This window comes from Lontra canadensis, unplaced genomic scaffold (genome assembly GCF_010015895.1).
Source record: "Lontra canadensis isolate GAN:19392208 unplaced genomic scaffold, GSC_riverotter_1.0 scaffold137, whole genome shotgun sequence".
NCBI classification, from domain to species: domain Eukaryota; kingdom Metazoa; phylum Chordata; class Mammalia; order Carnivora; family Mustelidae; genus Lontra; species Lontra canadensis.
Window position 1 is genome coordinate 2,196,692 of NW_022631131.1, and position 109,338 is coordinate 2,306,029.

The window sequence follows — 109,338 nt, forward strand, 5'->3', positions numbered from 1 at the left end:
GCTTTTAAAAAACTGTGCCCAAGGCCTAAGGTTAAAGATTTCAGTAAATCTGGAGTGGGGCCCAGGCATCTGTTCAGTTTGAAATCTTCCCAGGTTATTCTAATATACACCAAAGTTGGAGAGCAATGTGGCCCTAAATCCAGAACCCATTTATATTTTTTCAGGCTTTGTTTTTTTGAAATACCATATGCCATAATTTGCCATCTATTGTATGAAAGAAACACTACCTTTTATTTAGATTTCATCCAGTGTTAAATTTTATTACATTTTATAATAAGTTAGGGTTCAGAGTTTCTGTCCATTGTTGGGAGGATAAGTTGTTTTCTCAAGGAATAACAATTAGCTTGTTCCTATCACTGATTGTTTAAATCACTCCTTTTCCCTTTATTGACAGGGGTATTCAAATGAAAATGGAACTAACAATGTTCCAGCAGTAGAAATGCATACAGCATACTCAAATGAAAGTCAGTAGTAGTAATAATAGCTAAAACATACAGCTTTTACAGTACATGACAGGTGTGGTTCTGAGTGTTTTACATAAACCAAGTCTAGTTGCTCTAAAGTCCAGGTTGGTTTTTTTTGGTTTTTTTTTTAAGATTTTATTTTTTTATTTGACAGATAGAGATCGCAGGTAGGCAGAGAGGCAGGCAGAGAGAGAGGAGGAAGCAGGCTCCCTGCTGAGCAGAGAGCCCCGATGCCGAAGCCGGGCTCGATCCCAGGACCCTGAGATCATGACCTGAGCCGAAGGCAGAGGCTTTAACCCACTGAGCCACCCAGGCGCCTCTAAAGTCCAGGTTTTATGGAGAATAGTATCAAGATATAAGGTATGAGAAAACCTCGCTTGGATGCTAAATGAAGGAATTCTCTCTGTCAGCAATGTAGGAAAAATGGAAGTTTTAGAGCAAAAAAATTATATTTGCAAAAAAAACTATGGAAGATGATTTTAGTTGCAGTTTATAAAATGAATGTGGATGGGGAGAAATAAGCTGGGAGACTACTTGGAAACTGATTTTAAAAGCAAGGTGAGCAAGACTTTGATTAGTTATAGACTGAGAGTAGAGGAATAAAGTTGAAAATTTTTCACAGAAAGGGCCAATATTTTAGTGACTAGACATAGAAGAAAAACAGGAGGAATAAAGATGAAATTCGGGGCTTGGGGGTTTTTAGTGTGGGTCCCTAAAGAAGTTATCTAACACGTATTGAGCATATTGACTATCTTGTGGTCTTTGGCAGAAAGTGTTTTCTTGAGCTGTCAGCTGACTGGTAATAGAAGTTTCAATATGGTAGCAGATTTACCTACCTTAAATGTATAAACCCACATGTACTCACATTTTTCTATCATCCATTCCTTTATTATTTTAGAATGAGAAAATGCAAAGGTGGGCTTGAGTAGTAGGCCTTGTTTTACATTGGCTTAAGAGGCTAGGCCAATGATCTAGCAGAGAACTGTCCATTTAAAAATACATTGCAAGCCTCATGTATATTTTCTTTTCCTAGAAGCTATATGAAAAAGTAAAAAAAATATGAAATTTGTTTTAATGTAATTTATTTTATCCAATATATCCAAAATATTCACTTTTTAATATATAATCAATATTTAAATATTAATGAAACATTTTATATTGGGGTTCTAGATTTCTGAAATCTGGGTGTATCTGACATAGCACATAGCACATCTCAATTTGGACTGGCTACAGTTCAAGTACTAGCCATATGTGGCTTACAGTAAAGGACAGTGCAGACTTAAAGAGAAAGTTGTGCAGGAGGAAAAACAAAACACACAGGAGGTAGTGAGCAGGCCAGTTTAGAGCAGAAGGTTTATTCCTGACAACAGTGGAAGTTATGATTAGAAAGATAGATTATGAACTGTTGTAGAAGGTCTTGAACGCCATGCTCTAAGAAGTTGGAACTTTAACAGTTGAGCACCCTTGTGGTTGTTGGGTCCTTAATTTTAACACAAGGAGTTTAAGGAATGCCAGATATGTTACTATACGTATAAACAGCCCTGGGTTTTTAGGAGGGACAGAAAGCTCTGTTCCCAATGCTCTATATCCCAGAGAATGAATGGTGGGGCCCCAAACAAAATCAGGAAATCCTTGTTGGATCTTCAATCAATGTAAACAGCTACAGCGGTTAGTGAATCCTTCCTGATCGTCCACACAATGGAGAGCTCCTTTATACCTCTGAGCTGGGTCAGATAGTTTTCACCATTAGGCTGTGAATCCACCAACATTCCCAAATTCTAAGACTTAGTCCCCATGGATTTCTTCCAGTCACTCTTTTCTTTTTAGAGAACCCCTTCATTTAGCCAACAATGTATTAGAGTTACTGTAAATGCTAGAAAGGTAATCCTCTCACCCATTCACTTAAAATTTAATGTAGCTCCCCTAGCTGGAGGGGGAGAAAAAGCTGAACTAGCCTTGAAATACAAATTTGCCCAGTGGCTTACAACTTGGAAAATGCTTTCATATTTGTATTTCCTTTAATGAAAAAAGTAATGACTGCTTTTTACACACCAGGAAACAGGAGGCTGTGGAATTAAAATTCCAGGAGAAAAATTAACTTGGTCCTAAAACCTTTAGTATTAACAGTCACTAGATTAGCATGGAGCAATAGGAAGAACAGGAAATTGGCAAGAGAAAAGAGAAGACATGGGTTCAAGTTCCCACTCTACATTTTAATGGTTAGTGATCTTGGGCAAGTCACATCTCTTAACCTTAGTGCACCCTACTACCAAGTGATGATAATGTAGGGGGCGCCTGGGGGGTTCAGTCGTTAAGTGTGTGCCTTAGGCTCAGATCATGATCCCAGGGTCCTGGGATCGAGTCCCACATCGGGCTCCTTGCTTGGCAGGGAACCTGCTTCTCCCTGTCACTCTCATGCTGTGCTCTCCGCACCCTTCCCCCAACTCTCTCTCTCTCTTTCAAATAAAATCTTAAAAAAAAAAAAAAAATGATGGGGCACCTGGGTGGCTCAGTGGGTTAAGGCCTCTGCCTTCGGCGCAGGTCATGATCCCAGGGTCCTGGGATCAAGCCCCACACTGGGCCCTCTGCTCAGCAGGGAGCCTGCTTCCCCCTCTCTCTGTCTGCTTCTCTGCCTGCTTGTGATCTCTGTCAAATAAATAAATAAAATCTTTAATTAATTAAATCCTTTTTATTTAAATCTCAGGTGACATGACACATGTGTAAAAAGGATTTATAAACTGAAATGTAACACAAGTATGTCTACTATAGATGGTCCCCCACTTAAAATGGTTCTACTTAAAGATTTTTTGACTTTACAATGGTGGGAAAGTGATACACATTCAGTAGAAACTGTACATCAAATTTTGAATTCTGAATTTTTTTTTTTTTTAAGATTTTATTTATTTGACAGAGACACACTGAAAGAGGGAACACAAGCAGGGAGAAGAAGCAGGCTCTTCTCTGAGTAGGGAGCCCAATGCGGGGCTCAATCCCAGGATCCTAGGATCATGACCTGAGCCAAAGGCAGAAGCTTAACGACTGAGCCACTCAGGCACCCCTTAAGTTCTGAATTTGAATCTTTTCTTGGGCTAGCGATAGCCTGTATGACATTCTCTCGTGATGCTGGGCACTGGCCGTGAGCCATAGCTCCCAGTCAGCCACGTGATCACAAGTTTAAACAACTGATACACTTGACAGCTATTTTGTACCCACAAAGCTATTCTGTCCTTCACTTTGAGTGAAGTATTCAATAAACTATATGGGACATTCAACACTTTATTATAAAATAGGCCTTGTGTTAGATTTTTGCCCAAGGGTAGACTAACGTTAAGTGTTCAGAGCACGTTTAAGGTAGGCTAGGCTGAGCTATGATTTGGTGGGTTGGTTATGTTAGATGCATTTTCAACTTACGACTGGTTTATTGGGACTTCCCATGGGATTACATCCCAATAAACCCGTCTAAGTTGAGTAAGATGGGCTTCCCCTGCCACATGCTAACTTGATTTTAGTCTAATAATGTAATGCCCCTTAATTCCCTCTTTGAAACTAAGGTAATTAGAGCAGTTGATTTTCTTGAGTTTTCTTTAACTCCAAATTTTTTTTTTTAACTCCAAATTTTTAATGTTGCTGAGACACGGCATCTCATCTTTTAAGCATTTTTTTTTTAAGATTTTATTTCTTTATTTGACAGAGATCACAAGTAGGCAGAGAGGCAGGCAGAGAGTGAGAGAGCGGGGAAGCAGGCTCCCCGCCAAGCAGAGAGCCCGATGTGGGGCTCAATCACAGGACCCCGGGATCATGACCTGAGCCAAAGGCAGAGGCTTTAACCCACTGAGCCACCCAGGCGCCCACCTTTTAAACATTTTTAAAGTCACTCAGTTGACTATCTGGAGACAGATAGTCTAAAGTATTGTTGCTTTTACTTATAAGATTTGCCCAGCGTAAATCCCATTTGTCTTGGTGTAATTATGAATAGTGCCCTGCCCCCTTCACTCTCAACACTGTCCTTTTCTAGAAGTATAGATACTCACTTACCTAAAATTTTAATAGGAAGAAGAGCTACTTTTTTTTAAATTTATTTATTTATTTGACACAGAGAGAGAGACAGTGAGAGAGGGAATACAAACGGGGGGGAGAGGAAGAGGGAGAAGCAGGCTTCCCACTGAGCAGGGAGCCCAACACGGGGCTCCATGCAAGGATGCTGGGATCACGACCTGAGCTGAAGGCAGATGCCTAACAAATGAGCCACCTAGGCACCCCGAAAAGCCACTTTCTAATGATCATGGTCATATGAAATGATATGTTTCCTGTTAATGATGCACTACTTGGCTAGATGTTTGTGTAGGGGGATTTGAGTAAGTATATGGGTAGGAATGGTGACTAGATAGATCATTTTAGATTGCTTTTTTAATTCTTAGAGTCTAGTAGCCTGTATAATATAAGGAATTACTTGAGAAGCTTTAAATTTGAACAGGGGAAAAAAAATCCCAAAATTCTGCATTCTATTTTCTTTTTTCCTTTTTTTTTTTTTTTTCCTGCATTCTATTTCCTATCTACAGTTCCTCCCTCAGTGAGCTTATCCATTCCTGTGGGTTTAAATATCACCTATATACTGATGACTCTCAAATTACATCTCTACCCTTGACCTTTCTGGGAGTCTTCCTTCATTCCCCTTTATTCCCCCAAATCTAATGCATTAGCCAAGTCCTGGCATCTCCCCCTCAAAATACGCCCAGAATCTCTCTGCTCCTTTCTGTCTCCAGTCCTGGCCACCCCTCACACACACCCTAGCCACAATCCATTATCAACAAGTAGAATGATCTTTTAAAAATGTAGATCATCGGGCTCTCGGCTCATCAGGGAGCCTGCTTCCCTCTCTCTCTCTGCCTGCCTCTCTGTCTACTTGTGATCTCTATCTGTCAAATAAATAAATAAAATCTTGAAAAAAAAAATGTAGATCAAGTCACTGTCACTGAAAACCCTTCATCACATGCTTCCATCACACTTGGGGGAATAAAAAAATCCAGGCCCTTACTAAGCTCACATGGTGCTCAGCATTTGGTAATTCAAATATTAACTATTTGTGAGCTAATGACTGACCCTGAATCCCCCTAAAGAGAATGGAAAAGGCAGGAGAGCATAACTGCACTATGTTGAAATCGGTTGTCGCCATTCAGTAGTGGGCTTTCATGGCCAAGTCCTTTTAATTACCAAGAGGCATGACAAGTCAAGATTGTTTTTGTTCAGGGCGCCTGGGTGGCTCAGTGGGTTAAAGCCTGTGCCTTCGGCTCAGGTCATGATCCCAGAGTCCTGGGATTGAGCCCCGCAAAGGGCTCCCTGCTCAGCAGGTAGCCTGCTTCCCGCTTTCTCTCTGCCTGCCTCTCTGCCTACTTGTGATCTCTGTCTGTCAGATGAATAAATAAAATCTTTTTTTAAAAAAAGAAAGAAAAGAAAAGAAAACTGGTAAAAGGCCAAGCTAACTCATGGAAGTTGGAGCCAGAACAAAAGTCAACTCAGCAGATCAGGGGGCTGAGAAATCTTTTCCTCCCTTGTGTCTCCCTTCTCCGGCACAGGAGGCTCTCAGCTGTTCTGAGGGCAGCAGCACAAGGAGGTATCCACAACAGCCTTGGGGGTGTAACAGGCCACCTTGGCATTTAGCAGCCAATGAGAAGTCCTCATGGCACCAAACAAGCAATAGGGATATCCATATGTCAGCGAGAGTGCGAGGGCAGCCCTGACCACCTAGAGGCCTCTGAAGTGGAGGGAAGGGGGAAGAAAGTGATTCAGTAGCCGAGTAAGATCAGTCAGCAAGGACACATTGCTTCCCAGCTGCTCTCATCCCTCCATCCTCTTTCTCTGCCACCACCATTTCATTTGGCTCTCTCCTCCTGTCACTTGGCAGTCAAAGCTATTTCAGAGTGAGACTGCATTCAGCCATCCTTCACGGAAATCACTCCCAGTCTCTCAGAGGAGGAAAGGAGTTCCATCTGGCTGTACCTCCATTTCGCTAACAGCATTTGGGCAGCTTTGTATGCACTTGGGAGCCAGCGGTCACTCTTAGGGGAGTTCAGGGGACCACTCTGATTGGGTGTTTGACGGTGGTTATCGCTGTTTTCGTTGTGTGGGGGTGTTTGCTTGCTCTTCTGCCAAATGTGGTTATAAGAGCGGGTCGACCAAGCCAGGTTGTCAGGTTATTATTATTAATAATAGCTACCATTTACTGGATTCCTACCATATGTCTGGCACTGTGTGAGGGTTTGACATACACTGTCTCTAATCCTCAGAACAACCCTGCAAGTGACATAAGACCTTCGTTTTGCAAACAAGGAAACTGATGTGCAGAAGTGAAGGAGCTTGCTCCAGGCACCAATCCCAGACTCCCCAGTGTTACCCCACATCATTATCATTTAACACTACCTTATATGAGAGTATCATTCGTGCACAACCTTCATGTCAGTTTTCAAGTCTCAACACCCCCCCAAAGGTAGAACAACTATTACCTCAACCACCTAATGACTTCTCCAAGGTCACTCAGCAATGGCTAACTTTAAGACTAGATGGAACTAGGGGTGCCTGGGTGGCTCAGTGGGTTAAGCCTCTGCCTTCGGCTCAGGTCATGATCCCAGGGTCCTGGGATTGAGCCCTGAGTTGGGCTATCTGCTCAGTGGGGAGCCTGCTTCCCCCCTCTCTCTGCCTGCCTCTCTGCCTACTTCTGATCCCTGTCTGTCAAATAAACTAAAAGAGAGAGAGAGAGAGAGAGAGTAGATGGAACTTGATTCCTGCCCCACTATTCTGTTATTTAATAGTGAAATGTGGAAAATGGGAGAGCATCCCCCAGGATACCAAGAATTAAGGTCAGGGAAGTTTACGATCAATATTACAGAAACCCGGTGCTGTTCAGAGACCTTGGGTAGGCTAGAAGCAGTGTTTTCTGAGGTTTGTTAACAGACTCTGACCACACTGCCCTACCTTCCTCCATTTCACCAATCAATTTTACTCTCTAGTGGTCGCTGGTGGGATCAAAAAGAATGACTTCAGTTCCCAGACATTGCAACAGGGAAGCAAGTTAGACCAGGCCTTGTGGTCCTCTACTCTTGTACTAGAACTACATGATGTTAGGTAAACTACTTTACCTTTGGTTTCCTCCACTACAGGGAGAGTAAGAGTTTCTACCTTCTAGAATTACTGAGAGGATTAAATGAATTCAGTGCATGCAAATACTTTTAGTACAGGCCAATAATACTATTAAATAAATGACTGAAGACGAGACCCTTACATTCAAGAAAACTATGAGCTGGTTGTATTGTAAGTGGTATAAGAAATCGAGTGGGACCCAATTATTCACTAAACTATGGTATAGGCAGCAGAAAGAGAGCGAGTCAAGTCTATGGTTTGACTTTTCGCATTCACCAGCTTTATGTTATCTATTGAGTCGGTTTGCTCTCCAAGTCTTAGTTTTACCATCTGTGGGTATTATGCTATCTAGGCACTCTCTAAGGCCCCTCCACCTCTATCACTGCGATATTGTGATTTATAATAAGGAATAAATATTTTGGCCTTTTCTCCATTTCTGGCATAGATCTAAAACCCTTGGAATTTCCTAAGAGAGGTGAGAGGGATAAAGGTGTCATCTGTTATTCAAAACAATTCCCTGTCAGGGGCACCTGGGTGGCTCAGTCTTTAACCGTCTGCCTTGGCTCAGGTCAGCACCCCCTCCCCCACCTCTGGGAGGGAGGGGGTTAGGGGCCTACCAATTGAGTTCAATCACCAATGGCCAAAGATCTAGTCAACTATGCATATGTGAGGCAAACTCCATAAAAACCCAAAAGGGTGGGGTTTGCTGAGCTTGCAGGTTGGTGACCGTGTGGGGGTGTTGGGAGAGTGGCATGTCCAGAGAGGGCGTGGAAGCTCGGCACCCTTTCCCACATACCCTAAGTTCCATCCTTTTCTCACTAACAGGTAATCCAGTCACTAAACTGTTCTCCTGAGTTCTGTGAGCTGCTTTACCACATTTCTCAAGCCCACAGAGTGGGGCTTGGGAAGCTCTAATTTAGAGCTGGACAGAAAGCAGCTCAGGTGACACTCTGGACTTGGGGTTGGCATCTGAAGTGGGGGCAAAGGGGCAGTCCGGTGGGACCACACCCTTAACCAAAACCCTTTCATTGCCCTATGTAGAAAACCCATATGTCTGGTGTCAGAAGTTTAGTTTTCAGAGAGCACGGTCTATCATATAAATGGAAACAATTGAGTTTTTTCCTTTACTGTCACCAAGACCAAGACAAGCTGAAGGCAGGAGGAGAGCACAGGGAGCTGCATGGTCGAGAAGGTTCTGTAAGAAGGCACGGACAGAAGCTCCCAGAGAAGGAGTGAAGTGGGATAGGAGCTCTCCTGGTATAAAGGAAATGGCATATAAGGTACAAGAGAGAAAGGAAGCATTCAGTCTGATCTTCAACCTCTGCCTGAGATTGTTTTAAAATGTAGGTGGGGTTTGGTGGGGTGAGGTCTGGAGCTGATGACCGAGAAAGAATTCTTGAGACATCTTTGGTGCAAAATGGTGGTTTTATTAAATCATTGGGACAAGACCCTTGTGCAGAGAGAGCTGCTGCCCAGGGGGTTGAGGGGCGGCTCATTCTGTATTTGGGAGTTGGGGGAGCTAAGGAATAAGGGAGGTGCCCAAAAGGACTTTCATATGGTAAAGAAGACTCTCAGGATACTGGAGGCCTTGCTATTATCAAGCTAAGGTTGTTTTTTCCTCTAGAAAAGCTTTGTTAACATTAAGATAGTTGGAAGTTTCCTGGAAGAATGTCACACATATTCCACCCAGGAGGGGGCAGAGTGTCAGCTTGTGCTTTGTCCTCAGCTAGCCTTCTGCTCATCACCACCAACCAAAGCTGGGAAACCAGCTGGGATCAATACTACCTCTCAGCCAGCCTGAAATCCAGTGGAAGGGACAGAACGTAATGCTTCCCAGATCGGCTCACCTCTTTGTCAAATAAATTTCCCCTTTGAAAATTATTAACTTGTCACCCAAAAAATATGACCACCAGGACTTCATACAAGAAAACCCAATCTAGGGTGCCTGGGTGGCTCAGTGGGTTAAAGCCTCTGCCTTCGGCTCGGGTCATGATCCCAGGGTCCTGGAATCGAGCCCCGCATCGGGCTCTCTGCTCGGCAGGGAGCCTGCTTCCTCCTCTCTCTCTCTCTGCCTGCCTCTTTGCTTACTTGTGATCTCTGTCTGTCAAATAAATAAATAAAATCTTAAAAAAAAAAAAAAAAAAAGAAAAGAAAGAAAGAAGAAAACCCAATCTAGTAGTTTAGGGAAGATGGTAACAACTTTGAGTCTCCCTCACTATCTGTGACCTCAACGCTTGGGTTGAGGGTCCTAAACCCTGTCCCAGTTTCTGTGTCATGGATCGGCTATTCCCAGAGGCACACTTGACTCCTCTCCTCTCTGTCCTCCTCCACTCTGGCAGCTACAGCACAAAGGTATTCCAAGGAGAGGCCAAGAAACCCCACTGGTTAAGAACCAACCTCCACAGCCTTTATTGAAAATAAAGAGCCATGAGCTGATTTGAATTATTACATCTTCCTACAGCTGTTCCCTTTTAAATATTTATCCTGGCAAACACCATCACCGTTTTTTACAACTTATTTTAATTGTGTGACTATTAAGCAGACCAAACCGTAAAATTGGCTCTCAGTGCTGAGATTTATGTGATTCATAGACCAGAGCTTATTAAAAAGGGAATCCACTGAGTGCAAACTAACCTCACGAGTGCCCCACACCGTCTCTAGGAAGGTGTGACGTCTTTTTCCTAATCCTGCCTGTGGCTGCCAAGCTTCCATAGTGAGTAGCATAAAAAAATGAACAGCATCCACCCATTTCCCTGAATCCTAATGAGCTTAAGACTGGAAGTCAGGGACGCTACAGTCTTTTTTTTTTTTTTTTTAAGATTTTATTTATTTATTTGACAGAAAGAGAGATCACAAGTAGGCAGAGAGGCAGGCAGAGAGAGAGAGGGAGAAGCAGACTCCCCGCTGAGCAGAGAGCCCAATTCGGGGCTCGATCCCAGGACCCTGAGATCATAACCCGAGTCGAAGGCAGAGGCTTAACCCACTGAGCCACCCAGGCGTCCCAAAAGATGCTACAGTCTTAACAGGGGGTAGCGGAAGCTCTGAGAGGCTCACAAACAATCAGAGCCCTGGAGGATTCAGCATCAAGGTCAGAGGGAAGGACTTAATCTTGGACTTTGAATAACTAGGAGTACGTAAGAGATATCCTGCTTATTTGCCACCAGGGTGATCCTTGGTTTGGAACATGGAATTGCTTTAAAACTTCAACAAAAGCAAGGGGTACCTGAGTGGCTCAGTCAGTTGAGTGTCTGACTCTTGATTTTGGCTCTGGTCATGATCTCAGGGTCCTGGGATCTGGCCCAGTGACATCCACGCCCCCTATTGGGTTCCACACTCAGCACGGAGTCTGCTTGGGATTCTCTCTCTCTCCCTCTACCCCTCACCTTGCTCACCCTCTCTCTCTCAAATAAATAAAATCTTTTTAAAAACTTCAATAAAAGTGCTCGAGGGAAATGCTCCCTGGAAAAATGCACTTACAAATATTTACATGAATACTTGGTTACTCTTTCAGTTACCACCCAAGCTGCTCCCATTTTCCCCTATGCTAAGTCAGTAGCCAACTGACTCACCTCCCAGACTCTACATAGCACCCAGACTGACAGCAATCCCGTTAAAACCTAAGTCAGATCATGTTATTTATCTGCTCCGTACAATCCACTAGCTTCCCATTGTACCTGGCACCTCCTACTCTCCTCTGCTTTCTTTTTCTCCATAGCACTCATCATCAGAGTACATACTATGCATCTTACTATTTATTATCTGTCTCACACACTAACCTCTGAACTCCCTGAGGAGAGATTTGTCTGTTTTGTTTCACTGTTACTCCACTTCCTAGAATAGTACCTCACACAGAGGAGGCATTCAATACTTACCTGATTGATTCAACCCTCCAGTGGTATGAATGTATCCAGGCTGGGGATGTAGAGGGAAATATACATTTACTGAAATACCACCAAGTACCAAAAGGTTCCCAAGTTAATATCAATCATATCATTTAACTGTCGCACCCAATCCTAAAAGGTATTTTTATCCCCATTTCAGCAGGACAACTCAAACCCAGAGAAGTTAAGAAAATAGACGTAGGTTACACAGCCAGTAGTAGGACATCATTCAAACCTGTGTGTAGTTCCAAAGCCATGCTATGTCCAGTCACATTACTCCATTCTCCTTGGCACTTCTTTAAAGAAATGCTAACTGTCAGCTTTCACACTTAGCTCCATTTTACAGCAGGGGGCTGGGGAGGGGGTGTCAGGGAAGTGGGGGTGGTGGGTGAATCAAGAGATTCAGGGTTCCAGGCGTCTGGGTGGCCCAGTGGGTAAAGCCTCTGCCTTGGGCTCAGGTCATGATCTCAGGGTCCTGGGATCGGGTCCTGCGTCAGGCTCTCTGCTCAGTGGGGAGACTGCTTCCCCCACCCTCTCTCTCTGCCTGCCTCTCTGCCTATATGTGATCTCTGTCAAATAAAATCTTAAAGAAAAAGAGAGAGATTCAGGGTTCCTTGGAGCTGTAATCAAGCAAAACAAACATTAAGAGCCTGAGTCTTTTTGCACATTAACATCAAACATTGTCAGAGATAAGATGTAATAAACATCCTTCTGAGGGAGCTGATCACTTTCAGTCTCAGTCATTCCATTCACTCATGGGTTTATTTATAAATGTTTGCTGAGTGCCTACTAAGTGCCCAGTAAGACACTGGACATTGAGGATAAAGCGATGCATAAGGCTCAGATGTCACCCTCCACAAATACGTGAAGTGCAGTGCAGTGCTGTCGGATAGAAGGTCATGTGAGCTAAATATGCAGTTTTACATCTTCTAGGCACTATATTTCTTAAAAAGGTAAAACAGTTGAAATTAATTTTAATAATATATTTTTATTCAGCCCAACTTATCTAAAATATTTAATAGGTGAGTCAACATAAATATACTATTGATATCTTCCAGTCTTTTTTTGTTTGGTAACACATCTCTGAAATCAGTGTGCATTCTGCACATACAGCACATCCCCATTTGGACTAGCCACATTTCAGGAGCTTGACAACCACATGTGGCTAGCCATGTCAGCATCTGACAGCACAGGGTTATGGGAAAAGGTAGAGTCAAGGAGATTCTCAAAACAATGTAGTAAATGCACTGACAGAGAGAAGGATGACTCAGTATTACCCAACTGCCAGGTAGGATCGGAGCCTCCAGGGACCTTGTCCATTGTGCAGCACATTAGAGACTTTCACTCACTCCAAACAGTGGGATTGTGGTTGTCCTCAACCAACCAACCTTAATATATCCAAACACAACTCCTTCTTTTACCCCAAATACTTGCTACTCCCCGCTCACTTTGTATTTCAGTTGATGGCACCATTATCTACCTGCTCACTCAAGTCATTCTCATTTTATCCTTAGGTAAATGAGCACTTTATTTATAAGATAATTTAAAATCCAAATATTTATTACTTTTTTAAAAATGCCTCTTTCTCGGGCAACTGGGTGGCTCACTGGGTTAAAGCTCTGCCTTTGGCTCAGGTCACGATCCCACGGTCCTAGGATCGAGCCCCGCATCGGGCTCTCTGCTCGTCGGGGAGCCTGCTTCCTCCTCTCTCTCTGCCTGCCTCTTTGCTTACTTGTGATCTCTGTCTGTCAAATAAATAAAAATCTTAAAAAAAAAAAAAAAAAGCCTCTTGCTCTCCATCCCAACTAACTGAGCATGGCCACTTTCATCTCTCACATGGATCACTACAAGAAACTTTTTTCCCCCCACCTTTATTGAGATAGAATTGACATACATCACTACATAAGTTTAAGACCTACACAGCATGAAGGTTTGACTTACATATATAATGAAATGATTACCACAGTAAGTTTACTTTGCATACACCATCTCATATAAAAGAAAAAAAAGAAATCTTTAATAATATGGAGCTCCTCAGGAATTTGTAGGTCATCCTTGCACAGGGGCCATGCTAATCTTCTCTGTACCTTCCGATTTTAGTATGTGTACCAAGAACCTTTTAATTTCTTCCCCTGACTCAGTCTCTCCCCTACCCAGTCTCAAAAGTAGTTACTATTACATAAGGCCCTTCATGGTTCTCCATCCCCTACATTAAAAAAGCGAAGTTCAGGGCGCCTGGGTGGCTCAGTGGGTTAAGCCTCTGCCTTCGGCTCAGGTCATGATCCCAGGGTCCTGAGATCAAGCCCTACATCGAGCCCTACATTGGGCTCTCTGCTCAGCGAGAGGCCTGCTTCCTCCTCTCTCTCTGCCTGCCTCTCTGCCTACTTGTGATCTCTGTCAAATAAATAAATAAAATCTTAAAAAAAAAAAAGCCAAGCTCTTTTTCACGTAGCACAGAATTCCCTCCAGAACCTGATTTTGGCTTACCTCTCTAACAATGACCGTTTGTTGTTCCCAAATGCCCGAACTCGAACTCTCTTTCTCTGAGCCTGACTCTTTTGTAAAAATAGCCATTCTAGTCCCTCAAAAAGTTGAGCTGAGGTTTAAGAGACAGTACACTTGGAACAATACGACGGTTTACTCTCCCCGTCACTCCTTTACACTTTAAACCTGTATATATCTAGTGCCTCTTTTCAAATCAGTACTATTTATTGAATACTTATTATGTACCAGGTACCGTGCAGGACACAGGAAATACAGAAAAATAGGTTGAAGGACGCATTCTTTGCTTTCCGCAAGCTCCTTACACTACACTTTCTCAACCATCTTTAAGGACTGGATCATCTCTGCCATCATGAACAAATCAGGGGGTCCTCCAAAGTTCAGACCGGGCTGAGACTCCAACTGCTACCATGTTCCCCCACCTCCGCTTTCCTCCGCCGCCATACCCCGCGGGAAACCACCCTAAAATTCCTTCCGCTTCCCAAACCCTCACTGCGCCTAACCTGACCACCGCCCAAGTGGTAGGCTGGGGGGCGGGGACGCGTGGAGGCACTTGGGCCCGGACCTCTGCGCCTGCGCGCTGCGGCGGGCTCTAGGACCCGGATTTAAAGAGACAGGCGCTACAACCGTCGTGGTGGTGTGCGGCCTGTGGGCGCCGAGTGTGAGGACTGCGGTGTGCGCCGGAGCTGGGAAGGCAGGTGAGGGGCCGGCGCGGCGGGCGCGACGGGCCCGGACAACCAGGAGGGCGGCGGCCTGGCGTCCCGGGGGTCCGGGGCTCGGCGCGGCCTGGGAACCGGCCACCTCGGCTCCTCCCCCGCCCTCCAGCCGAGCCCCGGGGCACACCCTCCGTGACGTGGCGGCCCCCCGGGAGCCCACGGGGTTGTCCCGTAGCTCCCCGGGACCCCCGCGGCTCCGTGAATGGGAGGGTTCCCGGGGCCCCTGTGGGGCCGCTCTAGCCCGCCCGGGTCTGCACGCCCGAAGCCGGTGCTCCCTGGTGCGAGCTTGGGCCCCTTCCCCCGCCCCGAGCTGTGTCCTTGCGCCCCCGGCCCACCGGAACCGAGGAACTCGCTTCCCCGCCTGCTCTGGGTAGCCCCTGCTCGCTACCGGAAGGCGTCGGGGAAGGCCCCCCGGGAACTGTGGCTGCAGGGCGCTCGCTTCCCACCCGGGCTGCGTTGGGGCCCCAGCGGTTTCGTTCTCGACCACCCTGGAGGGAACGCTGCGCCGCGGCCGCTGAGGGGGGCGGGCGGCGCGGGGCGGACGGGCTTGCTCCGAGCCTCATGGTGCCTCCTCGTGGCCCAGGTCGGCCTGGGCCTCGGGCCTCGGGCCCGTGGAGGGGAGGGGGGCACGCTACCCAAACGCTCTGCTGAGGACAGTGTGGAAGCCGAATTCGTTCTGAGCTCCTCCGATGGACCTGCCGGACTCACATACCGCACCACTGTAGTTCTTGAACTTCTCGGGGTTATAGACCGTCTCTCCAACAAAATGTGCATTTATGAATACGCGCATTTTGTGTACATTTTCAGGGAGTTCAGAGCCCACCCATCTCCCAGCCTTTCCATGGGCTCATTCTAATTTTCCCAGTCATCCCGTGAAGTAGGTATTATTTTCCGTATTTAGAAATGAGAAAACCGAGACGAAGATGAGTTAAGGGAGTTCTCAGAAATGAACAGTCCCTAAACTGGAAAGTCACCGTCCGCACTCCCAAACCCGATTCCCATCCACCTGCTTCCCACTATGGGAAGTAAAGCGGGCTTGTCGTTAAAAATCAATAAGGACTTCTACTACAAAGCATGTGCAGGTTGGAAATAATTTCCAGATATTTATAATTAGAACAATGAAAATACTTTGAAACCATGAATATAAAAAGGTCTGGAGGATACCGTGTGGACATAATCCCTGCTTTCATTTGGGGTGATTTATCATTCCTTTGATTCTTGGGTGTCCAGTTGCTTCAGCATTCGCTGATTCAAGTATATTATGAACAGGCTGATTGCCCATAGGGAGTCTCTGCTTGAAGGATAACTGCTTTACTGATGGTCTTAAGAGCTAATGTGTCCTGAACTTGTGCTCTATGCCCAGCTCTTTTCTGAGGGCTTTACTCTTAGAGTGACAAGTTAGGTAGTTTTGTTATCCACATTTTGACAGTTGAAGAAATTGAGGGAGGGAGAGGTTAGGTTAAGTAACCTACCAAGGTCACACAGCTAATGAGCTACAATATGAACCCAGGCATTCTGGTTCTAGATTCCATTTAACTGCCTCTCAAAATGGGTCATCTGATTACATCATAGATTGGTATAGTGACTTAATTATTTTCTGAGGGTGGCATATATGTTCTACTTCACGTTAAAAACCTCACGAACATCATGTAATTTTTCTTGGTGACTAGAAAGAAACTTCAGGATCTTGTAATATTTAACAGTCATCATCCATTAAAAGTATCAGGTATTGCTGATGGCCTGAGAAAAGCTTTTTTATGTTGTTTGGATTTGATTCTCTTGATTGTGATTTACTAGATGTACATGTGTACATTAGATATTTGAACCTCCTTCTGCAAACTGAACTTTCCTTTTGTTCATCCTGTACGCAATAAATCTTTAATGCTTTGGGAAATGTTTGGTTAGTCAGCATGGACTGTAGGAGGGCTGTGGGCTTTGGGGATGTTGTAGCCTAGCTCCTCATTTATATCTCACTCTTCTTGTGTCTTACACTTTCATGCAGCTGTATGACTTTGACTTTCAAGATCCTCTTCCCGTCAGCCCTCCGCGCACTGGGGCGAAAAGAACTGAGCCTGTTCCGAGAGCAACATCACTGGCCTGACAGAAGACAATTCAGCCATTGGTCAGAAACAGATCTGCTTGATGGGCCCTGCCTCCTCCAGAGAAGAAAGCCTGCTCTGTCATTCCAGGAAGGCCATCTAAGACCACGTGCCACCTGCCTTGTTTTCTTGCCAGGGGCGCATGTGGGACTCTGCAGTGGCCCCTGTGAGATGGCTGAGCAACGGTTCTGTGTGGACTATGCCAAGCGTGGCACAGCCGGCTGCAAAAAGTGCAAGGAAAAGATTGTGAAGGGGGTATGCAGGATCGGCAAAGTGGTGCCTAATCCCTTCTCAGAGTCCGGGGGCGATATGAAAGAGTGGTATCACATTAAATGCATGTTTGAGAAACTGGAGCGGGCTCGGGCCACCACAAAAAAAATTGAGGACCTCACAGAGCTGGAAGGCTGGGAAGAGCTGGAAGACAATGAGAAGGAACAGATAAGCCAGCACATTGCAGGTGGGTGGGGACCACTGCTTTTCCATCATAAGGGTGCTGAGAGAAAAAAGGATAGTAGAGTCCCATTTTTTTTCTTTCTTCTTTCCTTTTTTAATTTTTTGGAAAGAATTTCAAACTCAGAAAAGTTGTGAGAATAAAAAAAGAAAAAAGAAAGCTCATAAGCTTTTGCCTAAGACATACCTGTTAACATTTGTTCTCTTTGAGTTATCATTTGTGTTCTTATGTGCACTGTTCCTCTTTCCACACGTGCACAGCTTGTTTTTTTCCTGAACCATTTTAGAGTATGTTGCACATATTTTGGCCTTTGCCTTTAAATATTTTAGTGCATATATCTTTTTTTTTTTTAAGATTTTATTTATTTGACAGAGATCATAAATAGGCAGGGAGGCAGGCAGAGAGAGGAGAGGAAGCAGGTTCCCTGCTGAGCAGAGAGCCTGATGCGGGGCTTGATTCCAGGACCCTGGGATCATGACCTGAGCTGAAGGCAAACACTTTAACCCACTGAGCTACCCAGGCACCCCTTCAGTGCATGTATCTTAAGAACAGGAATATTCTCTCTTGTGACCATAACACAGCAATCAACTCTGGTAAATTGATCCTTTATGTAATACTTTAATGCACCATTTGTATTCCAGTTTTGTCTATTAGTCAAACAATATCTTTTGTAGCTTTTTTCCCCTTCACAGTAGAATCCCATTCTGGGATCAGGTATCACATTTTGTTGTCTCTTTGGCCTCCTTTAATCCAGAACTTTTCCATAGTTTTTCTTTCATCACATTGATATTTTTGAAGAATAGAGTACCTAGCATAACTCCCTCTTATCTTTCAATTTATTATCATATGGATTCACAGATTACTTTTTCCTGTGCTTATAATTTTACTATATTTTATTATTTCCGTACTTAATTGTCCCATATTGGGCCACTTGGGAAAGCCTTTGATCTGGTTTCTGTGTCCTGGATGCCTGCCTCTTTTTTTTTTTTTTTTTTTTTAATGTTTTAAAGTACTTTTTTACTTTATAGCATAATAGTATGCTCTTAGGCTTACCTTACTTTTTTTTTTTTTTTAAAGATTTTAATTAACCTCTACACCCATTGTGGGACTTGAACTCACAACCCCAAGATCAAGAGTCATGTACTCCACTGGCTGAGCCAGCCAGGTGCCCCTCTTAGGCTTACCTTATATGTATCCTACCACAGCTCTGGAACCAGCCCATTTCTCTGAAGAATGCTGGTTCCTATTAGTGGGGGAATGGCTTTAGAGACCAAAATCTAGATGCTGTGTATCCTTGTTGCCATGAGGTATCTTTGCCTTTAGACCTTTAAGCAGACAGAACTGGAAAAATAGATATTTACACACAAACACATGCGTATACACACGCAAACACATGCATATACACAGATACATATATATGCACACATATACATACATATTCACGTGTGTATATTTTAGAAATCTTACACCAATACTTCCAAATCCAGTTAGTCCTTTATGACCTTCCATGTGCTCATCTTTAAAGTAATATTCATATCTTCAATTAAGTATAGTTTTGGTCACTGTGGGAGGACTGTGGCAGTAGCTCTAAAAATGGGCACCTGCGTATCGTTGTTCTTTGAGAGGAGAAAAGACTTCGAGGAGAGAAAGCTACTTTGCATATACTTCTTTCTCAAGTTCCTCATACTGCCGTGCCCTGACTTGGCCATTGGCTCCAGCCTTTGCCACTTCTGACTAATCTTCAGAGGAAGAAAGTAGAGTCAAACTCACACAGCTCAAAAAACACAGCAGCTGGGACTTTCTGTGCCTGTGCCAATCTCATGCTCTGTTCTCCATCTTCATTTTACTTTTTTGTTAATCTGTAAATTGGGGCTATAAATTGGAGCTGAGATCCCCAGGTTTTATCTGTGGAAAGGGGGGTTCTGATTCTACTCAAATCTGGAGATCATCATATATGGGATAAGAGGTGGAGAGTGCTGATGAAAATATAAGTTACTAATAGTTAAAGAGTAATGGGGTCTTTTGTCCCCCGAACACTACCCCCCCAACCAGGACTCTCTTACCCACTACCTCCACTCAAGAAGTACAGCCAGTCCACAACCGACCTTGGAGTAATGCCGTAGTAGTAACTTACCCAGCAAGGCTGTTAAGAACAGTTGTTAAAATTCTTTGAAAGCTTTTCTCAGGGATCTTTCACTGAAACATACTTTTTCTGGGGGTGGGTCCTACAGATCTGTCTTCTAAGGCAACAGGCACACCAAAGAAGAAAGCCGTCGTCCAGGCTAAGCTGACAGCCACTGGCCAGGTGGCCTCTCCAGTGAAAGGTGCCTCACTCGTCACCAATAGCAACCCCCGGAAATTTTCTGGTTTTTCAGGTGAGAGATTAGAGATACTTTAGCTGTTACAGTCCTCCTAATTTGGAATCCTATTTGGGATTCTGGCTAAGAGTGAAAATTCTGTGCTACCAGTCGCCTCATTCATAATTCGCTTCCCTCTGATCAGGGGAAGGTAATGCCTTATTTTCAGCATTCCACTGGCATATTTTAAAATACATTAATCTCTGTTGCAGCCAAAAGATGTTTGTGTTTTCGAGACTTTTTCCCCCTTGAAGTAGTCACCTGGGTCAGATGGAGATGATTATAACCTGCCCTATAACTTCCTTGTATTTTGGTGATGAAAGCATTTTGAGAAATCGCATCCCTAACCTTGCCCAAACCAAAGATGAGAATGTGGAAGATGTCCTGCATGGCCTTACGTAATAGGTAGCATTGGGAAGGGGCTTTTACTTTGTAGCTTCGTCTGTTCTTCAGGTAACCTTGGGAAGTACTTTTATGAGGCCCATCTGACAAATGAGAAAGCTGGTGTCTGGTTCATTATGGAGTTAGTATTGACGGTGAGGTCTGCTTAACTCCCAACACCTGTGCTTTTTTACCCTGCACCCTGGTGCCCTTATTTGGAGACATTCTTGTGACTGACTCAGGTGAAGAAAGTAAAGGCAAACACATGGACTCAGAAGTTGTTTGGAGAGATAACTTTAAGTGAGTGAAAGAAGCACAGACTTGGAAGTCGGGAGACCTGGGTTCTGGTCCCAGGGCTGTCACATGACAGCTTGCTCAAGGGGGCAGGTGGCTTTCCCTCGGAGCCTCTGTGGCGTCATCTGAAGGGGGAACAGTAGTAGCTGCCTCCTTTACCCTACAGTATTCTCACGAGGACTACTGGAGAGAAGATTGCAAAAATTGCCTTGATTCTGTGGGATTTTCTTATTTTAAAACTCCGAGGTTTGTTTTTTGTTTGGTGGTAGGCCAAAGCCAGAAATACAGAGGGGTCGGCGTGGCAATAAGGACAGCACATTCCTGGATGGACCCGGGTCCCAGGGAGGGAAATTTGGGAGGAGCTGAGAGAAGTGGGGCATTCTAAAGTCTTGCAGCCTGCTCAGCATTGACGCTTTGGAATTTTGTCCCCTGAAATCCTCTTCAGATGCCAGGTCAGAGATGAGGATGGATTTAGAATTTACAGACCCCAGACAAGAGGAAGCTTACATCAGCAGCCTGCTTGCTAATGGCTCTCTTGCAAGCTTGCAGAACGAAATGTGCTGTATAAAGGAGGGGAGAGAGGGTCACTCAGGAGTTGTGCATTTATTTGGGGGTGTCTGGAGGAAAGTCTTGCTTGCTGACTACCTTTTATTTTGGCACTGAGAAGCAGGAATGGGTGGGTGGGACTGGCCAGGGCTCGGGCATGCCTTCTCTCATATGGGCTCCTCATAGAAGAGATGGAACCAGGTCATCTTTAAGGCTCCTTCCAGCCTGTCAGTCTGCGTCAGTCTCCCTCCAACTAACATGTCCCTTTGTTTCTTCTTCTGTCCTCATCCCCACTTTTCTGCAGCTTTACCATTGCTCTGAGGTTCGCTTGGTCTGTGCGGTGCTTGAGTAAAGAAACGCGCAGCAGCTGGGCCTCTGTACCGGTGTGAAGCCATTGTGTCTTTACCGTTAACCACTGTGATGCCTGTTGCCCTACCTGTGAGATGGGCATGAGGGCTTCCACCCCACAGGGCTAATTTGGGTGCTACAGTGCAGCTCCATATAGAGTGCCAGCAGAGTGCTTCCTAGTTTCCCTTTCTTCCGTCTCAGCAAAGCAGATGAATCATCCCTGTTGTTTCTCTCTCCAACAGCCAAGCCCAACAACTCTGGGGCAGCCCGTGCAAGCCCTCCCCCTAAGGCAAGTCTGTCCTCAAGCAGATGTGACCCCAAGCACAAGGATTGTCTGCTACGTGAGTTTCGGAAGTTGTGTGCCATGGTGGCTGAGAATCCTAGCTACAACACGAAGACCCAGATCATCCAGGACTTTCTTCGGAAAGGTTCAGCAGGAGGTGGGGCCTAGAACATCTTGGATGGGCTTTTCCTCTGAAGAGCTCAGAGCCATGGCTGGTTTCATTGCCGTGTGAATCGTACAGTTGCACGGGACCTCATGCTTGATTTAATCCTTTGTTAATACCGTCTTGAAATTCCCTGTTTCTCTTTTTTTTTTAATTATTTTTTAAAGGTTTTATTGGAAGAGAGCGGGCTTGAGAGCTTGCACGCAGGGGTGGGGGAGGGAGGGAGGGAGAAGCAAACTCCCCGCTGAGCAGGGAGTCTGAATCCGGGCTTGATCGGGGACTCTGGGATCACAACCCGAGCCAAAGGCAAATGCCCAGCCAACTGAGCCACCCAGGTGTCCTAAATATTTTTCATTTTTAAGTAATCTCTATACCCAACGGTGGGGCTCGAACTTACAACCTGAGATCAAGAGTTGCATGCTCTGTCAACTGCACCAGCCAGGCGCCCCTTGAAATTCTTAATAATTTTGAGCTGAGAACTCTATATTTTTACTTCTTATTGGGCCCCATGAAGAATGCACCGGTTCTGCTCAGAGCACATTGGTATCGCTACTCTTCTGCCCTTACTTTATCCCCAGGAGGCTAGAAGAACATGTGCATTTGACCAAGAGGAAAGTTTACTGTCCTGCACGTTTGATCAGATTTTTGTGACCCGTGTGCACAGCTGGAATAGAATCTTCCAGTTCCTTGATTCATCTGACAAATCATCACTGAGCATCTGTAATGTGCTCCTTACTGGGGACGCTGAACTGGAAGTTTGGCCCTGCCCTGTGGGAGCTCAGCCAGAGGAGGGAGACACGTGAGCCACAAGCCACCAAATGCTATGGCCTCTAGCACTGTAATGAAAACGCACACGGCATTTTGGCAGCACAGACCATGACGTAGACCTCTCTCTCGGTTCCTTGAGTTTGTATATGTATTAGTTTAAGCTCCATTTCTCAGGAAGGCCTCCATTCTTCTGTCTCCAGATGGTTTCCACGGTGACGTGTACCTAACAGTGAAGCTGCTGCTGCCAGGTGTTATTAAGAGTGTGTACAACTTGAACGATAAGCAGATTGTGAAGCTTTTCAGCCGCATTTTTAACTGCAACCCAGATGATATGGCACGAGACCTAGAGCAGGTCAGAGGAAAAGGAGGGTAGGCGGCGTTCCAGGTGGGGTTCTGCCAAGCCAGGCACCTGAAACCTCTTTTTTCTGGTTGGGGCACATACTGTTTTGGGAAACTGAAACCTGTTTGAGCAAGCTTCCTTTATGAGAGCTGAATGTGAGGTGACAGCTGTCAGTTTCACAAGGTTCTGAGGACTGCAGTCCTACTCCTGCAGAGCCCCGAGAGGCCTGGATCTTGAGGGACTGGATTTCAGACCTCCCATAGTCTCTCCTAGGGTTGCCATTCTGGACCCTACTTTTTCTTGCTTTTTTTCAGTATAACTTGGTATAACATTCAGCTTTTGTTTGTTCATGACTCCAGCTTTGGCAACATGGAAAGTTTCTATTCAGGCACTCCCCCCACCCCTTTATCTGTTGACCATATTTGTTTCTTAGTTAAAATTCTTTATTTTTTAAAAATATTTTCCTTTTGAGAGAGAAGAGGGGGGGTCGTGGGGGACAAGCACTGGGAGGGAAAGAATCTTAAGCACGCTCCACGCCCAGTATGTGAGCCCAAGAGGGGGCTCAGTCTCACAACCCTGAGATCATGACCTGAGCCGAAATCAAGAGTCAAACACTTAATTGCCTGAACCACCCAGGTGTCCCTCTAGGTTCAGGTTCTAACAGGAATCAGATTGGCTCAGTTCTGGATTAGTCCTTGCATCATCCCTCAGTGAAGGCAGGTGGCCAGATCCTGTGGTGGATAGAGGTGCCCTTTCCAGGAACTGTGGGTGGGATAGATTCTCCAAGAACGAGGTTAATATGTGTGTGGTGGGGACAGAAGTGAGGTTTAAAATCTGGTTCATCTTTCGTCTTGGGGGCTGGAGGGATACACTTAGCCACTCTGGGGTTACAGCCATTTTGGTTTTTGGAGACAGGGCGACGTGTCAGAGACAATCAGAGTCTTCTTTGAGCAGAGCAAGTCGTTCCCCCCAGCTGCCAAGAGCCTCCTTACCATCCAGGAGGTGGACGAGTTCCTCCTCCGGCTCTCCAGGCTCACCAGGGAGGAGGAGCAGCAGCAGGCCCTGCAGGACATTGCCTCCAGGTGGGGGAGCTGCCTGATGGGGATGGGCATAGGGAGATGGAGTCACCGGGGAAGGAAGACCAAGTTGAATGTCCCTCACCCCTAGGTGTACAGCCAATGACCTCAAGTGCATCATCAGATTGATCAAACATGATCTGAAAATGAACTCAGGTGCAAAGCACGTGTGAGTACCAGCCCTCCCTTGACAGCCAAGCTGCTCACTTCCTTTGTTGCCATCTGGCGTCAGGACTTCAGAGTCCTGAGGTAGATTCAAGTCCTAATTCCTCCTTGCTCCTTGCTGCTTGGCCCATCACTTGGACCTAGCTCAGCCTATCTTTTCTCATATAAAATGTCATGATGACCTTCTCACGCAGTTGTTAGAATTGAAAGTACAGAATAGATTTAGTAAATCTGTCTGAATTGCTTGCCCACTCCAGCCCGTCTTTGCTAAGGTGGCATCCACATAGACCCAGGATCTCAAAACTGCTAAGTTTTGCGAGAGCATTTTCCCTTGCGAAAGGCTTTAGACAGTGGAACATTAGCTTTCCCACTATACTGAGATCCCTCCTTTCTGTGAGAACTGACCGGTGGTTTTTGTTTCTTCTGTTTCTTCGCTCCTCTCTGCCTTGACAGGTTAGATGCCCTTGACCCCAATGCCTATGAAGCCTTCAAAGCCTCGCGCAACCTGCAGGACGTGGTGGAGAGGGTCCTCCGCAATGAGCAGGAGGTGGAGAAGGAGCCAGGCCGGAGACGAGCTCTGAGCGTCCAGGCTTCCCTGATGACACCAGTGCAGCCCATGCTGGTAAGGCTGCTGCTCTGGCCCCGCTCCAGATGTTCTGATCTTCCGTGTGAGATCTGGAGTGAAATTCTTGGGGCCAGGCACAGTGCAGATGTGAATCTCCACAGGGCTCTAAAGGTGAAGGAGAAGACCATGTGGTTTAGCAGAGACGTCTAAGCTTGAGGCCTAGCTCGGCCACCAGCAGGGTATAGGATCTTGAATGAGTTGCTTAGCCTTTCTGGGTTTTTCATTTCCTCATGTGAATGTGGTACGAAACCTTCTGAAGCATCTACTTAGCGTGGCTGACTGGTCATCTTTCCTGAAGACAGCTGAGTGTGTTAATTAACTCCTAAGTTTCTGTGACCTACCCCGAAGTAGCTCTGAGAGGTGACGGCAGAGCTTGGCTTCCGAGGATCAGGGGCCTTGGCCTCTTCCTTCTGGAAAGAGGAAGCTTAAGGAATGAAGATCATGTCTGACCAAGATCATCTTGAGCCTCTGCTCATTTCATGAGAACTGGGCTTCCCTTTCTATGTTGGTTCCTCTGTGCAATGGGGGCCTCCACCAGTGCTGCCATGCCCAGTGAGAGCCGTGGGGTTGCCCCAGCAGGGCGTAGTGACTTTCGTGAGCTCTGCCTGTGCGTTACATATTACAGCCTGTGGTTAGGCTTCTGTGTTTGGGTTAGGGAAGTGTCCTATCTTGCCCGGAATGTGGGACAGCCAGCCCCAAAGTAGTGGGATCTCCATCCTGGGGACAGGACTTCTGTCACCCGCAGTAGTGGCCTTTCTGCCCTTTATAGGAATTCTTCTTGGAGTCTGTTTTAAAACCTCTCATTTATTCTAAGTGTGGCATGGGGTAGATAGCTTTGTGCTGAACCACACAGACTTTGGAGTTGGGCCCAGCCGTGAGTGTCATTCCTGCCCTAGATGAGCTGTATACCTTTAAGTGGGGACTTAGGCTCTTCAAGCTTCTGTTTTCCCATCCATAGAATGAAATCCATGTCTCTCACGTAAGATAGCACATCAGGGATGCAGCGAAATTATGTGTATGACCTGACATGTACAACCCCCACCGCTGAGATGGTTGGCCATCGTCAGCTTGAGTCAGGATGGCTCTAGGAAGTGAAGAAGCCCTCCTGTGTCCTGTCCTAGGGATCCCTGGCCGCTGCCACCCTGCCAGCCTCCCTGTCACCTACACCCTCTCCTCCCCTCTATACACCTCCTGTGCTGAGATAACTGATGCATTTAATAGCAAGCCAAGGCTGTGCAAGATCCTGAATTACTGAGAAAAAAATGAAATGCTGTTTCAGTGGAATTTTATTTGCTCTAAAATAGACCACGTTTGTGGTCCTCAAAAAGCCAGCTCCCGTGTCTGCTGCTGCAACGCTGTAGTCCGAATATGGCACTGCCTAGCCTTGTCCATTCCCCTTGCCTCTTCAGCGGCCTGGTCTCAGGTTATCCTCTGGTCGGCAGGCCCCAGGACCTGGACTCTGGGGCTGTCCATGCTGAGCAGCCCCACTGAGGAGCACCTGTAAGTCTCCAGGCTTTTCTTTCCCCACCCCAAGGCTGAGGCCTGCAAGTCCATCGAGCACGCGATGAAGAAGTGTCCTAATGGCATGTTTTCTGAGATCAAGTACGATGGGGAGCGAGTGCAGGTGCATAAGAACGGGGACCACTTCAACTACTTCAGCCGCAGCCTCAAGCCTGTCCTGCCTCACAAGGTATGGGTCCCTTCCTCTCTGCAGGGACTAGCCTTCTCTTCCTGCCCTGAAGAACCTCAAGGTTGGGGTTCCATAGTCATTTCAGCTCTGGGCCGTAGTTGAGTTTATTTTGTAGTCATTGAAGGAATCTATTTGTTTTTGGAGTCTTATAGTGAAGGGCTGCTCCATGGGGACAGCTGAAGAGCCCAGACATGGGTTAGTCAGCACAGAGCCCCAAGGGACGGTGACGCTCCCCTTGCCCACAGTGATGCTAGGACAGTGAGCTCACCTGGCAAGTGACTTGCAGTGCTTGTCTTTTGTGTTTCCATGTCCTATGTGCTCCCCAGTGCTAAATTACCTCCCGGGGACAGAGGGCTGGTAGGCTGTCCTTCATGAGTCTGTTTGATAAACCTTTATTGAGGGCTTAGTCTGGGCTAGGCACTGTTCTTGGTAGTGGGTGTGCAGTAGTGAAAAAAGGACAGAAGTACTTGGAAGCTTACATTCTGATGTAAACACAGTCCAGCGGGGACAAATGAGAGCCCAGACTCCTGTCCTTTAAGGGGCATTAAGAACCTCACCCCTTAGTCCTTCTCAGCACCCAGGGCCTCTGTGAGTCTTTGGACTTTCCTCAGGGAAAAGCAGCTGGAACATCTGGCCCCAGTAGCTAGTGAGTAATGGGACTTCCTGTGCTAGCTGCCCCTTCTCTACTAGGACCGACTCCATTCTTTTTTTTTTTTTTTTTTTTTTTTTTTTTAAGATTTTATTTATTTATTTGACAGACAGAGATCACAAGTAGAGAGGCAGGCAGAGAGAGAGGAAGGGAAGCCGGCTCCCTGCCGAGCAGAGAGCCCGATGCGGGGCTCGATCCCAGGATCCTGGGATCATGGCCTGAGCCGAAGGTAGAGGCTTTAACCCACTGAGCCACCCAGGCACCAGCACTGACTCCATTCTTCAGAGCCCTGGGGGTGAAGGGGATGTGTCTTGGGACTCCTGTGCTGCCCTCACCCTTGCCTTCCTGCTGGACCTCTGAGCATTGGGCTGTTCATTTCAGGTGTCCGGAGGAGAGCTAAGCATTGGCCTCCGTGGGGCCCAGTAAAACTGCCCCGGAACTGCTCCTGGGGAGCTGCCCGGTGGGCCCCTCTGTTACCTGGAAGAAGTCTGGGCCCTGCTCTCCCTCATCAGCTGTCCTGGGTCTCTCTTGTACTTGTGATTTGTAAGGAGCTGGGTTGAGGATTGAAGCCAAGTGGGACAGCGGGACAGGCCTTTCCTGTCCCCACTCCAAGCATCATAGGTTGTGAGGGCCTGTGTGCCCTGCCCAGGGGAGGACTTAGGCCCAGTCGTGCTCTCTGGAACTCACCACTGGCAGCACTTGGCAGGGGCCGCCCTGGGTTCAGTGGGACTACTCCCTGAACAGGATCCCAGAGACTGGGGTCCTGCCTGTATCGGGAAAGACTCTGGATTGCAAACATCCTCTCTTACTCATCTAGAAGCTGGCTATGGGTTCTGAGCTCCCACTCGGAGAAGACCCTCCTGTTTCCTTGCTGCTCTGGAGAGGGTTCATTTACTCCTTTCCATCCATCTTTTTATAAAAGCTCACCTGTTCTCCCCCACAAATGTCTGCCTGCCCATGTTTATTCCTCCCTTCCACGTTTGTCCACCCCTACCTCCTCCTCCACATACTTTCTTCCTTTTTCCCCCCAACTCTCCTCCATGGCCCAGAGTGGTTCCATCCAGGCTGACCTTTTCCTGGGTCGCAAACGCGCCTCTCCTCTCGTCTTAGTGGCTGCTAAGGCATAGGTGTGTTTTGCACATGAGTTTGGCTTCCACATTATTGGTGTTCTGTGTTCATTCTGGGGCCTGGCTCTTGCTTTCGGCTCAGCTTTAGGTCACTGCCACCTGTTCTTCCCTCACTTGAGTCCCCTTTCTGCCCCCCAGGTGGCCCACTTCAAGGACTACATCCCTCAGGCTTTTCCTGGAGGCCACAGCATGATCTTGGACTCCGAGGTGCTCTTGATCGACACGAAGACGGGCAAACCGCTGCCCTTTGGGACTCTTGGAGTGCACAAGGTACCGGCCCGGCACCCGGTGTGCAGGACTGAGCTGCTGTGAGCACGTGTACATGTATCTTTGTGTGCCCTTGCTCTTGGCGGAGGGGAATCCGCTCAGGGTGGGGCTTATTCTTTGTTTCTGAGCTATTTCTGAATTTAGCCCCAAGTTTAGACATGTTTTTTGTTTTTTACATAAAAGGAGCTAGTATTGGGAACTCAGAATTGGGTTGGTTTCCATTTTGGACTGTCTGCCAAGTGCCCTTGTGGCCTGGGGGCTTCCGAACACATACAGGACTGTTCTGTCCACTGCTTCCCGGGTCCGTGTTTTTTGTTTTAAAGATTTTATTTATTTATTTGACAGAGACACAGCAAGAGAGGGAACACAGGCAGGGGGAGTGGGAGAGGGAAAGCAGGCTTCTGGCCAAGCAGGGAGCCTGATGTGGGGCTCGATCCCAGGACACTGGGATCATGACCTGAGCTGAAGGCAGACGCTTAACAACTGAGCCACCTGGGTCCATGTTTTATACCCACTTATTTTGGGCCTCATTTATCTACTGCCTCGTTTCCCCTTACAGAAAGCTGCCTTCCAGGATGCTAATGTTTGCCTGTTTGTTTTTGATTGTATCTACTTCAATGATGTCAGCCTGATGGACAGGTAGAGATCTGCTTTTGGTTCCTGGGCTAGGAGGGGTGGGGGTTCAGGTTGCACAGGGAGGAGGGGAAGGGGCTGAAGCATATGCCTCTTTGTACCCAAGAACTGGGGGGAGGGAGCCGAGAGGTTGCATACTTGCCACACACTCCGCTCCCCACCGACTGTGAGAGCCGTTTTGCTGACTGGGTCTCCTGAGAGCTTAATTCAGAGAGGAAACCCAGATCCCCCCAGAAGTTTCTGTGCTCTAGCAAAGTGGACTATTGAGAGAAACAAACTGTGAACACTGTAGGGTCTCAGACAGCACCCATGGGGGCATAAGGCAGATGCTTTTTAGCCCGGTTTTGCTTTCGGGAGAGGTGGCCAGGAAGCTGCAACTAGAAGACGCCTGGAGGTGGGGACCATCTGAGGGAGAACTAGCGGTCTTGACTTAACTGCATGCAGGTTCTTGGGTATGAGAAACCAGGATTGGCCCCTTGCACACCCAGACATGTGTCCCTGCTCCCACCCTCCTACACTGGCCCCGTCACTGAGTGGGGAGGGGGAGAAGATAAGAGGGGAAGGGGAAAGACTTGGTGGGCCTTGGACTTCGGTCCAGAGAACCACCCGGCCTTGGGCTCGGGGGCCAGCGGTGGTGGGGTGGCGGCTGCATGGATGAAAAATGAGAGTCGGAGTTATTTTTCATGTGGGACCAGATGGTCTGGGCTAGAGGCCAGTTCTCCCGCGGCTCCATGACAGAAACAGGCACTGCAAGGATGAAGTGGCTTTGTACGACAGCTCATGGTTGTCCGTGTTCGGTTGCAAGGGAACCCTTATCATCCCAACAGGCAGAGCTGTGAGGCTGGGGGCTTGGAGCCACGGCAGACCCTGTCTTGAAGCCGCAGTTGGTTATGCCCCGCCCTCCTCAACACTCTGAATGGGGTGGGAGGGTCCTGACCTGACCTCCGCTCTCTCGTGCCCATTAGGCCTCTGTGTGAGCGGCGGAAGTTTCTTCATGATAACATGGTTGAAATTCCCAATCGGATCATGTTCTCAGAAATGAAGCAAGTCACTGTGAGTAAAGACCCCACCCCAGACAGCAGCCTGGTGGTTCAAAAGCAGGGCAGACAACCTCTGGTCAGATGTGACGGGGAGAATGAGTCCTCATTTTCTCACGGGGGCTGCCTCTACGTATAGGTTGTTTCCTAGTCTCCACCTACAAGGACAGGGCCTGAAACATCCTTCCTAGCTGGGCTCCCTGTGTCTCAAAGCTGCAGCCACTTTCTGGCTGGGAGAACTCCTGCTTTGCAAGACCATTGTTCATGTGTTCAAGTTGGGTATTTGCAGCATGTGCTTTACTAGTGTGCAAAAGGGAACCACCACCACCTTCCCACCGTGGTGCTCTCTGTTCGCACACCAACCTTAGCGTCTCTCTGTTACCCTCAGAAAGCTGCAGACCTGGCTGACATGATCAACCGGGTCATCCGAGAGGGGCTGGAAGGGCTGGTGCTGAAGGATGTGAAGGTGAGCGGCTCGCACCCTGAGCTTGCTTTCTCCCACGGGCTCTCGGCCTCCCCCAGCCTTTCCAGCCCTGGCCAGCAGAGGGCGGTGGCGGCTGAGGTGGCCAGGGTTGGGTGCGGCAGGGCCGCCTTTCCAGGGTTTCACGGGCTCTGTTCCAGATCTGGAGGATGGGTTCCTGTCTGTTCCCTGGGACGGCAGCTGAGGGCTCTTGCTCAGAGTGGAGTGGGCACTGGTAAAGCCGATATGTCAAATGAAGAGGTAAATCCCACCCTCCTAGAGTTTCCATTCTAGTTTGAGGTCTCTCTCCTGCTCTTCCCTCAGGGTACATATGAGCCTGGAAAGCGGCACTGGCTGAAAGTGAAGAAAGACTATTTGAACGAGGGGGCCATGGCTGACACAGCTGACCTGGTGGTCCTTGGGGCCTTCTATGGGCAAGGGAGCAAAGGTCAGGATGGCCTCCAGCCCCCGGGATGGTACTTCTTTGAAAGGCACCACCACTCAAGGTGTAGCTGGCCTTTTTATCGGCTTGATCTGCCAGCACGGCCGGTCATGATGCCCACAGCTGTGGGATCAGGGGCCCCAACCCAGCATGTCACCTAGGCAGGGACACTGGAGAGTTACAGACTTGGGCAGGGAGGGGTCAGGCACGAATACCCCATGCTGTTTGGCACAAAGAAGCTCACCGTTGGCTAGTTTCTGGGGGCCTAGTCACTTTCTCCTTAGGGAAAAACCTCAAAATCTCCTGACTGGCAGGAAAGCTGGGCTCTGAGGAGTCAACTGTGTGCTAGACTCTATTTCATTTTTTACTCCTCACCTGAGCTTAACAAGTTATACATGATGAGCTCCAGTTTACTGAAAAGGAGAATGGGGCTTGTATAGGTTAAACTTGTACAGCTAGCGGGAGGTAGGCCCAGGAGGTGAGCTCGGCTCTCTGACGCCAAGGCTCAGGTCTTTCCCCTCCAGCAGGCTGCCCCTCACTGGGCATGTGGGGCTGGTGGCAGTGGCTCCCTCCATCCACCATTTAACTCACCCGTGTTCCCGCCCCCAGGTGGCATGATGTCCATCTTCCTCATGGGCTGCTATGACCCAAGCAGCCAGAAGTGGTGCACGGTCACCAAGTGCGCAGGAGGCCATGATGACGCAACCCTCGCCCGCCTGCAGAAGGAACTGGACATGGTGAAGATCAGCAAGGTGAGGAAGGGCGCTGTTCGGCCCAGACACCTGGACTGGACCTTGTCCCCGAGACTGGTTGTGCTTATCGTTTATCTGTGTCCGCAGAAAGGAGAGCTGCTGCTTGGCCATGGGAACTGTAGACCTTTAGAGGCTTTGAGGGCCGACCTTGTGGAAACTGGCCCGCATGCCCCCCTGGCCACGCCCTCTCGGGGCAGGGAGGATCCCATGGGGTGAGGGTCAGCTTTCTGTGAAAAGTCACCTCTTCACACAAGCCCCTCACGAAGGGGGGTTTAAGTTTTGTTTTGGCTTGGGAAGGGCCCAGGACCGGATCTTTTCTTTTCCAGGATCCCAGCAAGATACCCAGCTGGCTGAAAATCAACAAGATCTACTATCCTGACTTTATAGTCCCAGACCCAAAGGTACCAGCCAAGGGGCCTGGGCGCCTCCTGCCCGCAGGAAGAGCTTGCAGATTGGCCCCACAGAGAGCCATCTCAGCCTCACTGACAGCCCAGCCCAGGATGGGGATCTGGACTGTTCAGCCAAGGGACGGGCTAGTCCACACTGAGGAATTGTCCTTAGTAGGGGCAGGATGAGACCAGCCATCCCCTAGACACACAGAAATGGTTTGCTCTGGAAGCTACCTGGGCCACTTCCTTCCATGCACTGACAGAGAAACTGAGGCCCAAAAGGAGAGCTGGAACTTCCCTTGGGTCCCATAGCATCAGCAGCAACAGTGGGACTAGAACCCATCTCCAGCCTGTTAGCCAGTGCTGGTCTGTATTGCTTCTTGCTGGTTGGTGGTGGTGGGGTGGGGGGGTTCCTTCTTAACCAGTGACTGAATCCTGACAGAAAGCTGCCGTGTGGGAGATCACAGGGGCGGAGTTCTCCAAGTCTGAGGCTCACACAGCCGATGGGATCTCCATCCGATTCCCACGTTGCACCCGCATCCGTGATGATAAGGACTGGAAATCTGCCACTAACCTCCCCCAACTCAAGGTGCCAACGTCTAGTGCATGTGTGTTGTCCCCCACTGTCCCAGCCTCGGAACCCTGGCTCTCTGGCCTGCTCATGTGTTCTCTTCTCCCCCCGCCCCCCCGTATGTCTCTGCCCAATCCCCCACCGCCATCCACTGAGACAGGGCACAGAGGGCAGTGGAGGGAGACCTGCCTGCCGCAGGGCCTCAGAGGAGAGAGCGGAGTGTGCTGTTCTCAGGCTCCTGCTCTACTGCTCAGGGCTGGGCCCCAGGCTATAGACTACGATGCTGTTAAGAACCAGGGGACAGAGAACAGTGATTTGTACCCATGATCCAAGGAATGGCCAAAATTTAGAAAAGCACCAAGAAAGCCAGCCTCTATTCCCTGCCATTTCTCTCTCCTCTATTCCTCAGCCCCATGGGCCTAACCCGCTTCAGAGGCCGGTGGCTAGGAAGAGGATGAGAGCCCCTGGCATTCGGTGTCACCCCCCACAGGAACTGTACCAGCTGTCCAAGGAGAGAGCGGACTTCATGGTGGCGGCCGGAGAGGAGGGGAGCTCCACCACAGGGGGCAGCAGCGGAGAGAACCAGGGTACCGCGGGGCCTGCGGGGGCTCACAAGGACTCCAAGGCCTCCCCGAAGCAGCCCTCCACCAGTGCCAAGAAGGCAGGAGGAAGGCCGAGTAGCCCCAACAGCAGAGGTGGTAAGGGGGTGGGTGGTGGAGTGTGCTGTGAGGGCAGAGCTCAGAGGACGGGGACCCAGTCTTGCCAGGCAGCTCTGAGGTCACACGGTTCGCTCTGTCCACTGCCGCAGACCCGGAACCCATTCCTGTGGTGTGTCCAGCCACGGGCCCCTCCATCTGCTCAGTAGAACTGAGTGACCAGCTCCTGGGAGAGCCCGTCAGACCTGGGGATGAACCGCCTCCGAGCTAGAGGCCTTACCCGCCGAGAGCCTCCTTGGCCAGCTCCCCCAGGCTCCCAGCAGAGCCGGGACCTGGCCTCTCCCTCGGCTGCCCTGAGCTCAGGGGTAGCAGCTTTCCTCCCCACTCTGGTTCTCATCGCAGGCTGTCTCCCACAGGCCACCAGCGGACTCTGAAAGTGGGGCAGAAGCGGAAGGCTCCCGATGAGACTGCGTGCCCAGCAAAGGTGAGGGGAAGAATGGCAGTGTCCCAGGGGCCCTTCTGGCCCGGAGCTTCGTGTTCCCAGCCCTCTGCCCTTGGGCACTGGGAGGAGTGAAGGTGTTTTGGGGACTGACGGCCAGACCCTGTGGCCTGCGGTAGCTGCTCACCCACCCCGGGCCTGTCCCGCGGGACAGCCGCTCCACCCTGTGCCCTCTCGTTGCCTTGCAGAGGCGGCCGGCCAGCCCGCACAGAGGAAGGAGAGCCGTGCCAGCAGGCAGGAGATAGAACAGCCCGGCCTCACTGAGAGAGGCTGCAGGCGCCCAGCGGGCTGCGGGTCCCAAGTCCCAGTTTGCATTAAAGAGAAGGGAGAGAGCCCGGTCTGGGTGGAGTGCAGCTGTGTGAGTTTGTGCTCAGGGCCAAAGCAGAACCAGCCCCACCCCGAGGAGCAGGGCAGGGGCACTGGCCAGGTGACTGGCCTCCTACCTGCAACGCCCTTCCCTTGTCCTCCCCCGTTTGTCTTTGGTCTGAAAACAGCCGTTGAATGTGGCAGTTAGGCTCAGCCCTGGGGGAGCTGCTGGCCCACAGGGTACAGAGGTAAACACTGGATCTCTGTCCGGTGTGATGGACCCAACAGTCCTCCTCCCCCTAGCCAAAGCCAGCATCGGAGATTGCCAAGTGGAGTCTGCACCCAGTCCCCAGCAGAAGTAGGGAACTTTTCCCATCTTTTCCCTACCGGAAGCCCCTGCCCCCGTCCACAGCAGAGCAGGGCTCCTAACCGCCATGTCTAGCTGCCTGTGTGCTGCGCACTGCTCCGTCGGCCAGCGTCACGGAGTCTGAGAGCCACTGGCCCTGCCCCCTGGGTGGTGCTATAATAGACACATTCTCCTCTTCTCCAGGTCCCCAGTGTGGGGACCCAGCCACGCTCCCTCCTTTTCCTCTAGACTGATGCGGTATGTGCCCTCTGGAGTGGCTGGGGGACTGGGGCTTTGATACATGGTCCTTTCCTCCAGTCAGCTCTGAGATGGCTCCCTCCGTCTCTGGCTCTGGTTCTCAGACCTCCTTCCTGCCTGCCTGTGCTGCGCTGGGTGGAGCCCCGGCCTGACCGCTGCGCATTTGCAGGTGCTGCTGGACATCTTCACTGGGGTGCGGCTCTACCTGCCACCCTCCACACCAGACTTCGGCCGTCTCAGACGCTACTTTGTGGCATTCGATGGGGACCTGGTGCAGGAATTTGACATGGCCTCAGCCACACATGTGCTGGGTAGCAGGGACAAGAACCCTGAGGCCCAGCAGGTCTCCCCGGAGTGGATTTGGGCCTGTATCCGGAAACGAAGGCTGGTGGCCCCCTGCTAGGACTGCGGCCCTCCCTCGCCCTTGGCCACACACGCTCTGCTTCATTTGGGGGTGAGCCTGGGCCAGCAGGCGAAGGCAAGAACACAGTGGTGGGGCCTGGGGGAGGGTGGCGGTGGGGGGTGGGGAAACGGCCTTTCTTCTCCAAGCTGTGCGTCTTCCAGAACTTACCAGCTGTGGTCTCTTCCCAGCCAGGACTTCATGGCTGCGGGTGCCGCCGGGGAAGTCTGTGTCTCCTGCTGGTTTACATAGATCTTTCCGATCTGGGTGCTGGTTTGGTTGTATTTCCGTTTTCTTTAAAAAAAAATTTTTTTTTTTCTATAAATAAAAATACCTTTCAGTTACCCGGTCCTTCACCCCTTCTCCCCCGTAGGCCCCCCTAGTGGTCAGGCACGGAGTGACGCTGAGCTGTTGAAGCTCAGAGCACAGCCACCTGCCCCTTCACTTGCAGGCTGGTTTTAAAGTTGTATTTAAAAGACTGCTCTCAGAAATGTTATTATTTGGCAAGACTGTATTCAGCCTGGCCCTTTTTGCCAGGAATGTAGCCTCCTTTGAAAGAAAACAAAATGAATTTTATGACTTAATTCTCTGTGTTCTCCTCTTACAGGGTGTGGGTCCTGGTTTGAAGGGAGGGAACCAGGATCAGGTAGGAAAACAGGGCTTTATAAGAAATGGGAGGTTATTGGAGCTACTCCTCTGGGAAATACAGGACTCCAGGAGGCTCTGCCTTCCCCCACATTTGGAAACAAGACTGGTCTTTAAGATAAAAAACCCACTCAAGGACAAAACCTATACGGCCTCCTTACCAAGAAAGGCTCCCATGCCACCCGAGGCTGGTTTATTGGAATAAAAGGAAAACAGTTCCGTGGAGAGGACTGTATTCAGTAGAACTTTCCGTGGCAATGGAAACACCTTGTAGATCTTCCCTGGCCAAAATAAATGAGGCACGCGTAGCCACCTATCAGGTGCTCAGCAGCCGACACGACGGAAGAACTCAAGTTTTGGTTTTACCTCGGCCTTCCAAGGTCACGTGGGGCTAGGAACAGCCACGCTGGCTGGCGCAGCACCAGGCCTGGTTCACACCTGAGTTCTTGAGCGTGTGACCCTCTGTCCCTCCCAGAGGCGTGGGGAGAATGGCCCCTAAATCCACAGGCTGCTGCCAAGAGCGCACGAACGCTGGCCGCTTCACGGGACGCAGCCAGCACGGGCCTGGCTCAGTCATGTCAAGCTGGGACAGGCTCCTCAGGTGGTCTCCTCGTTCCAGACTGGCATCCGGGAGTTCAGTTCTGCTGACTCTTTATAGAGTCCGTTCTCTTTTTTCTTACTAGCAACAGGTTGTCAGGCTCATTTGTCCATCCCCTGTGAGTTAAGGTAATGAGTCTCAACTTCCGGAACACGCTTGAGTGGGCCTGTAAGATGGAGTACCACTACCTCCTCCAGGGTGCTCAACTAAGCCAGTATTCTACTGGGAGGCTGCTAGTCAGACTAGAGGCCAGCCCTAACCCGATCTGGGGGTCTCTACCTGCCCGTTAAGATGTGTTGGGAAGAGGGAGCAGGAGGGATTGGTACTGCCCTGACTGGCCCAGCACACTGGTGTTTTTGAATAGGCACCATTCAGTCTAGCGAGAGTACGGAGAATAAGACTCCCTTTATTCTCTCCTTTGCAGAGACAAAAGCCACTGCTTTGAGCACTGACCTACATAAATTTCCATCCCCCTCTCCAGCCTCCTCAAGCCAAGCTGCCAGATGGGGCAGCAGAACAAAGCATCCCCCCTGGCATTCTGCCAGAGGACACTGCCCCTGCCCTTTGACCCCACTGCCCCAGACCCAGCCCCACCTGTCCTGACATGTGGCTTACACTTAGGATGCACGCTCGCAGCACCAGGGCCCTGCCAGCCACTGGGGAGCAGCTCAGTAATGAGTTTGGCCCAGAGGCCCTTTCTGGCCTCGTTGGGTGCTCTCTCCAATTCCCTGTTGAAGGTGTTAGGTCTCTTTCCTTCTGGTCTTCCTCAGGAGTGTTCTCTGCTGCCGAGATTATACTGTCTATACAATTCTGTATTTCCGTGCCCTGCCCCCACCAGGCAACAGCATCTTAAACCTCCCCAGCACAGTGCTCAAGGCCTGCCCACCTTTGGACCTTTGTTTACATGCTGCTGGTTGACAGCGGACAGTAGGTCGTCCTGGGTGCCCAGTAGAGGACAGAATGCTGCAGCTTAACCTCAGCCCTTACTGCCTCCAGGCAAGATTGTTTCCTCTTCTCGCCTCAAGTCCCAAGGCAGATCTGCACATAATCTAGCTCTCCCCACACAGGCCTGTGCCACACAGCTGGGCTGGGTCAACCTCTGAGCCACACCAACTGTACAGCTGTATCCAGAAGCTTCCATCCCTGGGGTTACCTGAAGACTTAACTGAACACATTGGCTCTCCTCAGATTCCTTTCTACCCACATCTCTAAGGCCCATCTCTACAAGGTCAGTATCAATGTCTGATCTCACTTGTAATTTCTTCTTTAGTGCTAAAGCTGGTCCTTTCGCTACACAGCTACCATCCTCTTCTAGGCTGTTCCATGGCAGCTCCCACATACTAGTTGTGAGATCTTGAACAAGTCAAAACACTGCTGAACTTCATTTCCTCATCTGTTCAACAGGAGTATCCACATGGCCACCTGGCCCAGGCACCTCCACAAGTAATGCAGTCTGTCAAGAGCCTGGGCTCAGCCTGTGGGCCCTCAGCTCTGTCAGTCTTGACCTCTGGTGTCCTCCCACCAGATCAGACAGGTATCTCCAGTGAAATTTTATTATAAAATTATAAAGCAGAGCTCTGTAACAAAAAATACACATCTGGGTTTAACACCCACGTAAGTCTGAGAGAATCTTAATATAAGCCACTTGAAATACCACATTCACATCTGAAAGATTTCAACAAATTTTATACAATATATATTGTGCAGACTCCTGCACAGCTTCTGGGTACGAGCTTGGATCCAGCTCTTCCAGGGTACTGAGAACCAGTCAGCTCTCCCAAGTCTTAAAACAAGTCTCAAAACGATCACAGCCAAAGCTATGGAATAATTGGAAGAATTAAGATGTTTCATGATAATTAAGACCAAGGATCCATGAGGGGCAAGGGAGAGCACTTGGAGATAAAAATCAAGTTTTCCACCTAGATTGGATAGTAACTGAAATGGGATCTTGGAATTCCCAGCCTTTATTTGGTGTAATAATGATGAACAACAAATCAGGGTGGTTTGACATCTTTTTTCCTGAATGGAAACCTTCACCGAGATCAAAAGACTTAAAGGCAAGTTTTTTCTCCAAAATGAGCAAATGATAGCCGTTCTAATTCTTACTGAGGTTACTAACCAACCTTCAGGATATTATTTTTAACTTCTGTCTAGGAGGGAATGTGGGAGGTAGGAGAGGTAAGGCCTCAGCAGTGAAAGCAGGTTTTAAGTAGGGAGAGAGCCAGCTTCTGCCCTGAAGTTATTGCTAGATCGTAACTAAGTTGCATATATATGTGTATATATACACACACACACCTGTTACAGTGGAATCGAGAAGCAGCTGAATCCTCTGCTAAGCTGGCAGGCATTGTAAACGGTAGTGGGTACTGTCCAGCAGAAGAGTGAAAGGTCCTCATCGCAGACCTCGCTCTCGATTCCCCCGATTCCTACAAAGGCTGTCCCAGAATCAGATCATCCAGGACTTGGTGTAATGTCAAGGTAAGTGGCCTAGTGTGCAACCGACAACTGCTTTATGAAATAATTTCGTTCTTCCGAAGGGGAATAGTGGTTGGTGGGGGGAGGCCTAAGTATGTCTGTACCAATAAGCAGGTCCCCCTGGAGGTTTCCCACTGTTTTCCAAAGTCCTGACTGCTTCCAGTCTGTGAGAATTTGCACAGCAGGGGGAAAAGGTAGCAAGTGGTCTGCTAAGGCCCTCTGGAGCTTAGGGATTGTGTAGTTCACCCCCGGGGAACGGCAGCACACACAGCTCTTCTGATACCACATGTTCTTGGCCTTGCTGCTCCAGCAAACTTAAGCCCTTTGGCTCTTCCAGTGGTAGACCCACCCTAAGAGGGCTGGAGAATATGCTTCTTCTAGACCTCCCCTCAAATCAGTAGGCTAAGGAAGGAAATGGGAGCAGGGAGTCCCCGCTAACCTAGGGAATCAAGACTTGCAGCTGTCTGCCCCAGGGTTGAATCCAGTCCCATCCAGTATCCTCCAATACCCCTTAGGTGTTCAGTTCCGGTCTCCAGGAACTTCATGAGAAGTGTGGCGAGAGAAGAGCAAGGCTCTTCGCCTTAGTCTCTGTGCCTTGGTGAGACCATGTTTAAAACCTCCGTGGGAGAGGGACTTCATTCCCAGGGGAAAGTGGTCTGCAATTCCTTTGTGTTGGAGAAGTCAAAATTAAGCAGTTTCCACCCAAAACTTTCCCTTTTCTTGTAAACTAAAATCCAGGGTGGCGCACAGGCCCAAGAGCACCAGAGCTCGATGCCCGTGCCATCTCTCACACAGACTTAAGCTTCCCTGCAGATGCTTTGCGGCCTCCCAAGGTTCAGTCAGGAGACTCCTCGCTTCCAATCCCAGCACTTCAGGAAGCAACTCTAAATGACTCTGCAATTTTCCAATAGCATTCGTGTTTCATTTCTCACCAGAGAAAAGGTTTACTGGTCCAGATCTAGTCCTAAGGAGGATCACTATTGGTCTGGTAAGCTAACATCTTTTTGGTCTGAAGAAACAAATTTTAGGCAATGTAGCAAGAGACTAGCAAAGCTGGTTAAAGCACAGAAAGCCAGAGACCAGAAATAAACCCAAATGTGCTGGGGAGGAAGAGAACCATTTCTACCAGGACCTCTGACGGCTGGAACACAGGTGGCTCAGGGATGGCCGGGGTACAGGGGGAAGGGGGAAACTGTTAGGTTTACAGAGGAAGGGAGGAAAATCTGGTCCAAGTTCTGGAAAATCCTCTCTTCGTCAATTACCATCATTACCCCAAGATCACTGGAACAGGGACTTGCCCACACGATCTGTACCAGTTCCCACCGGCCTCGGGCTCCGCCAGCCAAGAGGTGCGCCGCCGAGGTGGGACAGGCATGCCCAGAGGTGACCGCATCTTTGCTTGCAGATTCTCTTGTTAGCCTGCCCCTCTGCAAGCTGGTCTTTCTGGAGCCCAGACCCTTCCAGCTCTGTCCCTGTAAGGCACTGAAGAAGCCGGCACCGGCCCTCAGGATCTGAAGACGTGCACGGCTCGGATCACATACTGCCGACAGATGGGACACTCATTCATGCGCTTGCCGCACTTGGTGCAGGTGACCATGTGACCGCACTCCAGCAAGACACAGTCAATGGGCGAGTCCATGCAGATCCTGCACAGGTTCTCCTCCATGCTGGGCGGCACTGCTCCACCTGGCGGGGGGAGGGGCGGCAGGGAGAGGAGACTGTAAGTGCAGGGGGCAGCAGGGGGACAGAGAGAAGGGGCATGCTGAGGGTGTGCTGAGGACACCCCAAATCCACACACTGCCCTCAGCTAGAACTCCAGGAACCAGCCCCACCTCTCCTGGCCAGGCTGCAGATGTGGATAATAAAGTACTTAGAGATCAAATACAACCCAGAAGAGGACAGCTAAATAAGGCAAAGTCCTCAAAGCTTCAAAGAGTTGCGGCTGTAATATGGTGAGTAAGTGGCACTTAGGGACTCATTATCCCCCGAGGCCGAACATGCTGAAAAGATAAAAACTGGTTCCAAAAAGTGTGATACGATCGGAACTGTAGTGAATGGTTCTTGAAGGATCGCAAGGCTTCTCAGTCAACATATCCCCAACTGAATACAGCCAAGGATCCTGGGGGCTCCCTCCGTGTGCTGTCCCCCAGCCTTCCCCAGGGCTTCCTCTGAGAAGGCTGCCTAGCGGAAGAGCCCAGCAGAGATTACAACTCCCTCTTCTGTGCTCCCCCCACACCAGCTTCTCAACATGGGATTAAAAGGGCTTAACTATTGAGCTCCCCCACGACTCTTCGAGCTCCTTAATTCAACCAATTTGCTTGATTTCTGCAACTATATACTTAGCATTTGTTAGATGCTCTGAGGTCAGATCTTCCTCTTTGAATCTCTAAAATGCCAATCATGTGGTACGTGTTCTCAAAATGTCTGATAAATGAACATCTCTCAAGGGAGTCGTAACAGCTCACATTTGTGGAAGTCTGTGCCAGGCAGGGTCCTAAGAGTTTTGCATATTTAACTCTTTTTGAATCCTTGTGAAAACTATGAAGTAGGTACCTTATAGATGAGGCCACTGAGGCCAAGGAGTTAAGTGGCTGGCCCACGGACACACAGCTACTAAGCAGAGCCAGGATTTGAATCCAGGCAGGCCTCCTAGGCAAGTGGCCTGAGGACAGGGACTATCAAATTAGTATTAACTGCCCAGTGCACAGAATTCTCAATAACTTCTAGCTGGCTTATGTGAGCAAGGAGGTACAGAGCGTCTGGCCCACTAAAGTATGATACTTTAGTGCAAACACAGAAGAACCTTCATGTCCAAAAACCTAGCCATCCCTAGCATGTTTTAAATGGTAGCCTGAAGCCCCAGGTGGGGCTCCATGCTCAGTGCAGACTCGGCTTGAGATCCTCTCCCTCTCCCTCTGCCCCTCCCTCTGCCCTGTGTGTGCATGCATGTGCGCCTTTGCTCGCTTGCTCTGGCTCTCTCGTCTAAAAATAGTAAAATCTTTCAATGGTAGCCTGAACCAGGGAGCCACAAGTAGGGAACTGGTTTCATACCAGTCACCTGTCCCACTCCACAGGGGAATTCTCTGTCCTCTGCTGCTTGGCATTTTCTCCTACTTCCTGGACTCTTCAGAAAGTCCGCACTTAGGGGAGGCTTCGGGATTTATCAGCTGGAAGACTCTGCCCCATTCTGAGCAAAAGGCCATTTTGCCAAATAACAAACTTGGAGTCTTCTGAAAGTTTTAAAATGGTTTGCAGGCCCCCAACACTACTCTGAGGACATTCTTTCTCGGGGGAAGAGCTCACAACCATATAGCCTTGAAGCTTTCAAAAAGAAATGAGGCCTGGACCCAGCTGGATGCCTGCAGTGAGTCCTGGGGTCCTTGAAGCTCCTGTGGTGGTCTCGAGCACACAGGTGGGGGTGTAGCAGCTGAGGTGGTAGATGCGCCTTGTGCCCAGAAAGCACACAAGTGATCCCTTTCCTATTCAGTCCCCAGAGCAGCTCTAGCCACCGCCCAGCCCTGTACAAACAAGGCTCAGAGACCCTCTCCTCAGATGACGATGGAGTGAAAACCATAGGGGAAGGAGTGCCATAGCAGCAGAGGTATGAAAAATGAACTGAAGGTCACACATACCACCACTCACTTTGTTAAATGTTTTACAAATGCTTGCTCCTGAGCTCTGGCAACCCAAAGACCTGCAAATCAATCTGCCCCGGGTCAGCTGCCACTCTTCACCCTTCCCAGCAAGGCAAGAATGAGAATTTTTAAAGATGCTGAGAAGCCCTGCTTCTCTGTGCATTTCCCCCAGTTCTCTCTGTGGATGCCAGTATGCTCAGAATTCTTAGACTTTTAAGAGGAAGCAGGGTTGGCAGAAGGGAAAGACACAAGAGCTCAGAGCCTAAGCATGGTCCCAAGCAGAAGCAACTACATACCGTTTTGGTCTTCAGCACCACACACTGAAAAGGAAAGAGAGAGAAGAGGTAAGGAAAGTCTCCAACCAGCCTAACTTTTGCAGTCGGACTGCTTCCCTGCTTGGGAACCAGGCTGGCCAAGAGCCCGGCCAGACGCCTGCCCTCCTCTCACGTGCTGAGTGCTCACGCACAGCCCGTGCTGATATGTCTGGTCTGCTCTTAGAAAAAGGAACTCCACCGGTTCACATGAACAACACTGCCAAGTGGGCAGTACTGTATGGGCACGGTACCCTTCTATGTCACTTGAAGCCCACATTAAAGGCAAGGAGAAAGGAACTGTCTGTTCCAGTCAGCCAAGAAGTCGGGATGAAGTTCCCAGGTGGGGCCATGTCCTATTCCCCCAGGACCTCATAACTCTGGAGATCCTGGGGACAACCCCAAAGGGAAAAGTGAGTCCGTGACTAGATGACTGGTCAGACATCGTCAACTCTGACGAACCAGTGGGATAGGAGAGCCTGAAATCGTACTTCAACCATTAAAGTTAAACACACTCCTCTTCTGTAGAATTTCTCTGCCTTTACTATCTACCCTAGAGACCTAGTTTTTCCCCCCAAACTTATTTAACCACAAACCCAGACATCTTACTGGGCATCGCCGGAAAATGACACCGTGTCGAATGCTTTGGGAAACGACCATAGGGAAAGCCCAGGCTCAGGCAGCATATCTGTATTTCCCTCGTACCATGGGTTCATTTCCTCATCTCCCAGCTGTTGAGAACAGCATTGCTGTGGTGCTAGCGGTTATGGCGGGGTGGCACGAGGTGGGAAAGGCTACAGATTCAGTCCAGGAACTCTTCAGTGCAAACCCGGGCTCTACAATAAAAGGGTAATGCTAGGGGCGCCGGGGTGGCTCAGTCAGTTAAGCGTCCACTCTTGGTTTCAGCTCAGGTCATGAGCCCCATGTTGGGCTCCACATTCAGGAAGGAGTCTGCTCAAGATCCTTTCCCTCTGCCCCTCCCCCTACTTGTGCTCGTATTCTCTCTCTCCCTCAAATCTTTAAAAAAAAAAAAACTGCTAATAATGCCTATTTCACAGGCAGCTCTGAGGACTGGATAAATGTTTACGGGGCTTAGCCTGGCCCCAGCACTCAACTTCAGAGGGCAGCTATTAGCCGGTGCCAGGGTGGAAGGTGACTGCTTGCTCGGCCAAAAGCACAGAAACCTAGTCAGGGCGATGCTGCCGTGCCGCCTGGCAGCGCCTCACCCAGGTGCTGGAGCCCCTTCTGGTCCTTGTACAGCCGCGTCACCCTCTCCATCAGCTCCCACTTCTCGCAGCAGCCCTTGTAGTTGACGAAGTTGCGCGCCAGGATCTCTTTCAGCTGCCGCACGGTCAGACCTTCGATGTCCTCCAGGTCGGTCAGGTCAGACAGGGAGGCCCTCCGGCCCGGGACGAAGCTGTCCTCTGAGTCGACAGACTGCAATGGCAACGGTGGGATTGGTGGGCTCAGCTTCCCCCTCCCCAGCTCTCTCTCCGAGGACCCCAGAGCATTCCCCAGGCCGTGCCCAAGGGGACTGACCTCAAGAAGAGCAGGAGCAGAGGCAGGAAGAAACCCGGCGCGGCGCTCTGCAGAGCCTAAGAGACCACAGTCTCTTCCTGACCCGTGGGCCTGGGCTCGGGCACAGCCAGCCCCCAACCAACCGATCGGTGTGACGAGTAGAAGAGGCACCAGTGTGAGTCCCATGGCCCTGATTTTGACTCCTCCTCGGACTGATGCTAAACACTACGGAGCGAGTTGCTCACCTCCCTCAGCCTATCTGCGCGTCCATACAGGAGACCTGGCAGTCCTGCTGCACTAGGTCCTGTAAGGACTGAATGTAGCAGCGCAAGAAGCCAGCGAGCACGGTGCTGGCCTCTCCTCTCCTCCCTGGACAGACTTCTGCTTCCCTGTGGGAGATGCAGACTTCCCTGTGGGAGATGCAGACTTCCCTGGTGAGCACTCCTTTGTACGCACCCTCGACCATGGCTTCGCCGCCCCGCTGGCGGTAGCATCTGACTGCCCTACCACGGCTGAGGCCCAACTCCCACGCAGCCTTCCTCCTGATTCTCTGACCTCTTTCCCCGACGATGGTTACTGTGTGCTAGCAGCAGGACAAGATTTGCACAGCAGCACCAGCAGCTTGCCCTGTGGCAGCTTACAGCAAGCCAAGACCCTAGAAACTAAGGGGCCATGAAGCTCCCTGGTCTCCACTGTGAGCTCACCACTCTGCCCTAATGACTGACAGCTTCAGAGGCTAACGTGGAAAGCTAACACTAAGTCCCACCCCTGAAAGCAGAACTGAATGTAGGACTATCACCACACACAGATTCTTCACCACCTCTGAGTCTGCTGCAAGGGGCCTATTCACAGCCTAATACCAGCAGAGAAAGAGCAAACGCAAAGGCGCAGACCGGAGCACAGGCCCCACCTGGGTCTCCTCCTCAGCAGGTGCTCTGGCTGTGCTCTCCAGGTAGACAGGTTCCTCTTGGTCCTGAGACACATGGCCATTGGCCTGTGGGAAGAGAAAGGTGCCATCACATGCACAGAGATGCCCCAGAGATTCACACAGTGTGGGCCTCTGCCCAGCTCATTCCACATCCAAACATGTTCCCATTTCCCCAGGAATCTGGTGTCTCGAACAACAGCATTACAGAAGCCTGCTCCTTAATACTGACTTTCTTGGGCAGAGACACAACACAAACAGATTTCAACTCTAAAACAAGAAGGTCACTAACTGTGCTCCCCACCAGAATGGCATGAGCAGCCAGTCACGGTCGATGTGGTCTCCGCTCGAACAGTCGGGAGCGAGAGGAAGAGCACATATGCATGCCACTGCGGGACTGCTCTCGAACTGCCATCCGGCTTCTCCTGGACATTGAGCCCAGACCGCCCTCCCTGTAACTCCCACTCACCGTCCTGGGCTCTGCCCCTATCAGTAATGTCCACTATTTTCTTAGAGTGTCCATACCGTGTCTTCCTGACTCCAAGCTACATCTCCCTGGCTTCCCTGAGACAGTTCTCAGACCCTCACCACTCTGCTCCCTCTCCTGCATCCAGTCACTGCTCTCACATTCTAGAAATGGCTCCAATCAGCAGTGCACACTGTTACTAAGAACGATCTTGAAACCTGATAAAAAAAATTATTTTAATGCACATAAGAATCTATTAGCCTAAAACTATAAAGACATAGACGTCTTACACTTAAGGAGTTTAGAATTTTACCTTCGCAAAAAGTTTTGCCAAATAGTAGTTCAAACTGTGAGCCTCCTCATCCCATCACCATTTAAGCCACAAACCCCTTCACTAGACCCTTTTCATCTCTTCTTTACCCTCCAGGTAAAGGGTCTGGTGTGAGCCTGCAGCAAAGACATGTCTGAGCTCACAGGCCTTTTCTCTAGACTCTCGGAACACCAATAAGGGAATAGTCCAGGAAACCAGTTATCTGTGGCCCCAACCACTCAGCCCATATTAGGTTGCCTAACACAGAGCCGGTCAAGAAGAGGCAAATAATTACAAAGGAAATGGAAGCAGAAATCCCCACCATCATCCACAATGCCAAGTGGTGAGAAGAGCACACAGAGCGTACATGTATGGGGGTGCGTCCAAAAGTGTCTTCGTCAACACCTCTAGTTTCCCCTTAGCTTTATCGAGACGAGGCACCCACCAGTCCCCCAGGTGTCGCCCTGGAGTACAAAGTCTCTGCGAGTCTAACCTGTTCCTAAGTAGATGGCTTCTTTAAGTACTTTTCTTCCCAGGAAGGGGAAACCGGATCTCCCACTACAAAGCATGCTCTTGTCTCTTCAGTTCGCCCACTGGCTAAATTAAAATCCCTCAAATTTTATCTGCCCAAAATTTTGCTTATTCCACCCACCTCCTTCCCTAGCAACCACTGCCAGGACACCAGGGGTCAGGGAAAGAAATCTGGGGGAGCAGGCGCCCCGGGCAGATGTGCATCCTAGGTGCGGGTAGCCTGCGCAAGCCACTTGACCTCCCCACGCACGCCTGTTCTCCTGGCTTGACAAATGCAGATCTCAGCAGCATGGACGCGAGCAGACACCAAGGCCCTCTGAAAGTACCATGGAAGGACCCGATGAGATCTGGCGCATGCATGGGTCCTGTGGGTGCAGTCTGGAATTTCTGGTGAGCATCAGGAAGTTTCAAACCCACTGCTTTCATTGAAAAATCCACCGGAAGGTTCTTTAGGGAAAAACAATTTCCTCAAGTTACTCCTTGGGCTCCCCAAAAGCAGAGAGGAGCGCTCCACCGCGCTGAGGCGGGGACGCTGCACAGGAGGCAGACAGAGCCAAGCATCAGGAAGAGTTCACCTGGGGCTGGGAGAGAGCACAGCACAGGTGCCCAGGGAGCTGACAAGTCCCCACAGGTGAAGGATGCATCGCCCTGGCCTTTTATGCCTCCACGCCCACCAGAGCTGAATCAGGGGCCCAGTCCTGACAAGGGAGGGGTCATAAGCCAGAGGCAGCAGCCAGCCATGGCGTGCAGGGGAGCAGACAACACTAGGTAGGGCAGTGCCAGCTGGAAGGAGCTCACGGCTTTTCAGACGTGCTGCCCCACAGGCCCGCCCTCCTGAGGGCCTGGCAGGAGCCAAAGTGCCCTGGGGCTACTGACCCTGTTTCAGTGCTGAAGGCTCAGAGCTGGCCCAAGGCCACCAAACAGCAACAGACTGGATGTGGAAACCCGATCCTCGAGGTCCGAATGCCCCGGCCACAGCCCAAGCCGTATACACTGGAGGGTCACTGAGGCACTGAAGTCTGTCTACAGGACGCCACCAGTCCTCACACACTGCATACGTCTCTCGGTCTCTCTCAAACCCGGGAGCCGGTTTGCGCGTCTAGCGCCCCTCTCACAGGGCCCTTCTGATGGCGCCCACCGTTCCACACACCCCATGCCGGGCTCGCAGTTCAGAGAATGGGCTGCTCTTCGCTGACCATTCCGGAGGCCCCTGGGACGATGACCAGGCAACTACCGTTCAACGTCATGCCGACCATGACCTGACCCAAGCGGCGACTGGCCACAGGAGCCGTGCCCCCCGCTCTCCCTGCCCTCCCTCTGTGCCCTGTGTCCGTTACAGAGGACCACAGCAAAGGTGAGCAGGAGGCCAGCCCGAACAGAACAAGTCTGGAGAGTTGACATGAGTTTTCTCAAAATACTACTGGAATGGTGAGTTTAAAAAAAGGACTAGCTGGGATAGGTTCGTATCAAAAACATACAGAAACCACAAAAATACCTGGTACTGTGCATGATCATCTCGGGAAAAAAAAACCCAAACAGGCCCAGAAGACATTCCTGCATCAGGAGGCAGAAGGGCCTCACACAATCGAGACGCTGCCCCCACCCCCCAAATGCAGGCAGGGGAGCCAGCTGAGCCAGCACAGCGGCGGGGACGGGCAGGCCCTGCAACCCGGGCGTACCTGCTGGCTTTCCTGAGCCTGGGCGGGGGGCACAGAGGTGGCTTGTGCGGGCGAAGAGGGCAGTCTCGCCGAGGTAGGAGGTACTGTGCTGGCCTGAGGCTGCGTCCGGAAGGCCTGGTGCTCGGGGAAGTCCGGGGACAGGGTGGGGGCGCGAGTCCTGCCCTCCTGAGAGATTACAGGCTGCTGGCCAAGCACCAGGAGCACCAGCTCCTCTTTCTCCCGGCACATGTCGGTAGAGACGTCATGGAGGCTGAGATAGTCCCTCAGGTCTTTCACCTTCATCTTCATGAGCTCCTCCCGCTGAAAGGCGGTGGCTCGGACTCGCTGGCAGAGGAGGCAGAGGCGGGGCCCGTTCCCCACTTGGCTCAAACAGGTCATGCAGAAATTTTTCTTGCAGTCGAGGCAGGTCTGCTGCTTAGACCAAGAGGCAGAGGAAACCATGTCAGACTGAGAACAAGTCAGAGCAGGAGGGCGGCTCAGGGGTGCTGTGCCTGGCAAGGCTCCCCCGATCACTCCTGCTGATACGAAGCTACCTCCTGTATGTCAGGGTGCAGACTGCCTCGACTTCCGGTTCAGCACCACTACATTCAGTGTTCCACTGAGACTTATTCTTTCCTTGCCGAGTAACAGAAGCTATTAATTATGACTACCAGCTTTAGAATCTAAAAAGCCCATATTTTCACTTAGTCTCCCTCCTTTTTTTTTAACGTAATTTTTTTTTTTTTTAGATTTTTTTATTTATTTGACAGAGAGAGATCACAAGTAGGTAGAGAGGCAGGCAGAGAAAGAGGGGGGAGCAGGCTCCCCGCTGAGCAGAGAGCCCGATACAGGGTTCGATCCCAGGACCCTGAGATCATGACCTGAGCCAAAGGCAGACACTTTAACCCACTGAGCCACCCAGGAGCCCCTCCCTCCTTTTTTTTACGGTGTCACCTTAGGTGTGTAATTTAGCCTCTCTGGCCCTCGGTTTCCTTATCTGTAAGATGGGGGTGATGACAGTACCTGCCTCAGGAATGCCATACAGTTAAGAGGCCATGCATTTAGCGTATGTGATTTCTTCAGTAAAGTATTAACTCTTTTCATTATTATTGCTAGGGAATGAGAGCTAATTTGGAGAGCCAGTATTCAAATCCTGAACTATGATTCTTTCTACTTTATTGCTGAGAAAAGAAAGCAAATGCCTAAGTACAGTGGTGGTTATTATTAATATTGTTGATTAAATTTATTGAGAGGCTACTCTTTGCTAGAGCTTGTCACTTAACTTTCAAAGCAACCCCACAAAGTATTACTCTATCACTGTATCATGTATTAATGTACACCATCACTAATAATTAGTAATGTGCCTCCCTGTTGCACAGACACAGCAAACGCAGCCTAGAGAGATGAAGCATCGCACTCAAGGGCGGGCAGGAAACAGCAGAGCTGGGGTTCACACTCAAAGCCTGTCCCTGTGGAATGCCCGCAGTCAGGCCCTTTCCACCAGGCCATGCTGCCTGACTCAGCCCCGTCCAAGCGACGGACAGCAGGACCCAGCCCAAGGTCCCCACCCGGAGTCCCATCCACAGAGGCAGCGCCCAGGCTCCCCACCCCAGGAAGGCCCACTCGGAGTGCTGGGAATCCAGTGGCACATGAGAGCATATCCAAGACAAATACTCAGACAGCTAAGGCGGGGGGACTGGGAGAAAAGAGGGGAGCCTCTGGACACGACAAGGGAGCTCTCGTTTGTGCAAGCAGCGTCCTAGCCGCACAACAAGAGCACGCAGGAGGCAGGCTGTACCACAAGAACAGACACCACATCACACGAAAGCAAGCTCAACTCACAGGAAGCAAATCCTCAGCCTCTCGCGCCCCAGGCTGAGCCAGCACAGTGACATGGGACTGAGCTCTGCTCTGGTCAAGAGCAGGCCGCACTCGCACAGCAGAGGTGATTCCTGGGCACACTGGGATGGTCCCAGGAGCACACCGACTAGTCCTTTAAAGAAATGAACTTTTCAGCCTCCAGTGACTTGAGCGTTAACCTATTTCTCCCCCTCTCTTCTAACTATAGAAAGCGGAATGCAAACTAATAAGAATGCCAGGGAGACTGAGGTTCTCAGTGTCGCGATCAGACTCGAGTGTGGGGCCGGAGAGGTCCGCACAGCTGAGGCAGCGCTGCCTGGCTCTGCGCAAGCTTCCTGCACGTCAGAGGGAAACGGCAGAAGGTTCACCACCCAGGTCTGACTACAAATACTTAACAGGATTTCGAGAGGACATGTATCAAGCTCCCTCACTCTCTGCAGTTACAACCATACCATAAAATGTTCAGGGGCCGACTTAAAAGGACGCATGGGGCACGAGCATCGTAGTGGTTCTGGGACCTGGGGCCACTCAGGTGGAAAATGGACGTTTTGAGGTCTTGGGGGTTCATTTCTATCTGAAGCTTTTCTACTGGGAAAGGAAATGCGTTCAGGATGACAGAGTGCACCAAAGAGCCTTCAGTGTCAGATGCTGCAGGGCCTGTCCTGGAAAAGGACTTAAGTCCGTGCAGTCTGACAATACCTAGCCTGACACAACGAGAAAGCCCTGAGTTGGTGAGGGATGCCACAAATTCCGTTTGGAGGTATCTTTGAGCTCGCCAAGTAGACACCATGAGCAAAAAGCTCACCTTCCCGAGTTGAAAATATTTATGGGCAAGAAATTATCATTGAAATTAAATGGTGGCAGACATGTCCAAGGAATATTGTGGGGCTTCGATCCGTTTATGAATCTTGTGATAGACGAATGTGTGGAGATGGCAACAATACTGGGATGGTGGTAGTATGAGGAAATAGTATGATCACGTTAGAAGCCGTGGAATGAGCGTAAACAACGGCTGTGTTCATCAGAAGAATCAACTGCTTCCACATGTCCCCTCTCCATAGTACCTGTCTCCCTACAATATAAAATTCAGGTCGTGTGCATTCTCATATTGAATTTTTTTTGTTAAATAAACTTTTATAATAGTCAAAAAAAAAAAAAAAAAGTGCGTTGCTCAATCAGCCAGATCTGAACAACTCTCTGGTCTTCCCTCAAAGGCGGACAGCTCAGTGGAGGCAGGACCAGAACGGAGAGGTGACAACCAGCTTCTCGGCATCTCCAGCTCACCCCAGCTCACGGGGGACTCTGGAGTCAGCCGGCATCTGCACCACGCGCTCAAGGACTAGGACTGTGCTCCAGGTTGAAATCCCAGTCTGTGGAGGCAGGACAGGATAAAGGAGAAGCCAGATGTCAACACATGTGGGCAGAATGAGCGAAGGAAAGGCATCTGTCTAAACTGGAGCAAACTGTGCACACGACTGAGGAAGCTGGTGGCCTGAAAGATGAAGTGGCAGAGCCGACAGGCCTACAGACAGGCCTACAGAGAGGCCTGCAAATGCACCAAGAGGACAGACAACCTTCCAGCAGCAAACACCGGCTCCTCCTTCAGGGATGTCCCCCCGGGCAGGCTCTCCTTTGCTCCCCTGCCCTTCCCTCATTCCTACCCCCACCCCACACAAATTCCCCAGGGCAGGCCGGCTGGGGGCTCCTCACCAGCCTCCCTCTAGGCCCGCCTTCCTGCAGCCCAGGGAGGAGAGGGCCAGTGTGAGGAGTGGCAGTTAGGAATCATTGCTGGCCAGCCCCTTCTGAGCTAAGGGAACTCCTGCAAAACAGAGCACCTCCCGGGGCCTCCAATTTCTCCCTGGTCACGTCGGATGGCCAACCCACCTCTCAGGACCCCTGAAAGTATTATGGGACACGATGTGCCTAAACCCTTAGCATAAGGTGAGCACTCACCAAAAAAGGTAACATGGTCACCTTTGATTCCTTTTCCCCCTTTGTCTCCTGAGCTTTTGCCAGTGCTGCTCCTTCTCCCTGCCCCCTCTTTCTTTCCCCTGGGGAGGGGGGTTTCAAGACCACTCCCATGTTTCTCAGCACCACCTCCTCCTCTCCCACCACCAACTGGTCCAACTAAAGAGGCTGGACACCCCGCCCTCCTCCAAAACTGTCAGGGCGGCTGCTGAACTGCAGGGGAGGTGGGGGGGGAGTCTCACCAATACAGATGGGGTATTTGGCTTAGGGCAAAAATCCCAGTCGGTCATTCCCCTCTAAGACTAAAAATGCTAGGAAGGCAGCAGGTACCTCCTCCTTCTGTTCTCTCCAGACAGTCCTTAATGTTATCTGTGCTTTGTACTCAACGAGCACTCAGAAAATACTGACCACAATAGAGAAAGGACAGTGGGATCCATGTAATCATTTCCATTCAACCACTTCCAGAAAACACATGTTAAAAGCCTGCAGTTGTTATTTGCCAAACCCCAAAGATAAGAATTGCTGATTGACTTCAGCATGAAATTACAAAGGAAAAATTCTCATAGGGAAAAACATCCTTCATATTCACAAAATTCATTGTGAAATAAAATTAATTCATATTTCCATGTCAAGAAACTATCATGCCAATAACCATCTTTTACCATTCAAATTAGAACTTTTCTCTTTTTCCCACACCGCAAAAGCTCTTTTCGCTATAGAGGCTTTCTCCTTCTCTTTAGTTCCTTTGCTCAAAATCTTTCTCCAGCTTCCTCATTGTCTGGTGACTACAGGCTCCTTACCACAGCAGTCCTGGCCTCCGCCACCTGATCCCACCTTGTTCCGTCCCAACTCCCCGGGGTATCCTGCACTTGGCCAAACAGGCCATTCACAGTTCCCGAGTACACCTTGCACTTGCCCCACATCTGGTGTTTTCACTTCAGCCCCTGCTTTACAGATCAATAAAGGTTCCTTCTTCCAGCTAGAGTTATCTAAGGCCAGCTATGTCTGATTCCCCGGCATTTAATTTATATAGCTGCTATTAGATCTTTGTAAATGTGGGCCTCCTTACCCAACCAGGGAGCTCCCGGAGGGAAAGGCCGATCCAGCTCCGTCTCCACAAAGCTGTGTAACTGTCTAGCTGCGAGCACATTGCTGGTGCTATGGAATCAGGCCCGCACTGAAATCTTCAGCATGGAATTATCAACCACAATGTCATGAAAACAGAAACTCTCCAGCTTACTTCCTCTTTTGCAAATTGTTCTCAACTCAACTGCCCATTCCTTCCTTCCTTCCTTCACTTATTTTTATTTCTTCTAAGTGGGGGGAGGGGGAGAGGGAGAGAGAAGCTCAAGCAGGCTCTGTACCCAGCATGGAGCCCACCTCGGGTCCATCTCAATACCCTGAGATCATGACCGGAGCCAAAATGGAGAGTCAGACACTTAAACTGAGCCACCCAGGTGCCCCATCGTTTATCTATAAAACTGTATTGTCTACTATGTGTCAGTCACTGCTCTTCTAGACACTGGGGAGAAAACTGTGAACAGAATCAACAAAACCCCTGTTCTCTGTACCATCTAAAAAGATAGGCAGTCTGCAAACATTTATGTCAGGTGGTAATAGGCACTCTACAGAACAACAGAGCATCTCCCCACGTTTACCCACCCCCCACTCTCTTCTCTGGGGGCAGTTTCCTTGCTCATTCATTCTCTCTCCTGGCTGAGAAATGTCAAGAACTCCCTTGGTTCTCTCAACATACTTTTCTTTCTTTCTTTCTTTCTCTTTCTTTCCTTCCTTCCTTCCTTGTGATAGAGAGGCACAAGCAGGGGGAGCAGCAGGCAGAGAAAGGGGGAAGCAGGCTCCCCACTGAGCGGAGAGCCGAATGTGGGGCTCGATCCCAGGACCCTGAATTCATGACCTGAGCCGAAGGCAGACACTGAACCGACGGAGCCACCCAGGCGCCCCAACATGCTCAACATGCCGGCTTCACTGTCCTCTTCGCTCCTTCTCTGTTCCCCACTCCACAGAGTATAAATGGTATTTTTAAAAAAAGGTTCAAACCTACAGCAAATTCACGCTGCCTCATTTAAACAAAGGCCTTTCCTATTCCTTTCATGCCAGTTAGTTTGCCACTTCTTCCAGCAGTTGTTCCTAGCATTTCTCAGTGTAAAACAATGAAAACAGCAAGATCTTTGACTACCCGACAGAATCCAGATGCACCTGAGGAGTCCTTGAAATGACTATCTTAAATAAGAGAACAATTTCTTCATCTATAAAACAGGAAAAAATAATAGTATATATTTCACTAAGGGTTCAAAGGGAGGAGACATCTAAAATGCCAAGCTCTGTGCCGGGCATGTGATAAGTAGCCCCCGGGCCTCTCCCATCTCCTCTCAGATCTCAAAGCCATCCCCCCATCTTCATCCCTGAGAAGACTGAGGCCATGAGGTACCGAACTCCCACTAGTCCCTGCTTTGGCCTCCATCTATGAACTCAACCTTCCAGTGTAATGGGAGTGGCACGGCAGCCGGCCGAACCACAGCCCCCTGCCGCCCGCAGTGGCCTCTCTGGTTGTGTCCTCATGGTGACCAGGGCAGCCAAGCACATAGCGACAAAGCCCAGCTACGTGCCCACCCTCACTGCACTACAGCGAGGCGCGGGCAAAATGCCCATCCTCCTCCACCTTGTGGGTACAAAAGGGGGATTGGTGAGCGCTGCAGGAATTCAGACGTGCTGAATGTCTTCTGCGAGACAACTGGAGAGTTCAGAGAGCTGAGTTTGAGTCCTAGCCGTGTCATTTAACAGCCATGGGATCCTGGGCGACTACCTACATAGCCAGAAAAGGAGTTGTTTTTTGATCTCGTGTGCCATTTATCAGGAACTTGACAAAGACAGTTTCCTTCTTAACTGCTACACTCGAAACCTCAGTGTCTCATATGTACAGTGGGCGTTCAGGGATCCTAAAACGTCTATCATAGAGTTATTGTGAGGCTTAAGTGAAACCAAAAGATCTAAATTGCACACAACAGTCCCTGGCATATAGCACATGGCTTAAAAAGTAGTCTTTCTTCTCACATTTCCCATCATCGCCATCTTAACCTCCCATCTAGGACTGCAGACCTCTCTGTTCTGCAGAAGAATACAGAATGCGGGAACTCCCAGATCGGGATTCACCCTCAGCCCCAGTCGTGCTTGACCTTGGAGAACGTGCTGCCTCTGGGCACTGGTGCAGGGACGGCCCACACCCACACCCCATTACCCAGCCAGTGACATCCCCCACGGCTCACCAATCTGGAAACACAGCTATCGAGCATTTCCCACGAAATCGCTACAGTAAAGGAGCCCCAGTCTCTGTCCCGCTGGGGTCCTGCTGTACCTGAGGTGTCCCCAGCACTGCGTGGGATGCACAGAACAAGTTAATCTGCAGTGAGGCGTTCATGACGACAGCCAATGAAGGGAGTGACCCCACAGCCGGCTGCGCTGGTAGCCCAGGTCATGCTTTTCTCATGAGCCTGTGAGATGGGCGTGACTGCTGCATCCCCTTTTTAGAGATGGGGAGAAAGAACCTCCAGCAAGGTTAGGTCATAACAGCTAGTAAGCAGCGGAGCTAATGTCTGAATTCAGGCCTGTCTGGCTCTAGATCGATGCTAAGATGTTTTGCTTTTGACTAGCGTTCCTTTAACACTTTCGTGATAGTATCAGGTGTGGGTTACCTACCGGCACCACATGGGCCAAGGCAAGGTGGCAAGCATTACAGAGGGGTCAGTAGGCTTGCCCGAGGGCCTAGGTTGAAGCAAGCTTGCCAAGAAGGCCAAGAAGTCAACACTCACCTTCCTGGCCATGTTTGCGAAGTGGGCCCCACAGGCCTTGCAGCTTGGTTCCGAGCCCGTTGGGGAAGGGAAGGAGCTGTACCCAGGGTTGGAGTAGGCCTGCGTCCTGGCTCCCTGCGCCGGTGGGGCCTCCTCAGGCTGTCCATCCAAGCAGAACCAGTTGCAGCAGGTTGCCCACATGATAAAATCTGGTGTGAGGGAGGAAGGGGAGAAAAGTCAGGGTTAAGATACACCTTCGCTCCACTCCCCCACTTCCAGAGGGCACACGGGAGCTGGGATACTCAATCCACACCTGCTGCCCAAGTCGGGAGTCGAGGTGAGGACATGTTTTCAGGGGCCACAGATTTCTTGCCACCTCCAGCTTCACCACAATTGCCACCATTCCCGGGAGGAGAGCACAGACACCTGCTCCTCCAGGACAACGGGCTGCCAAGTTGGCGCACTACCTCTAAAAGGCAGCTGATCCCTGTTTTGGTTTAATCGGAGATCTAACTTCAAATAAAAACTTGCCTTAGCAATTAAAAGTGGCCTGAAACCCACTTTACTCAGGCCCAAGGACCTACTCCTAGAGTTCGGCGAAGATGGAACTTCATCAACTGAGTGCACGCGCGCACCGTGTGTGAGGCCGTATTCACACTGACCGCGAAGGGGGTATTACGATTTCCTTCACATAGATGAGGCCACCCAGGCTCAGAGAAGTCAGGGCCACACAGCTAATATACAGAGAACTGAGATTCTGAAGACCCAGGTCTTCTGACCCTAAACCGAACGTTCTTTTCTTAGACCATGCTGCTCCCCTTGATTTCCTCTCCTCCGGGCAGCAGCACGAACTACTCTTACCTGTACTTCCAGCCCTACCTACACCTCTCTGACAGCATCTCTAACGATTCATTGTACAGATGCTCTTACCCTCTGTCTCTTGCTCTGTCTGCGGCTGCTACACCGCACATTCTGTGAGGGCAGGGGTGACTCCTTATCCTCTCCTGCCGAGCAGCATCACGCACACAGAAGACACTCCGGCAATATCTGTGGCCTCGCGCAACAGGGGCCTCTGTGGCTTTATTAAGAAGTTATAGAATCTGATTCCCGTTTTACATATCAAATATGGGTACTGGGGACAAAGGGGCAGGTGATTTTTTAAGATCACAGAAGAAAATCCAATCCCTCAAATGTCAGAATAATCTACAGTTGCAAAGGGTCCACGGCGACGCCAAGCACTGCTGTGATACGAGTGTGCTTTTCTCAGTAGACCAAGGCAGTCAATACGTACATTCTGAGCCTGACCTCTCTGCTTACAGAGATAATAAATGACACATTTATGAGTGTTACTGCTCAATCATCAGTTCACACAAAAGCACGGTACCTTCTGCTCTGCCTCCTGACTCATGGAAAGCGCCTTTGTTAAATCGCAGTTCAGAGACGTGCTAAGCTAGAAAGCACTGACAACAAGAAGCCGGCCGGTTCAACCTTAGCCATCTCCCAGAGGAAGCCTGAAACCCAGCAGGGGGAACTAACCGCCTGGCTCCCACAGCTGTAACCTTAGTCTCGACGTCTCTCGGGCCTTTTTAGCTTGCAGCACTTCTCCACACTCCTGGTCTAGAATTCGTTCACTTTTGTGAGCATGTGCGACCCACACCTGTCTCCCCCGCTTGCCTGTGGCCCCTGTGTGAACGCGGACCACGACAGTCAGTGCCCAGCAGACAGGTGGCTCCACAAAGACTACTGAATCACACAATATGTGAATTTTAAATAACTGTGTTCAGTCCATTTCCTACACATCAACATTTATCTCTGACTCACTCTTAGTTGTCTAAAGCCTCCAACTTCCCAGAAGACAATTGCAATGAATAGTTCACATGGAATACCAAAGGAAAGAGCAGTTAACCAGATGAGTTCTGTTAGCAAGATAAGGGTGACAGCAGTGCAGCCCCCCTCAGAAGGAGGGATTTTACAGTTCTTGAATTCACCTGCTGACAAAAGCATCTGAGACCGTGTATAGTAAAACAAGGGATTACAGGATCTAGACTCAGAAGACCCAGGCCCAAGCCCTACTTGACTATACCCACCTTTACAACAAGTTCTACCTTTCTGGGCTTCCTTTTCTCAGGGGACATTCTCCAGCCTATGAGGCACTAAACAAGGATCAGTCGAAGCTCTGAGCATTGTAACCATGTTTCATCTTCAGTTTCTCTGGCAAGGCGCAGATAAAAAGGAAACCTAGAGGTTTCCCCACAATTACCATTTGACTCGTTCCAAAAAAGGACAGGGAGATCTGTGACAGAATCAGAAGAATGGGTCAAGTACCTGAAGGAGCTAGGGGCAAGGCAAGAAGCAGAGTGGCCTTGGAACAAGGTGGCAGTGACTTGCTGGCCTCTGTCAGGATCTTCACTCGCCCAGGCATGCAGCCTTTAGTGAAGCCAGTGCCTTGCTATTTCCAGTGCTAGGTGAGTAAGGCCGAGACCCTGCCCTTGAGGAGTTCATGGTTGAGGAGAGGAACAAGAAATGTAAAACCCAGACCAGAAATTTAAGGTGCCTTAACAGAGGTTCATGCGGCGTACCGGGGGCTGGAAGACAGAGACACAAGCGGCTCTTCCGGAGAGGAGGGGTGACCAGAGAAGACTTCTCAAATGCCGTGCCACACGTAGCCTGCTGTTGGAGCAGCTGGGGATTCATCAGGAAGCCCAGAGTAAAAGGGATTTTCAAGAAAAAGCAAATAGCAGGCAACATGGCATTAAGGAAACTACAGAATGTTGGAGTGGGGTGGATGAGGGTAGGGCAGGTAGATAAGCAGCCATGAAAAACCACGGGGGAAGGAAACTGGACTTTATCCTATGGGCAGTGGGACACAATGAGGGGTTCAAGTAATCAAGTTTTGTGATCTTATTTGCATTTTATAGTGGACACTCTGACAGTAAGCAGGCGGGGAGCAGGCAGCTGGTGTAGCAGAGGCAAGACAGGAGGAGAAAGGGACAGACAGATCTCTGACAGAACTCGTGGGATGTGTCAGTGGTTTGAAGTGGTGGAGGAAGGGGGAGAGAAAAGTCTTGGACGAATCCCAGGGTCTCTGAATTATGCAACAGGACACAGAGTGGAATTGTTAGCCGGGGACTTGCTGGTGGATAGACACCACACCAAAGGGACAGTCCTGGTTGAGGAGAAAGTCTGGGAATCCTCAGACCACCGGCAGCACTAAAAGCCAGAACGGGCAGAAGATGGATGGCGGTCTCAGAGGATGGCCTGAGAGAACCCCTGGGGGAACCCAACCTAAAGGGCTACCAGGGGAAACCAGCACAACGGCGGCAGGAAGACTGCTCAGAGGTGGGCAACCTGGAAGAGGGTTTTGAGTTTCAAGAAGAAATGATCGATGCTGTCAAATGACCAGAGAGTAGAATACAGGAATACAAAATCCCTAATGGACCTAGTTTTAGGAAAATGTGAGCATGTTCTTCACCTGAGCAGGTAAGGAAGACAGAAGCTGACTGACAGCCGTAGGTCGGAAAGTGATGGAGAAGTAAGGAAGACACTAAGATAAACTATTCTCTGAAGAAACTTCTAGGAAGACACAAGGGCGGAGCTGAAGAGGATTCAGGTCACTAAGACAGAGAGATGCAGATGCAGGCATGGAGTGCAGAGGAGACCCCCAAAGATGAAGAGCTTGCAGAGGAAGGGACGCTGGCAACAAATGGTAGGAGTAAGGGCCAGGAGCAGAAAGAAAGGTGACCTGCTGGGACACCTGGGTGGCTCAGTCAGTTAAGCGTCTGCCCTCTGCTCACGTCACCATCCCGGGGTCCTGGGATGGTGCCCCACCTTGGGCTCCTTGCTCAGTGGGGAGTCTGCTTCCCCCTCTGCCGCTCCCCCTGCCTGTGCTCTCTCTCTCTGACAAATAAATGAATAAAATCTAGGAAGGAAGGAAAGAAGGAAGGGAGGGAGGGAAGGAGGAAGTAAAGGTGACCTGCCCACTGGGTTTGAGGGCAGAAGAAAGGTCACCTCTTTCACCAGAGATTGGCCCAGAGGGAAGACAGAGGTCACCCAAGATAAGCTTACAGCATCCACAAAGGTGAGCGAATGAAGTAAAAAGGCAAGGGGTGGGGGGGTGGGATGCAGTGAACCACAAGAAGGAAACAAACTTTCCCTCTGCACAAGGAATCTGCATGTGGCATTTTCTGAGAGCTGAGGCCTTTGCCACAGGAGCGCTAGGCCTGCTTGGTAAGGCATGATCAATAGGAAAAAACCGGCAGCCAGCCCGCTGTATGTGGTTTAGATTCCCATGCTCTCCCAAGCGCGCAGGGGGCACTGGCAGCGGGCTGGGCACTGGGATGCCCACCAGGTCCTGGCTCCCAAGGGCCTCCAGGCCAATGAAGTGCTGCTGCCCAGCTCAACTCCGCCATCTGGACAGGAGAGTGAAGAAAGCTCTTCCTCAAGCTGAGGACCAAGACAACCTATTTCCCCTCAGCACTATTTTCTCTCAACTTTGCTTCTAATCATCTTCTTCTTTTTTTCTTTTTAAGATTTTATTTATTTGTCAGAGAGAGAGAGAGAGAGAGAGACTGAGAAAGCAGGAGCAGCACAGGCAGAGGGAGAAGCAGGCTCCCCGCCAAGCAAGCAGCCTGACATGGGGCTCAATCCCAGGATCCTGGAATCGTGACCTGAGCCGAAGGCAGACGCTTAACAGCTAAACCACACAGGCGCCCCAACTTTGCTTCTAATCTTTTCCGTGACGAGCCTGGAAAGCAGAGCTGTCGGCCTAAGCAAGTCTTTGGCTACTAGGCTCAGAAGGACTTGGTTCTGGGAGAAGACTTGAAATGTGCCTCTGGGTTACTGCCTAGGCCCCTCATGCAGGTGGAGGACAGAGCCTTATCCTGGGCGCGTGTATATGCGGGGAAGGGGCTGGCACGGAAAGGGGTTCAGTGGGAAGTCTCCGGTGCTAAAATGCCTACAGACTTGCACAGCCCAGCCGGACAGGGGCACCAACGTCAGGAGACCACGCTTTTACTCTTTTTGACTTATATTTAAATACCATTTCCTAAAGTGGTCAGTTAAAAGTCCTCTCTTGCCAAACTGGAAAATGATACGTCTAAATAACAACTACATTCGAGGTTATTTCGGGGAGTTGCAAGGAAAGAGTGGTCACCTTAACATTGCCATACAAGCCAAACACTTCTTCCTTGGCGGTATTTTCTTATCCTTCGACCCTGGGCAGATAGCCCCTCGGTATCTGATGATGTTGCCGAAGGGCTGGAAATGGAACCCCACAGAACACACTGTGGGGTGTGTAGTGAGCTCTGCCTACGGCGACACCACGAGATGCTCCGCTCTCTGATCTGCAAGCCTCCTGATCTTGAAAGAAAATGACCAAATCTTCTCAGAGAGCTTAAAAATCCCTCCCCCAGTCCCCTCCCCCTCCTCTTCAGAAAAGAAGTGGATGGGTGATTTCAGCCTCAAACAGTCTCCGTGGGCGGCTGTCCTACGGAACTTGTTTGAAATCTGCCAGGCCCTCCTCTTCCACTCGGCCTGACCGGGAGAAAGAGGGGAGGTGCAGGGCTGAGGGGAACGAGAAAACCTCCTTCTCCCTGGAGAGGAACCCCGTGGGCCGGGGCCAGGACGGCTAGTCAGCACCTGGGAGTCTATCAGCTTGACAAGGATACTGGCATTTCTTGGGACACTAAGCTCTGCTGAACAGGAAAATTACAGTTTTAATAACAGGGTAAGATGAATGACCTAGCCCAGGTAGGCTGAGTACAGCCATAGTTAGAGGCAAGAAGGGAGATAATGTGATTTCTCCCCATTAAAGTTCTAGAATCCTAAGTAATTTTAAGACAGTTACTTCTCCACTTGTTCATTTGCCCCAGGCAAATCATTTTAAGGGGATCAGTGGTTGTCATGGGCTTTCCCAAGGAGGAGAGAAGGGTCAGAGTGGACCCATGGAGTAGAAGGCTCAGAATGTGAGGACCCCAGGGAAATAAGGGCTAGTGTGTGATGCAGCTCCAAGCCACCTTGCTAACCACCCAAATCTAAGATAGTAAAGTCCTGTCCCCAATGTTCTCCTCCAATCTGTTCAGACTTTAATTAACTGCTGTGTGCCAAGGTACTTCTGCAGCAATGGGCTTTCCACAGACCCAAGATCTCGGAATTAACGGACTTAGGATGAACCTACTGTGTAAGACTTCACAAAAAATCCTTTTTAAAAAACCTAATCACCATGCCCACACTCCTCGAAGAAGTATGTTTCCGACACGGCAAACCAGAAACCGGCTCCTTGGCAAGCCCGCCTGCGGTCACTACCATATTCCGGGAATTGTTCGAAGCAGCCGGCCTGTAAGTGCACCCAGAGAAGTGGTCCAGGTTGTGGATCGTTAATACAGAATGGGCTTTGCTTCGTCTTGTATATTATCCTTAAAAAGCAATTAAAGTACAATTGCAATGACTCTGAAAGGAAATGCTATGAAAGCCTATCAATATGGCTTAGCTCTGCCTCTTTGAAATAACTGATAAGTAATTACATGTTTTGAGAAGTAAAGAAGAAAGTCATCATTCTCCACTGGAAAAATGCTTCTCGTCTGCCAGACGCTGAGCTACGGACGGACTCCCCAGCCCTTTATCCCGTGAGCCTCACAATTCCGGCATGTTGGAAATGTTCATCCCATTTTTGGGTGAGAAAACCAAGGTTCTGAGAAGTGAAATAACTGTTAAAGGTCATAGCTAGAGGGTAGTAAAGCCAAGATGTGAACCTGAATTGCTCCCACTGTGAAGCCGGTGCTCTGCAGGCTATAAGAAGTCCTCCTGATTCTACGATCGGTCAAATAATAACAAAAGCAGTCTGAGGGGAATGCGCTGAAGAGTATACAGAGTTTTTGAAGCTTTCCATCTCTACCAGAGCTTTCCCATCAGCACACAGGCATGCTCCAGGATCTCCCAGATTGAAAAACTCACCCTGGTCACGAGGGAAGTACAGAGTAGAACGGAACATGTTACACCCGCTGCCCACTGGAATGGCTAAAATGGGAAAACGGGATACTAGCCAGTGTAGACAAGGGTTTAAAGCAACTGGAACTCTAACTTTACCTGGCAGAAGTGTCAACAGGTACAATGCATGCACACGCACATACGCACACACAGTGTAAACTGGTACAACATAAACGGGCACTTCCACTTCCAGGGGTATTCCTAACAGAAACACATTCACCAAAAGGAGTCCTCAAGGCTCATAGCGGAATGACTGTCAGCCCCAAGGTGGAAACCAATCCAAGTGTCCGTCAACAGAACCGAAAAACAGATCGTGGTACTTAAATACGGCATTGAGAATAAACAAATCGACAATACAGATTAGCAATAAGGGAAGGGAGACAGGCACAAATGAACACATACTAAACAGTTCCATCTATACAAAATGCAAACACAGGCAAACTAATCTACAGTGTTAGAAACAGGACAGTGGTCATCCTTGGGGTAGGATAATAAATGGAAGGGGAAACAAGGGGGCTTCTGGGAACATTTGGTTTCTTAGTCTGAGTACTGTTTATATACACAGATGTTCACTTTGTGTAAATTTAAATCATACATTTAAAATTTAAATTTAAAATTTGTATACTCATATTACAATTAAAAGTTTAATTTTAAAGCATCTAGTAGAATATTTGTAAAAAACAGTAACAAAATATTTTGACCCCACACCCCTGACTCCTCGGTAAAGGTCTTTTTCTCGGCTCTCTGCTACATTGAAATGTCTCCAAATACTTGACTCCACTTCCTCAATCTCAAATTCACTCTTTACCCCTCTCCAGTCTCTCCTGAACCACTCTACCCAATTTCTTCTTTGCAGGGTCACCAAGGAATCCCAAGTGGCCAGATCCAAGTGACACTTCTCTATCTTCCTCTGAGTCAACGTCCCAGCAGTGCCAGACATGAGTGACCCTTCCTTCCCCCTTGAAACACTCTCCACAGCTCTGTGCCCTTAGTTTGCCTACCTCAAAACCCTCCTTGCTGGTCCTCCCCTCTCTCCTCCAATGAGGTAGGGAGCTCCCAGGCTGTCTCTGGCATCCTCTCTGAACACACTCTGTCTCCCAAGCAGAACCCTGTCGGGTGGCTGTGGATACTATTTTTAAGCTTGAAGATGTCGTAAATTCCTCTCCCTACCCTATCTGCCCCAGCAGTGATCTCAATTGCCATCTCTGATCTATCACGCACATTTCCCTCCTTAGACCCTTAGAATTTGCTGTCTGCTCCTTGAAGTCCCACCTGGACTCTTCTTGCCAGGATACCACACACTTGGCTCCCTCTTGCCACTGACCCCTCAGTTGAAATGTCATTCTCTAATCTCACGCATAAGAGCTAGCACTAACTGATATGACTGGCTTACTTGTGAACTGTCTTAACTAGAATTAACACATGAGGGCAGGAATCTACTGTAATTCCAGAGTTTAAAATGGCATCTTGGATGAAAGAACTGCTCCTAATTTCCCAGCTTCGTTCTTGCCTCTCTCCAGCTCTTTCTCCCCAACACACACACAGTTAAAAAGATCTTTAATGGAGTCGCGCTGCATTTTATTTTTTTAAAGATTTATTTATTTTTTAGAAAGAGGGAGAATGGGAGAGAATCTCAAGCAGACTCCCCACTGAGTGGGAAGCCTGAACCCGGGGGCTCAATCTTACAACCCAGAGATCATGACCTGAGCTGAAACCAAGAGTCATACACTTATCCTACTGAGCTGTGCAGGTGCACACACCCCCCCAACACTGCATTTTAGAAAGAAAACTCAACTCCTGGCATGGTTAAAAGACCCTGCCTATCCCACTAGTCCCTGCCCACTTCCCCGATTTGTGCCATGCTGCTTCTCTCCCGGCTCACTAAGCTTCAAGCTGTGGTGGCCTTTCCACAGTATCACACTCTGAGCTCCTTCCTTCCTGGATTGCTCCTCCTCATCATTCAGGCCACGACTCCCACGCCAGCCATGTAGAGGAGTCCCCCTCAGTCATACGATCTCTCCTTGCCCTTTCCACTGCCCTCCTGGGCACTGCCATAATCTGTCATTATAAATGTTTGCTTACAGCCTGTCTACCTGCAGACTGGAACCTCTGAGGGCAAGGACCCCATCTGTCTTCACTGTTTTATCTGCATCTAGGAAGTGCCACTCGCAGCGGGCACCCAGATTGGTGGAATGAGCAAACGGAGGTCAGAGGAACATTCAAGTATTTTGTCAATACAGCCAATGAGGCAAGTACTAGTTATCTCTCCTTAGGGCCCAAAGCATTCTGTCAACAGGGACTATGAAAAAAGTCCTTATCGAAAACAAAAGGGAGCCAACCTTTACCAGCTTTCTAATCTCACACCAAGAGCACAAGATGGTACTAGACTAGATTCAGCAAAGGGTAGGCATTATAATAAGGGATGGGGCTAAGGATTAAATGTTTGCCTCCCTCTAAACCAGCTCCCAGAGCCTCCACTCACACTGAGATGTCAGACTTCAAAGATACTAGGACTCCTGTGTCCTCCGGTTCCCAAGGTAGACTTCAGTATAAAGGAGCCAAGCTTTCTGAGTCTGTTTCCTCACTTGTAGAAGTAGGGATGAAAAATAATATTCATAAAGTGCCTTACCTATAATAAGTGATCAATAAATAACATGTTAAAAGAAATCATCATCAAACTATAAAATGGAGACTGCCTAGATGTTCATTAGTGATTACTGGCTGGAAAGCCCAACATGTCTCTTACTCTTTCTCTCTCTGGTTACCCCATGTTTGAGTTTGCTACCACCTAAGGGACTGAGTTGGGTGGGGCTCAGACACAGCTGATCACAACACCCACGCAATCAAGTATCAACCCTTGAAAACTCACCTGAAATTTAAAATCATCTCTCAACTTGAAGGCTTGTTTACTTTTAAAAAATAAGTTTGAAAGGAAACTTGAAATCCCTCAGAACTGTTTAATTTAAAACAGAATCTCCGAGTCACACCTGAAATTTTCCAGTAAACCTGCCTATTACAGTGCCTGCCCTGACCAGGGAAGATTTAAAGTGGCGGTGACGACACAATGAGCATGAGCTAGGTAGGGCCACTGTTTCATAGGTGAGGAAGTGAGTCGCAGAATACACACTGCCCTCACTTGCTGGGCGGTGACAGTGAGGCACACGTTCTCTGTGACACTGAGATCATTTCTGAGACGTTCCTTTTAGAATAAAGAATTCCAAACCCCTAAGTCACAGAGGAGACCGGAATACTGTGGGACTAGAGAACCCCGGGCCTGAATCAGATGAGCAGCTCCACGGAGGCAGTGTCTGGGCTGAAAAGGGATCATTCACCAGGCTGGAGAACAGTGGAGGAAAACATTTCCAAAGGCTTTGGATCCTAAAAGACATTTCCCAGCCTCCGCAGTAGTTCTTAGGATGTGGGTAGTAGATAATGCCTAATTCCTAGAGAGGAATTTCATTTGGGACCTAAATTTATAGAAAATAGACGAGTTAAAAAAAAAAAAAAAAAAAAGCCCAACTGTTTTACTTTGGTTTTAGAATCAGTTAGACATGACCTTGAATCCTGGCTCTAATACTGAATAACCGATTGAGCTTGAGAAAGTGGCCTCCCTGAGCTTCGGTGGAACAGGAACAAGATTACCTACACCTCATAGGCTGGACACAGAGCAGGTGCTCAGGAGAAAGAAGCAGCCAACCTTTACCAGCTTTCTAATCTCACACCAAGAGCACAAGATGGTACTAGACTAGATTCAGCAAAGAGTAGGCATTATAATAAGGCATGGGGCTAAGGATTAAATGTTTGCCTCCCTCTAAACCAGCTCCCAGAGCCTCCACTCACACTGAGATGTCAAACTTCAAAGATACTAGGACTCCTGTGTCCTCCAGTTCCCAAGGTAGACTTCAGTATAAAGGATCAAAGCTTTAGGTGAAAGAATTTCCTGTGCTGTTATTTCAGGGGTAGGGAAGGGAGAAACAGAAGGTATTCAAACTCCGGAGTTCAGAAGTCCCTTCTCAGATGATCCTACAAAATATATTTTTTAAAGGAAAAGTAAAAACTCTCCAGAACACCTAACATGTGCACAAGTGAGTGGTTTTGTCTGCATCTATACAATTATCCTGCAAACATCCGAATTAAAATGTTCCTTTTATAAACCCAGACGCTGGACCCTAAGGGTTGGCTAACTAGACCAGGGTCACACAGCTAAAGGGTGATTAATCTGCGGTCCTATGGAAAGAGGGGGATACTTTCACCCTCCACAACAACCTCCCCATGGCACCAGTCACTCAGAGCCTGTGTGCTGGGAGAGCAGGTCAGTGAGTTGCCTGCGGGAGAGACCGTGGACGTCACCAGCGAGCCAAGCCGTCCTTTCAACACGTGAGGACCTCGTAAGAGGTGCAGCAGACTAAAAGCCATCCCGAGGAATCCAAAATTTTATTTTATACATCCAGTAAGTCAACCCCATTTCCGACCTACTACCACTTCAGGGTACTAATGCTACAAACAGACCCCCAACTTTCTAAAGAGAAATATTAATCCATATTTAAGAGGTTTCAGTTTCTATTCTTGCCTACCTCTGTTCCAGCTAGAGGAGGGGTTTTTGACTTAACTGTCTCAACTACCTAATGTTCTATTGCTCTCCTTTTAATAAGTGTGTGTTTTCACTAGTACCCACGAAATAATGACGAGAGCAAATCCTCAGTGCTCAGGGCCTTATCCTCCGAGCTCTTAGCTCCAGCTCCACTGCTGTTCTTCTGGCCCCTCAAATGCCAAGCTTATTCTGATATTCAGGAACCTCCCGTGAGCTATTCCCTTGGCCCTGACCTCCTCATGCAGTACTTATTTCCTCAGGAAAAACTCCTCTGACCCTGCCTGTGCTCTCCCAGGATCTCGGACACCTCCTGATAACTTTAATTCATTCTTCTGCCCGTCTGGTTAGCGCTACTCTTGGCCAAGCCCTCTTCCAGGCACGGAAACTCTGAGAGCAACAGAACCAGGCAAGGTCCCCCACCGCATGATTACTTGCCAAGGGGGTGAGCACGCTAGCATCACGCATTTAATCAGTGAGCTAAAATCTGTATAATTCAAGTATTCTCCCACAGTAAGGGAGCGGAAACAGGAGTCTACAGCTTAACTGTGAGCCTGAGTGCCAGGTAAGTGTGATCACAGGTGTTTGCTGAAGGCTTAGTAATGATAACAGCAATAGAGCTTAAAAAAAAAAAAAAAAAAAGGACACAAATTCATGCTTGAAAATGCCACACTCATGATTCCAGGGTGATGAGCAAATTAAGGGTTTTAAACCCAAATAACCAGAGCAGTCCCTTGAGGGAAAGGTCTAACAGGAACATGCCTACCTCACACTTGGTGAAGTTAAGTTTTTAGTGTCTGCTAAGATGACTTAAAAAACAAGAACAGTGAGTTTCTACAAGTAGCAGAAAAATGTTAAAATTATCTGTTATGACAGCATTAGAAAGCCAGAAAGGGACAGCCTCGAGGACAAACAAGATCTGGCATGTCCATCCTTCTCTGCGTGAGAAGGCACAGAAGGCTTTAGTGACCTCCCAGAGCTCTGGTTCCAGAATACACAGCACTGCGATAAGAACTGTAAAGAATACAAATTAAAATAAAAACAACACATGGAGAAGTAGAATAACAGAACAGAAATGGCAGAAATCGAAGAGGCTGCACCAGATACAGCCAGGGTCTAAGCAGGGCTTGGCCGGTGGCTACCAACAGGCACAGCCCAAGCAAGGGGGAGGAAATGCAAGGCGAGAGGAGACAAGAAAGCACAGCCGAGGGTCTTGGAGCACAAAGGGTTAAACTGACAATGTGAAGAAGGGGAAAGGAGAGAGGTCTCACTTTCCGCTGGTAATAAATGAGCTCTTTTCCTGAAGTGATAACTGTTGTAAACAAGTGAAAACCATACACAATAATCACAAGTTATAAATGTTCTTGAAAACTCCCTGGTTTCAACTGGCCTATGACAGATATCTGCAGAGGGACCTCAGCATCTGCTGTGAAGTTCCTGGAAAAGTAATTCTAACCAATGGACTTGTGCCAAAATCTCACCCTCGGGGTCTGACCAATTAAATGGCTGCTTCTTAGTGTGGCGTTCAGGAGAGATGACAGATTGAACACTGCAGCGGAGAAACCTACACATTTAATTTCAGCCCAGGCATTTTGGCCCAAAGGGGGAGTCAATCAGGAAAGAAAGCAGTTCCGAGTACAGTCTTCAAACAAGCTGAAAACAGAATAAATGGACGTGCAGTTTAATTACCACAGGATCCTTCTTCCATCAAAACTGATGACAAAGCTCATCAAGGATAAAGAGCTTGATCCCCCTGTACTCCTGTGCAGAAAACAGGATTTACCAGACAAGCTCTTTCTAGACTGAAGAAGCTGCTTTCACCAGCTACTATCACAGGGACTGACTTCTGGGCAACCGGGATGGAAACCTTAACAAAGGGGTACCTGCCGAGCTCAGTGGGTTGTGAGTTCGAGCCCTACATTGGGTGTGGTGATTACTTAAAAATATTTGAAAAAACAAACAAACAAACAAACAAACAAAACCATTAACAAAGCCAGGGGATTCGCGGAGCAGGTTTCTGGCACAGCCCATGCCCTGGGGAAAGGCAGAGCTTAGGGACATGAGTTCTTTCTAGAGTCAAAATTATGCAGTTTGGGGGCGCCTGCATGGCTCAGTGGGTTAGGCCTCTGCCTTCGGCTCAGGTCATGATCTCAGGGTCCTGGAATCGAGCCCCACATCAAGCTCTTTGCTCGGCAGGGAGCCTGTTTCCCTCTCTCTGCCTGCCTCTCTGCCTACTTGTGATCTCTGTCAAATAAATAAATAAAATCTTTTAAAAAAATTTAAAAAAAAAATTATGCAGTTTGCCTTTCCAAAGTGGACCGCACAAGTTACTGCAGCCAAATGTATGGTATGGCATAGACTCAATGAGGACTCTGAGCCCTGGTGTTATTTAGTCCCTTTACACCTTATTTTCCTCAAAAACACAGAACCAGCTGCATTTAAAGGGCAACAGAAAGGATTAAAATAATGCATGTCACACATTTACTCCACAGCCTAGCACCTAATAGGCACTCAAAAAAAGCTGGCCACAAAATCTTTTTCAAGGTTCTTTAAAGTCACAAAATTTATCTGCTCTATCCCCTATCTACTGTTTTTAAGACCTGATGATACCTTTATAACAGGCTCAATGTAGCTTTATTCCCCCCCCCCCCGATTTTATTTATTTGAGAGAGTAAGAGAAAGAGAGCACGAGCTGGGGGAGAGGGAGAAGCAGGCTCTTTGAGCAGGAAGCCCAGTTGGGACTAGATCCCAGGACCCTGAGATCATGACCTGAGCCAAAGGCAGGGGCTTAACCCACTGAGTCATTCAGGTGCCCCTCAATGTAGTCTTCTAATGATCCTTGAAGAACTTAAGGAATCCTGGGAGAACTTCTCTCACAGGGGGTCTGATGTGTGACATTTCTTCCCAGTTCTACCACATTGCCCACAAGTCTGTCACTTTCCCCACAGCGTGCAAGTTTAGACTTTCTGCCTTAGCTCCTCAACCCTCTTGGCCATCAGAGCCAGAGAACTGAACATCTCTGCCCTCCCTCCATCCCACCCCACCCCGCCACCTGGTGCTCCACAACCGCCCTGCTGCACTGAAGTCAGATGGGGTTTTGCGATGAATCCAGGATAAATCCAGACCAACTACCCCCTTCCTCCCACAGACCTTTGGCTTAGTTTGATGTCTGATCTCAATCTGAAAATTATGCTGACTTTCTGAAATGTTTTCTGCGCCTGCCAGGATGTGATATGCCTACTATCTATCCCAAGGAGCAGAAATGGAGATTTCGAATTTGCCTCATACCACAAAGAAAACCTTCGTATCCTCCTCATATTCTCTCCTTGGAAAGAACGCCTGGACTTAACCTGGTCTTCGGGTTTTATTCTTTGCCACATATGAAGTGCAGACTGGCTCACATTCACCACTCCTTGACAGACTCAAGGATGCCATAGTGCTCACATGGTAATGCTGGCCTCACCGATGCTAAGATGTGCCACGTGACCTATTTGCTCCTGGAATTACAAAGTGGAAGGACAGTCTGCAATGTGCAGGGATACAGATCGCACAAAAAACATTACCCAGTCTTTCACCTGCCCCATATTCATTAGTTTATGGTTGGAGACCATCAGAATGGACCTGTTCTGGAATAGCTCATAGTGGCTATTATAATGCACAGATCTCAAGATTATTCCCCACAGGAGTTATTCAAATCCAGCCTGCTGATGAACCTAATATAGCATGTTTCAGCAGTGGGAAGCAATGAGCAATGAGAAGGGGATTCAGAAAACAGGGGTTCCTAAAACTGCTTACCAGCTGAGTGACACATCCCCCCACCCCAAGCAAATTGCTTATTTAATCTCCTCTCCAGAAACGTGCCTATAGGCTAAAACAGTTCAACAGTTAGCATTAGATCCAGCCTCCAACACTCAAGGAAATTTTCAATTCAAAGTCTAACAAGGCCCCGGGATAATTTGTAAACTACCATACTCAGGAAACACTCAAAAGGTGTGCTAGAAATCCTGGAATCCAACAAAAGGAACCTGTAATTTAAAATGCTGGTGAATTACAGGCTAAGATTTCTTATTGTTATTAAGAAATAAATAGCCAAGCACAGCTTGGATCCCTTATCTACCAAAAGTAACAGACCAGCAGGCACTCAGGGGTTTCACTTTATAAAGCACATGGATGCAACATGGTGTAGGTGAGGAAAACCTGTCATTCACCAGGAAGAATGGCCTGATCCCTAGAAGAAAGATGTATCCCTGTATAAAGGCAAGGGCAGCGAAGGACTAGTTGCCTTAGCTTCTTTTCAAACCAGAAACAGAGACGTCTTCTGTCAAGCTCAAATACTAGAAGTCTTGACTTTTTAACTACACCAAGTTTCAAAACACAGACACACAAAGTTACAGTAAAGACAAGCACATCCTGTTTGCACTTGACTTCCTGTTCTGGGCCAGCTGATCTATTTACACTGCTACTGCCTAGCCACAAAACAGTAACCTTTCATATCTGCCAACAACCAGTTCACTGAGCACTATTTCACGGACAGTAAAATACATTATTCTACGAGTCGTGTAGAAAAGATTCACCTAAAGAGCAACAAAAACCAATATTGAGCCTCTAAGCCACTCTGTCTCTCCTATGCTTCCTACTGACGTCTGACCTACCTGATAAAAAATTAATACAAATAGGCTGAGATAAAAAAAATTAAGCCCGAAACAGAATTTGGAATATGGGGGCTGAGAAAAAGAGCAAGGAAGACTGGAAATGTTTTTATTATTAAACATGGGCCCCTTTTCAAAAGTAGAAGGAACAGATTTCTATCAGCCAGAAGCCCCACTGAGCAGACCCCCAGACAGGAACCACCAGGAGTGATCACCACAGTTCATAAAGGGCCCTTCTGGTGAACACTGCCCCCAATCCAGTCAGCTACCAACCGGAGTCCACATGTCAGCAAAAGCTCTCCAGTTTTAGAGACCTGAAGCCCCCACTTGAAGTGAAATTTCCACTGTTTTCAAAGAGCTAGTAGTTCCCCCCACAAGCTACATTCAGTGTTGGGAGTAAATGCTAGATAACAAATATACCAGTTTTTATGGGCCCATCGGTTGGCCTCCTCGGGTCTATATTCTCATCTGGCAAATAGGAAGGTAAGACGACGCAAATCTCTAATGTTCCTTCCAGCTGTCAAAAAAGTTGCAGGATTCAACACTAACAGTTAGAGGAAGCTTCTGCCACTCCTGACGTTATTTCTTTGGTCCAGTAAGATACCTCTCATAGCCTACAATTCACGGTGTGAATATATGCCTTGATCTAGACCTCTCAAGTACCCAAGGACTCTTTTCCCTCTCCCTTGAAATGTGGATCAGAAAGTTTCTCACTGAAGGCAAAATAACAAACCTTAAGGTTTGTTCTCTTGACACATGGTCTTTTTATTAAGATCTTAATCTAATCGCCACTCAGTTCTCATGCTGGTCATATGATTCCTGGACAGAATAAAGCCACAAAAGGATGGAGAAAATCTGACCAGCAGCTTGTGGCCCTCCCACACAGTGACTGCTAATAGCGAAAGAATGAGGCAAAATCTGGGTAAGAAAAGGGAGTGGTAAAGACAAGCTGGGTGAGTCAGTGTAAGGGAAAACCCAGAAGAAAAGAAGAAATGAGAAAAAAAGAAGGGCAAAGAAGGGGGGCGGGGGAATCCAAACCAATGAGCAGAAACTTAAATTCTGCTTATTCATTCATCTATTTATCTATTTATTATCTATCTATTTACATTATGTGCAGAGAACTGAGCTGGACACTAGAGGAGACACAAAGGTCAACCAGATAGATCTGCTCATGAGGTTATGGTCTAGTAGGAGAGATAAAGGCATGTACACAAACTACTGAAATATACAGTAGAAAGGATACTGTGCCATAAAGGAGACATAAAAGAGAATTCTTTACTATGAGACCCAGAGGAAGAAGTGATTACTCCCAGTGAGGGATCAGACAAGGCGGCTTCATAGGAAGAATGACCTTCCAAGCCAAAAACACAACAGGAACAAGGACACCCAAGCAGGAAATCAAAGACACATAGGTACAGTGAGTAACTGGATTTGATTTGAGATACAAGTGGGCATGAAGGGAGGGACGTTAATAACAATAGCTAGCAATCCACAGAGCCACGGCTAAATTGGTAACTGGGTTGGAGCCAGAGAAGTATTCCAAAGTCAGACTCAGAATTTGAGTTTAAATCCAGTGGAGAAGGAAGGAAGGAGGGAGGGAGGGAGGGTGACAAGTTAGGAACTTGGAGGACTCTCAGAACCCATAAAATTAAAATAATAAAATAAACGCAAAACCAGTGTGTGCAGATATTGAAAGTCCTTCCAAAGAGATGCAATGTCTTCCAAACTAAAAGCAAGAAGACGGGAGCACAAAAGGGCTCAGGTGATGGTGTTAGCATATTTAAACAAAGAACATGACCACATCTGGGCTCCTGGCTGGCTCAGTAGAGCATGTGACTCTTGATCTCAAGGTTGTGAGTTGGGAGTCCCACGTTGGGGGTAGAGACTACTTAAAAAGAAAATCCTGGGGCACTTGGGTGGCTCAGTGGGTTAAGCCTCTGCCTTCCGCTCAGGTCATGATCTCAGCGTCCTGGGATCGAGCCGCCGCCGCCCGCTGCCCGCCGCCGCCCGCCGCCGCCCTCCACAATCGGGCTCTCTGCTCAGCGGGGAGCCTGCTCCTCCCCCTCTCTCTCTGCCTGCCTCTGCCTACTTGTGATCTCAATCTGTCAAATAAATAAATAAAATCTTAAAAAAAAATCTTAAAAAAAGTGATCACATCAAAGTGTAATCTACAAACTTTAAAAAATCTAGAAAAAGTAGAGGAGGCTATTTTGACTCCTGAATCACCCAAGACTGAGCAATACTGCAACTAAGTGACACACCATCTTCTCTGCTGTGGGACAAGTTTCTTTCATGAAGTTTAAATGGGAACTGCATACAGTAGCACTTAGGGGTGTGGGCTCCTAGAATCTGAGGGACTCGGTTCCTTCCAATCTGAGTTCATCCTCTTACCAGCTTGGACAGAGCCTTGGTTTCCTCATTTGTAAATTGAGTACAACGGGCCCACTGGGAGAATTAAATGTCCTACTGTATGCAAAAGCACTTAGTAGAATACTGAGCAGATAGAAGGCAAATCAATAACCTTAGCTTTTTTCTAACTTCCCCCACAAAGTATTCTATCATATTATTCCATGCTCACAAAGCAAGCTCAGTATTATTAAATTTCATTTCTCAGATCTCTTGATACAGAAAAGCAATACCCTAGCAAAATCCAGAATCCTGTCAATAGGAAAGGACTCCTTCACTCTGGAGTAACAAATTATCATTCCTTTCTGAGCACAGTCACCCAAGTCTGAATATAGTGCTGTCCCCAAAGACTGACTGATCATTTCCAGGTATAAAGCAAAACAAATTTTGTGGCCTGAGAACCAGACCTAAAATACAGTGACCTGAGGGGTCTTCCTAAGAAAACAGATGGCACCCACCAGGCTAGCCCTTCCTACCGCCACCCTTAATCTGCAACAAGCCAGTCTGTATAATGTGACTTTCCTGTACTTCTCCACCCTTCACCTCTCCATGCCCTTCAATCATGCACAACGGCAAAGCACTTGATCTGCCTCTCTGACCTTCTGGAGGTCAAAGATCCCATCTTATCAGCTTGACATTCTTCCCTCCATATTCCAGTATACCTTGCATCAAACTGAACTACGACATTTATTATAAAAATGAATTTCAAACACAGCTTCCTTGAACAACACAATCCATTGAAGTCCACCAGCTCTACACCCTGAGGCAGGATTTATTAAACTCTTTTGATTTACTGAACTCTTATTCTACGTTTTTCTTCCCCTCTAACTCCCCAGCCTTTCCACACCTGAGCTACCAAGTATTACAGAAATGTCAGAAGACTTTATGGACTGGGTGCCCAGCAAATTCATACAACTGGGACCAAGCCACCACTGGGCTCCGAAGTCTTTTATTCATCTCTAGTTGATGACTCCACCGCAACTTTCCAAAGAGCAGCTTTGCGCGGGGTTGAGGACATGGGGCCTAGAGTTAGACAGAACTCACAGTCTTCCTCTGTGACCTCAGTCAAGGTGCTTCACTTCCCTGATCTTCACTTCTGCTTCCATAAAATGGAGAACCTATGTGAGGTAATTAATGCAAGCCCTTAACAACACAAAGTGCTCAAAAAGTAGGATCTGAGTCATGACTCTTTTCTACTATGTGTAATCTCAGCCCCTCTCCCCCCCCCTTTTTTAAAGATTTTATTTATTTATTTGACAGACAGAGATCACAAGTAGGCAGAGAGGCAGGCAGAGAGAGAGAGGAGGAAGCTGGTTCCCTGCTGAGCAGAGAGCCTGATGCGGGGCTCAATCCCAGGACCCTGGGATCATGACCTGAACCGAAGGCAGAGGCTTTAACCCACTGAGCCATCCAGGCGCCTCCCCCACCTTCCTAACTAGAAACCTCCTCACCTGCTTTACCAAAGCAGTTCGGCTGGGGTCTGACTACTTATTTTGAGGCAGTGGTGGCGCCCTGGGAATCAGGGATCAGGAGTCCAGCTGGTGCCCTACATGAGATGTGAGACCATAAACCGTTTCACCTTTGCCTCCAGCTCCTCCGCTGCAAATGAGTGTTTTAATATTTGAGAGTGAAATGGGAAAATATGAGAGAGCATCAAGCAGAGGAGGCGAGTAAGGGGGAAATAAGTGAGATAATAAGACCTTCAAGTAAAACAAACCTGGCTTCAAATTCCAGTTCTAGCACTTACCTAGCTGTGTGACCTTGGGCGAGTTTCTTGTGTGCAAAATGGGGGCAATAGCACCACAGGGTTTTGAAAAGGTTTAAAAGAATGTACAACTACTTGGCACGTTGGTTTCCCCTCCTCCTTTCTCCCTCGTCTTTCCCTTTCATCTCAAACATTCCCCTTTATTCACTAGACCAGTAGAGCACCATTTCTGACCATCAGTTAAAAAAAAAAAAAAATTAGCACATCTCCAACGTCTCTACATGTAACAGCAAATTAGGCAAGTGCTACTGTACAAATGGTGCTACTGTACTATCTAAAACCTAGTACTAAAAAGAAATTTCAAAGAGAAAGATAAAAATAGAAGAAAAACTTAGTTCTAGTATTTCCTTCCCATACCCCAGAGTAAGGTCTTACATACCCTTCAAATCTGGAAGTTCATTCTGGGAGTCACTGTACTATTAGGCACCCTGTTTAGACACAAAGAGAGAGAGTAGACTCGGGGCGGTTCCTGGCACAGAGACGGACAGGGTCGGAGCTCAGCAGACGTCAGCCTCCGCACACCTGCTTCTCTGTGCAGGTCTGCGCAAGCAAGCTTTCAGCCTCTCCCCTTCTCTTCGGTTCCCTGCTTCCCCCACAAAGCAGTGGTACCCTCCTTCACCCACAGGTCACACACGTGTTTGCTCACTCCACTCCGCTTCACCAAAAGCCCTCTCCAACGTCCTCTGAGATCTTCTGACGGCTAAATGCATGGCTTTCGCCCAAGTCCTCCACCTTCCTGACCTCCCTGCAGTCCCAGACACAGGTGACCTACCCATGTTCATCCTGCAGGCCCCTTCTTCCCCTTCCCTTTCCACTGAAAGTGCAGAAGCTCGACTCCCCTTTGATTTCAAAGACCAACCTTTCTCCCTGTCTTTCCCTGGGTTCTTCTTTTTGGTCCCTAAGTAACCCCTAGGGCTCTGTACTTACCACTCTTTCCTTCTCTAGTGAATTCGACATGGTTCTTTTAAAATCTAGGGGCACCTGGGTAACTCAGTTGGTTAAGTGTCCGACTCTTGATTTCAGCTTGTCATGATTTCAAAGTCGCGGGATTAAGCCCCTCGGTGGGCTCTGCCCTGGACATGGAGCCTGCTTGGGATTCTCCCTCTCCCTCTTCTTTTGCCCACCTTTCCTGCACATGCGCATGTGCTCCCTCTCAAAAAACTAAATTAAATTTATCCCGCAAATATCCTATTCTCATCATATACAGTGCCATACTCTGCTCTATGTGCTATTATCTTTCTCAAGAACTAGAACACACACCTCCTGACTGGTCGTCCTCTTTGCCGCTCTCTTTTCTCCATACAGTAGTCAGAATAATCTTTGACCGCTTGTTACTCTCCTGCTTTAAAACCTTCAGTGGCTTCCCATCATGCTTTTCTGGTAAAACTTAAACTCCCCATATAGCCCACAAAGGCCCCATGTGATGTGGGCCCTGACTTCCACTCCTGCTTTACCTCATGCTGCCCCCAACCCCACCCCTATTCACCTCACTCTAATCCCTTGGCAGTCCACCTTTCAGTTTCTTAAAAATAAAAAGACTACTCCTTGTCCCCAAGGTCTGCACACTTGTGGTTCCTTTCCTGCCTGGAACATTCTCCACAGCTCTTTTCACCAAGCTGGCTCCTTATCAGCCAGACCTCTGCTCCCCTGCCCTATAATACAGTTGTCTGGCACATGGTGGGAGCTCAATGAGTACTGTTCAATGAATAGACTCCAGAGCCTTTGGTCAGAGAACTCCCAATCGAAATACCCAGAATCAGTCTCACCCTTCAGTTTCAGCACCTCGTTTCTAAATGCTTGCTAGATGGGTATCTGTACCTTGAATTTAGCATAGCAAGTACACTTGAGACCAAACCCTTCATCTCTTCCCAAACCAGTTCCTCCCACCTTCTGAACTTACACAGGCAGTGTAATCCACACCTCCACTTCAAAACCATGAATTTCCTATTCATTTGCTCCACCTGTCCACAATTCTAACCACTCTTTAAAACTGAATTTAAGTCACTTCATTCATTCATGCATTCAATCAACCAGTTATTCATTCATCAAACACTTACTGAATGCCTTTTATGAGGCAGGTACTATGTTAGATACCAGAAAGCAAAGCAGACATATTTTTGTCTACTCTCTATCAAATAATCACACAAATGTTATAAATTATAAAAAATTATAACCTACAAAATGCTACAAAGGAAAAAGTGCTAGAAACTAGAAGAAAAAATGTGAGGCATCAAAAAGCATTCCTTTAATGATGTGCTGATTGAAGGAGACAGAATTTAACCTAGGCAGACTAGAGGGTAGAACCTGCCAGGCAGAGGGTTCAGCCAGGTCCTGGAAGCAAAAGGAGATCAGCAGGCCTATCTTAAGGCACCTAGCATTCGGCCTTATATATTATACCTATCAGAATCAGTCTTGTCCCCTTCCCCAACCTCTATCCTCATTTTACTGTCACCTGAGAAAAAGTACATAGAGTGTCTCAGGTGCCACCACAGCCCCCCCAGGAGACATGGATTAATTAACATGTCTGGAACCTACGGAAACCATGCTTGTAAAAATCTCCCAGACAACTCTAATATGCAGCCAAGTTTATAAATCAAATGCCTAAACTATCTACTCAATAAACATGTATCAATTAGTGTCTCATTAAATATCCCTAAGGTTAACATAATAAACTCTTTCCAAATTGGTCACAATAATCTCAACCATACTGTATGGCCTTTAGCAGTGTGACACTGATACTCTACCCTTCCCGAAGTGTCCCCTCCCCTTCGACGTGGGCTACATTTGTGACTTTTTTAACCAAAAGAATGAGGAAAGTGATAATGAAGGACTCCCAGGCCTAGGCCTTAAGAGGCCCTACGGCTTTCATTATGGCTGCCTTGGAAGTCAACCACCATGTAAAAGGAACCCCATATTGATTAATGACTGATGAGAGACCAAGAGAGAGTCCAACCTCAGGGAGGAGAACCAAGATGTCTCGGCCAACAGCTAGCACAGAAACCCACGTATTTTGAGTGAAGCCATGTTGGAGCTCCCAGTCCAATGAAATCACCTGGAGCAAGGCAGTATGTCCTTCTTCCCTGGATTACAATTCACAGAATCATGAGCCATAAAATGGCTGTCATTTGAAGCTACTAAACATATTAGGATGATTTGCTAAACACTGGTAGATACTGAAATAGTCAGAAATCCAACTCACTTTCAGCAATCATTCAACTGTTTCCCAGCTTTGATGACCAAGAAACTCTTCTTCATATTCATTACAATTACTCCCCCTTCAATTTAAGCCCATGTCCTCTTAAATCTTTGAAGTACGGGAAGAACAATTAGTCAAAATCCCCCCGGCAAAAACTATTCTTATACTTGAAGATGGTAATTGAGCCATCCCTTAGCTTTTCCTTCTGTAGGCTAAAATCATTCCTTTTTTAAAAAACTTATAATGATAGGACTTATTTTTAAACTTTTTAATCATCTTTATCCTCTCAAGTATTGGGGTGGCGGGGGTGGGGAGAGAATGACAGAAACTAGATGCCACATGCCAGTACTTAACAGAGATTATTTCCTAGCCCTTACGGTTCATCTTTCCATAATCCAATTCTACAAAAGTTTATTACCCTACAAATGTAACCATTTACTGAAATTACCATGAAACCTTTTGGGTTCTTAACACTCCGCTTACTCTATCTTGTGCTGACTCCCTTCACTCATCAACCTGGTCTGACACTCCATTATTGAAATATGTTTTTAATAAATTCTAGGTATTTGAAGCACGATAGAAAAGCTTGAGGTTGGAAGGCACACCATTAATTTCAATCAAGGTCTCTAAGCACATTCAAGGCCTTTCTGTAGGTCAGAAGGCTCTGGGTACCTCCTTCCACTTCGATGGTAAAGTGGCCTTATGAAAGGCAAGATCTTTAGCACTTGCCTACTGAGCAAAGGCACCTTTTCTGTAGAAACCAACAGGGTGTATTTAACTACAAAGAGACAGACCAGTTGCTTAACGCAATGTAAAAACATGCTGTCTCTCTGAAGTCTTACCTGAATGTATACTTCAATGTCAAAAGTAGCTTTATAATCACCAGTAAAATAGGGATAATAAAGCCTACCCAACACAGAATATTGTAGGTGTCAAATAAAATGACACATGGGAAATAATTTTGTAAAGTATTATAAAAATGTTAGGTGATAATATGGAACTAAGTTTCAGCAAGCCCAATAAATCTTCAAATTAACTTTGAATGGTAACCTGATGATTTCAGGTGACATATATGGAATAGCACCACGGGCTCAAGTTCACCAAACAGGAACTAAAAACATGCCACCTAACAAGACAGCTTACGAATTTTCTAATACTGCCAAGACTAATAAAGATGTTTGGACTAATGGTTTGACACTGGGGACCCACTTCAGCCACTGTCTGATAGTGTTGGGCTCTAGGCCAGGGAGCAGGTGTAGAGAAGGAACAGTCTACTAGAAGAAACAGACAGTGCTGTGGAAGTCCAAATAAGGAGAACAACTCTAACTCCACTTGACGAAGGCAGGGAAGGTTTCGCATATGAACAAGTCTCCTGGGGGATGAGTACTTTGAGAGTCAAGAGGGTGAGGCCACTTCACCTAGAACAAAATGCTATAACCAGAGACTGGGAAGATGGGAGAAATTCGGTGAGGATGGAGAGGAGAGAAATGACTGGGGAAAGGAGAGAGGTAAGCCAGGTAATAGTAACAGGTAGGTCAGGGTCACATTGTAAAGGGGTTTACCTGTCAAGCTAAGTAGAAAACAGGAATCCAGTGGCACTCTGAAAACCTGAGAATGAGAACATTTGATCTGGGCCTTTAGGAAGATAACTTTGGCAACAATGTGGAGGGGACAGGAACAGAGAAAGACCTAAGGTGGGGTGGTAAAGCCCGGTCAAGACTGGATGGAGGGGGCACCTGGCGGGCTCAGTCAGCAGAGCATGCAACTCTTGTTCTTGTCCAGTAGTTCAAGCCCCACACTGCGGGTAGAGGTTATGTAAAAATAAATAAATAAACAAACAAATAAATAAATAGTTTTTAAAAAGAAGATTTGATAAGGCTCTCAACCAGAAGTTACAAACTCAAATTCCTGGAGGCAAAGTGGGTAAAATGTGACATCTTTAGTCTTTAACATCTGGGAGAATGGTTACCTGTAATCCTTGAGAATGCAGGCGCTGTCTCTAAGTATTCACCACAAAATTCGAAGACATTGGGCTGGTTAAACAAAATGTCTAGTAAATTAAGGCAATACAGTGGGAATGAAGGAAAGCCACACATCGATCAAACGGTACTCCAATAACATCATCAAAAGAGCTTAGCAGAGGGGTGCCTGGGTGGCTCAGTCGTTAAGTATCTGCCTTTGGCTCAGGTCATGATCCCAGGTCCTGGAATTGAGTCCCACATCGGGCTCCCTGCTCCACGGGAAGACTGTTCTCCCTCTCCCACTCCCCCTGTGTCTCTGTCAAAAAAATAAGTAAAATCTTAAAAAAAAAGCACTTAGCAACCATGGACTTAGCATATTTAGGTGATGTGAGGCATAAACAATGAACAGGAAGACCTGGTAGACATCATTAACAGAGTTCAAACCTACAGCAACAGAAGCAGCTGACTGGTCCTCGGTGGGAAGATAACGTAAGCCATTTTAGATCCCTTTTGAACACTCTGGTAGGTTTTTCAAGTTGGGTAAAGTTTATCAAGTTGGAAATAAAGATCTGAAGCTTGGGAGAGACAGCTGGACTACTAAACATACTGAGGATAGCTGAATTTACGGGCCTATTTGAGATCCTTGGAGTAAGGGATGGTGGGGGGAGGCGAGGGAAGAGTGGAAAGATGCCCAAAGTGAAGTCTTGGAGCCTCTCAATGTTTATGGGATAGCCAAAAGAGAATACAAAGAAATAATAGAAGGATATTCTCGAAACTCAGAAGAGACAAGGTAACCTCAAAGCCAGATGAAGAGGGTCACTGGGGGAAAGAAGAATGGCCCCACAGTGCCACATGCCAGGCCAAGATTAAGTAAGGTGGAGGCTGAAACCACAACATTGGGTTTGGTAATCTGGAGTTTACTTATGATCTTTAGGAAAACATGAGTAAGGTAATGTGGGCAGAAGCCAAAATAACAAAGGGTTGATAAGAGAATCAGAGTTGAGGACGTATACAACATAGGTTCCTCCTCATTCTACCCTTACTGAGAACCAACCATGTCCCAAGGAACATGGATAATCATTCTAACAAAACAGACACTGATTCTTGACGTATGCTATGATCAGAGTAAACAGTGCTGTCCTGTGTACTCATCTAGTCTTGGTGAGTAAGAAGAGACTCCATGGAAGAAATGACTTTGGCTCTGAAGCCAGCCAGGTGAAGTTGGGGCAGGGTGTTTTAGAGATAGCTGGCTGGTGTAAAGGCCTGGGGTAAAAGAACACATGGGCCATCTGAGGGGAACTGTAAGGAGCAGAAGCAAACTCTGAGAGGGGCAACTGCCTAGCAGTGAGGCTTAAGTGTTAAAAAGTTTCGAAGTGAAGAGCAGGAGGGAGATAGAGCAGTAGTCTGAACAGAATTAGGATGAGGGGAGGTTCTTCATAGTACCTCAGAGAAAAATATGGAAACTCGCTGATAAGACAGTGTTTCCCTACAATTCAATATTCCAGTGATCAGATAGATAATAAAATACATTTGCTTCTCTTTCTTTAATAATGGTTTAGTTTGACTAAACTATTTCTCACAAGACACAAAAAAGGACAGAAAATACAAGAGCAAAAGATGGATAAAAGCTGTAAACCTGATATGTTTGTCTTCTCTAAGGTTTCTATGATAAATGGTCTACTTAGGACTAAAACCACATCCAGATCCCAAATGAAATGAAACTTTCCCCCTCAAGACCTCTTCTAAAGGCCTAAGAGACTGACTTTAAGATACCCACACTGCTGAGGCAATTCTGAAGACAAAGGATTTCCCATTCCTCCTGCAGCTCAGTCTAGCTAATAAAACTAAGAGAAAACAGTCTGGGGTTACCTGATTTTGCCTGTTTCAAAACATTACCACAGCAGAGAGCAAGCAGCCTCCAGTTCCTGCCGCTGAGGTCCTTGGAGCCATTTCAGATGAGCTCATCTCAGGAACCAACAGCAGCAGCTTTCAGGCAAAGTGAATGGTGCCGCCTGGGGACGTGTCTTTGGTAAGTAAGCAAGATTGCAACAGAGCAGGCAGTTTACCCGGGGCAGTGCTGACTCATGCGAGGCAAACTCATGCGAGGCAAACTCCTGCTTCCCAAACAAGCCAGCTGGAGCCAACGCAATCAACCGCATCTCAGAAAAGAAGAGGTGCCCCACTGATTTTTTTAAATGGAGTGCTGACTACTGGGGGCTGGTCCCTCACTCCCCTCTTGCTGGTTGCTCGGCGGACCCTGGAGCCCTTACCTGGAAGGCTCCAGGGGTCACATTCTGAAATTTCATTTGAGAACAGGCTGGGGCTCAGGACAGCAAGATTACTGAAGGTAGCAGGTTCACAGCCTTGAAGATCTCCCCTGAGAGGCTGATAAAGAAGTCACTTTGCATCTATAAATTAGAACATCTGGGTCAGAGGAAATGAGGAACTTGCCCGGTCATCGCTAGTTGGTCAAATCACCCGAGTGAATTTTTGTCAGCTTTAACCAGACTCCCCTTTCTGTTTCCCCATTAGGCCATCCCTGACCTCTCTATTTCCCTAGACAGTGCAGAATCTCTAATTAAGACAGAAGTAACTGAAGGCTTTAATCAGCTGCCACACACAGTTAAAGCCACATTATCCACCAGCATACCTACCGGATGCTTAAGGAATCCAGGAGTCTCTGAAAACTGTATTAACACTTGCTTTTAAAAGAAAAATCCCTAAATCTGTGTCGATTCTCATTTATTGGCCAGCTTATTAAAAAAATCAATTCTAGAATGACTGGCTCATCAACAGCTATTAATTATTATTGAATTTGCCCTGACCGGCTAGAATGGCGCTATACAAAGAAAACAAAAGATTAAGCCCTTGCTTTATGTGGGGTTTTTTTGTTTTTCATTAGACAAGAAAGAAACATTAAAGTTCACAACAGATCCTTCTGCTCCCTGCTCAAAGCTTCCCAAGGCCATCAGCTTTTCCTCAGCATGGGCATTCAAGGCCACCACACCTAGTCCTGTCCATTCTTCAAGGTAGGTCCCCTGCAGCGTGAACTCTGGGTGTAGCTGCCAACTCAGCTTGTCACTCAATAAATGTTATTAGGTTAGTTAAAATGTACATGCAGACTGTCAGAATTTGGGTTTAAAAACTATGCTACTGGGGCGCCTGGGTGGCTCAGTGGGTTAAAGCCTCTGCCTTCAGCTCAGGTCATGATCCCCGCATCAGGCTCTCTGCTCAGCAGAGAGTCTGTTTCCTCCTATCTCTCTCTGCCTGCTTCTCTGCCTACTTGTGATCTCTGTCTGTCAAATAAAAAAATAAAAAAATAAAACTATGCTACTTAATTCTATTCCTTTTCAAGGGGCTAGTTTAAAAAAAAAGTTATTTATCCAATTGGCTTAATTCCCCTTAATTACATTATTCCAGTAGGATAGCCACACTGAGCTTTTATAAGGTTTCATAAAATGTTCCCTCTTTTATTCCTCCCTTTCAGTGTTTTCCTTTTCAGGAAATGGCTGTATTTAAAGTTTTCCTACAGTATGTGTTAATTAGTTCTTTTCAAATGATAAAGACATCTTCAGAGCAGTTTGCAACTGTTATCTCATGGACCACACTTTAAAAAAAAATTTCTGTAGTTGATGATAAGTCACAAACATTCTAATACGGAGCAACCCTCAAGACACATACAGAACGGAAAAACCCATTATTGTTAGAAGCTTCTGGCACGTTCTATATATTAGTTAACTTTAAATAAGGAAGAGAAAATTCAGATAGTACTATGGCCAGGAAGTAAATGTGAATTATATAAAGAAAAATACAGGAGCCAGAAGCATCAGAATTTCCTAACTCTGATAAAATAAACACCATTTAGCAGGTGAGAAGAACTGTTGCAGATTATCATTTCCCTGTTTTGGATTCTGTACAGTTCCCATCTTTTTCTCCAAATTATAACCATACCCCATCCCAGTTCCTTCTTTTAGGCTGGAAAGGCTGAGGATTACACTGATTTAGGGCTTTAAAAAGAGGCTAAATCTGAGCAAATGACTCAGGTACATGTAAGGTTACATGAAAACTATGAGACTATGAACCTATATGAAAATAAGAAAAATAATTTGGCTTTGTGCTTAATAATTTATCTTAATGCATTATCTTAAAACTCAGACAAGTCACCCACCTAAAGGTACATTTTATGGGTGGTCATAAGAGATATAAATATCACTAAAGTGTGTATATAAAACTTGCACACACTCATACTCACTGTTTTTCTTGAAGAGGAATATGTAATGCCATTTATAGGCTACTTTTTTTTTTTCCTGCAAGAGATCTTAACATTATAAACAGTAAGCAGGTGTCAAAAGAGAAATAAAAATATTCATATCTCGTGATTCTGTAGTCTTCCAAATCCATGGAAAATTACCAAATACATACAAAAAGATAATGGGACGATACACATACCAGGGAGGGAGCTGTGGTGGGAACAGATCAAGGAGGTATTCTTAGCTTTATGAGTATTTGAATTTTTTATTTTTGCAAGAAACACATATTCAAATATTAGTAATTTAAAATTGGGTTAATTTAAAAATTTTTACCATTTATGAACTAATCTTTCCCCCTTTCTCACTCTTTCTTCTTAACATCTCCCTTTTACCTACTTTTCCCTCCCCAACATCCTAAATGATACTGCACATTTATTCTGTTCAACAAATTAATCCTATTTATGTCCATATCCTTTTTCTTACTGAGAAGGAGCTAACTTGATAAATCCAAGTTTTCAGGAACCAGTGGCTGGCTGTCTCTCCTTGTGGAGACTTAGGGACATTGCCAAATTCTAATCCTTGGAGTTGTAGGATCTTACGTTTTTTTCAAAAAACTAGAGTACCTCCTCTTCGAAAAAGACAAATGAGCATCAACCAAACATCTATCATCTAATAAATCACAGAAATTAAATATGAGAAATAAAGTAAATTTTAGGATACTTGACAATCCACTCTAGGGGTACTTAACAATCAACAGAAGTGCTTATTAAAAATGATTATTTCCCATCCCAGTCCCTCAGACATTCTGAATTAGCACGAATGCAGAGAAAGGCCCCAGAATCAGAATTTTAAATAAAGAACTCCCTCTCCCACGTGATTCTGATGCAGGTGGCCTTGGATATTTTGAGAGATTGGTCATATAGCTATGTTCCCTGAGCACTGTTTACAAAATGAAAAGTTTTATTTCAAAGACCACCAAAATGAGCAGTAGTCTGAGAAGCTCTTGGACACTAGTCCCCTTACCCACAAGAACAGCCAAGAACATAACAATTGAACTGTATTTATTTTGTCAACTGGACCATTATTTTCTTCAAGCCTCCAGAGACAATTATCCTAACTACTCTTAAGGATTTTAGCTGTCACCCACAGTCATTATATGGAGACATTTTCACACCTGGGATGCAGTACAAGGGGCTTAATGGAATTTTTATGGCTGTGAAAATTAAAGTTCACTTGACTCAACAGAATACTCAAATAAAAGAAGGGATAAAACCTCCCTAAAGGCGCAGGTTGAAAGTAGAGGCTTTTGACTTCCTGATGAGGCAGTTTTGCGCAGAAATTCAAACCATGGGATGCTATATAGCTCATATGTCTTCAGAGTACCCAAATGCCAACTTATCACCACAGTATCAGCCAACGCAGGCTCACTGTAACATTTGGAAGCACAAACCTCCTGTATAAAATGGCCTCTCCTGGGAGACAGAGGCTGTCGCCATGGCGGGGATCATTCCATCCTGGGGCCAGAAGGACCAGGCAGTGCCTTTAATCTTTAACGAGCCACTTTCATGTTCAGATGTAGGGTAGGAACTGGCACTGCATAAGGCTCAACTGGCCTCACAGCACTTTGCTGCAACCCCCGCTCTCCCCACAGCTGTGTGAGGGCAGGCGAAGGGAGTCTGTCCCCGCTGGTACAGGTACCAGAACCTGTCCTATAACTTAACTGTGACCACCCGATTATCCGCTACGGTGTAATAGTTCAGAAAGGTATCCAGTATCAAGGGTACAGCAACTGCTTACCTCAGGCACCGTGAAATACTAGATCCCTAAACGTCAGGGAATTGAAAAAGCAGCGAGCCTGCAGGAAAAGGGAGAGTCCAAAGGTGACAGGACACAGGCTGAGGCCCTAATAAGACGGGGGGAAAGGAAGTCAGCGACATGACCCAATTGCCATCCTGGGGAGCGCACTTTAGAAACCTGGCAACAGAAATCTTGGAACTGCTGGACGTGTAACTTTCTATACGAAGCTATTTCTTCCCTTTTTCCCCCTGAGCTGCTAATACAGACAGGCAGGGAAAGGCCCTTGTCATCCAAGTCCCTCACCTAAACAACTCCCAAAGCCGCATAATGAAGTGATTAGTAAGCTCCGGTCCTATTCCCCAGTAACCAAGCACCCTCTCAGAAGAAAAGATTCCAGCATTCAACTCTGAAGATTTCCTGAACGCACAGTTCTTTACTGTATTACCTCTGGATTCTTCTCCTAAAATACATCTACACACACTCTCTTCTTTCTCTCTACTCCCGGCCACCTCCCACACTCATGCCCTGCCTCCAATAAGTCAGACTTCCTGACTTTTCACCTTGGTTTCCATTAGAAATGCCACAAGATTAAGTGACCTTCTCACAGGTTCCCAAGCCTAGGGGGCCTTTGTGGACATGTGTTTCCTGTGGACAGGGGACTCCTAGCCAAGTAGATAAGGTTACCTGTTCACCTACAGTTAATCTTCAAACTGGCTTAGGTAGGCTAGGGAAATAAAAGGTAAGACTGCACAGCTTGAATGTCCCATCAATGTCATCAAAATAATGGAAGAGAAAGAAAAGACAGGAGAGATTTCAAAATAAAGACTGAACTGTGCATTTCAGTAGCACTTAAGGAAACACTCCATCTGACTAAGCAGCTGATTGAATAGACTAACACCCAAAGGACTGTACGTTCTCCAAAGATCACTGCGCTCACAGTTTTTGCTTTCCCCAAGGTTCATAAAATCAGACTTGCATTATTTATAATAGAGCAGATAGGTAGATCCTAACAGCCAGAATTTTACTGATTTTCTTGCAAATAAAACTACAACTTTATTTCGACCAAACCCATGTAACAAGGAAGAAAATACATTTTGTTTGTCTTTCAAAGGTATCTCTCAACCCTTTTGCAAGAGAACAAAAAATGGGTTAGAGAAAGGAATACAACTCTGTCCCAGGCTGAAGCACTTAAAAACAAAACAAAACAAAAAACCATCACAGGGAAAATGCCCATAATACATTCTTCACTGAAAACAAAAAAGCATTAACAGAACAGCAGTTGGGGACTACACAAACACACACACACACATATACACATAGAGTGAAAAAAAGATACAAAACATATAGCTTAAAATGTCTAGAACCATTGGGGCGACTCGGTGGCTCAGTCGGTTAAGCCGTCCACTCTTGGTTTCTGCTCCAGTCATGATCTCAGGGTTGTGACATCAAGGCCCCAACAGGTTCTGTGCTCAGCGTGCAGTCTGCTTAGGATTCTTTCCCTATGCCCCTGCCTCCCACCCCCTGGCTCTCTCTCTCTCAAATAAATAAATAAAGTCTTTAAAAAAAAAGTCTAGAGGGACGCCTGTGTGGCTCAGTTGGTTGAGCAACTGCCTTTGGCTCAGGCCATGAACCTACAGTCCTGGGATCGAGTCCCACATCGGGCTCCCTGCTCGGCGGGAGTCTGCTTCTCCCACTGACCTCTCTCCTTTCATGCTCTCTAATAAATGAATAAAATCTTAAAAAAAAAAAAAAAAAAGTCTAGGGGCACCTGGGTGGCTCAGTGGGTTGGAGCCTCTGCCTTCGGCTCAGGTTATGATCTCAGGGTCCTGGGATCGAGCCCCGAATCAGGCTCTGCTCAGCGGGGAGCCTGCTTCCTCCTCTCTCTCTCTGCCTGCTCTCTGCCTACTTGTGATCTCTGTCAAATAAATAAATAAAAATCTTTAAAAGAAAAAAAATGTCTACAACCATTTAATAGTAGCTACTTCTGGTAAGGGAGATGTTTACCTTCTGCTTTATATGTATACTTCTGTGCTATTTTAGTTTTTTTAAAAGAGCAGTATAAGCTAATTAATATTATGAGAAATAGGGATCACTTGACAAAATGAAACAATTTGAACAAGTTGGTAGAGCCATTCTAAGCCAAATTTTTAGTATATTTAAAGCTATATTCACTGAGGCAAATTTCTTTTTTTTTCTTTTTTTTTTTTTAAAGATTTTATTTTATTTATTTGACAGAGATCACAAGTAGACAGAGAAGCAGGCAGAGAGAGAGAGGGAAGCAGACTCCCTGCTGAGCAGGGAGCCCGATGCAGGACTCGATCCCAGGACCCTGAGATCATGACCTGAGCCGAAGGCAGCGGCTTAACCCACTGAGCCACCCAGGCGCCCCCACTGAGGCAAATTTCTAAAGAAGTTACCAGAAATTCATAGTTTGAGGATAGTATTGTTTGTTCACCATCACTGGCAGCAGTGTGCCAGGTCCTGCCGGGTAAAGGGAGAGAGTCTCATGCTCACAGTTCTTGCTGCCCCATTCTTTCCTCTCTCAAAGCCGGGGGACAAAAGAGCACGTCAACAGACCACTGAATGCTGTGTACAGAGGCAGTCTTGCAGCATGCTAACAACATGCGACTCAAAAATCTTTGCTCTTTGTCAGGTCGGTTTTACCAAGTGATCTGATGAACTTAAAAACCAGATATGCTACCTAGTGGAAAAGCTAAAATCAAAAATGGTGACAATACCAAAAGCTGGCAAGGATGCGGAGAAACTGAATCTTCTACTTTGCTGGTGGGACTGTAAGATGGCAGAGCCACTCTGGGAAACCGTTTGGCAGTTTCTTTAAAAAAATAAACATATACTTACCATCGAACTCAGCAATTGCATTCCTGGGCACTTAATCCAGAAAAATTAAAAACCGTGTCCACGAAACACCTGTACCCAAATGTTCAAGACGGCTTTATTGAAATTGCTCCAAACTGGAAACCACCAAAATGCCCTTCGACAGGTGAACGGTTAAAGAAACTACGGTGCATTCACACCACGGAATACCATTCAGCCATAAAAAGGAGAGGACTATTGCTACACACAACTTGGATAGAGAGGGCTGAGTGAAAAATGCCCATCTCAGAAGGCCACATATTGTTATGACCCATTTCCTTAACACTTCAGAAATGACGAAATGAGAGAGGAAGAGAGAGAGAGAGAGAGAGAGAGAGATCACTGGTTGCCAAGGATTAGGGATGATACGGCTCTAATGGTGCAATTACTCATTCCACTGTCCGATCACCAGGGGTAACCCAGAAAGGTGAAAAGCGTATAAAGCAAAGCACATTTCTTACTATTTTGCATTTGCATCTGAACCTCGAGTGAGGAGCCAAAAGGCAGAAGTAACCAAGCGCAGGGTAAACCCTGCTGTGGTTTCGGGTCAGCATTCAGCAGAAAGCATCCTGCTTGAAATCAGCAGCATCAGAACACTGCAGCAATTGGACAAAGAAATTGTGAAAGATGGGGTTACCAAGCAGGGCCGCTCACATTTGACAGCTTCTGACCACAACTAGCTTTTCTTACAGGAGTCTCAGGAGCAGTCTCCAAAATGTGAGGGAGAGGTTAGCAGAAAAACTTCCAAGGATGCTTCCTCTGTGATTTCTTCGGGCCAGTCCTCACGGGGTCTCTGAGCAGGGGAAGCAGGACCCAGGTCTCAAGCCCAGAGAACAGAGTTTTACTTTCTGTACTGATCAGGACTTCCTCCTAAAAGTGGTCAGCATTTATGCCACTATCGCTTACAAGAGGAGGCCAGAACATCTATACATCTCGTGTAGAAGCCACTTTACTGGGAAGGCCTACCAACTAACAGAAAGACACACCCCCCCAAGGAAAAAAATAACTGAAAAATGAACTGCCACCAATACATTCTCCTCTAAGCCAATGTTTCAGCTGTTTAGCCAAATGTGCTTTTAAGGGTGACTGGTTTATACATCAAATACAATTATAATGTTAGAATTAGGAATAAACTATAAAGCCATCCTTCAGTGTGAACAGAACTAAAACTAGTAGAATATGTAACAAGTATTACTAATACCATTTTTTTCCCCCAGAGAAAAAGAGAGCGAGAGCAAGAGCACAAGCAGGGGGAGCCGCAGACAGAGGGAGAAGCAGGTTCCCCGCTGAGCAGAGAGCCTGATGCAGGGCTTGATCCCAGGACCCAGGGATCATGACCTGAGCCAAAGGCAGACTCTTAACCGACTGAGCCCCCAGGCGTCCCGCTAATATCACTTTCTAATCACATTCCATACAAGAGGACCATGTATAAAAATTTCAAAGCCCACCCTTCTATGAACTGGAATCTACTTCTGAAGACCTATTCGGAAAAGTCATCATCATAGGTGAGCCAGTAGAGTGTAAAGCCATTGGAGCCTTGGTGGTTGAGAGTTTGGCTTTAACGGCCAGAAGGTTCCAACACTTTGTGGCCTTAGGCCTATCACTTAACTTCTCTGTGCAGTGTTTTCACATCTGTGGAACACAAATACTAGTACCTACACTTCATAAAACTGTTAGGATGAAATAAGTTCTTATAGGCAAGTCCCTACACCTGGCCAGTACATGACTGTTGGTAATTTTTATACAGGTAAAGTATGGCGCAAAGACAAGTATCACACAGCAAGAGAATTGTCAGTCCTACACAAAACTCTCTCCTACTTTTAGACAGGAAGCTTTCGCCTCACTTGCACCAAAGAATGCATACAATCCCATTCAGAAAAAAGTATCATTTTACACAATGGAATGAGTAAAATAAACCCTGTGGAGCACCCCTAAGGCTTCCCAAGCTCTCATGGGCAACATATGATTTCAATAGGGACTGTTTTGTAAAGGCAGTTTTATAATATCCTTTACTAAATGAAATGTTCAAAGTGAAAATTCAAGGCTTCACACAGCAGGCATAGACTTTCAAAAACATCTGTACCCTCACTCATGTTCCCCATCCTTCTTTCCTCATCGAGGTCATAATAACCGACGATCTCTGTAGGCTGGTCCACAGCCTGACAGCATGCCATCCTCCAGAACAGGCACTAACTGGGGAAGGCAGGCCCAGGGAGTCAATATCCTCTTAACAGCCCCAACCCACAACCCACAGGCACAAAGATGGGAGTTTGTTCTAGAGACACTTAAAAGAGTTTTTGACTTCAATAATCTAGACACAATGCCATACCTTTCTCCACTTCTAGGCTTCCCAACTATTCAGGGAACAACCACAGACATTTTGGAACCAGAAACATAAATTGTTTCCAAAAGTGTTCAACAGTGCTTGTCCAAAGGCCCCCGTAGAGCTAGTAATTTAGACAGCTGTGCCTGGAGCCACAGAAGCTGCATTTTCTAAGGAGTATTGCTTCCGAACAATTGAAACTTTCTCCAGCGCAAAGCCAAGACACAGGGAGCAGTGTTCTTTGCGAACACCCACAACAGTTTCATTTTTGTTTAACCACCAAAATAACAGCTCCAATAATCTATCAAGTTTGACATTTTATCCAACTAAGCAGTTAAACCAGGATGCAAAACCTGCAGATATTCCCCCCTTTGCTGTTTCAACATTCGTTTTGACATTACAGCAACACAAACTAATAATACTTGTTCCTAGACTACTTATAAAAGGCTTCTATAAAGCAAACACAAACTTCAGTGTCTCAAAAGAAAAAACAAAACTGTATGCCCCCAAATTTTATTTGTCTTCTACCTTTAAGCGGCTTTATTAGCAGTGAGTAAAGGCCAAGAAGTTGAAAACTCCTTTTTAGTATTTAGTCAAATACTAAAATACTCCTAATACAGGCACCAAAGGTAAGTTCTATTGACTTATTCTTAAGCATATTAAAGGTAAGCATCCCTCACCTAATCTCCAAGTAGTAAAAATTATGGTTGTGATCTAGTAAATCACCAGGCGATGGAACTTCTCTCCCCAAGTAGGAATGGGAGTCCTCCACTGGTTGCTTCATTTACAAGTAGCATAAGGAAAAAAATGATCTCAGTGTCCTCAGAACCACCCAGAACAATGCTGTTCAAAGTGCCTTAAATCCCTCCTCTGCAAAATAAAGGCAGCCCCCAAATTTCTGAATTTTGGGGTTTCTCAACATTATCACCACCATCATCGTGATTGTTGCCATCGGAATCCCAAATTTCAGTCCCAAACGCTCTTGATTCTCTAGGTGTAGGACAGGAATCAGGAAACTGGATTTTTTTACAAGTGCTCAGGAGATTCTGGCGCATGCTAAAATTTGAGATCCACAATAATGTTACCAATGCTTTCTAGGAATAAAAAAAGGTCATAATTTGTATGTAATCCCTGATTTAAAAAATTATCTTAGGTAAAGAATATTTTTAAAGCAGGGTATTAAAACTTACAGAAAGATATTTTAACATGCTTTTATAGTATCTGTGATATGTAACAACAAATTTCAACTTTCCCCCATCTTATTAAGTTTATTAATTTTTAAAGGTTTTTTTTTTTTATTTTAGAGAGAGTGCATGCACGCAGAAGAAGACTGAGAATCTCAGACTCCCTGCTCAGCACAGAGCCCCACAGGGGTCTCAGGACTCTGAGATCATTACAGGAGCCAAAATCAAGAGTGAGTCGCTCAGCTGACTGAGCAACCCAGGGGCCCCAATTTATTTATTTTGTAATCTCTACACCCAAGGTAGGGCTCAAACTCTTGACCCCGAGATTAAGAGATCAAGCCAGTCAGGTGCCCCAAATTTTCCCCATTTAAAAAAATGGCATTTGGCAGGGGTGTCTGGTTGGCTCAGTCAGTGGTGTGCAGCTCTTGCTCTCAGAGTTGTGAGTTCGAGCCCCACATTGGGCAAAAAGGTTTAAAAAAAAAAATGTTTGGTTGAAGACCAAATGTAAATCAAAATACAGCTAAGTATTTGCATTCTGTGGCATCAAAAACTGCTTTCTTGACATGATATTCAGAACTCTTGAGTTCTGTATCAATCCCTTCCGAATAAAACCAGTGGCTTCTTTTTATGTTTGGAGAAAGATCTCAGGATGTGGTTTGTGAGTTTTTCCACAAGTAACAGTGCAGGTGTGGACAGCATACATCTCAAATAAAAACCAACTGAGATACAATTGCAAATGTATCTTCCTTTTTAGTATTAGTTTTCGTAGTACAAGAGACATGTTCAGAGGTGCCTGGGTGGCTCAGTGGGTTAAAGCCTCTGCTTTCAGCTCAGGTCATGATCCCAGGGTCCTGGGATCGAGCTACGCTTTGGGCTCTCTTCTCCACGGGGAGCCTGCTTCCCCCTCTCTCTGCCTGCCTCTCTGCTTACTTGTGATCTGTCAAATAAATAAATAAAATCTTAAAAAAAAAAAAAAGGACATGTTCATGTCTTATATGAAAAATTTTATCAAATAAAATTTAGGAATCTGATGAAGATCATCTGGAGGTGAAGCAGAATTACTACCGTTTTTATGTCCTCCATAAACTGGTTGGCTCACTGTTGCTATTCATCAAGCTGCCGGTCTGCAAGTATGTCAACAATCCAGAGTTAGAACACTGAACCCTACCAGTGGGCGTGGGGAGGGATGATTCAGAGTCACCAGGAGTGCTGGGTCCAACTATATGGTGAGGGCAGTAAGGAAGGTGGAGGCGCCTCTGTCCAACTCTCTGGGAATATTCTGGCACCCCTCTACCCACCTGTTCCATAGCAAACACTAGTGAAGGTAAATTTCAGCTCTCACTCAGAATAACTAAGCAAACTCTTCCATCAGTAAATAAAATGACCAAGAATGGTACCTGAATCAAGTAGTGCCCAAAAGGTAGAAACAGAGGTAGACAGATGAGAGAGAAACTGAAAAACTAAGAATTTTCCACTGTGGACTGGGCAAGTCCGAGCACCTGCATTATTCCTCCTCACCTCCTGCCCACTGTACAAAATGTTATTAGCCTTTGCCCTTAACTCTCCCTTTTCGCCCCTCTGAAAAATCCAAAATGCCCAAACAACAGCTGCTAATTTGCAAAAACAGTTCCAAAACAACTCCCTCTTCCTAGAACCATCTCTGACTGCGGATTGCTCCAACCAGCTGAACTTCAGCTGACCCACTCCTGCTAAAGCCAGCCCTAGAAAACACTCTGCTCTCTTTCTCCAAACTAGAATGCTCCTTTTGTCCAGCATTTTCAAATAAAGGCGTATGCTCTGGTGAATCTTCTTCCACACCATGTAAAATAATAATTTAGCATGGTCCAGAGGAAGTATAATTAATTCACTGTGGCCCCACTGACTCAAGACCTAGGGAAAGGCTGGAAGCAGAACAGGATGAGGGTTGGTTCTCAAGCAGATGTCTTAATCGTTTAAAAAAAAAAAAAAAAAAGCAGCAGAAGAAGGGAAAGATTCACAGAAAATCCTGGAGGGACAACAAGCACACTTTCCTATGTATTTGAGGATCAAATATATTGATTCCCGTGCCTTAAGTCTGTATGCATGTGATCTGGACTGAAACTGGAAAGATTTTCCAAAGCAAATGTAAAACACAAGAGGACAAGGAGGGAGAGGACTACCCTACATTTGCTTAAGAAAAGCTTTTTTTTTTTTTCCTTGCAAGTCTTTTAACATAATCCAGCAGTTGCAAATAAACAATGGTGCTGATTACTAACCAATTACATTTAACCACTCAGAGCCCTGCAGAGCCTCCAGTTGGCCCACCTTCCTCTAAGTTTCAGGATGACTAGGCAGCATTTCTTTAAAGAGGATCAAGGCAGTTAAAATGTCTTCAGCAATCAGACTGGCTTCTGGTAGTTCAAGTGGGGGTGTGCTTCCCCTACTTTTAGAACTGGCCTGATGGAAACAAACGGCTGTCCCAGGGAGCCCTGACCACTCCACAACCTAGAGACAATGAAATCCTTGCTTGATACGCAATTCCAGAAAAGGCCTGAGCACGTTAAACTGGGAGATGGAGGCCTGACCAGCAGCACCGGAGAAGGCCAACTTTTAAAAGTCAAGTAACACTCGCTCAACAGAAATTTTTTAGGAGTTCATAAGCAGCATGAGGGGCAGCTGCTGAAAAAGGCTGCTGAGGGAGCAAGACGGTTTTGCTTATCTCTTTATAGGGGAGGACAATGGAGAAATTACCAGACCAAGGTCACTTTCCATTAAAAAAAAAAAAAAAAAAGACTGGAAGCCTTAAGAGATAAAAACCTGCATAAGCCACGACTCCGTGAAATCGGCAGCCTGGTGAGAATCTCTCCAAGAATCCTGCAGGAAATGAAGTGCGGATTAGAGTAATTAAATGTAAAGTCTCCTTGAGAGCAATTTCTTGTTCCTGAAGACTTAGAGCCATTTCTGTGAAACGTATCACAGAGAAATTGTGCAGAGGATTTGCTAGGCATCACAGCTTTTCCACGCTCACATCAGGTCTGCAAACGCTCTGATCTAAAAAGAACAGGGCAGTGATTTGGGGAGGGAATTTCATAATACACCTTATCAGAGAAAAGCACTCCATTCTCCAGTCTTCGCAAAAGTTCACATCCTCATGTAAGTGTAATATACTTAGGGGTTTCAAAAATTACACACATTGCCTCAAAAGAGATGGAGGGGAAAAATATCATCACGGGGTAAAGGCCAAACATTGTCTCTTCTGAATGCTTCAATAGCCAATTATGTGTCTTAATACATTAATTCTATGGAGAGAAAGAACACTATTAAAGGAAGGTTGAATAAGACATCTTAAAAAATGTACCCTGGGGCCTAAGTCCATTCAACTGACAGTAAAATCACCCCCTCAAAAAAGCAGTTTTATGTAGCATCTAGTATTTTAATTTCCCAGCTGCCAAGAGAAATATATAAGGAGCAGAAATTAAACTAATTATGTCAGCAGCACAGTGAACAAAACTTTAATTGTATTACACACTAGTTAGACATTTGCTGAACAATACAAAGGCCCTTAAGGGTAGGAACTTCTTTAGAATATAAATGATCCCCAATCAAATGACAAAAATTAGTCTGGGCAATAAACAGATTCGTGGTTTAGATATAAAATTTCAACCAACATCATAATTCAATATAAAAAATAAATATCTAGTCTAAGAAATAAATCTCTCAAATGGCTTTAAATCACTCTCTGATTTACATATGCTGTATCATTAATAGGTCCTTTAAGACAGCATTGTACTAATCAGCTTTTTAAACACCCTGCCCACAAAAGGGCCTATTCATTTAGCTGGGAGACAGGTGTTAGCAACCAGCAACCTCTTTTAGCCTGCAGTTTCAGGGGCCTGGCCCATGATTATTGTAACATGATTGGCAAGTCGAAGAAGGAAGGGCACTTTGAAAGACTGGGAAGGGAGGAGAGAGGGAAAGAGAAACAAGAGACCAAAAGGGAGGAAGGAAGATAAGGAAAGAAATGGATGTCAGCCGTTTCACGAGGCCACCCTTAGAGCCTCCTGGCCTGATGGCAGTGCCCGGGCTACCACCCAGATGGACAGATACACAGGGCTGAATTCAGAGGTTATTAATTCATTCCTACAGACAGTAACTCCGGATAGATGTCTACATGCCACTCATTCTAAAAACATTTTTTTAAAGATTTTATTTATTTATTTGATAGACAGAGATCACAAGTAGTCAGAGAGGCAGGCAGAGAGGAGGAAGCAGGCTCCCCGCTGAGGAGAGCCCGATGAGGTGCTCGATCCCAGGACCCTGAGACCATGACCTGAGCCAAAGGCAGAGGCTTTAACCCATGGAGCCACCCAGGAGCCCCTCTAAAAACATTTTTGAGGGTCCTAGTGCTCTCTCATCCCCTATCGTGCAGCTCCCAGCTTCAACCCTCACTCTTTGATAGAGTCTGAAAGAGCTGATGGAGTAGATACTCCTTGAAAGACCTACAGAGAAAGTCAGATTTAGAAAGACATCTTCAGCCTTCGGAATAAAAATCCTAGCAGAAAGTAGCAGCGAAGATTCATGGAGTCGCCTGCAATGTATAAAGAATGTATTTCTCTCTTTTAATCCACCTAACAATCCTGCTAGGTATTATTTTCATCTGGGCGATGAAGAAAATGAAGCTGACAGAGATTAAGGAAGGGGGCCTGAGGTAGCATGGCCTGGAAGCGGGAAAGCTGGGATCCAAAACTGGGTTTGTCGATTTCTAAACTGTTAGGCTTGTCCCAAGTTTAATTCCCTAACGTGTTCCTTCCATGAACTCAGCAAAGGACCTTTAAGTTGACTGACAATTAAGCCTCCATTATTTTCCTCCATAAGCGCTTCACGTACGAAGCAGTGAAACATCTGGCAAGTTCGCTTTATTTTTAAATCCTACAGGCAGAGAATTCCCAGGCAGGCACCCCTCCTACCCAACACTGATCATAACTAGATTCGACTACCAATTCCAACCTCCAGTTGTTTCCACATTATCATTCATTTGTCCACTCAGGAAATAAAGGAAGCTACTTTCCCCAACCCTCCCTCATGACTCCTGACAGATAATACAGTGGGGGAGGGGGGCCCTCTCTGTAAAGTAATTTACATAAAAGTTATAAAAGCTCTTTGTTATCTGTCATGACTAGGAAATGGGCTATTCTAGCAAAGCAAACATCCTGGATAACATAATGATGCTTTTAAAGGGACAACCATTTATAAAGAATTTCAAAGCAATGCAACAGGGGCTCCCAAACCTGGCTGCATAGCAGAATCACTTGGGGAGCTTTTCGGAAATAGAGGGCAGAGTAGTTTTCAAAATGTAGATTCTTGGTCATCACTTATCTCCTCAATCAAATCTCCAGGAGGTGGGGCTGGGAAATCTGTGCATTTAAAAAACCTGGTAGTGACTCAGCTGTGAACTGCAGCTTTCAAGTAAAGGCTGGCTTTTGGGAACTCCTTGCAATAAAACACACTAAAAAGGCCAAAAGCTGCACGGAATAAAGAAGACTTCAGAAACTCCCAAAATCTGTGGTGGATCATTCACTACTGGTGGCCAGCCACTGTACTGGCACAACCAGAAGGGAAAGGTTAAGATTTCGTGAGCTGGTACAAAGCTGGAAAAACCAGCTTTGGTTTTTCTATCAGATTCAAAAAGCTGCCTTTCCCCCAGAGGAAACATAAGGTTTTATGCTTGCTTTGAAAAAAGGAAAATGTTTGAAACCATGCAATCGGATTCTCTCAGCCAACTGTTTAGCTACAACTCAGAATGTTAACAGGCCAGATGCATCAAAAATGTGGAGCACTCAACCTGTAGTAGAAGAGAGAGCAAAGAAACATCATGACCATCTTAAGAGAAAGGAAGATAATGGGTTTAAACTTAGAGTGGCATTATAGGATTAGATAAAACCACTGTCCTAACCATGGCAACCAATAAATCCTGGAAACTGGGAGAGCTGAGGCCTATGATTCCTCCCTACCTGGGATGGATTTCACGTCCTGGTAAAAGTCCTATTTAAAACTCTGTCGTTAATATAAAGTCACAGTACAAGAAAATGACCAATTTCCCTACTGAAGGAACAGGAGTTTACGTGTATGTATATAAAAAGACTGTCCTTGTGTGTCAACTACACTTCAGTTAAAAAAATAAATAGACCAAAAAAAAAAAAAGGTAATAAAAAAGCAGATTGTCCTGATAATTGCCAAACTCTTTCTTACCCAAACACAAGTAACCACTACCAATAACCAATAACCGAACAAAAATAATAACCAGTAATCATTACCAAACAATAAGAACGATGAAGCAGCTGGTCCCTTGAGATTTCACCAACAGCAATTTAAACTACGTATTCTCAATAAACTCTAAGTTATGACTTAGTTCTGTATCTCAGGGGTGATGAGATTCTGTGGTGCAGAAGTTAAAACTTTCATCCCAAAACATAAACACTATGGCCAGTAAAGTTTGATATAAAAGTCTCTAATCTACCATTAAAACAATAGCAGCACTAACATTTTGTTATAAGAATAAAAAGCAAGGTGGAAATCAGTCCCCCTAATGCTCCTTAGGTTTGTCTGTGTTTCCAGGAAGTCCTAGGCACAAGACTCTTATAGGTGGGTGTGGCTATATTAAACATCACAGTAAGCAAGTAAGGAGGGAAGAAATTGTGCCTTTTTTATTTTTGCTGTTTTGGCTTTTTAAATTCTGAAAACTGAAAATGCTTTTTCCACTGCTATCTTAAAAGGCCTTAAAGATGCATTCCTATTAGATAGTGCTAAGCAGTTATGTCAACCAGCTTGGTCATGGGAAAGATTAAAAACAAATTGATTTCTAATCGGCGAGCAGCTCTTTTTCTGTGCATATTATTTTAGCAGTTGGTTAAATTAAGTCAATTTAGAAGATTTAAAGCCCTTGATCCCAGTGTAAAGTCAGAATAACAGGTGTCTTCCTGACCAATTTGATAGTTTTTAGTGGGCTGATCTTTGTAACTAGATATAGACATTAAAGTGTGTGTGTATGTGTGTGCGTGCGTGCATGCACATGCGTTTGTGTCCTAGATTACATGGAAATTTTCTTCGAGCACAATTAAGTTATTTGGGGCGCCTGGGTGGCTCAGTCAGTTAAGTGGCTGCCTTTGGCCCAAGTTTTATGATCCCAGGGTCCTGGACTCAAGTCCCTCATCGGGCTCCTTGCTTCTCCCTCTGCCTGCCACTCTCCCTGCTTGTTCTCACTCTCTCTGAAGAGTAAATAAATAAAACCTTAAAAAAAAAAAATCAAGTTATTAAGTTATTAAACAGCCCTGACACATCAATCTGCAATTCTTATACACAATTTCCAAACTTTAGAAAATGACACCTCTAACTAAACTGTGGTTTATGAATTGTACTTATTAAGAAATATGCCATAACGTTTTAGAAATACCTGCCATCATCTATTTCCTTGAATGTGAAAGAGAATGCAATCAGGAAAAAAGGATAAAGAAAGTTGTCAAACCTGAAATCGCCTGATCAGGAAAGAAATAACACTGCAGCTCCCAACCCTTGAACTCTGACACAGCAAAGCATCCTGCCCCCTGCCTATTCCCATTCCTAGAAAAACGGCTCAATAAATAGACAGCTTTGGCCACATTTCAGTAACCTGGACTGTCACCGGGGAAAATCACAAGTTTGCCCAAACGGCTGTAGCAACAGGAGTGATGGGAAGTCCTCCCTATTCTCCAAACCAGCTGTAAAGGGATGAATAAGGAACTTCCTGCTTTCTTAGAAGGCCACATGCACCTGCGAATGATTATTCATTTGGTCACTGTGGCCTTTAGCCAAGGTGCAAAGTGACAGTTGTGGGTAAAGCCCTATTTCCAAGCTAACAGTAATTCTTCCCTGAGGTAGACTGGGAGGAGCTTGATAGAATCTTCCTTGATTACACAGTTTTCTCCCACTAGAACAAACGACAGACCAACAAAAAGGAGAAAATACGCTGTTGTTGATAATCTTCCGCCAGCTCAAAACCAAGCTCCGAGCAGACAGATGTCTGCCATGCTCCGACTCCCCTGGTCTAGCCATATACTTCCCTACGCCTGGTCAAATGTCTCAGGGGCAGCCCGCGGCAGAGGCCCCACTTCCCTTCTCCGTCTGGGCCAGCGGCGACCTCACCCATCAACCCAAATAAACGGAGGGCAAATCCCTAGAGGCAAGAGTGGGCGGAGGGGTGGGGAGAAGCACATTCCCAAACTTCTCCACCAAGCCTCCGAACTCCAGCCTCCTCCTTCCAACGAGCCTCAAGGGCTCCTCCACTAGGAAGCAGGGACAAGCTAGGTCCTTTAGAGAGGGCACCAGGCCGCCGCGTACCTGACTCAGTTTCCTCTGCCATAAAGAGGCATCTTTCCCCCCCAAGCCAACTGAACCTGCCGGTCTTTAAGGCTTCTGGAGCTACCTGAAGACACCTGTCTCGGGTTACTGCCCCCACAGGTGAAATGCTTTCTTTGAAGGTACTTGTAATGGGACAGGTGCGAGCGGCCCCGGATGCGGAGACTTCCAGCGAGGCAGGGAGAGCCCCAGGCCGCGCCCGGCATACAGGAGGCGCCTCCGGACTACAGCCCGGCGAGACCCGAAGCCGAGCAGCACTCCCACCCCGACCTCCCCCAGGACCCCACCCAGGCCGGGCACCTCGCGTATCCCAGCGCCGCCGCCGCCGCCTCCTCACCTGCCGCGGCCGCCCGCCCGCCCGCCCGGCGGTCCGCACCTGGGAGGGGAGGGGCCGAATCCGGGCCGCCTCAGGCAGGGGGGCTCCGGGCTCCGCAGCGGCGGCGTCTCCGGGACTGAGGGGCACCGGGGGGCGGTCGCGACATCCTCACGGGCGGCCCCAGGAAGTTGGCCCCCCCACCCATCACCAGGCGCCCAGCCCGGCCGCTCCCGCCCCTCGCGCGGCTCCGCCCCTCCCGGGAGCGCGCCTCCACTCCCGCCGTGCCCGACCCACCATAGAGAAGGGCAAGGCGCGCGGCGGGCTAGAGCGTGGCCTCCGCGCGCGCCCCCTGGCGGAGCTGAGGCTACCGGAGGCGGGGCATGCCCCCCCTGAACTTGAGCCCTGCGGCGGAGGCCTCGGTTTCCTAGTGTCAGGGCTTCCGCGGCGCCTCGTTGTCTTGGTCACCGGACTCTGGAAGAGGAGCAGGAGTCCAGGTCCGTGGCTCAGCTAGGTGGTGGTCCAGCTTGGTGGCCTTAAGCGAGTCCCTTAACATCCTGGACTCGTTTCGTTGTAAGAATTTGCCAGTTGCCTCACTTGGATATCTCGTTGTTCCTCCCAACAATGCTATAAGCAAGTGAGGGTTCCCCAGATTACAATGGAAGGAACCCATGCCCATTAGGGTTCACTAGCTTATTCAAGGTCCCTTAGCTGGGAGGTAATAGAAGCCAGATGTGCAAGACTCATGCTTGTCCCTCTCACTCGCCGGCACCTCCATCATCTAGCATTTCTTGGGGGTCTAAACCCCCAGGGTTAGCTAGTTTTACCTTAGGAGGGTGAGGAAACTGCTCAGAAGAAGGCCTTCTGTGCTTAGGAGCCCACTCTGGACATTCATCAGTTGTGTACCTTTCAGCAGGTACTTAATGCCTCTGAGCTCTAGCTAGCTTCCTCATCTCTTAAACAATTGGAACGGTTGTTAGGGGGCAGCTAGTATGAGAATGAAATGAGCTAATGCACATAGAAGTGCTTAGTAAACTGTAAAGCCTCAGGGTTGCATGGGGGATCATTAGCCAGTGTGGACGAAGAAAATACCTAGCCATGAAAATAATATATATTCTAATCATTATTCTGACCATGTCTAGTGACACTTAATTTTCTTCTGCTTTTAGGTTCCTGTCGAAACCTCCCACAGTTGTTCTGAGCAATTTGATTTTGTTTTTGTTTTAAAGATTTAATTTATTTGACACAGAGAGAGAGAGATCACAAGGAGGCGGAGAGGCAGGCAGCAGTGAGGGGAAGCAGGCTCCCCGCTAAGCAGAGAGCCTGATGCGGGGCTCGATCCCAGGACCCTGAGATCATGACCTGAGCCGAAGGCAGAGGCTTAACCCACTGAACCACCCAGGCGCCCCTTCAATTTGTATTTTAAAATAAGGACTATCATGAGAAAAAAATGACATAAAAATACTATAATTTATACATGTGGCCTGTCACTCTACAAGTATTTCTGATCTTCACAACTAAGCAAACTGAGTGCTATTGTTCCTGTGTTATTAACAAAGATCTGAAGGTTAATTTACCCAAAGCCACACAGTCTGAAAAAGGCTAAGCTGAAATTTGAAACCAGGTCTTTCCATCCCCATCAATTCATGGAAAGACTGGCCTTCTAGAGGCCTCCTGCCTCTCATCTTTTTCCTACCTATTTTGGTAACTTTCCTTGATGGAATTCTGTCTTCTCTGCTTCTCCAGGGCTTTACTCCCCCAATGAAGGCATTTATTGTCTCCTGTTCTCCCCCACCCCGCTTGAGATGTCAGGACATTGTTCATCCTCTCATTGCTGAAATGGATTTGTGACCTGTGATTAAGGCACAGCATTCTCCACCTGATCTTTCTCTCAGTGTTAATTATAGTCACAGAAAGTTAATAGGTCCAGAACAAGAATGGGGTGAGACCAGAGGTGTTTTCGTAAGCTCAGTTTACAAGCTGAGGGCTCGGTTTCAAAGGGAAGTACGCTCAATCCACTGGCTGGACCCAATGACTGGAGTCTAGATTCATGACATCCTCTGGGGGTCTTTTTTTTTTTTTTTTCCCTGAGTCCTCTGGTCCATATTACAGCTAAATCATGGAAATGCTGCTAAATAATGTACATATCACTGAAGCAAGGAGGTCTCAGAGCGGCATTTATCCACACTCCTCCTTTCTCCACCTTTAACATTAACACCATCACTATTTTTCATCTTTAGCATGCCCTTCTGCAGAGGCACTCAATAATGTACCCATTGTGCAAGTAATCTAAAATCCTTTTCGGCAAGCAATAGTATTTAGTAGTAATAAAACACTAATTTGTCCACCAAGTGACATATTTATAGGAGCTGTTTACTTTGACATATTTTTATTATTTCTACCCATTTGCTAAGTACTTTCCAATACATATTTATGAAGCACATGCCTTTCCCCAAACACTAGTGAAAAAATAAATCATATTATTTCTTTTATTAGTAGCAGCATGGCTTGTCAGTGCTAGTGCCCAGACTTTTGTTACTTCTGGCACGAGCTGAAAGAATTAATGGTGATTGAGCACCTACTATGTGCCATACTTTCTGTGAGAGGCACTTTACATAAATTACCTGTTAAGTTCCCCTGAGACATATAATTTTACCAGTTAGGAAAATATAATTCCACTGCAGCATAGATTTTACCAATGAGACAGAGACATTACCTGGTCCAAGTAATTTGGCCAGAAAGCATTTTGAACCTCGTTCTTTTCCTTATCCCAAACCCCAAATCATCATTCCATTTCACCAGCCCCCTCTTAACTTCTCTGAACCTATTATGTAAAATATAAAGAATTCCTTTCTGAAAGAGGCTGTGTAGACTCCCCTAGAATGGAACAGAGATAAATAGACACAAGATGCTAATCCCAATTTTTCTACAAGAGGTTAACTCTCTAAGGGAGTTATTCCCTAAGCAATCAGTGGTAGGGTATTTTCCAAATAGAAGGGCCAATACAAGATTTCTACTCATTCCTGGAGACAGGACTGGTTACAGAGTTTGCAGGGCACAGTACGAAATATGGGACCCTTGTTCAAAAAGTATTAAGAATTTCAGGATGGGGGCACCTGGGTGGCTCTGTGGGTTGAAGCCTCTGCCTTCGGCTCAGGTCATGATCCCAGGGTCCTGGGATCGAGCCCCACATGGGGCTCTCTGCTCAGCAGGGAGCCTGCTTCCCTTCCTCTCCCTCTGCCTGCCTCTCTGCCTACTTGTGATCTCTGTCTGTCAAATAAATAAATTAATTAATTAAAAAAAAGAATTTCAGGATGGCAACAGTAGAGAACTAAAGTAAGCAGAGACTCTGTGTGACTGCACTGGTCACACTACCATGAAGCTGGCCTTGCCTGGACAGAAGCAAGCTGTTACTAGTACTTTCCGGGCATCGAAGCTTCACAGTGATATGAGATTAAGTTGTCATAGGACTGGAAAAGTATTTGCTGCTTTACATAAGCTATATGACTCTAAAGCAATTCTATCCATCAGGCATTATTATTTTTTAAAGATTTATTTATTTATCCTAGAGAGAGAGAAACAGGGGAAGGGCAGGGGGAGAGGGAGAGAAAGAATCTTCAAGCAGTCTTCCCGCTGAGCACAGTGCCCAATGCAGGACTTGATCCCACAACCCTGAGATCATATACCTGAGCCGAAATCAAGAGTCAGCCACTTCACTACTGAGCCATCCAGGAGCCCCTACGCAGTGAGCATTATCTTCCCCATTTCATGGTAGTTGAAACAGGCTTAAAGAGTCTAAGTGATTCATCCAATGACACCAAGTAAGTGTCAGAGCTAAGACTGAGTTAGTTGAAATATAAAAAAATTGTATTCCTTGGGGCGCCTGGGTGGCTCAGTCAGTTATGCATCTGCCTTTGGCTCAGGTCACAATCCCAGGGTCCTGGGATTGAGGCTTTCCTGGGGCTCCCCGCTGATCTCCCCTCTCGCTCTGCTGCTCCCCCTGCTTGTGCTCTCTCACTCTCTCGCTCTCTCCCGCTCTCAAATAAATAAAATCTTTTTAAAAATTAAAAAATCTTGTTCCTTGATTTTGTATTATTTTCCACATGGGCCCATTGTCTTCTGGCAAAACCCAGGCTTCAGTTAAGGCTGTTACACCCAGAAACTGCAGGGGGGCAGAGAAGGGCTAAGGTTCAAAGGTTATCAAGGCACCAAACTAGTGCAGCCGCTGAAGTGCAGCTGTAGAGCTCCAGGAAACACAGACCTTCCACCTTCCATCGACTGGGAGAGAGAGCTCTGTGCGTGGCCAAAGTCATGGCCAGTACCTGGCCTCCCTCTATAGGATAAGCAGGAGACACAGTGCGGTCTCTACCTTGATAAAAGGTAACTACAGGGAACCTGCAGAACCTTAATGATAAAATATTGGAAACAGCAGTCAGAACAATGGCCATGAGTGCTTCTATTTGACTTAGTATCTTAAGTTAGTCCAGCCAGTGCAATAAAACAAGAAAAAAATGAGAAAAACACATTTTTGAGGGTAACCTTTTTTAAAGATTTTATTTATTTATTGGAGAGAGAGAGAAAGAGGGAGCATGAGGAAGGGGAGGGGCAGAGGGATAGGAAGAAGCAGACCTCCTCTGAGCAGGGAGCTTGACTCGGGGATTAATCCCAGCACCCTGGGGTCATGATCTGAGCTGAAGGCAGATGCCCAACCAACTGAGCCACTCAGGCAACCCCCGAGGGTAAGCTTTGATGAATGATATAACTAGCTCTACTTTAAACTCCACACATCATAGACCCTTCTCCAATGCCCTTCCCCAAAATACCACATTGGACAGTATTAACTATCCAGTACTATTCCATGCCAGAACACAGCAAAAACCTAGTAGGATATGCACATTTCTAAATCCCTTAGCTCCTCCTGGCTCACATCTCAGGAACCCATAGACCATTGTTTTTGTTGTTGTTTTGTTTGTTTTGACCACTTTTAAAAAAAGATTTTATTTATTTGAGTAGGGAGGAAGAGGAGAGGGAATGGGAGAAGCAGACTCCCAGCTGAGCAGGGAGCCCAATGACTCTGAGATCATGCCCTGAGCCGAAGGCATACGCTTAACTGACTGACCCATCGAGATGCCCCAACCATTATTTTTTATTCAGATTTATTTCTCCTAAACCTCCAGTTCACTTTACTTCTTTTAAAGTTTGTTTGTTTACTTATTTAGGTGATCTCTACACCCAGCATGGGACTCCAACCCATGACACCGAGATTAAGATGCATATGCTCTCCCAACTGAGCCAGCCAGGTACCCTCCAATTCACTTTAATACCAACGATATCTCTCTTCTCCATGTTATGTCACTCCCCTCATAAATTCCCTAGGAGAAATTGGAAAGAGCTGATAAAGTAGATCCCTGATCCAGCTTTTATGGTGAGCTAAGCTGAGAAAAGGTCAAGATATGTAGCCTTGGCTACTAGCTGGGCAAAACATAAAAAAGAATTTTATCAAGACAGTTACATATTCACAGCTGAAGACAGCATGAGGATGGAAAGAAGTAGGGTTTTGAATGAGACAACTTGAGTTTGGATTCTGGTGCTGCCACTTATTAGCTTTGTGTCCTCAGCCTTACTAGACTCCTAAAGTCTATAAAATGGAATGATTTCCCATGCCACAAGGTTGTCCTAAGATCTAAATGAGACGCGTACAAAGGGCCTATGCACATGAAAGCCTTGATAAACTTGCCCTCTGGTCTATGGCAGACACTAGTGGTTGCCCACTTGATGTCCAATTCCTCCATACAACTCCCTCCTTTCTGGTAGCACCCCCATTTCCTTCCAATGACCATAGCACAAACTTAAGGAAAGCCTGTCCCCAGCCCCAGCTCCAGGGCTATTTTCTAGTTGAGCTGAGCCAATCACAGAGCAATTTCCCTTGCCAGGATTTAGATGTGGGTTCAAGAAGCAATTCTGCACTAATAAGATATGAGGTAAGTCTGCTTTGATTAGAAGTTGAGTTTTAACTTAAAGGGACACAAGAACCATGTTCCTGCCTGTAGACATTGTCATGTCTGGATTGATGCTCAGAATGGCTACACCCAGGCTTTAATGAGAATGAGCTTGAAGACAAAACCAACACAAAAGGAGAGCGCAGCAGAAAAAGAAAGGGGGCTTTAAACCCCCTTCACACTGAGCCACTGAATGAGCCAAACTTAGACTTCAGGTAACTAGAGACAATGTCCTTATTGTTGAAGCCTCTAAGCCAGGTTTTGTTATTTGCAGCAGACAGCAGCCTCAATGACACATGGATCTTCTGCCTGAGAGTCTGTGGGAGTTCAGGTGCCTGACTTAGTCCTCAAGTGCTAGTCTGTAGTAGGGACCCAACATTAATTTTGTCTAATATCAGACCTGGGACATACAAGCGTCCTCTCTAGAAAGACATAAAAAGAGACTTTGGAGACTTCATGACTATCTAGATCAGGAGAAAAACATTCCTGCATTCCTCCTTTGCCATCTTTAAAATGCACGAAAGCCCACCCACTCATATAGTTAACCACTACTGAGCTCCCAGACTATGGAAAGAGCAAAAGAAAAATTGAAATGGGAGGTTCTTAAAATGGATCTTGAGCTTGGGTGCCTGGGTTGCTCAGTTGGTTAAGCATCTGCCTTTAGCTCAGATCATGATCCCAGGATCTTGGGATGGAGCCCCATGTGGGGCTCCCTGTTAGGTGGGGAGTCGCTTCTCCCTCTCCTTCTGCCCCTCCCTCCAACTTGTGCTCTCTCTCAAATAAATAAATAAATAAAATCTTTTTAAAAATGGATCTTGAGGGGCTCCTGGGTGGCTCAGTGGGTTAAGCCTCTGCCTTCGGCTCAGGTCATGATCTCAGGGTCCTGGGATGGAGCCCC

The 109,338-nt window shown here is 47.1% G+C and overlaps 2 protein-coding genes and 2 pseudogenes across 14 annotated transcripts; 2 read left to right on the forward strand and 2 right to left on the reverse strand.

The window, feature by feature from the left end:
• Nucleotides 1-13,497: 13,497 nt before the first annotated feature.
• LOC116858514 lies at nt 13,498-13,595 on the reverse strand (annotated as a pseudogene).
• Nucleotides 13,596-14,556: 961 nt separating this feature from the next.
• LIG3 (DNA ligase 3) lies at nt 14,557-35,382 on the forward strand. Of its 7 annotated transcripts, none has more exons than XM_032843221.1 (20): nt 14,557-14,679; nt 16,700-17,253; nt 19,479-19,622; nt 21,416-21,613; nt 22,588-22,739; nt 23,643-23,809; nt 23,895-23,972; nt 24,422-24,590; nt 26,128-26,283; nt 28,198-28,329; nt 28,886-28,965; nt 29,925-30,012; nt 30,385-30,462; nt 30,781-30,904; nt 31,508-31,650; nt 31,977-32,051; nt 32,482-32,628; nt 33,101-33,308; nt 33,683-33,750; nt 34,845-35,382. In XM_032843221.1, the coding sequence occupies exons 2-20, from the start codon at nt 16,704-16,706 to the stop codon at nt 35,076-35,078; spliced, it is 2,991 nt and encodes a 996-aa protein (XP_032699112.1). In that variant the 5' UTR covers nt 14,557-14,679; nt 16,700-16,703; the 3' UTR covers nt 35,079-35,382. The 7 variants fall into 7 exon arrangements, with proteins under 7 accessions (XP_032699112.1, XP_032699114.1, XP_032699115.1 ...); XM_032843223.1 differs by having other exon boundaries at nt 14,572-14,675; XM_032843224.1 differs by lacking the exon at nt 14,557-14,679 and adding an exon at nt 15,249-15,465.
• Nucleotides 35,383-39,794: 4,412 nt separating this feature from the next.
• On the reverse strand, nt 39,795-102,686 carry RFFL (ring finger and FYVE like domain containing E3 ubiquitin protein ligase). 7 transcript variants are annotated; one of them, XM_032843301.1, is made up of 7 exons: nt 102,505-102,686; nt 55,803-55,990; nt 48,169-48,579; nt 45,168-45,251; nt 43,966-44,176; nt 42,725-42,748; nt 39,795-40,479 (listed from the first exon to the last, which is right to left on the reverse strand). In XM_032843301.1, the coding sequence occupies exons 2-7, from the start codon at nt 55,980-55,982 to the stop codon at nt 40,298-40,300; spliced, it is 1,092 nt and encodes a 363-aa protein (XP_032699192.1). In that variant the 5' UTR covers nt 55,983-55,990; nt 102,505-102,686; the 3' UTR covers nt 39,795-40,297. The 7 variants fall into 7 exon arrangements, with proteins under 7 accessions (XP_032699192.1, XP_032699193.1, XP_032699195.1 ...); XM_032843302.1 differs by having other exon boundaries at nt 102,466-102,686; XM_032843304.1 differs by lacking the exon at nt 102,505-102,686 and adding an exon at nt 83,200-83,324.
• Nucleotides 50,810-51,069, forward strand: LOC116858500 (annotated as a pseudogene).
• Nucleotides 102,687-109,338: the final 6,652 nt, after the last annotated feature.

Bases quoted from the DNA above. Each gene is read 5' to 3' on its own strand.
- LIG3 (XM_032843221.1), top strand. From the start codon at position 16,704: ATGACTTTGACTTTCAAGATCCTCTTCCCGTCAGCCCTCCGCGCACTG. The intron at 31,651-31,976 runs GTGAGGAAGGGC...TTTCTTTTCCAG, and splicing joins ACATGGTGAAGATCAGCAAG to GATCCCAGCAAGATACCCAG. The intron at 32,629-33,100 runs GTGCCAACGTCT...CACCCCCCACAG, and splicing joins CTAACCTCCCCCAACTCAAG to GAACTGTACCAGCTGTCCAA.
- RFFL (XM_032843301.1), bottom strand. From the start codon at position 55,982: ATGTGGGCAACCTGCTGCAACTGGTTCTGCTTGGATGGACAGCCTGAG. The intron at 42,749-43,965 runs GTGAGGCGCTGC...TTTCCTTTTCAG, and splicing joins GAAGGGGCTCCAGCACCTGG to TGTGTGGTGCTGAAGACCAA. The intron at 40,480-42,724 runs GTATGTAGTTGC...TCCCCCCGCCAG, and splicing joins TGGTGCTGAAGACCAAAACG to GTGGAGCAGTGCCGCCCAGC.